This window comes from Lepus europaeus, chromosome 9, assembly GCF_033115175.1.
Source record: "Lepus europaeus isolate LE1 chromosome 9, mLepTim1.pri, whole genome shotgun sequence".
Taxonomy (NCBI): domain Eukaryota; kingdom Metazoa; phylum Chordata; class Mammalia; order Lagomorpha; family Leporidae; genus Lepus; species Lepus europaeus.
In genome coordinates, this window is record NC_084835.1 from 74239199 (window position 1) to 74369950 (window position 130752).

Genomic DNA, 130752 nt, shown 5'->3' on the forward strand with positions numbered 1-130752 from the left:
GCCAGCACTGCTGGCAGCAGCTTTACCCAGCACACCACAGCACAGGCCCCTGTTTCCAACTCTTTACTTCCCCCTTCCTGCCTCAGCTGTAATGTCATGTGCTCAGGAGGGTCTTCCCACACCCTGAAGATTGGGCTGAGTGTCCAGGTCAGAGGTCCTCAGGGTATCCTGCCTTTCTTCAGTATTGTCAGCCTCCCTATTGAAATTGCTTAAGAAAGAGGTCCAAACTCTTTACTGGGGTACAATGTATAGTCTACAGTTCACATCCTGCCATGCCCCTATGTGCACAATTTGGTTCTACCATTGCAACTCACCAGAGGTTGCCCAAATGCACCACATGCTGTCGGCAATCTGGGCCCTTCCTCATTTAGGAGCGAGCACTTTCGTGAGGCCTGCTACGGGTCTGGTACCCAAGGCACTTTTAATATCTTATTCAGTCTTCAAAACAACCTATCTCAGACTTTTTATTTTTATAGCAAAGGCCAGAAACTAGTTTATACATAAAGGAGACATAGTGTTTAGTAACAGAAGAATCCAGGGGTAACACTTGTGTCAGGGTTGGCCTCACTGGAGAACCCACAAGGATCTTGAGATCTGGTTTTCCTTTCCCCATTTTTGAGCTCTGGTCTCCTTATATTGGTTCCAAATACCCTGCCGTGGGATACAGATAGGTGGGGAAATTATAGTCCAGTATAATTCCAGTTGCTTCTCGGCCTTTTGGCTAAGATCAAGTGCAATATAATTCCAAGTTCAAGCTTTTGTAGAAAAAAAAGGGGGCTCAAAAAAGAGAGTTCATACAAAATTCTCAAAATTTAGTCTTGCTAGCTCTTAAGGGTCCATTAGGAACCAATGCTTGCCATTGGGGTAAGCATTGATTGGTCCAGGCACAAGACACAGCCTCCTCTTGAGCTCTGCCTCGGGAGGCTCATCCAAAGATGAGACAGGGGATTTCCCCAAGGCAAAGTGAGATTCAGTTATAACAAGAAAGGGAGAGGGAGGAGAAATAATAGCAAATACACAAAACCATGATCACAAATGATCCCCTATTTTTTTTTTTAATAGTTTTGGCAACTAAAGCTCACCAAGGATAAGCCACTCGCCTAGGATGCCAGAGGCCAGCTCTCTTTTGTATAGCCACTGCCTCTTTTTTTTTTTTTTAATTTAAAATTTTATTTGAAAGAGTGACAGAACAAGACACAAAGAAAGAGACCTTCTACCCACTGGTTCACTCCCCAAATGTCTGCAACAGCTAACGTTAGGCCAGACTTAAGCCAGGAGCCAGGAACTCTATCCCAGTCTTCCACATGCACGCAGGAGCCCAAGTATTTGAGCCATTTTCTGTTGTTTTCCCAGGAGCATTAGCAGGGAGCTGGATCAGAGGCAGAGCAGCGGGACTCAAACTGGTGCTTCAATATGCATAGGATGCTGGGATCACAGGCAATGGGTTAATCTGCCACACCACCCTTGCCACTGCATCTTAACACCTGTTGGTTGCCTTTCCTTAGAATGGTCTTTTCCTATCTCCCTGGCTGTCAAATTCTAAAGTGTGCTTCAAGGGGCCAGCTTCATGGCATAACAGGATCAGCCTCTGACTGCTATCTCATATGGGCACCAGTTCAAGTTCTGGCTGCTCCACTTCCCATCCAGCTCCCTGCTAATGCACGTGGGAAAGCAGTGGAAGATGGCCCAAGTGCTTGGGCCCCTGCATCCATGTGGGAGACCCTGAAGAAGCTCCTGGCTCCAGGCTTCAGCCTGGCCCAGCCCCAGCCAATGCAGCCAAATGGGGAGTGAACCAATGGATGGAAGATACCTCTGTCTCTCCCCCGGTCTCTGAAACTCTGCCTTCCAAATAAAATAAAAGGGCTTCAAAACTCAGCCCGAGTGTGACGTCTATTTGGAAGTCCTTAGTCATATACCTTCTCTCCCATCCAAGATGATAAACTAATACTCCACTGAGCAATGCCTATTCCTGTAACTTCCTTTATACTCCTCCATAAGCATTGACTTATTTTCTTTGCCAGAAAAGTATAACATATTTATCCATAGACCCTACTACCCAATGCAGTGTTCAAAAATTTGACTAATACAATTGAGCTAAGCCGAGGCTTTAATTTCACAAATCTGAAGGTGATAGATTATTGGTGCCATTATGCATATGAGAACAATATGAGGCTCAGAAAAGCTGTGTCTAACTTCCATCCTCATGGAGTCTGCAGAGAGCCAGAGTGGGCACTGGGTCACCCGGGGATAATGCTAGGGTTGATAGTCTAGCCAAAAAAGTTTAAGAGTGCAGTGAGTTTGAATCTAGGTTCTAAAGAATGCTTGGAGTTCAGAGAGGAACAAGGTAGATAATTAGGAGGCTTGGGAGTAAGCAGGCATAAACTAAGCAAGGCAGGTTCTGGTTAATTGCCATAAACCAAGGAAATTTCCACATGTCTAAGATTTGCATTTACTGGCCGTTGGTGGGAGTGGCCTGAAAACGTTCAAGCTAGGACTTGAGCTGAGGTCCTCCCCTCAAAGTCAAGTACTCTTTACAATGTTTGGGGTTTTTTGTTTGTTTCCTTTTTAAAGATAAAAAGCCCTTGTTCCCTGGATCCACTCTGGTGAATTATAGATTCTTATCTAGGAATTTAATTAATAACTTTCCTGTGTCACTCTTCCTCAGAAAGAGCATGAGAAATCAATGCAGAAATGGAGGGTTACTGAAACAGCTGTGTTCCTTTTTGTGTTAGCAGCAAAAGGGCAGGGAGGCCACAGTGAATGGGAGGGTGCGTTTCTTCAGACAACACGGCTAGCAGGGTGCAGCTTGTGCGCTCTGCAATACAGCAGGGTCAGGCCTTGCTGCCGCACTTTGTCAGGGACAGACGTCTGACAAGCAGCGAAGACCAAGCTGCCTGGGTCAGCTCCACTGTTCTTAGCAACAACCCTTCCTGGGAGGCACTGATGCACTGGGCAAGAAAACTGATCTCCAGGAAGGGCGAGTTATGCAGACAAAAAGACCCTGTGCTTCCTAGAAGAAAGTGAAAATGATACACAAGAGTGGGCAACGTGAGTGAAAACAGCACACTGACAATATTTTGTTCTACAATAATGTGATTTGGAGTACACTTTCATAAGTCCTGTTTTGGGAAAACTATTTTAAAATCTTTCACAGGCTAAGGCAGATCCAGTACTGTTAGCTAAACCGATTAATTTTACATCTGCTGTAACACAAATAGCCAACAGGCATATTATTTCCAGATTCCTAAAGGTTGGTGAAAAGCAGTGGAATTAATTCTTGAGCACATATGAGAACAGGCTCTCCCTCCCTTTATATCTCACTGTGTTTTTTGTTTTGTTTTTTTTTTCTTGTAGATGACCCTCAAGCAGAGCTTCTACTCACAGTTCCTGGAATCTTAATAAGGCAACCCAAGCCTTTCGAAAATTGGAATTGAAAGGTTTTGGAGTCTCTGCTATGTGAAATTTACAAAAATAGTTAAATCCACCAAACTGTGATCCTGGAATTGGTTTAAATAATTTCCTAATAAGTATTATAATTCTATTAATGTTTGATTTTCCTCATGGATTTTACCTAAGAGTAAATCCTCCTTCCAAATCTAACCCAACTCAGAGACGAAAATATATATATACATATATATATATACACACATATTTTTAAATATAAATAAATAAAATGTATATATTATAGTGAAATATAAATATATATATTTACATTTTGAAAATATAAATATAATTTATTAGTTACTTCAATGTTGGACTTAACACTATTGAAAGAAAAATAATAAAAGAACCCTAGGCCTTCTGAGAACATAAGGATGAATTAATTATAGTCCTTGCCCTCAAGAAGTTTGTATTCTAGTAGGAGGATAAGAGAGAAGGCAGTGATAACTGACACAAGAGAGCTTCTTCAAACAAAAGGTAATGTAACTTCAAAAGTAAAACATGGGCTGTGAGCAGAAGTGGTTGCAACTGAGAAGGATCTTGAAAGAGTTTAAAGGAATATATTGAGGGGAAAGAGAGGAGTGGAGACTCATGGAAGACATCCTAGAGGTCAAGGACACACAGGACATCCCATGGATCTACAAGAGCTTCCTGGTTCTTCCTTTTCTACAAAACCAAACTGAGTATTACAAATTCATTTGTTTTTAATCATCAATGCTGTTGATCACCAATCTGTAAGCAAGTTCTTAAATCAGTGAGCATAACAAGCAAAAGAAGCTAAACAAATCAAGATAATCTAATGTCTTATGAGAATACACTGGATCTTCTACTTCATGATCCAAGCTGTTATTTTCCAATTGATCCTAAACTGTGGCCCAGGAATACACAAGGAAGGACAGCAACTCCAGAAGTGGTCCCTCAGTCCACACAAACATGCTGCTATGTAAGGCCACTGTCTCAATTTTACCAACAGGTCATCTAGGACCACTCCCCTAAGGAATATTAGTAATGACTATTTATCGGTAAAGTTTCACCATCCAAAGTGCATTTTTCCTTTTCCACTGATATATCTTTCCTTTGGATATGTTGCCAAGAAAAGCAAGTATCCTTTAATACAAATGACAGCAACTAAGCAGAATTAGCTGTAACCACGGAGAGAGGCTTCATATAGCACAAGAAATGCAAGGGCTTTATACTTGAACCCTGACATCCTCAAGTGACTACTATCTATGTCTCTTTTGAGGATGCCCTGCCTATATAATGGGGTTAATTCAACTCCACTAGATAACTCACACATGATGGGAAGATTAATTATTCAGGGTTCCTTGAGTGCTTTCGATATGAAAAGCACAGTGAAAATCACAAATAGGGCTGTGGCTTCAGGGGAGACAATAAACAAGCAGGCACAGATGAACTTTGAAAAAACAAAGGCCCTATTATCATGTAAATACTCAATAATAAAGGATGCAGAAAGAAAGCTGAAAGAAATATAAAATATAAACAATATTTTCCATGAGGAGTCAGCAGATTTTATCAAGTTAATAAATTATTACAATAGAGTACATAAAATCAAACTCATACAGAATTAGACAAGAGAACATATGTAACGACTGGGATTATTTGATGGGAAAGCTCTCATTGATTTCTTTGGAGCTTTGGATCTGGAAGATTTTAAAATTAGGCAAGGATCATGACCCAGTTTGGGTAAGAAAAGCTTAGAGAATCCCAAGGGAGAAGTTTCTGGACATATGATTATTTTTAACCTTTCATACCTACATGACATAAAAATAATTCTCAAAACTGAATGCAAAAATGAGTTATTATTGGAGCAGGCCTTTAGCCCAGCAGTTAAGATACCTGCATCCCACACCAGAGTTCTTCAGTTTAGTTCCCAGCTGTGACTCCTCACTCTGGGACGGCAGTGATGATTCAAGTAATTGGGCCCCTGCCACCCATGTGCAAGACCTGCATTGTATTTCTGACTGTGTTTCAGCCCTGGTTGTTGTGAGTATCTGGGGAATGAACCCAGATGGCTCTTTCTTGCCACCCCCCCTTCTCATAGATAAATAAAAAAATAAATTTTTTACAAAGAAAACATTTTTGGGCTTGCATAGTGATGCAGCAGGTTAAGCCATGGTTTATGACACAGCACCCACATCAGAGTGCTGGTTTGAGTTCCGGCTGCCTGGCTTTCTGCTCGTGTGTCTGGGAAGGCAGCAGCAGGTGGCCCAAGTGCTTGGGGCTCTGATTCAGCCTGGCCCACCCCTGGCTGTTGCAGGCATCTGGGGAATGAAACAGCAGATGGAAGATCTCTGTCTGTCTCACCCTCTCTCTGATGCTGTGCCTTTCAAATAAATAAATCAATTAATCTTTTAAAAAATAAACAAAGGAATAGGAAACACATTTAAGAACTTCAATATCCCAAGCATAGAAGTTAAAAGTACAATTTTTATTTACAATAAGTTTTTTCTTAATTTTTAAAAAAATATTTATTATTTATTTGAAAGATATATATATATATATATATATATAGAGAGAGAGAGAGAGAGAGAGAGAGAGAATCTTCTATCTATCTGCTAGTTCACTCCCCGGCTAGTTGCAACAGCCAGGGCTGGGCCAGGCCAAAACAAAGAGCCAGGAGCTTCTTCTGGGTCTCCAATGTGGATGCACAGGCCCAAGCACTTGGGCCTTCTTCTGCTTTCCCAGGCCAATTAGCAGGGAGCTGGATGGGAAGTGGAGCAGCCAGGACTCATATGGCGCCCATATGGGATGCCATCACGGCAGGCAGAAGCTTAACCTTCTACATCACAGTGCCGGCTACTAAATAATAGTTTGAGAAAAATAAAAACAAGCTTGCTTTCTCATTTTTACCATGATATAGGAGAACAAAGTTGGGCAAATTTTCTCTTGCACTGTGATTGAACTAAGAAATTCTGGTACAGAATCAAGGCTGTAAAAAATAAATATGTATTTGAAGTAGGGAAGTCAAATTTTAAATCAGTGGAAAATTTATGGAAGCATCAAGAATTTTAAATGATGTGTCAGTTAACTATTCCCAAAACAAGGCTGCATAACAAAAAGCAAAACCAGTGGTGTCCAACAATAAGTACTGTTTTCATAGTTCTGTGAATGAGTTGGAGGTGGCTCTGCTTTGTTTATGGGATTGGATCTGCTCCATGTGCTCCTCATCCTCCTAAGAACAGAGAGCTAGCCTGGCATGTTCACCTCATGAGTCTAGGCTCAAAACTAACTTTCTTCTACCCTAGCCCCATTCCCATTTTCCTGGGCAAGAGATGATTTTTCTCTGCCCAAGACTGAAAGTGAGCTCCTACATAGGGCCTTGAATGCTGATGCCAGGTATCACCAGGGCCTAGAATCCCCCAACCTCTTTCCCCTAGCCTGAAGTTTCCTAGACCTGATTTTGTGATTGCAAAACAACCTCTTACTAAAATTAGCTTACTGAATTGAGGGAGTGGTACAGAGGGTCCTCAATGTCCCTAATTACCAGACTCTTGAGGTCATTTATTTCCCCCATAGGTAACATCTTGAGGGGTTTCTTTTCTAGAACCCCAGGCCCTGAGGAAAAAGTAACTCCCACCTGCACAGAGCCCCCAGATTGACTGCAGCCGACCTTGCCATCATCAAAATTCCCTAAAGGACATCCCATCACCAACCACTCAAAGGAGAGCCATATGTGCTGCCAATCAGCTAGGAACTTGGCCACTAGTGAACACACCTCTCTGAGAACCTTCTCCCCAATGCCTAGGAATTAACTTAAAGCTGTATAGCTCCTTGCTCTGTGCTTTGCAGTAAATGCCTCACCTCTTCTACCACCCCGGTGCTAGTGACTGCCTTTCTGTACATAAGGCAGGTGGACCCAGTTTGGGGGAAGGGTTCTATTGCTACTCCTCCAACCAGTTTTGGGGGTGCTCCACATCAAGACCAGTGTGTTCTGGATCTTGCCCTCTCCTACTACATTCAGAGACCTGGTTCTGTTCTCTACTCCCTGTTTTAATTTGCCTCTTTCCATAGTCTCTTTCCTGTATGAATATATGCAAAACCACCCTTTTTTAAAAGTAAATCAAGTTGCGGCCAGTGCTGTGGCACAGTGGGTTAAAGCCCCAGTCTGCAGCACCAGCATCCCATATGGGTGCCAGTTCTAGTCCCAGCTGCCCCTCTTCTGATCCGGCTCTCTGCTATGGCCTGGGAAAGCAGTGGAAGATGGCCCAAGTCCTTGGGTCCCTGTGTGGGAGATCAGGAAGAAGCTCCTGGCTCCTGGCTTCGGATCAGCTCAGCTCTGGCCATTGCAGTCATCTGGGAAGTGAACCAGCGTAATGGAAGACCTCTCTCTCTCTGGCTCTACCTCTCTCTGTAACTCTTTCAAAGAAATAAAGAAATAATAATAGAATAAGAAATAAAGAAATAATAATGTCAAAGAAATAAAATAATTCTTTTTAAAAAAAGTAACCCAAGTTAAAAAAAAATCCATAAGCCCTTTCTCTCTTCTTTCTGGCCTTCATAGATGAGACAAATAAAAAAAGCTATCCTATAACTATTGTTTTCCCTTCTGCATCTCCTTAGGGTAGAGTAACTCTCTGAGATACAGTACAGTAGAAAGGAAAAATGAATTCAGTTTTTGATATGCTATGTCTGAGATGCTTATCATATTAAATTTAAAATGTTTAACACACAATTGCTAATAAGGGTCTCAAGATGTGCTAGTATTTAAATGGCTCCCCAGGGAAGGGGAGACTACATGCATATACAAGTACACATACCTAAGCTTTTATCTGTATTATTGTTATGAAGGATATATACTGCTCAATTTATAATAAAATAAATGCTATTCTTGTTTATAAATTTCCTATAAACAATAAATTCCCACAGAATGTTTTTGTTGACTTCTGCAAAGCTCTTGTAGTCACAGCCAACCTGTGGTTGCAATTAATGTACAATTTCCCCATGGATACAATTGATATTTATATTTATGTTACACAGTAAGAGAAACAAGGAAGATGTGGGTCATGACATCTCTTGATCATCAATGAGATGAACAACTTTTGTTCAATTGATTTTTTAGATATTAAAAAGAATATTTCCTCAATTTTGTTAGTCACAATATGATAGCTATAGGTAGAACACATCCTTCAGTTTAATCTACCTAATCAGCATTTTCTTGATCACGTTCTTAAATCTAGAAAATAAAATAATAAATTAAGCTCTGATTTGTGGCTTTTCTCTGTTTCATGGTGTCATTATCCTCACTGTGGCAGTTTTGAAGTTACCAACATCACATCACTGAGTGCCTGGTTGGAAGAGTTGTGTAGCAACACACTATTATATGGTTCTTTCATTATACAGATACAATAGACACACATAACCTCAAGAGTATTGACAGTAAGTAAATGAAGCAAAATAATTGGAGGAGGGGCATTTGGTCTAGTAGTTAAGCTGCCATTTAGGATGCTCCTGTCACACATCAGACGGAGTGACTGGGTTGGATTCCAGGCTCTGGCTTCTAATTCCAACTTCTTGCTAATGCCAACCCTGGGAGGAAGCCAAGATGGTTCAAGTAATTGGATTCCTGCCATTCACATGGGAGACCTGGATTGAGTTCCTGGCTCATGACTGTGGTTTGGGCCCAGCCCCAGTCATTGAGGGCATTTGGGAAATCAACCAGCAGATAAAAGCTGTCTCTCTTTCTCTCTCTCTTTCTCTTGGTCTCCCTCTCTAAGTAAATATATAAATGAATAAATAATTAATGACCAAAATAAAAAAATACTTTTAAGTATAATTTGCTATATAATTAATGTAAACAATTACTTATATTACAAAAATACAATTTGCTTTCTTTTGAGCTTATCCAAATATATATGGAACCCTTTAAAGTCTTAAATAATAGGTAAAAGACATAAATAAAGAAATACAGCTAAAAGATTATTCATTTCATACTAATAACAAAAGAAATGAATACCAGAATAAGCTACCATTTATTACACACATACGCACACACAGAGAGATCAACAAAGATTTATTTTTAAAATCTGGCAAGAGTGGGACAATAAATGATGCATTCTAGGAGTATAAGTTAATATAATCTTGTTGGAAAGAAATGTGGCAGCATTTATCTACAGCCTTAGATATGTTGATATTCTTTAACAAGGTAATCCCTTTTCTAAGACTCTATCCTTAAGAAATACCCAAGGGCAGGCATTGTGGCAAAGTACGTTAAGCCATCACTTGTGGCATGCCCAGCATGCCATATTGGAGTACTGGGGTCCTGGGTGTGCCATTTCCGATTGAGTTCCTTACCAATGCACCTTAGAAAGCAACAGATAATGGCCCAAGTATTTGGGTGCAGGCTTCCCATGTGGGAGATCCAGATTGAGTTCCAGGCTCCTAGTACTAGCCTGGCCCAGCCATGGTTGCTGTGAGCATTTGAGGAGTGAAGCAGCAGATGGAAGATCTCTCTGTCTTGCTATCTTTCCAAAAAACGAAATAAACATTTTCCAAATAACAGTTCACACTTATGTAGCACTTATTATGTGCTAGGTAGTATTGCATCTAATATATTCACATGAAATAGCATTAGGAAGTTCGAGTAATACATGTCCATAAACTCATTTAATCCTTACAGCAACACTGAGGTAGGTAAGTATATTATCATCTCTAGTAAGAGATTCAGCAACTGCCCACAGAGAGGTTCAGTTACTGCCCAACATCCTATAACTAGTACGCGATGGAACTAAGAAAGGGAGATTTGAACTCTGGAAATCCGGTTCCATATTCAAGCTGCTACTGCATCATCTGTGGTACTGCCTCTCTCTAGAATGAGCATGCATACAAAGATGTTCACCTAGCCATACTGATCAAAGGAATTCCCACAAGAAAAGCAAATAATCTATAGATTTTTTAAAAATTATAGGCTTTTTATTGGTTAGGTTACTATACTCTAAGAAACATTAATCTTTTTTTTAAAAAAATGAAACAAAGAAAAACAGTATGATATGCTTTCTTAAACATGTATGTTGCAATTTATCTAGTCTAAAGCACTACTGACGGTAAGACATGTGATTATGTGTTAGAAAGAAAAAAAAAAAACCTCAACTTGAGATATTAAAATATGAACTAAATGAACCTCAAATCTGTTGAAGTACAGTATATTTAGCTCAATTGGGATGTATAATTTTTTATAAGGATAATTTTTGATCTGAGTTTCCAAAGTTTCCAAATATAAAGTGATATAATATGGCTTCTCTTTTCAGCCTGAATTTCTATATAGCTTCCTCTCACCATTGTGGTAACCTTATTATCCCAAATATGAGTGTACAAAACCTCTCTCATGCTTCCCAAAGAGGTCTTACTACCTAACTGCACAGAAGTATAGAAATTATTACTAATAATTACACATACCAAAGCAGAAGTCAATCCCCCTGAGTAAAAAAACTATCTACCAGAGGAACTTGGACATTCTTAGCAGCCATAAAATATTTAAAAGGAAACAGGCTTAGCAGGCAGCTTGATTAAACATGCTTAAATGAATATTATGTAGTAAGGAAGGCCATTTGGAATGCAACACTGTTTGGGGAAGATTACACAGAAGGAAGTCAAAACACTGGGAAAGAGGAGAATTGTCAAGGTAGAACTGGCACATAGCCAATGCCAGGAGAGGAATGTGACACTGGGAAGGCAGAAGGAAGTTCATGATGGCAAGGTCATTTTATGTATCATATAATTGACAATATTGGTTAAAGAGCAAAATAGCACATGCTTGGCTCACAAGTAGGCTTCTAATGGTTTAGCTGTGTGCACAGAATATAGGATTAAAAAAAGTAAAGGATATGTCAACTCTCCCATCTGCATTCTCACAAAAATAAACTCTACAAAAGAGACTATGGACAAGAGCCGTAACTATTACAATGCTGTAATTCATTAATAAATCACTGGTATGATCAGACTACTCCTGGTCTACTCACAACAAAATGTATTTTTCTATTATACAGCATCAGTACAGACATTTATACAGGTTCACAATCCTTTATTCAAGCTTGCTAGAGCCAGATGTGTGCCTACATGATAGATTACATGGCACCTCCATGAAAATCTGGTAAAGACAGACTGTAAATAGCTTCATCATATGTCAAGTTTTGCAGTCAATGACCTCAGATTAGACCAGGATTTTGAAATTGTGTACATCGCACTGTGGACCCTGGCAAAAGCCCTAACTTTATCTATCTATAAAGATACTTCAAGAAGTTGGTGGAAAATGAGATTAAAGTTTATTTTGGTGCGAAAAATTCTGAAATCTATGCAGTTTCATAATAAATATTTTCCATGAACTTTTTGAAGACTCCTCATATTTTAATTTTCAATATGACTATTAACAAACATTCCTGATACTTAATCAACAGTCTACTTAACCAACATTCCTGATACTCAAGAGTTTTGTTTTTTTGAAAGACAAGAGTGACATAAAGAGAGGGCTCCCAATGGCTCCAACAGCTGGATCCAGGTCAAGCAGAAATCAGGCACCAAGAACTCCATTCAGGTCTCCCACATATATGGCAGTCATCATCTGCTGCATCACAGGTGTATTAGCAAAAAGCTGGACTGGAAGAACAGAGTGGCCAGATTTCGAACCAGGCACACTGATGCGGGATTCAGGAATCCCAACTTGTGACTTAAGACCACTGCCCCATAATGCTCACCCAAAAACTCATTTTTCAATCAGCATTTTTTGAACTCCCATTACATACTGGGCATCATTCTAGACACTGAATGCACCAGCAATAGACAAAAGCAAAGGCTCTGCCTTCAGAGAGCTGAATGACTCCCACTGAACCATGAGGAAATTTATAAAGGCACTCCAGATGATTAAAGAATCTGATTCCTGGGGTGTGTTTACTTAACTGAGTTTGGAGACTAGAAGTCCTAATGGCATGATGCTGACTTTGCTCTGCTGATGCTGGAGTGCATACAGAAGGATCGCACTGCGAGTCAGAAAGCAGAGTGAGACTGGGCCCAAACTTAGACATTTACAAAATCTCTCTCAGGAACTACCTTCTCAGGGCATGTCCCCAGTGACCTAGGGGCCTTCACTAGGCTCCACCTCCTAAACATAATTGGACTAAGTTCTTACCCTCTTAGTACCATTAACTTACAAGTCTAAGGTACAAATCATATCAAGACCATAGCTGAATATATACTCTGTCACGAACAGGATCCTGTATCTATTAGGTTTTCTGTATCAAGGCTATCCAACAAGCCACATCCCTGGCCAGATGTGACTGCTAAACACTTACAATATGGCATGCGCTGTTAAATATAAGATAGAAACCAGATTTCTAACGTTTACTATGAAAAAAAAAATGACATATACATCTCGTAATTTTAAATGTTGAAATAGCACTTTGAATATATTGGGTTAAATAGATTGAAGTGACATTTCTCTATTTCTTCAATTTTTAATGTAGCTACTAGAAAATTTTAAATTTCACATGGGACTGATGTATTTCTATTAGAAATGTTCTACAACCTTCCAGTCCGTTTGAGCTGAGTTGTTGCTACAGGTGGATTAAAATCCTTCCACTGTGATTTTGGAGTTTCAAAGTTTTGCCTTGGAATTCTTTTTGTGAAATATAATCCAAAATTATATCGCAAATGACTTTTGATCACTAAGCATCCTTTATTTCTATTAATATTTGCTTTAAATTGTACTTTGATATTAATATGTATATTATCTACTGTGATCTAAAAAAAAACTTAGTAAGCAGAGGTTAGGTTCTCTCCAACCTAGTCTTTCAATGAGTTTAATTTTTTAACTGATTACTGATGCCTTTTGATATAATTTTATCATCTTCTTTTATACTTTTAATATTCCTTCAGTCATTCCCTCTATTAGGTGAGTACATTTTCTCTACTTCTTCATTTTCCTTCTCCCCCTAATTTCTGAATTGTGTCTCCTTTAGGTGACCATTTGTATACACTTTTAACATCACCCTGGTTACTTTCCCTGAAAAATTTCCAACAAAGTCCATTTTCTAAGTTTCTTGAACATAAAAACCCCTTGCACAAGGGACAAGAAAATAAACTCTGCCCCTTTAGAGAGGAACAGCAAAATTACATGGCAAAGAGGTCATAAATGCGCTCAATACATTAATCTGCTATTCACATCAAAAATAAAGTGTTTCCTGTTAGTATTTGACAATTTTATAAAATTTCTATCCTTTTTCACATCTGACACCTTCCTTCTGGATTTCTTTCTCAAGTACATCTTGTCCTCACTTTAGAATTTCTGCTTTGCTGGGTGTAATATTTAAATTGACTTACTTTCCCTCAGTATTTTAATCCCCATAGCTCTTGATTGTTGTAGAGAATCCTCCTGTCTACATTTTATTTCTTTACAGCTATGTGCCTTTTCTTTAGATAGCTTTGAGAGTTTTTCTTTTAAAAAAAAAAAAAGATTTATTTATCTGAAAGGCAGAGTTATAGACAGAGAGAGGGAGAGATAGAGAGGTCTTTGCTGGGCTCCAGAAATTTTTTTTCTGAACACCAATATAATATGTCTGGATATGAACTGGATGCACTTTTACTTACCTTGATTACACTATGATGAACTTGTAATTCCATCTTTGGGCCACAGAGATAGTTAGTTTTAGCCTGGCTATTTCTAGCTTGATCGTTTTATTTTCCCCCCATAATACATAGTAGTAGCAGCAACAGCACCAATTATGTCTGGAGAGGACACATCAAAACATGAAATAAAGCCAACTTCATCAGAAGTCTATGTAAAATATTCAAGTAAACATGTACACATCCACACCAAAACAGGCTGTCCACTTACTTTCTGGCCTTAAGTGACTGACCTTATTCTACTTCTAAAGAAATTAAGTCAATATATGAAATACAGATTGTGATAATAATGATTAAATATAAACTGTTATCTTCCAACAGACTACTGCAAATTATGGTTCAAAGCCATTTAATCACTGGAACATTTAGGTAGGTTTTTTTCACTGAACTAAAGAGTTAAGTGCCTCTGATTTGCAGCTTGGAATTCAATTCCTTCTTATGAAAATCCAGTTACAACTTATTAAAACTAAAAATGTTTTTTGGGGGGTGTGGAGGATGAATGACTTTCAGAATAGACTGAGTGTCGTGAATAAGAAAAACATTGCTGTGTTTATTTAGAGTATTACCCCTTGGAGCCAGCGTTTGCACTAATGCATTTTACATTAGCGTGCCGCATCAGGAAATCCTGACTTTTTGGTGCCAAGGGGGTAATTAATATCAGTTCATGTTTTCAAAATGGTTGTGTTTATGTGGGAATCAGGATTGAGAACTAACATGTAGAGCTTGAAGTATGAAAACTTGCTGTGAAGTGAGATCTTGGGAAAGGATCGAATACTGAAATTAATGAACAAGAAATAGGATTTCTTTGGATAAAATGATATTACTGAAAAGACAGAAACAACTACTCACTTCCTTGCTCTTAATTTACTAAGCATTAGCAGGTATCAATCTCTGATAGCCATACTGAGAAAAAAGAAGGGAAAATTCTTGGTAGGTGCAAATTTTTGGTATACTTAGTAGGAGCCCTAAAAAGTTATGAAATTCATCACATATAAAATAGTATATGAAAAAGACACTATTCCAAAATATCCTTTCATTGCTAATACATTTATGCCAGCAAACATAACTCTTCACATTTAGCCTAAGCTGAATAAACAGCCACTGTAAGTGCAAAATCAAAATGCTTTTAGTACACCTTTTTTCTACCCTCAAAGAGAAGTTAGCAGGGAATCCAGAATCAAAGTATACATGTCATATATGGAAAGCCAGAAAACTAGACACAGTAAGAAAACATTAGAGGGGAAAAAAATCCAAAGAACAAACTTAAATGACAGCAAGATAAAGTTTAAAACTTAGGAGATTTTATGAGGTCTTAATTACATAAATCTCCATACTTAGAAAACATGCCATTTAAAATTTTATAACCATACAGATGCTAAAAGAAGATAAATATTGAGCCTATCTTTACCAATACTTTCCAACAAACTAAATCTATTATTAGGGGCTGGTGCTGTGGCGCAGTGGGTTAACATCCTGGCCTGAAGCGTTGACATCCCACATGGGCACCAGTTCGAGACCCAGGCTGCTCCACTTCCAAACTAGCTCTCTGCTGATGGCCTGGGAAAGCAGTAGAAGATGACCCAAGTGCTTGGGCCCCTGACCCGCGTGGGAGACCTGGTAGAAGCTCCTGGCTCCTGATCAGCACAGCTCCAGCTGTTGTGGCCAATTGGGAGTGAACCATCAGATGAAAAACCTCTCTCTATGTCTCTGCCTCTCCTCTCTCTGTAACTCTTTCAAATAAATAAATCTTTTTAAAAAAATCTATTATTGAACAAGGTAGTCTAATTCATTCAAGTGATAGAAAGTATAGGATGATCTTAAAGAAATTGTTCAAGAATTTTGTCCTCCTTCATAATGAAGCATATGAACTGCCTGATTATAAACTGTATGCTACACACAAAGTACACTAACTTGTCATAAAAAATAAGACTCCCTATGGAGTATGTCTTGGGTGGTACGAAATGGCCCTCCGTGCGACCCTATACTTTAACAAGTCGCTTAGCAATGCAGAAGTGTTATTTCTCCCACATCAAGTGCAAGCTGGTAGGCAATAGAGTAGACGTCTTGAGGTACTTCAAAGACTTCAATTCAATACTTGTACTGCAATTCTATACAGAGTATTTTTTCAGTAGGAAGCCAAAGCCTCGCCAATATGTCATGTTTCAACCCGTGGGAAATGGAAAAGAGAAAACAAAGCACACTTTTAAGAATGTCATCTTGAAACTCCACACATCACTTCAGTTCACATCCCAGTGAACTTAAAAGTCATGTATGATTGTACCAACCTGCAAAGGAGGACGTTAGAAGTCTCAAAGTAGACTGCCATATACCCATCCAGGACACGGGGTTAATTTTAGAACAAAGAATAGTAATGGGAGATCATCAATATTACCTAACAGAGTAAAAAAATGATGGAAATTCAAGAGTTTTTGGGATTACTTATTTAACAATTTTTAAATGCACCGTGTCATGAAAAACCAGTATGTTGTCACAAGGATTATAATCATATTATAACATAAATGTATCATTCATATATCTTCATTCTTAAACTAGGATCTCTACCAGGAAAAAGACAGTTTAAAAATACCTACACTAACACATACAATAAATCTAAAAATACACATACACACATGTGCATGTTTGTTTATACACTCTCAAGTTTCCTAGATTGAGAAATAAATTACAAGTTACCCTATTCATAGGTCTTTATTTAATTAATGAAAATTATATTGCATTTCTGAGACTTGGATTTCTAAATAATAAGATTTTCCTTTAACTTTTTCCTTAGTAATCAAAGAGTGTAATCACAGAGAATTTGTGGCAGCTTCAGAGATAATCAGCCATCTATGAAACTTTAGGGGTTGGCACTGTGGCATAGGTTAAGATATCGCCTATAGGCTGGCGCCGCGGCTCAATAGGCTAATCTTCTGCCTTGCGGCACCGGCACACCAGGTTCTAGTCCTGGTCGGGGCACCGATCCTGTCCCGGTTGCCCCTCTTCCAGGCCAGCTCTCTGCTGTGGCCAGGGAGTACAGTGGAGGATGGCCCAAGTGCTTGGGCCCTGCACCCCATGGGAGACCAGGAGAAGCACCTGGCTGCTGCCATCGAATCAGCGCGGTGCGCCGGCCGCAGTGTGCCTACCGCAGCGGCCATTGGAGGGTGAACCAACGGCAAAAAGGAAGACCTTTCTCTCTATCTCTCTATCTCACTGTCCACTCTGCCTGTCAAAAAAAAAAAGATATCGCCTATAGCACCACCATACTATTTTGGGTGCCAGTTCAAGTCCCAGCTGCTCCACTTGTGATCCAGCTCCCTGCTAATGTTGGGAAAGTAGCAGAAGATGTCCCAAGTGCTTGGGACCCCCTGCCACCCATGTGGGAGACCTGGATGAAGCTCCTGGCTTCTGATTTTGGCCTGGCACAGCCCCTGCTGTTGCAGTCATTTGCAGTGTGAACCAGTAGATGCAAAATCTCTTCTTCTCTAACTATGCCTTTTCAAATACATAAGTGAATCTTTAAAAATAAAGAGCTTCTAAATTTCAATAAACAAAACTCCTAAGCTGAAGTGATTGTACATTAAAAAAAAAAAAAAATACAGGGGCTGGCGCTGTGGCACAGCGGGTTAAGGCCCTGGTCTGAGGCACCGGCATCCCATATAGGCGCCGGTTCGAGTTCTGGCTGCTCTACTTCCGATCCAGCTCTCTGCTATGGCCTGGAAAAGCAGTAGAAGATGGCCCAAGTCCTTGGGCCCCTGCACCCATATGGGAGACCTGGAAGAAGCTCCTGGCTCTGGATCGGCACAGCTCCAACTGTTGCGGCCATCTGGGGAGAGAACCAGCGGATAGAAGACCTCTCTCTGTGTCTCTGTCTCTTCTCTCTCTGTGTAGCTCTTTCAAATAAATAAATAAATCTTGTGGCCAGCATGCTGTGGCCAGCGCACCGCGCTGATCCGAAGCTGAGAGCCAGGTGCTTCTCCTGTCTCCCATGGGGTGCAGGGCCCAAGCATTTGGGCCATCCTCCACTGCACTCCTGGGCCACAGCAGAGAGCTGGCCTGGAAGAGGGGCAACCGGGACAGAATCTGGCGCCCCGACCGGGACTAGAACCCGGTGTGCTGGTGCCGTAGGCGGAGGATTATCCTATTGAGCCGCAACGCTAGCAATTCTCTTTGGAAATTTATATTCATTAAATAAAAGTTTAATAAAGACTTTCAAAAAAAAAAAAAAACCATTTTCTACCCTTGCAGGCAGCTTTTCTTTTAAAGATTTATGTATGTATTTGAAAGGCAGTTAGAGAGACAGAGAGGGTGGGAGACAGACAGACAGACAGACAGAGACAGGGGGAGGGAGAGTGAGAGAGAGAGAGAGAATGTTCCATCCACTAGTTCACTCCCCAAATGGCTGCAATGGCCAGAGCTGGGCCAATCCAAAGTCAGGAGCCAGTAGCTCCTTCTAGGTCTCCCACATGGGTACAGGGGTCCAAGCACTTAGACCACCCTCTGCTGCCTTCCCAGGCATATCAGCAGGGAGCTAGATCAGAAGTGGAACAGCTGGGACTCGAACCATCGCCCATATTGGGAGACAAAAAAAAAAAAAGCATCATCTTGGAGATAAAAATACTAACAACTTATGGCAGTCAAATTAAGTAGTTATACCTAAATGGGTCTAAACAGTCTTAGAAATAGAATAAAACATGCCTTAGCTATAATTCTTAAATAAAACAAATTAGCATCTCATATCAATGGAAGGAAAATGGCTTATTTAATAACTGATACTTAAACAACTGCTCATACATATAGGAAAGAAATTAATGCCCTAAATCGTACCATGTACAGTAAATCTTTGAAAAATGAAAGCAAATGAGGACTACTTTTATAAATTTGCTAGTGTCATAAGCCACAAATTTTTGACTACATAAAATCTTAAAACTTAAATATAGTGTAAGCCATCGTAAGTGAAGTTTAAAAAATAATGGAGAGAAGAAAAAAGACAAAGGATTAACATATGCAAATGGAGAACCATATGTAATTTTATGTGTATGTATATATGTGTGCATGTTAGTATTTCCTCTCACCAAACACGGCAACAGAGAAATGGACAAAGAACATTAAAAGGCATTTCACAAAGTATGATTAAGCACCTGAAATGATAATCAACTTACAAAAAATATAATTCAAATTAAGTTCAAAAATAACATCTATAAAAATCTATTAGAATTGAAAAAATTAAACTACTGTTGGAAAGGATATACCTAATAGGGCAACACTTTTTTAAAATGTCTATATCCTTACAACTAAGTGTATCAGAAATTTGCTGTGTTAGAAATACTTAAGGCCGGCACCGCAGCTCAATAGGTTAATCTTCCGCCTTGCGGCGCCGGCACACCGGGTTCTAGTCCCGGTCAGGGCGCCGGATTCTGTCCCAGTTGCCCCTCTTCCAGGTCAGCTCTCTGCTGTGGCCCGGGAGTGCAGTGGAGGATGGCCCAAGTGCTTGGGCCCTGAACCCCATGAGAGACCAGGAGAAGCACCTGGCTCCTGGCTTCGGATCAGCGCGGTGCGCCGGCCGCAGCGGTCATTGGAGGGTGAACCAACGGCAAAGGAAGACCTTTCTCTCTATCTCTCTGTCCACTCTGCCTGTTAAAAAAAAAAAAAAAAAACTTAAATAGCCTACAAAAAAAAAAACCCTTTAAGGAAATGTTAATTGTTTGAGGAAACAGATATGCTTCTCCTGATTTGAACATTATACAATGATATATGTGTCAAAATATCACAAGGTACCCCCCAACATATGTTTCATTTTTGTGTGTCAACTGAAACAAAGAATCTTGCCAGATAGTACATGAATGTTTTGTTTTTGCAATAGTAAAAAATTAGAGGCAACATGCTAATAGGAAGATATTTCTAAGTTCAACAAAGAGGGGGAAAAAGGTAACAAAACAATATATAATTCCATTTTTGTTTATAAACAAATGGTATCACTGGCTTATGTGTCCAAATCAAGCTGGAAGAAATGTACCAAATCTTTAATAATTATTGCCATTAAGGAACAAAATTATGGACAATGTTCACTTTCTGTACAATATATTTCTATTTTAATATGAACGACTTTAAAATGAAAGAAGGCAGTGCTTTACAGGTACAGAGTCTCAGTTTCTAAATCAGTGTTAACATTGATAGCACGGAATTTCTAAAGTAGTCAGAGTCCTCAATGTCTGAGGTGGGTTTTTCCACCCCCTTATTTTTAGAGACCCTTACTGAAATATTTAGTGATTAAACAACATAGTGTTTGCCTCAATTTGTAGGTGGTTGCACAGACAATAGAACATTGGCCTGAGTTGCTAAGTAGATAAATTGGGTTGCCAGTACATGGGGGTTCCCCAGATCATTTTGTCCATGTTGGTCTATGTTTGAAAATTCCATTTAAAAAATTTTTTAAAAAAACACAAAAACCCAAAACACCACCTGAATAAATCTACAGAATAATGTAGACATGTTTTCCACTAAATTAGCACACTTAAATATTTGGAAATGTTTATCAATAATCACTGTGCTTTTTTTCCTAGCAGTATTTTGCTTCTGGAATTACATGGGACAATGTGCTATTTATTCAACAAAATACATTTTCATTTACAATTTGATAAAATGAAAATTTTAATTTTAGAACAGACTATCTATATGGAAATGTCAAATTTGGTAGAAAGCTACTTGTAAAGTTATTCTTCTAACTAGGTATCAAAGGAGTAAGATAATTTTTGTCACCACCAATTAAAAACTTTTACAAAATAGGACTGTTATAAAACAATTAAACCTTGCAAATGCACTAGTCTCCAGGAAGAAAGTCCTGGAGGAAATTCTGCTTATTAAAATTGCAATTTTAGTTTCCATTAAAAGGAGAATAAGACAACAGAAGATGGGTTGGCAAGACAAATTATTTCTTAATGTCAGTTGAGCTTACTTCAAATGAGATAACGTATCTACACCAGGTTGGGTTCAGTACAATTTTGTCTCCTCAACTCATTTATCTAATTCAGTCATCTTGATTACAGCCTCATGGACTTCATTTTCAGAGAAAGAATTCTGTAACAAACAGCCTACACAACATGCTGATTACTGAACAGTTAATTCTAATTAACTTGGGCATGGCAAGAGAATTTTGATAAAGTCCTAGAATACAAATATAGTCTGCTTATACTGGACTAACTTATATAAAAACCCACAGCACGGTCTCTAGGCAAAACAAGAGAGTCAAAGAGATCTAATTTAAAGAAACAAATGAGAAAATTAAAATCACAAATAATTTATTCTTCCGTTAGAGTTGATACAGTTTTAAATAGCAACAAAGTACACAGTGGTGGAAAATTGGCACAGAATCTATAAGCATTTCAATCACAATAAGGCTGTTTATGCTTTATCTGTTCAAACTTGATGTCCATTATCCACTGACCAAGATGAAAGAAAACCAATTCTGACCTTAAAACACACATACACAGACACACATTCACTCTCTCATACACACAGACACGCTGAAATGCCTCCTTTTGATTACAGTATATTGAGAACAGTATGTTCTGCTTATTCAAACTTATGCCCTCCCCCTTCATTTTGTTTCCAGTTAGAAGTGGGAAAAACCAATTCAATTATAAAGAATACATCTTATTCCCTGGGCACGGGCAACTGTGATGAAAATAGCAACTTACCTTTGGGCTAGATGTTTTCAGATTATGCTTAAATAACTGTGGCTAGAAATTTCTCAATGCATGCTTTCCTGCCCAATGTAACATCCCTGAATTGAGCTAAAATAATCAGGCACAGGACAGTCTCAAATAATGATTAACTATGCCATGCTTATAACAAGGTGATCTATAATGCAACCTCTATGCTTTTAATACAAATCAGAATAAACCTCATCAATAAGCATTTTCCTGAACATCTCTTTGTATTATATTAACCAACGTAAAAAAGGGGAAAACATAAAATGTTCCTTTATAAATGGCATTATTTCCAGTTAAGAAAGTTGAAATAATATTTTATCATATAAACCAATTATCCTTCGAATGTTAAAAAATAAAGTTCCTGGGTCAATGCTGACTCTCCTTTGATATCATTTATAAAATGTTTTGATATTATTTTCTAAGTTCCCTGATTACTCAAACAAGGTAAAATTAACACTTTCATTTTCAGTTATTGCTATCTTAAGAGAGGATTACCACTTCATTTACATGAAGCTATTACCAAAGATACTTCAAATCAAACATAAAGTAATTCTTATTGCCTCACATTTTAAAACAGTAATATAAATGGTCTTTATAAAAAGGTTTTAATCCACAAAACTGGAAGGCTTTTAAAAAATGTCTTTTTACCCAAAACTGTATCACAGTGCCTTTCATTATCTAAGAGATAAAAGGGATTTGAATTTCCTCTAGGAGAATCTAACAGTGGACATATGGTGTGCTTTGCCTCCTCTCTCACCTTTATCTTTATAGGACACCATTTTGAGACCCAAACAATCAAGCATCTACTATGCTCCAGTCCACATTAACAGAGGATTTCTGATTCTGTCCAGTGCACAGTGTACCGCCTTGCATATTCATCACATGAAATAAACATAATATACAAAATATTGCTGCTGTAAAAAGTGTACATTTCCCTCTTCCCCTTACAAAAGAATCTGTGGAAAAGTATTAAATTCCCTTAACCTTCATAAACATACAAAGCTGTTCACACCTTTCAGTCTGTAACAGTCCATTTGAAACACAGTTCCAAAATCATTGCAAACTGGTTATGTCATTGCATTTTCTGTCCAATGTTGCCATCTAGAGTAGAAATGTGAAATCAAGAGTATTTTTGAGCTACTAAAGCCTTTTACAACTAAACCACAAAGGCTGCTTATTGATGAAACAGCCACTTATCCACAAGGTTTTTCCAAAAACTAGATGGAATGAAAGGATCTTTTCACAGGGAGGTGTCCACAGTGCTGAGGTGACAATATGGCTGCTAATAGATACTGGCTATTGGAATGTTAAGTACTGTTTCACTGTTGGTAATTTCCATACTGTCCCTAAAAGAAAAATTTAAAAATATAATTAGATAACAGTTTGACCACAGAAAATAATAAATCATTTTTAACATTCTCATACCCAAAATAGATAAAAACTTTCATATATCTGGCTATACAGCTCTACTTAATTTCTTCTGATACTATCTTCAATTGAAAACAGATATCAATTTCAAAACATGTGAAAGATTAGCAAATGAATCTACAACAGTACCTGTCACATAATGGGAATTCAAATGTTTGGAGAATTCTGAATTGAACTGAGCAGGAATAAATGAGTAGTTCTAATTGTCAACTCTGATATGATACATTTTAGCATATAAACCAAGTGTTAAGAATGACAATTTTGTGGGTTTGGCTTGTTATAATTATTATTACGAATGAACATCAAAGGTATTTGGGATAAGTGGCAAGTGAGGAAGGAAAGGCGTCTTGGAGATAAAAAGTAAAGAACCTAGTATCTACACTAAGGAATTCAGAACTTTCCCTGAGGTCAATGAAGTATCAGGAGGTATTCAGAGAGGCTGCTGGGGCAGAAAAATCAAGGAAAGTTTGTTTTGTTTCTGTTTTTTCTAAAATAGTAGACTTGAAGACTTCTAGGCTGACAGAATGAAAGAGAAGTAGAGAACAGAGACACAAAGGACAGGAGGAAGTAGCAAAACTCTATGAGAAAGGTAAATAATATCCAACAGGCATTTATTATTAGTTTGGGAGAAGAGAAGCAATGTCTTTTCCTCTAAAACAGAAGAACATACTATAGAATATATATTTTATTAAAACATTTTTAATGTGCTTAAAATAGATGCTTATAAAAGCATCTATTTTCCCAAAACAATACTCACTAGAACCATCTAGTTGTCTCCTTTGTCTAAATTTCTTCCTCTAAACCACATAAAATGTGACTCAAGAAAATACTTTAGAATTGAAATATTTCTGAACTAAAGAAACAATACACTAAAGTTTACATTGCCACTGGCGTATATATACTTATTAATCTATCAAATATTGCTATATAATAGAATGCATTAAAAATGTAAGAAATTTTATATTATTTTTCAGTAAAATTTAAAGTCAAAGCTCATCTTGAAATATCTGTGGGAAAATGATCTGCTCTAAAATACTCTGAAATGAAACAAATAAGGTGGTTAGGTAGGTAAGAATGACATAAGGAAAGTATTAACTGATGAAGTTGGTGATGGGCACACAGGAGTTCAGTAGACTATTCTTTTTTAGTATTTAAAGATTTTTATAATAAGAGGTCTAAAACAGAAATATAAGTTAATGCTGAGCAGCAAACTGGAGATTATTTCATCTTATGTTATCTAAATATGAAAGCTGAACTTAAGTTCCAAATCTTTTGCTCACTTGCTATTTGAGTCTTAAAAAGCCATTTGAGAATCAACTTCATCACTCATATGAGGTAGGAGAACAACATCTCCATCTTTGAATCACAACTTCCTTGTGGTTAACATTAATTCCTGTTTCATCTGTTTGTTATGACACCTATAAATAAGAGAAGCTATGGGACAGGACTTTTTAGAATTATAAACCAGTGGGTCTCGATGCTTCCCTAGTAAACATATAAAGTGAGACATTAATGATGAAAGTGAGTTGCACACAGGAATGATAAGGCAGAAATGAAGTTATAAACCACTGTGCCAAAGAAATATAAGCTATAATTTATTTGCTATTTTTCAAACAACTTGAGTACATGGACCATCTTACTCATCCTTATGTCAAGAGTACTGAAGAGTGCCTGAAGCTCAATTCCTTCAATAACATATGTCAAATCATATACAAGCAATTATATACATTTATGGGAAAAAATGCTCATTGTCATAAAACATTTGAAAAACAGGTAAGGTAAGACTTATCACTTAGTAAAGTGTAACTACAGAGTAGCGATAAGTTCTGGGCAGGTGTTTCGCACAGAAGTTAAGTTGCTGCTTGAGCTGCTCCCATCCTATATCATACTGCCTAGTTCAAGTCCTGGCCACTCCTTCCAATACAGTATTCTTGCTAAAGTGTAGCTCAAGTATCAAGTACCTACCAGACTAAATTTCAGCTTCAGCCTGGTCCAGCCCCACCTGTTGTGGGTATTTGGGGAGTGAACCCAAATATATCTTTCAAATTTAAAAAAATAAACTCTAAAGATTAGTTTATTTTCTTAAGAAAAAATAAAAGTTCTATAAGAGGGCCGGCACTGTGGCTCAAAAGGCTAATCCTCCGCCTTGCAGTGCCGGCACACCGGGTTCTAGTCCCGGTTGGGGCGCCGGATTCTATCCCGGTTGCCCCTCTTCCAGGCCAGCTCTCTGCTATGGCCCGGGAAGGCAGTGGAGGATGGCCCAGGTCCTTGGGCCCTGCACCCCATGGGAGACCAGGAGAAGCACCTGGCTCCTGGCTTCGAATCAGCACGGTGCACCGGCCGCAGCAGCCATTGGAGGGTGAACCAACGGCAAAAAGGAAGACCTTTCTCTCTGTCTCTCTCTCACTACGCACTCTGCCTGTCCAAAAAAAAAAAAAAAAAAAAAGTTCTATAAGAGTTCAAGAAGAAAAAGATGGACATAGGCTAAAATAGGGGCCCACGCTATGGCGCAGTGGGTTAACGCCCTGGCCTGAAGCGCCGGCATCCCATATGGGCACCAGTTCGAGACCCGGCTGCTCCCCTTCTGATATAGCTCTCTGCTATGGCCTGGGAAAGCAGTAGAGGATGCTTTCCACGTGGCCCCTGAACCCACGTGGGATATCCAGAAGCTCTGGGCTCCTGGCTTCAGATTGGCGCAGCTCCGGCCACTGCGGTCAATTGGGGAGTGAATCATCAGATGGAAGACCTCTCTCGCTTTCCCTCTCTCTCTCTCTCTCTCTCTCTCTCTCTCTCTCTCCCTCTCCCCTCTCTGTGTAACTCTGACTTTCAAATAAATAATGCTTAAAAAAATTTTCAGAGTGTTTAGAGTCTTAAGAAAATGCTAAGATTTGGGGGCCGGCACCGTGGCTCATTTGGTTAATCCTCTGCCTGCGGCACCAGCATCCCATATGGGCGCTGGGTTCTAGGCCAGGTTACTCCTCTTCCAGTCCAGCTCTTTGCTGTGGCCTGGGAGAGCAGTGGAGGATGGCCCAAGTGCTTGGGCCCCTGCACCTGGCATGGAAAACCAGGAAGAAGCACTTGGCTCTCAGCTTCGGATTGGCGGAACGCCAGCCTCAGTGGCCATTTGGGGGGTGAACCGATGGAAGGAAGACCTTTCTCACTGTCTTTCTCTCTCTCTCTCATTGTCTAACTCTGTCAAATAAATAAATTAAAAAAAAGAAAATGCTAAGATTTGAACAGCAGAGAAAAGAAAAGGGAATAATTCAAATAGAAGAAAAAGAGCTATAGCAAAAGCATAGATAAAAAATTAATTAGATGGCTGGTGCCGCGGCTCACTAGGCTAATCCTCCACCTGTGGCAGCGGCACAGCGGGCAGCTTGGGCCCTGCACCTGCATGGGAGACCAGGAGGAAACACCTGGCTCCTGGCTCCAGATCAGCACTGTGCACCGGCCGTGGCGACCATTTGCGGGTGAACCAACAGAAGGAAGACTTTTCTCTCTGTCTCTCTCTTACTGTCTAACTCTACCTGTCAAATAAGTAAAAATAAATATATAAAAATAAATTAGAATGCTTAGGGAAATTGGAAGAAATACATAATTACAAGGAGTAGAACCTATAGCTAATATTAATAATAGATAATTTTTATTATATGCCTATAATTAAGACCTCCCATAGGTCAGACATTGCAATAAATACTTTGTTTCCATCTATAAAGATGCTTTAGCAGATTCGTGGGAAAAAGGAATTAAAGGATACACTATGTTATACAAAAATTTGAGATCCATGTATAGTTTTCTGTAATACACATTTTCCCATGAACTTCCTGAACACCCCACATATGCAGATTTCACATTTGTGCCCAAATAAACTTACCTTTTAATTCTGTTCTCCAGAAATTTTTGTAATGATGTCATCTAATCTCTACAGTAAGTATTCATTTCATAGAAGAAACTGAGACACTGAGAGTATAAAAAACTTGACCCACATTTGTTCACACTATTAGGATCAATTCTAGGGTGGTATAAAAAGCTGAAGGTATGGGTTTTGAAGTTAGAAGCTTATGGCAGCTCTAATTAGACTTATTCTCCATTATATCCAACTCTGTCTTACAAAATAACTGTTAGATTCTACTCCTTGTAATTATGTATTTCTTACTTCCAATTTCCCTAACCATTTCATTTTTATTTTTCTCCATGCTTTTGCTTTCCTTTTTTCTTTTTAAAAGATTTATGTATTTATTTGAAAGGAAGAGTGAGAGAGAGAGAGATAGAGAGATCTTTAGTCCACTGGTTCACTCCACAAATGGCCTCAACAGCCAGGGCTGGGCCAGGCCAAAGCCAGGAGCTTCATCTGGGTCTCCCACATGGGTGGAATTGGCCCCAACACTTGGACCATCATCTGTTCTTTCCCAGGAGCACTCACAGGGAGGTGGATCAGAAGTGGAGCAGCTAGGAGAGGAACCAGCACCGTTATGGGATGCCAGTGTTGCAAGGGGCAGCGTTTCCTATTGTGCTACAATGCTGGCCTCTAGAAGCCAATTTCTAGCACTAACTTCACCATTCAACAGCTTCCTGTCCTTGAGCAAACTACCTAACCTCCCTCAAGTCTCAATTTCCTCATCTGAAAAGTAAGGTAATTACAACCCACCTCTCAAAAAAGTCTTCCAAGGGAGGGAGAACTATAAAACTTCTTAACTCTGCAAGTATTTATTAATATTGTAAGTGGCAACATTGCATGGTGAATGCAGCAGTAGCTCTCATAATGTAGGATTTGTCATCCAGCCTTATCATTTCTGGTCATCTTGAGTAATCACCCAATGCTAAACCTCAGCTTTTCTCCCTTTGTTTTTGGTTTTTTTTTTTTTTTTTCCAGACAGGCAGAGTTAGACACTGAGAGAGACAGAGAGATAGGTCTTCCTTTTCTTTTGGTTCACCCCCCAAATGGCTGCCATGGCCGGCGTGCTGCGCCGATCTGAAGCCAGAAGCCAAGTGCTTCCTCCTGGTCTCCCATGCAGGTGCCAGGGCCCAAGCACTTGGGCCATCCTCCACTGCCTTCCCAGGCCACAGCAGAGAGATGGACTGGAAGCTGGAAGAGGAGCAACCCGGACAGAATCTGGCGCCCCAACCAGGACTAGAACCCAGGGTGCCGGCGCCGCAGGTGGAGGACTAGCCAAGTGAGCCCTGGTGTCGGCCCTCCCTTTGCTTTTAAATTATAAAATTTCTGACTAGAATGTAAAGCAGTATTGACAATGAAAGCAAGAAGACATACTGTGATGAAGACAGGTGAGAGTGATCTAGACTAAGACAAGGTAGTAGGTTAAGAAAGGAGTAGATAGACTCAAAAGCTTTTCAGGAAGGATGATAAACAAGATGTCATTTATTAGATGGGGGAGGGCAGGAAGGGAGAACAAATGCCAAATATAGCACTTGGTATTCTTACTCGGTGATAGTATTCCTCTCTTTGAAAAAGGAGGAAGAAGTCTAGATGGGAAAAAAGGTGTATTTGTTTAGGTTAACTGAACTAATATGCCTATGATACACCTCAGTGGAGATATCCAGTAGGCATCTGACTTCCAGAAGAGAGATTCAGACTAGAAATAGAGATCTGGGAATTAACAGAAAATATGTACATTTAAAAAAATATACATAATGAAATATATATATATATAATGAAAATATAACATTCAAAGAGATTGCCTAGAGTCTACTGAATGAGAATTCCTATGCTAGAAACACTGAACTATACTCACCATCTTGAAATTTCCTTCTTTTATTCCATTTATCTAATCAGTTAAAAGTATTAACATTATTGCTTCAAAGTACTATTTAGAAGTTTCCTACTACCTCCTCTTATTGCCATCTGAATCTATGAAATGGCCTTATTTATTCAATTACTTAATACTTTATCAATATTTATTGAATACATGTTATGTTCCACTAGGTGATAAAGAGTCAATAAAAACAGACAAAACAATAGCAAAAAGTTTGCACACTAGATGTGAAGTATTACAATAGATAATAACTAAATAATTCATAAAATGGAGATAAATGCTATGCTGAAAAGTTAAAGCATCTTTGTGGTCAATATCAATTTACCCTCCAGCCTGAAACAACAAAAAAACTACAAAACATAGGAACCTATTGTACTCAGGACACAGGACAGATGCAACAAAGGACAGTAAGCCCTGAGATAAAGAAAACAAATAAGACCAGGGAATATTTTCAGTTGTCCCACAGATGGCTATAAAAATAATCTGCCTAAACTACCACAATAACCATATTACTCTAACTGGGTTGGGTTTAGGAATATGCATAGATTTTTTACATCGTCTCAAGCATCTTTAAGAGGTGAATGAATGAAGAGTTCAACAGGTGTTTGTATAAGTAGATAAGGTTAAGTGTTAGATGAATGTGGAAAGACAACTGATACTACCATAACTAAAACAGTCCCTCTTCCTCTTTTTTTATAGTGTAGAAGGAGATGTAGCTGGCAACAACTACCCAAACACTGACCTCTATTCACATGACAGTCCCAGATTTCTGAATGTTAGAGAGCAGAATAATTATGATGCTAAAAGGAGAAGTCAGGTCTCTAAAATGTTGTTCCAGTGCCAGCAGAAACTAGATACTTTTTATACACCAATTAAAATCCTTCAAAGAGCCGGCGCCGTGGCTCAACAGGCTAATCCTCCGCCTTGCGGCGCCGGCACACCGGGTTCTAGTCCCGGTCGGGGCACCGATCCTGTCCCGGTTGCCCCTCTTCCAGGCCAGCTCTCTGCTGTGGCCAGGGAGTGCAGTGGAGGATGGCCCAAGTGTTTGGGCTCTGCACCCCATGGGAGACCAGGATAAGCACCTGGCTCCTGCCATCGGAACAGCGCGGTGTGCCGGCCGCAGCGCGCTACCGCGGCGGCCATTAGAGGGTGAACCAACGGCAAAGGAAGACCTTTCTCTCTGTCCCTCTCTCTCTCACTGTCCACTCTGCCTGTAAAAAAAAAAAAAAAAAAAAAAAAAAAAAAAAAAAAAAAAAAAATCCTTCAAAGGCTCTGCACTGATGTCAGGTTAACGTCCAAGTTCCCTAACATGATTTCTACGAGCTTCACTAATCTAAGCCCAACATATCTCTCTGGTCCTGCCTCTTTTTTCACAGGTTTCTTCTTTATTGAATCACAGAACTTTAACATTAGTCCTTTGTAAATGCTCTTCTTTCTGAACAGAACATCATTTCCTCTTCTGTATTTACCTGGCTAATCCTGACTTACTCTTAGGGCTTCATACTTATCTAACAGAAGCTCCTTTCACATCTATCCTTGCTGTCCTCACCCAAGTAATCATGATATTGTATCATCTGCTTACTTATCTGTACTGCAACTTGAATTAATTTCAAAAGGCAGAGTCCATGTCTATTTTATTTCTCAGCATGTCCCCAATATTAGCATGGTATATAATATATAACTATTTATCAATAACCATTTGCTTATTGAATAGCCTGAAGTTTAGAAAATTTAGAAATACATAGATTTACAAACAGAAATGGCCAGTTTAGTGGATGACATACTAAAATTGACAGAATAACAAAACATCCAGAGAGAGATGGTAGAAGCTCAGTTTACTAAAAGTACAAGACAGGATGACTTACAGACAGAAAAACACAGAGTTGAGAAGTGATATTTGGGTAAAAGATGAGAAACTAGTTTAAAAAAAAACTAACACTATAAATTCAAGACAAACAAAACAGTAATGAAGTTAAAGAAGACTACTGAAGAATGAAAAAGGAATGTGTATCAAATGCTAATATGAGGTCAAGGAAGATTAAGACAGTTGTTCTATAAGCCATTCAGACTGTGACTCTTATCTAGGACTTAATATCAAGTATCCAGCATATTGTGAAAATTGGTAAGCATTTGTTGAATGAAGAAACATATGGCCAGAACCTCATTTTAAAAAAAGTGGATTAGAATGAGCCTAAATTTTACCTGCTCAGGAATCCTGCCTTACATACTTACTACCTAAGACTCATTTTATTTTTAAAATTTAAAGGCTCCCCTTTAAATTTTTCTTTGATTTTGTTCTATTGTTATTCTTTAAAAATCTTACTCACCTGCTTTTCTCCTTTTAGTTTAAGTCTCCTCTGTCTCCTTTGTCTTCACTTAAATAGGAGTAACAGTATCAACAGGGTTGCAGGTTTCAGAAAGGGATCAGAAAAGCTGCTCATACTTCAAATTCTAATTAGCATTTGCATCTGAGTCGTTTCTGAAACCAGACCATCTAAACTGGCCCTGGAACCCTAATTTCCATATTAAAGACAGTTCTGTATCAAAAATAACTTATTTTAAGTAGTGTAAGTGGTGAAAAGACCAAAGTATCCTCATTGAAAAGCCACTAGATAAACCTAAAATCAATCTTAAAGTTGTCATAATAAATTATTTCCTTAATAACCCAGAGTATGTACGAGGACATTCATTAAACAATGACTTTGACATAGACTATATCTGAGGAGCTTAATGACAAAAAGAAGGAACTTGAATACTAGGTTCAAAGGAATACAGTTATCCTAGGATGAGATACACTTCCACAGAAGAAAAGTTAAAAGTTAATGGGAGAAATAATATCTGAGATAACAGATATATGTGTGAAAGGAGGCAGCACAGCACAGCAAGTTTGAATTCAGAGATGGGATACTATGGGTATGAAGAAAGTGTGTTTAGTAACATGAAGTGCAATAGAGAGCTAACAGAAGAACTGACACAAATGGACTCCACATCTAAGAAGGTCAAGGCAAAGTGTTCGGCAATAAACATGAAGGAGATGAGAGAAATAGCTAAGAAAAATACTCCAAAGTATGAAGACCAAAAAGGGCAGTGGGGTCAGGGTAGAAGATCAAGACATGTTTTACATGTCAGAGTAACTATGATTGGCTGTGTTAGCACACTTGCAAGAGACTTAAATATAATATACTTTGTGGTCAACAAATGTAGTATGAATGAAAGGAAGGAAAAATAAGCTCTCACATGAAAAATATTTGACCCAATCCAGAGTGAACAAACAATATGACAACTGCACAGTTGGTCAAATAACTTACCTGGTCATATCCATAAGGCCTCTGCTGGGGGGGCTGTGGTGGTCCAGGCTGTGTTGGTCTGTAACCCCCATATTGTTGACCTTGTCCCTGTGGATAGTTAGGATACTGAGGACCAGGACCACCCTGTGAAGGACCTGCAAAATAATTAGCGCAAGATATTTCAACAAAATATATAAAAATATAATTAAGCCCCTAGAACTTGGGAAAGAGTTCAAAATTATACGTTACCCTTTCTTGTGTATCAAACTTAGACAGCTGGTACCTTAATTTTCTCAAATACTGTTTGAAATAAATTTCAATGGTTTTAATAAGAATGAAAATATTTTAGTACTACTTCAATGCACCTACTCTGTCGTGCCTTGACTATTCAAAAATTTTTATGGCAAAATGGCCAAGAAAGATTCAGGGAGCTGTAAAGCAAGTTAACTCCATGATGATAAGAAAACTATCTACACATCTAGTGGATAGTTAACCAGTGGAAGCAAGAAGCAAAAAAAAAAGCGAAAAGTAGATTCAAAGCAAAGATTGAAATACTTCTGAATAACACTAGGGAAGTCATGATATTTACTACTACTGTGACTCTACATTGACATTTTTGCAATCACAAAAGGAATCATATGGCTCTACTTTGCATGGGCAAACTAATCACAATATTTTAAAACAGAAAGTAAAATTTGAAGTCATGTTTCATACAAAAAAACCTTTGAATCATCATCAGTCACCTTATCTTTCACCCATGGCTACAGTTGGGATACAGTTTGAATGTGTCACCCAAAGGCTCATTTTTCAGAAGCCTGATTCTCAGTATGTTGAGAAGAGATGGAATATGTAAGAGGTAAAGCCTAGGGGTCGGCATTGTGGCGCAGAGGGTTAAACCACCACCCACAACACCGACATCCCAGCTGCTCCACTTGCAATCCAGTTCCCTGCTAATGTACCTGAGAAAGCAGAATCAGATGGCACAAGCACTTAGAACCCTGCCAACCTTGTGGGAGTAACCAGAAGAAGCTTCTGGTTCCTGGCTCCTGGATTTGACCTGACCAGGCTCTGGCAATTGTGGCCATTTTGGGATTAAACCAGTAGAAGGTAGATCGATCTTCCTCCCTCATTCCCTCACAGACTCTGCCTTTGAAATAATTTTTTTTAAAAAAAGAAGAAACTGACATAGCTTTCATGGGACCCTAGTTAGCTTTCTTAGGAGGGTTCATTTTCAAGAAAAAGACTGGCCTCTCCCAGCTACCCTGGCTTCCTGTCTCACCCTGTGATCTCTCTCTTATGCTCCCACCATGATGCCATCCCCATGTGTGGAAGCCACAAGGTTCCTCACCAGAGTTGAGATGTTGGTACCATGCTCTTGCATCTCCCAAACTGTGAGTTTCTTTATAAAATATCCAGCCTCAGGTACTTTGTTATAGCAATGGAAAACAAACTAATGCACCCATAAAGATGATTTCAAATTCTTGAGACAGCAATCAACTGATTTGGTTTGCTAAACAAATATGTTTTATAAATTCAATGATTATATATTGTAATGAATGCATTATAAACCACATGCTGAAAAACTTCTGATATGTAAATGTTTTCTGCGACAGATATTTTGAATGCGAAACCTGCCATTAAAAGCAAAGATTGTGCAGAAGTGTTATAAGAGAAAAATAAATTTTCAAGCTTACATAAGTTTCATGACTCTATTATTTATTTAACTATTATATATTTACTTGACAATTGAATCCTAATAAGTAAAGTAAGAACTTCTTCTCTAGAATTTCTAATGTCTAACAGCACTGAACTACTTAAACCAAAATTAATGAGACTTTCTTCTACTCTCTCTTCTCACTGAAAGTAGCATTTCTTTTAAATCAATGAGTTTATCTGATTTATATTTGGTTTCATGTAAATGCAGTAACACCAGAAGATTCTAAACAGACACAAAACAGAAATGCCATTTGGGAAGGGCAAGAAAACCCCTTTGTGAAAAGATCGAGGAAATACTTCTGAAGTCTTATCCAAGATCAGAGACACAAAACTTATGTCTTCCAGGACACAAGTATCTGACCAGTATCTGACCAAATTTCAATGTGTATGTTGAGGAAGAAACATATGTTCAGCATGATCTTGGCTCTTTTTTTCTTCCCCCCACAGGCACAGTTAGACAGTGAGAGAAACAGAGAGAAAGGTCTTTCTTCCGTTGGCTCACCCCCAAAATGGTCGCTATGGCCCGCGCACAGTGCCGATCTGAAGCCAGGAGCCAGGTGCTTCCTCCTGGTCTCCCAGGTGGGTGCAGGGCCCAAGCACTTGGGCCATCCTCCACTACCTTCCCGGGCCACAGCAGAGAGCTGGACTGGAAGAGAAGCAACTGGGACAGAATCCGGTGCCCCAATCGGGACTAGAACCCGGGGCGCCGGCGCCACAGGTGGAGGATTAGCCTAGTGAGCCACAGCACTGGCCAATCTTGGCTCTTAGATTTGCTATCACAGGCAGGCAGACACAGGTGCTTATATAAAAGCAGAGCTTAAATTTATATTTAAAAAAATAGCAAGATACTATTTTTTTTTTTTTTTGACAGGTAGAGTTACAGACAGTGAGAGAGAGAGAGACAGAGAAAAAGGTCTTCCTTCCGTTGGTTCACCCCCAAAATGGCCACTAAGGCCAGCGTTCCGCCAATCCGAAGCTGAGAGCCAAGTGCTTCTTCCTGGTCTCCTATGCAGGTGCAGGGGCCCAAGGACTTGGACCATCCTCCACTGCCTTCCCGGGCCACAGCAGAGAGCTGGACTGGAAGAGGAGCAACTGGGACTAGAACCCGGCACCCATATGGGATGCTGGCACAGCAGGCGGAGGATTAACCAAGTGAGCCACGGCGCCGGCCCCACAAGACACTATTTACAAGAAAAAGAAATCATATTAGAGCAAGAGATGATCTCAGTATTAATAAGCAATTTTTGGCTGGCACCGTGGCTCACTTGGCTAATCCTCCACCTGCGGCGCCAGCACCCCGGGTTCTAGTCCCGGTTGCTCCTCTTCCAGGCCAGCTCTCTGCTGTGGCCCAGGAAGGCAGTGAAGGATGGCCCAAGTGCTTGGGCCCTGGCACCCGCATGAGAGACCAGGAGGAAGCACCTGGCTCCTGCCTTCAGATCGGTGCAGCACGCCGGCCATGACAGCCATTTGGGGGGTGAACCAACGGAAAAGGAAGACCTTTCTCTCTGTCTCTCTCACTAACTCTGCCTGTCCAAAAAAAAAAAATAATAATAATAATAATAAGCAACTTCTTTATCATTAGAACTTCATTTCCCTATCTCTAAAATGCTTGTAGTAGCCTGAAATTTAAGAATGAGATACTAGTTCTTCATCACTCTCACTCTCTACCCCTTATCTACTAAATACAAAATCAGGTTAAGAGCAGGCTTTCGGCCTAGCAGATGTGATGATGCTTGAGATGCCCAAGACCCATTTCACAGTGCCTAGGTTCAAATTTCAGCACCACTCCCAGTTCTATCTTCCTACTAATATGCACCCTGGGAAGCAAGTGATGGCTTAAGTACTTAGGTCCCTGCCACCCATGTGGGAGACCCAGATGGAGCTCCTGGCTTCAGCCTGGCCAAGTTCCAGCACTTGCAGGAACATGGGGAGTGAATCAGCAATGGGAGATCTCTATCTCTTTCTCTGCCTTTCAAATAAAAAGATAAATCAAAATTCTAAAAAATTATTTTAAAGTCAGATATCCAGGTAGTTATATATATATAGTGAATATATAATAGGAAAATACACCTATATTTTCCCCAATCCATGCAATAAACAGATTTCTAAGGATATACAGTATATTGCTTTTTAATTAGAGAATGAATAAAAACATTTCTGTGCATTCTGAATAAATCTCTTCATTTGTACTCAAAAAAAAAATCAATGTTATTTTTTCATAGTAATAGATATTAGTTTTTAGAAACAAATTTGCTAAGCAGATTCTATACATATCATTAATCATAACCCAGTCATAAATTTTCCAAGCGTATACAAAGTTAATGGTTGGTCATGAATACTAAATAGATGTGAGAATTCATTTTTCTTGTCTTAATGACTATACCCCTTACCTTTGGTCAATGAACCATCTCTAGTTTGTGGTTCGTTTTAGCTGGATTACTAGTTTATATTAGAGTAACATTTTATATACACTCTAATAGTAGACGTTGCTCAGACTGAATTTTCAAAAGTGGTAATTCTTAGAAAAAAATATTAAATATCCACTGCTCTATTTCAAAACAATAGTCATCACACACTTTTTGGTGACAAAAAATAAACTGCAAAAGCCTATTACCATAGCCCTGTTGCTGTCCTGGATAACCCTGCTGCCCTGGGTACTGCTGTTGTTGGGGTGGATAGCCTTGTTGTGGAGGTGGTCCTTGGTAAGCATCTTGCTGTTGGCCATACTGCGAATTTCCTACAGGATAATTGGAGAAGAAGAAAAGAAACTGAGAAATTTGCTTAGTTAATTTCATTCCTTCTAAGATGCATAGCCAACAACACAAGAACAGAATGAAATGCCATATTGATTTTTAAAAGTTAACAAAACAAAGAAAAAACTCAAACCAAACAGAAGGATTTCGGCCAAACAAACTGCAGTTAAAGCCAATTTTGCAAGGTTGAACTGCAGCATTTTCAGCGTCTCTGCCATACGAGCATTACATTTACTGGAACATCACAGTCATAAGATCATGACTATGCTAAACAAAATAAAAAAAACAAAATTAAAGACAGCTACAAGAGCACACACTAGCTACACAAGATCAGCAAGCTTTTTCCTAAAGGCACCAAACTTATATGTAAAATTATACATATGTAAACACACACAAGAAAAAAAATTGGATTGATGGATTTATGTGCAAATAGAAAATTTCCACTGAGGAAAAAAATTATTTTTAATGTTTTAGTCTTTTTATTACTGTTAGAAATGGCAAGTCATGGTTATACATTTTAAATATTTGTAAGGAAATTATTTTGATCATTTTGGGATCCCTATAACTTCCAAGACAGCCAGCAACTAGTATTCTACAAGAGCTCTGCATGGGTAGAAGTTGTCTTATGCAAGAATTTCCATTCCTGTAGAAGGGGATATATATGTATATGTGTGTGAAGGTATATAGATACCTCCGTCGTAGTAATGTTGTGAGGAATCCTCATAAGGCCTATCGTAGCCTTGTTCAGGATACGACGGTTGCTGATAACCGTAATCATTATGACCTACATCAATTCGACAAGAGACAGGAAGAAACGTTAATGGCCACTGAGTGAAGACCCTAAAAATATTTAAACTTTCAGATAAAACTGAAAAAAAGAAAAAGAAATGGAAATACATAAAAAATAATTTCAATTGCATTAGCCAATATTTACCAATGGACTGTTTTCATACTGATAACGTGCAAATTTTTGTAAAGGCAAAAAGCAGTAGTTTTAGAAACATTACACTTATCATCTTAACTGATAATCCTCACTGAGGGGGAAAAAAACTATATCTTCCATTTTTTAAAAAGAGAATGAAAGTGTTTAGGCTTTTCACATGTAAATAACTTGAATCAAATTAAAATGAACAAAGGAAGCAATTATCATATTTTGTCAAACACCTGTTCTGCTGGTCTCCAATTCCACAGCATATGCTAAAAACAATGCAAAATATAAAAGAGCTCCATAAGTTTTTTCCCCTGAAAGAAACTGAAACAAATTTTTCACCCCACCCCCCCCATTACTTGCAGAAAGTATAGGTGTCTCAAAGTATTTTCAGGCTTCAAAAAGGTATTTCTTAATTCTGTCAATTCAGAAGTCTTTAGAGCGCCAAAAACATATACCTTCATAAAATTAATACTGTTTTGAGTGCTAGAATACACCTTTAATTTTAGGACAATTAATTTCATTTGTTAAATACCTGGATTCTAATGAAAAAACAGTATTCTTGTTTTTTTAACTAAGTTCCACTATGAAAATGTAGGACATAGCTTTCAGTTAGCTAAAATCTGAACTAAATTTTACATGAATGCCTAATTAAGCAAGGGGAAATATAGTTCGAATAAATGTTATTCACAGTGCTCTAGTATTTGAATGTTCTCAAATCACTTCATAAATATCCACTTCAAGGGTTGCCAAACTATGACCTGCAGTCTTAATATAGCCAGCGGCCTGTTTATATAAACAAAGATTTATTGTAATACAGTCACACCTATACATTTAAGTATTGGTTATGGCAGTTTTCATGTTACAAGAGTTAAGGAGCTGAGCAAGACCATATGGCCCACAAGGATAACAATATTTACTATCTGGCCCTTTCAGAACAGTTTGCCAACACCTAGTATACATATTTACTGGCATGAGTATCTGGACATAAGAGAAAATATCCAATGCTGATCAAGGAAATAGTTGTTAATATAAAAGTAATACTCTATAAATGTCAGACATATCGCAATACATACCTATATAAAAGTGATACAATTTAAATAAAAAAACTAATGTAATAAAAAGGATTATTTATAGCAATTTTTGTTTTTATATCATCAAGATTACATATCTTTCTGTTTTATGTTGAAAGTATATTTATAAGTATATCTATCATACTTCAAGAAATATTAAGAACCAAAAATATCCCTGCCAAGTCAACTCTATTACTTTAGATATATTTTAAAATTTAATTAATCACTTATTTTCAGAAGACTTAATATATATAATCTAATAAAGCAGACTTCACCTCTTTAAAATATCTATAGCTTACTATAAACTTACTAAAGTTTTTAATTTAAAAAATCTTAATATCATGTCGACATGTGAAACCAAAAAAATTCTGAGTAATTCAGGACAAGAAAATCTAAGATCAAAAAATACATCATTTCCTAGCCGTAAGTATCCATATGTCACTACTATTACTAATAAACATGTATTCTATGTAAAATTCAACAAGTAGATGTTTGCTCTGCCTGTACACTCAGAGCCTCTACAGTAAAGACAAATCTTAAGAACCGATGTATCTCTTCATACAATAACAAAAAATGATAGGCAAAATGATTTTTCAAACACACCAAATTATACTTTCTTGCTTGGCTTTTATTAGTTTCAATTCAATGGCTTCTAACATTTTCAATGTCTTATTTTCTCTAGTGACTAATTTACATTAAATACATCACAGGAGCTTAGTATAAATGAAGCTTCTGGTAAATCCTTTCATAAGGATACAAATCATTTTGTAACATGAATAATCACCTCTTAATTTATGTTTTTTATGTTTTGACTGTTTTTCTTCAACACTGTATTATAAAATTTTCAAACGTACAGAAAACTGAAGGAACTGCACAATGAAAACCTACTTGTGTGCTTTTGATTATTACTATTCAGATTTTCTTAAAGTACAGTGGTAGTACATCTTTAATTAAGCACTTTTTCATAAGCCACCTTCCCACTAAAAACACCAACCAAAATAAACAACTAAAAATCTGGTTTCCACAGTCTTTTTTTTATTCAATTAAGTCTATACATAGCTATACTATGGATAAAAATCTAGCCTCCAAATTATTCTCCTACATAAGTACTAAAGTATATAAAATAAAGTTCTTTGAGACATACACAACTAAACTAAAATGATGAAATGTGGAAGACTACTGAAGAACTATTTCTTTATGTACTTACACAGTGCAGAAATGTAAGCCAATTGGTTAACTTTATGGTATGTGAATTATATCTCAATAAAGCTGTTATTTAAAAAAAAAGTAAATCAGTTAACATTTGTTTTGGTTCAACTGAACAATCCCAAATATAAAAGGATCTTCTTTATGTTAGAAAGGATTTCAGGTGCAGGTAATTCCTGATGTTATTAATGGCATATCTATACAAAATATACTTCAAATTAGATTATAAACTAATCAGAATGTGAATTAATGCTATCACTGGTACTTTAGATGCTTAAAGTATTATCTAAATTTAGAAGAAACAATTTGTTAGCTTCTTCATCCTCATTCATATGTTTTGAATAGCTCTCCACATTAATACTGGGAAGGGATAGAAAATGGGAAGCTTAACATTAGGAAAGATTACCATCAGGATAATATTGCTGGTTCATGCCTTCTGGAGGACCTTGTCCACCATGACTGTATTGGTCTCCATAATAGTCTTCCTGGCCTGAGTACTGCTGTGGTGGCCCTGAAAAACCACAACCAATCAAGATGTAAATAATCTGTTCTCTATGTCATCAACCTTTTCTTCCTAATCTGATATCATAAGACATTATTTATCAAGTACAGGTTCCACTCCCATGCTTTGCATTTCAGAACTATTCATACATGCATACATACAGACAACAGTTCCCCACATGCCATTTACTAAAATTCATGTTAGGACCATACATCCAATATCAAACAATCCAGCTCAGAAAAACAAACACCAACTTCTTAAAAAGAAGTTCAGCCTGATAGAAAACTAATCTTTTTCTTTTGATATTAGAGTACTCGGATATAAGATTTTGTTCTTGCCCATATAATTAATAATTTCTCAAAAACAAAACAGTACTTTCTCCTGAAATTAGTAAGCTTATGATATCAATCTTTCCCAAAGAACAGACAAAATAAAGCTATATACTAGGATGTTCCTATATACTTCATACCTACTATATCCACTCCTTAGGAAGAAAACGAAATATCTAGAAACAAAAAGCTCTGACTTTGCCTAGATAAAAAAATTCATTAACATGTAAAGCTTCTGAATTACTGTTATTTACATTAAACAGGAAATTTCTCATGTGGAATCTTACCCTGCTGAGGTGGTCTATAAGGAGGAATCTGTCTCTGACCCATCATATGATTGCCTTGGTTAACTTGACCCATCATTCCCATAGGTGGCTGCTGTCCTTGGTAATGCTGCCCTCCTCCTTGTGGCATATTGAATTGCTGAGAAGGAGGCTGCTGATGCATCATTGGACCTGGAAATACATTATGCACATAATTGTTTACATATATTTTAACATATTATAAAAATACAAGAATCTTTTATTATATAATATCCAAAGTATATAACAACACAATAAAAAGCTGACCTCAAATAATAAAGTGTTTAAATTAAAACTTGCATGCCTAAAATAATTTGCAAACAAGTAAAATTCAGTGAAGAGCATTCTAGTCATTTTAAAAATGGATGCAATATATGAACACCCTAATATATGTATTTTCTGTCCTGAATGTACATATTTTCCATTGCTATGGTTCATCCCCTCCAAACTCAAGTTGAAACTTAATTCCTATTGTAAGGCACTAAGACGGTGGGATCTCAATCCAAATAGGATTTTTACAGGTAGGACCTTCGGGAGGAGACCAGGATCAGATAAAGTCAGCAGGGCAGAGTCTTTATGACTAGGTATTTGTGGTTTTTTAAGAAGAGGGGGAAAGGGGCCAATGCTGTGGCACAGCAGGTAAAGCCATCATCAGTGCAACCAGCATCCCATATGGATGCTGGTTCAAGTCCCAGCTGCTCTACTTCTGATCCAGTTCCCTGCTAATGCCCCTGGGAAAGCAAAGGAAGATGGTCCAAATCCTTGGGCCCTGCATCCACATGGGAGACTCAGATGAAGCTCCTGGCTTGAGATTTGCTCAACTCCAGCCATTGAGGCCATCTGGGAAGTGAACCACCAGATGGAAGATTTCTCTTTCTCTCTGCTTTTCAAATAAATAAATAAATGGTAAAAAAAAAAAAAAAAAAAAAAAAAAAGAAGAAGAAGAAGAAGAGGGGGAGAGAAACCAGAGGGCACACACACACATCCTCCCTATCTCTCAGCATGTGATGCCCTGCACTGCTCTAGGATTGCAGGAAAGAAGATGCACAACTTCAACGTTGGATAAGAACTATGACCCAAACAAGCTTATTTTCTTTCCAATTTCCCCAGTCTGTGGTATTTGAGTTATTAGCAACAGAAAACAGACTAGGATACCATTCTGTACTATATAACAGCTATACAATGTTTTTAGAAAAATTTGAATCCTTATGTTACATTGGAAAATATACCAGAACTTCATAAAAACCACAAATCACATAGCAAATCAATAGTCAAACCAAGGGAAAGAAACCAAAGTTTTGAATTTCTAGTTTGTTCTCTTTCTCAGTTGCATACTCAATATATGGTGGTAGATAGGAAAACAACTCATTTATTAATATACTTTAATTAGTCAGATTTCATAACTTTCATTTTAGAACAAAAATTTTAAAGAGTCTTTTTCCCTTTTCCAAAAATAAGGGTTGTAAACTTTTTTTGAATCAAAGGACTACAGTGCTTTTTTAGTAAGTTACTAAAACACATGCAAATCAAAAACACCTAGGCAGAGAACAATAGCTATAGGCTAAGGAATCAGAATCAGGCAGTTTCCAAAGAGAGCAATACCAGAGTAGTCAGAGTACCACTGCTATAAGATTACATAGGTAGCAGTGAAAACAGATCACGTGAGATAACCAACAATGACCATGAAGTCAGATGTGGCAACCTAACAATGGAAGCAGTTTCTTAGAGGTTCACTGGGACAAGTTACATGGTGTGTGCCACTGTAACCATTACTATCTCAGAAGTATGGATGATCCATCTCTCAATTTACTGCTCACAAAGCTACATATTCTCTTTACTGAGTCAAAAAGATAGAACAAAAGCAAAGACCAGACAGCTTGGAGAAGTTTTTACAGGTGAAATTGCCCAAAGGAGTCAAAAGTTCACCGTTTATTTAAGTGAATAATTAAAAATAAAAGAAGCCCACCACTTTAAATAAATTACTGACCAAAAACAACAGTAGGAAGAATGTAAGTAGAAAGACTTCACCTCGTTTCCAATATAAAGAGCAGTTTTATGTGGAGTACCTTACTGTAGTTATTTATTTTCCTATTTGCCTTCTAATCTTCTTTTCAAATTCTTTCATCCTTCTAATTGTAATCAATCTAAATCTTTCAAAGGATATTGTTGGGCCTTTCCTTCACCAAAGAAACAGACAGGAGGGGCAAGGTGGCTCAATGAGAGTGGAGGCAAAGGGAAAGCTAAGTTGAATGTAACTGCCAGTTACACACCCTCACATTCACTTCCTATATACCTGTAACTACCACCAGAAGAAAGCATCTTAATTTTCATCTTAATTTAGCCAAGAAAGTCAATGATCAAGATTACACAGCTAACAGGTATCAGTTGGGAAGAAGACAAACCTAAAGTTTAATTTTACAGCACATGCTTGTTACATTATTTTCCACTCCTTTTCTGAAAAATGGGTTCTAATACAGGTCATGGTTCAAAGCAAACTCTGCCATAAAATAGCTATAAGACATGCACTACTTTAGTTGAGGTTATAATTTAAAAACATATTTTGCATATAACAAGCATTGACCATAACAGTCATAATGTAATAGGCAACCTTATGGGACATTTGTATAACTCATTTTCAGTAAATGAAGGTTTTTGCCTTGTCTTTCTTTTCCCACACTATCTAAAGACCTCTTAACAGAAGGTTATACAACTATACAACTAAAGCATATAATACACATTGGAACTCAACTTAAAAAGAAAGCAGAACCAAAATAGCCAGGGGGAGAAACATCCAAAAAGACACAAAACAAAATTCTAAACTGTGCTCTAAAGGAGAACAGTAATTCTAGTTCAAGCCCTAGACAGAAAAGAGCATGCTGCTTGGGCTTTATCTTGTGGGACTGTCAGCAGTTTCAATCCCAAAGAGCTCAATTACCACTCTTTTTTATTCTGTCACTTGCCTGCCTCTGAGGATCCTGACATCACTCAAATTAAGTCAAAAACTACACACAGAATGGAGTAAGCTAGAACTACTAAAACAAGATGCTTCCCTTCTTATTTCTTGACAACCAATAAAGAAAAAAAAATATTATAATATGACTTCAATTATGATTATTTAGGAAGTATATTGTTTTCCTTAAGATAATGAAATAAGCCACACTAGCCAGGTACTAGTATCATCTCTTGATGAGACATGAATGGAAAAAGTTAAAACACAGAAGATCACCCCCCAAAAAATTCTAAATTTGTACTATAAAGTGAAATATGATTACAAAATCAGTCTGTATGAACATTTTCTACCAATAGTAGCAACACACATTACTATATGCAAAAAGGTTACTCTTCTTTTATATAAACCATTTTGATGCATATGTAGGCTAGCACTGTCGCTTAGCGGATAAAGTGCCGGCATCCCATATGGGCGCTGGTTCAAAACCTGGCTGCTCCATTTCTAATCCAGCTCTCTATTATAGCCTGGAAAAGCAGTAGAAGGTGGCCCAAGTCCTTGGGTCCCTGCACACGCGTGGGAGACCTAGAAGAAGCTACGGCTCCTGTTTTTGGATTGGCTCATCTCCGGCCGTTGAGGCCATTTGGGGAGTGAACCAGAGGATGGAAGACCTCTCTCTCTCCCTCTCAAATTAAAAAAAAAAAAAAGTGCATATGCAAAGACCCTACTAATGACTTACTTAATGTATACCTTCGCATGTATTTTTCAAGGACATGTAACAAACACTCACCATTACTATGCTGTCTTCTTCCCACTGAATTTTATACCCTCACAGATATTCTATGGAAATGATATCCTAAGTACATATAAAAAATTCCATTCCCAAATTACTATATTTCATATAATTGAATTTTTTTCTCCAATGAGATAATTAATGTTAAGTTTCTGGCCGGCGCCGCAGCTCAATAAGCTAATCCTCCGCCTTGCGGTGCCGGCACACTGGGTTCTAGTCCCGGTCAGGGCGCTGGATTCTATCCCGGTTGCCCCTCTTCCAGGCCAGCTCTCTGCTGTGGCCCGGGAGTGCAGAGGAGGATGGCCCAGGTCCTTGGGCCCTGCACCCAAATGGGAGACCAGGAGAAGCACCTGGCGCCTGCCTTCAATGGCGCTGTGGTGTGCCGGCCGCAGCAGCCATTGGAGGGTGAACCAACAGTACAAGGAAGACCTTTCTCTCTCTCTCTCTCTCTCTCACTGTCCACTCTGCCTGTCAAAAATAAAAAAATTTTTTTTTAAAAATTAAGTTTCATCTTTAGTGGTCAAAAAGTTTTTATTTTTTTTTTTAAAAAAGGGCAAGTAAAGTATCAAATTTATTGAGCACCTATTATGTACCAGAACCCAGGCCAAAAACCACGATGATACAAAGATGTGACAGGCCTTGTCACTGTCCATACTGACAGACCATTAGATAGACCAAAGAGAATTTTTTAATTTTTTAAAGATTCAACTAAAAAAGACAACATTAATTTTTAACTAATCTGTGAAAATTTTTCAATGGCGTAATTTTAAAAATATTCCATATACATTTATACACATATATTCTTCAGGTGCAAAACAATACATTAACACTCTAAATTGTATCATTAATCTAAGAATCATTTTAAGGAACATGGTTAAAAATGATAACTAACATTTAATGAACACTTACTACAAGCCCGCACTAAGCTAAGACACTAGTATGTATTACTTATCTCTCCAAAACCTTAGGAAACAGGTTTTGCTATTATCAAATACATTTTACAGACAAAAAAAATTTAAGGCTCACAAATATGAGAGTACTTCAAAAAGTTTGTAGAAATAAGAGATATAAATTGTGTTTTAGGTGCAAAAAATTTTTAAATTCATGCACAGTCTTTTCATAATATACATTTTCTCTGAACTTCTTGAAGACCCCTGTGCAAATGTACTTCAAAAATTTTGTACCAAAAAACGTATCTTTTAATTCCATTTTCCACAAACTGTTTGAAGTATCATTTGAAGTACTATGAAGGATTCCCAAAGTTGTTACAGCTACCAAACAGTATAAACTCTAAGGCTCAAGATCTTAACCACTATGTGTCTTCCTCTCCAGTATCAAATCATACTTTCCCATGTCACTGTCATTATCTCCCATAAAACCAGTTGTGTATAACATACATCTACCACTGTAATATAAAAATTCCAAAATGCAAGAAATGTTTCCACTTTACCTATAGCTGTATGTTACACTGAGAATTAGACCACAAAATTTTAATACACAGTAACCTCTCTAGGCCAATTTTCACATTCTTTCATTTACCACTCACATTTTACTACTGTTTTTAACCACTCAATCTCAACTTAAACCATTTATAGCTCCCATTTGAAGATATTACTAATAGACATGCAAGAGAAAAAATCCTGTGTTCCAGTAAATTCAGTAAGTTACCCTACTGTTTACATAACAATTTAAAATGAGTAGGATTCTTCACTTACCTAAATTGTATAGCTGTCCACATCAAGAATTTTAAGTATCAAGATATCTAGACACAAAACCAAGGATAAAAGAACAGGAACCACATAACTAAGAAAATATAGGATGACTATCCCAAAAGCTTAGTAAAGTCAATGCAGCTAAGCACAAATGGGTGAGCTTCCTAGCAACCATGATAAATCTTAGCTAGTAAAATGAACAACAGCTCCTTAAAAGATACAAATGTTTTCATAATATGCAACTTTTAGAAAAGTTTCATAAAAGTAAAACATTATAGTATCAATAATAGTTTTATTGTCATTTGTTTGTTTCCTCAGTGACACACACTATCTTTAAAGGCAGTTACATCAACCATTTCTTAAAGTTATAATTCTTAACAATCAATGATTTTGTCCCCCATGGTACATTCAGTAGTCTGGAACCATATCTGGCTCTCACAACTAGGGGTGGGAAAGTGATACTGCCACCTAGTGGATAAATGATAGAAATAGAAACACTCCAGAACACACAGGACAGCCCCCCACAACAAAGAATTACCTATCTTCCTCAATTGTCAAAAATGCTGAGTTAAGTCATGCAGGATTTCTCAGGGGTCCAACTGTAAATCACAGGCATCTTTTCAAAATAGTCTGGGAACTATATTTTGTATTCAGCTTTCTGGTGACCGAGAATTGGAAACAGGATGTGTTGTAGCTTAATCCAGCCAAATAGAAGGTTAGGCTAGTTTTCCCAGAGTCACACAACTCCTCTTAAATGACCACCCTTGAACAGTTTCAACCACACTATATAATAGTAACAATTCAAGAAGTCACTAGTAAACATCTGTTACAGACTGAAACGAACTCTAAAAGCTCTATTTATGTGGCACACGTGAAAATTTATTCTGAAAATAAAGAAATTAACTGGCTCAAGCAGAAAGCCACAGAGATGGGCTACATCACAACATCTAGCTTTGTATTACTTAACACAAAAGTCGAAAAGTTATGGAACACTTTCTTGGCAGGCGGGCTATTATCCTCGCTCAGAAAAATCTGAGAAAATGGACTGTAAATAGTGTGACTTGAGATATTCGTTAAAATGTAATTTGTAAAACTGACCATAAGATCTAGCAATTGCAATCCTGGGTATTTTCTCAGAGAAATAAAAATGTATATCCAAATAAAAAACATGGACATGTGTAAGACTGGTAAAAGTGTTTGTTTATTCATAAAAATAATAAACTGAAAACCACCAAAATGTGCCTTATTATAGATGAACAGCTAAACAAACTGATATATCCAAACTATGGAATACTACTCAACAATAGAAAGGAATGAACTAGGAGCCAGAACTGTGGTCCAGTGGTTAAGCCACTGCCTGTGACGCCAGCATTCCATACAGGTGCCAGTTTCAGTCTTGTCTGCTCCACTGTCGATCCAATTCCCTGCTAATGTGCCAGGGAAACCAAGAGAAGATGGCCAGAGTGCCTGGGTCCCTGCCATCCACATTGGAGATCTTAATGGACTTCCAGGCTCCTGGTTTCAGCTAGAAGCCATTTGGAGAGTGAACCAGCAGATGGAAGATCTCTCTTTCTCTCTCTAACTCTGCCTTTCAAATAAATAAACAAATTTTTGAAAAAAAAAAAAAGTAATAAACTACTTTTACCTGTAACAAGTTGGCTACAATACAAAATGCCAAGTAAAAAAATCAATCTCACTTTGAAATGTGGTAACTTTGAACAGTCCTTGTCTCGATTGTTGAGGAACAGTTTTTTTTTTCCATACTATTTCTTGAACTCTTTACTTGGAATACAGTTAATCTTACATGTATAAAGGTAATTGAAAATAGATCTTAGTAAAAATGAAAATAGGAGAGGGAAAAGGAAGAAGGGTGGGAAAAATCATTATGTTCCTAAAGTTGTATTTATAAAATGCATGACGTCTGTATATCTTAAACAAAAGGTTTCTGGGTAAAAAAATTAAAACATAAAAAAGAATGAAATCCTATAATTTGCAGCAAAAAAAGTCAATCTCAAAGTCACATGTTGTATGTTCCCATTTGTACAATATTCTCAAAAATAACAAAATTACAGAAATAGAGAAAAAGAGTGGTTACTGGGGATTAGATATGGTTGGGATCAGGGTACAAGAACCTCTCTGAATTCACAATATCTTGTGGACCTATGGTTATTTCTAAATCTAAAGCTTTTTAAAAAATAAACCTCAATTTTATAATCTATCAAATTCAGACTTACCTAAATTTTATTACCCAAACCAAAAAGTTTGCAGTATACCTGATAATCACCTATTCTATCTGACAGTAACTGAAAATGCCTTCTTTGTTTCATTTCTGGAATGACAGTTGATGATGACAATACCAGAGAGAATGATGATGGCTTTTTAATTTAAGGTAGGAAGAAATATAACAATAAATCAGTCAGGGGGCTGGGGCTGTGGCATAGGTCAAGCCTCCGGCTGTGGAACCGGGGTCCCATATGGGCTCCAGTTCAGGTCCTGGTTTCTCCACTTCCAATCCAGTTCCCTGCTAGTATGCAAATGTTTGGGCCCCTACAGCCACATGAGACTCGGGGACAAGCTCATGGCTTCAGCCTAAACCAGCCCCTGATGTTGCAGCCATTTTGGGGAGTGAACCAGCAAATGGAAGATCTCTCTCTCTCTCTCCATCTCTGTATCTCTGCCTTTCAAATAAACAAATCATTAAAATAAATAAATTGGTCAACAAACAGGACAAAGAAGTGAACAAAACAAGACACAGTTCTTGATTTCACAGAACTAACAATGTAGGGAAAAATAATAAATATTTACAAGTAATTATGTACTTGCAAATACTCAAATTTTGGTACAAAGAATCTAAATATAGGCTAAAACATTTAAGTGGTCTTATATGTGAATTAATTTAAAAACTCCTATTATAAAGTTAGAGATTAAGGTTAAGGTGATGCTCTATGTTTTTCAGATTTTCTAGATGTTTCATATTAAACATTTTTAACTAGAAAAACAGTATTGGGGAGAAAAATCAAAACCATGAAAAAAAATCCATTCACTATTAGCAACAGTCATCAAATGTAAAACAAGATATCCAGTCTGAGCTTCAATGTAACAGCTTTAATGTAAAACTCTACAATAAAAATTTCTAATATCAATATTTCATAGACTTACCAATTTTAGCAATAAATAGAAATGAGAGTAAGCACAATTCTTACTCATTCCAACCTACTACAGAGATCAAACACAATTCTTATGGACTAAAATATTTAAAGTAATTTCTTCATTTGTAATTTTCCTATGTTGTACTTAAAATCAGATAACATCATATCATGGCAGGGCTTTATTACATTAAGGAATTTCCAAGTTGGGGATTCCTACAGCTCCTGATTCTGGATGGGAGTTTGGGGTCATATAGGGGAATGTGAGGGATGGGCTTGAGGCTGGAGACTGAGACTAATCATGTGGGCAATCAATCAAATTTACATGATGGAGCTCTAATAAAAACTCTGAACAGCAAGACTCAGAACCTTCTTGGTTGGCAACACTCTGTAGTCATTATACATCCGTGCCAGGGAAGGGAAACATTACGACTACTTGAGGAAAGGACACAGAAATTACACTGGGTACCTCTTGACTCTGCCCTATGTACTCCTCCCTTTGGTTAACACTACTCTTTGTCCTTTCCCTGTTATAAATGCTGTGAGTACAACACTCAGAACATTCATAGAGTCCTATGAGTCCTTCAAATAAATTACTATGAAGATGGCTTTGGGAACTCCAAAACTTGTGACTGATGTCAGAAGTGAGGCTAGCCTTGGAGATCATCCCCTAAAGTTTCAAAGTTGGCTAAACTCTTTCAACTGGTATCATAGCAGGAGGGCTGTACCCCTCTTCGCTCCTTGTGGTAAATCCAATACATTGATTCTGCAAATGTCCCTTTCCTCCCTCTCTCACACCATCAATTTCTGCTCTCTAATGGTCCATTCCTATCAATGCAGAAACATAATTTAATATAATCTTGATCTTACATCTCCCTTCAGCTATTAACTGTTCATTTCATATTTGTTTTCCTATAGAAAAAAATGATGGACAAGAGTTGTCTTTACAAACTGTTACTATTTCTCCTATTCACACATGTCCTGTGAACACAGGTTTTTGCACCATTCCTCCACTAAACCATCCACCTTGGTCATAAAATCCAAAAGTTAGGGGTCACCATTTGGGGTAGTGGTTAAGATGCTGCTTGGGATGACCACATTTCATATTGGAGCACCTGGGTTTAAGTCTCACCTCTGCTTCTGATCTAGTTTCCTACAATTATGCACTTGAACATCAATAAGTCACTCAATTTCACAGATGCTGAACCAAACTCCTAAATCTGCTATTCTCCCACTCTCAATCTTAGTAATGCAATACTGTTCACTCAATTACTTTGACTTTTAAGTCATTCCTTAACACTGTCTATCCTATTTATAAGCAAATCCTATAATGTATGCAAGTTCTACCTTCAAAATACACAGTAATTATCTTCAAACCAACTACTTGTGATTACACAGTTATCATCCTATTCAAAGTCACCATCATCTCTTACCCAAATACAGCAACAGCTTTTGAACAGGCTCCCTACTTTACCCCTTACCCAATCACAATCTATTTTCCACAACTGCCAAAGCATCCTTTTAAACAATATATATTCAAATCATGTTATTCCAATGCTCATAACACTGCAGCAACATGCCCCTCCCTTGGAATAAATCTAAAATCACCATGGGCTGCAATACAAGGTCCTTCATATCCTAGCTTTCACTACCTCTTAAATGATTTTTTTTTTTTTTTTTTTGACAGGCAGAGTGGATAGTGAGAGAGAGAGACAGAGAGAAAGGTCTTCCTTTTTGCCGTTGGATCACCCTCCAATGGCCGCTGTGGACGGTGCATCGCGCTGATCCGAAGCCAGGAGCCAGGTGCTTCTCCTGGTCTCCCATGCGGGTGCAGGGCCCAAGGACTTGGGGCATCCTCCACTGCCTTCCCGGGCCATAGCAGAGAGCTGGCCTGGAAGAAGGGCAACCGGGATAGAATCCGGCGCCCCAACCGGGACTAGAACCCGGTGTGCCGGCGCCGTAAGGCAGAGGATTAGCCTGTTAAGCCACGGCGCCGGCCCTCTTAAATGATTTTTAACAGGTTATCTGCTCACCATACTAAAATAGGACACACATCCTCTTCTTCCTATATTTCTCTTCATGACACATATTGTATATTTCTGGCTTTTATAAGTCCTCAAAGTAAACAGGAAACTCTTAACCTGATGACATTTACGTAATGTTAGAAACTTACTAGTATGTCCTAAACTATATTCTATAAAACTCTACAGACATCATTTTGCATAACATGGAACTGCACAGATGGACTGTGCAAGCTGAAATCAAACAAAATTATCTTAATCAAAAGTAAAAATCACAATTATTCTGCAGCCTCTAAAAATTGTGAAAACATTACAAACTTACTAACAGTCAGCTGTAAATGCATAGGGAAATGAAAAACATTTAGTTCAGTGTCATTTAAAACACTAGGAACACTGAGAATGAAAGTGTTTTATTTCTTTATAAAAACACTATCAAGAGTAGTTTGAACGGCACTTCTGTTCTCCTCATGGAATAATTGACAAGTGAGTGCAAGTATCTTTTCTATGGCTTAGTAAACTGTCATATTACTTTGTAAGATAGACCAGCTTCCAATATTTTATCCTTTACATATACTTTCAATATAGTGAAATATTTCCAAGAAATTTAAAATGTATATTGTCAGTCTCACTTCCTCTGGGACATCTTTATCCCTTGTATCACTTTTCTCATTTCTATCAATGAATTCACCTTCATAAAGCCACCTGTAGTGCATATTATGAGTCTCTCAAATGGCAGTAGTGTCAACATTCCTATAGTGAGCAATTTCTTCTAAAATTTCATTTACATTGGATTTGAATTTCATTTCCAGAATTATCACTTTTCATTTCTTTGCTATACTTTTATCTTTGTTGACAAAGCCCCTCTTTTCAATTATTCAAATCCATAAAATGTCATGTAAGGTTATCACTGGAAGCCAAGGAAGCAACACAACTACAAGCTTTGCTGTACATCCATGAACTCACTGAAGGATGCACAGTGACCAATCACAGACAGAATCTGCAAGTGGCATAAATGGTCATGATTAGGATAGGCATCAGTTACCTACGCAGTGATATGTGGACTAGAGATAGCAGTTAAGTCTGAATTTTATGCAATTACATTTATTATACTATGGTAACAGAAATCTGAATGGTATTGTTGGGAAACAGGTATTATTTAACTATATCATGGTAAACAAAACTCATGCATATCAAAATTGCCAAAAGTGAGGTTTACTTATTTATTTACATACCTCAAAGATACTGTATCAATCAAATTACAGAAGGCACATAATAAAGTACCCTGATACCATGTCTGGCAGAGAAGGGCACTCACTCATTAAGTATAAGTAATATGCCAAGAAAAGAAAAGAAACAAAAGAGTTTTACAAAAATCAAATTAGTTTCTCTACCATGTAATCTCTCAGACCTTTTAATGTGCTAATATTGAAGCTGAATCTTCCCAAGTATCTCACCAGTAATTATTCAAATCTATCTGGATCATAATTTAATGTACATTGAGTTGAAGTTCTGACTTAATTAAGAACTAATGAGGGGCCGGCACTGTGGCATAGTGGGTAAAGATGCTACCTGCAGTACCTGCATCCCACATGGGCACCGGTTCAAGTCCTGGCTGCTCCACTTCCTATCCAGCTCTCTGCTATGGCCTGGAATGGCAGTGAAGGATGGCCCAAGTGCTTGGGGCCCTGAACCCACTTGGGAGCCCTGGAAGAAGCTCCTGGCTCCTGGCTTCAGATTGGCGCAGTTCCAGCCATTGCAGCCAATTGGAGAGTGAACCATCAGATGGATGACCTCTCTATCTCTCTCTCCCTCTCCTCTCTCTGTGTAACTCTTTCAAAAAAATAAATAATTTTTTTTTAAAAGAACTAATGATACTTTTTCATGAAAGTAATATTACAATTTTCAGAATCTTACAACTGGAATAAACCATTGTTAAAAGGTAAATTCCTATTTCCTAAAAATTAATAAAACCTTCTCATACATGTGAAATTCAAATAAAATGAATAATTTTAATCTATAAAAAACTTCTTCAAATGAATAATAAATAAGCCAGAGGATACAGAATAGGAACAGGCAATACTTAGAAAATATGCAAACAGCAACTAAACATGTAAAGCTATGCAACTTTACTAATTGTCAGACATACAATTTACAACATTACATCTTTTCCTCTGTGTTAAGCAAAGATTAAGGAAACTGAATGCCACTTAGATATGTAGTAAAACAAGCACTATTATACTCTGTATCAATTTGACTTCATACAGGCTTACTGAAAACACTTCAGGGGCCAGTGTTGTGGCAAAGTAGGTTAAGCCTCAACTTGCAACTCCAGCATCCCCTCTATGACTACTGGCTCAAGTTCCATCTATTCAGCTTCCGATTCAGCTTCTTGCTAATGCACCTGAGAAGCCAGCAAAAAATAGCCTAAGTATGTGGGCCCCTGCCACTCATGTGAGAGATCTGGATGAAGTTCCTAGCTCCTGCTTATGGCCTGGCCCACACTGGCTATTGCAGCTATTTGGGGATGGGAGATTTCTCTCTCTCTCTCTCGCCATCTCTGTCATTCTTCCTTTCAAATAAACAAGAAATAAATCTTTTTTTAAAAAACCCAAATCTGATAATATCTCTCAAATCTTTAAAATTTTTCTATTTATTTATTTTTTCAAAAGCTAGAGAGGTATCTTCTATCTACTGGTTCACCATCACAAATCAGCCAGGGCTGGGCCAGATCAAAGCCAAGAGCCAGCAATCAATCTTAGTCTCTCACATGTGGACAGGGACCCAGGTACTTAAGCCTGCTGTTGTCTCTGAGGGTGTAATTTAGCAAGAAGCTGAAATCAGGAACAGAGGCAGGATTCAAACACAGGTAGTATGATATGAAATGCCAGTGTTCCAAGCAGTGTCTAAACCACTATACCAAACACTTGCCCCAATATTGAAAAAAGATTTATTTACTTGAAAGACAGGGACAAAGATGGAGAGAGATAGAATCTTCTATCTGTTGGTTCATTCCCCAATGGCTACAACAACAGGGGTTGGGCCAGGCTGAAACTAAGAGCCTGGACCTTCCTCCAGGACACCCACAAGGCTGACAGTAGTCCAAGTACTTGGGCCATCTTCCACTGCTTTCCCAGAGAGTTGGATCAGAAACAGGACAGCCAGGACTCCAACTGACACTTATATAGGATACTGGTGTTATCAGGCAGTAGTTTAACTTGTTATACCATAACCCCCACCCCTGCCCAAATATGTTAAGTATCCATATATTTTATCCTTACAATTCTATTTCTAGAAGTTATCCTACAAAGATCTTGCACAAGTACTCTAAGATATAGGTAAAAATGTTTGCTCCAGAAGTATTTGTAAGAATAAGACTAGAAACACCAAAAGTAGGTACAGTTTTATTAAGTATGATGTTACTTCCATATAAAGAACATCTTAAGAATGAGGGAGATATATAGATATTGACAGCAAAGAGGCAAAAAGATACATATAGGGCCAGCACCGTGGCTCACTTGCTTAGTCCTCCACTTGTGGCGCCGGCATCCCATATGGGCGCCGGGTTCTAGTCCCAGCTGCCCCTCTTCCAGTCCAGCTCTCTGCTGTGGCCCAGGAGGACAGTGGAGGATGGCCCAGGTGCTTGAGCCCCTGCACCCACATGGGAGACCAGGAAGAAGTACCTGGCTCCTGGCTTCGGATCGGCACAGTGCCGGCCATAGCGGCCATTTGGGGAGTGAACCAATGGAAGGAAGACCTTTCTCTCTGTCTCTCTGTCTATAAGTCTGTCAAATAAATTGGAAAAAAAAAAAAAAAAGGATACATATATTCTACCATACACATAAGCACAATTAAATGCTAAGCTTATTTCAAGCATTTCTGCTTAGTACATCTCTTACCATTGCGTAATAATAATCCACTGTGTAATAATGTAACATAACACTCTCAGCTGTGATATATATTCTTTGTCCTATATACTTACATAATGAATGTGAAAGAAAAACGTTCTATTACCCTAACCAAGCCTCTGGATCAGTCTAACTAAAGGGCACACTAATAGAAAGCGTGTTACTTTATAACCATGATCATTAGCAAAATAAATCAAGATTTTTTTTAATACTATTAAAACAAAACTAAAATCAGAAATTAGTGTGGCTGAAATTACACAAATAGCTGATAAACTAATGCTCTTTGTTTTTTAAGTTTGATTATTCTAGTGAACAAATGTTATATAAACTGCAAACATCCATCATTTCACTTAATCTTACTTTAGTAGACACAGTCAAAGGTACCACACACAGTCAAATGTGCTGCACACAATAAATCACAGGGCTAAGATGTGAATCCAAACTGGAAAAATTTTACACATGGAACTTGTAAAATATATTCTTCAACATAAATATGGCAATTTGTGAAACTCCTCACATTTGAATGTTACCAGTAAACTTATGTTAAAAAAGGAAACTCACAACTATGAATGCCTGAGAATGAAAAATATGATGATTCTATCAAATACATCTTCAGGAAGCTCTTCTATTGACTTTTCCTATTATAATGAACATACTTGTTGCTTTATTAAATAAGTATTTTTTAAAAACTTTGTCTTTCTACCATATAATGACAGTTGGTTCCAATTCCTATTAACTGAAAAAATATGTATGTGCATACCCCAAGGCATTTTTCTAGACACCAGGAATGTAGGTAGTAGTGAGCAAAAAAGACACACCTTCTAGCTTGTTAGGGCTTTCTGAGTCCCAGTGGAGTTAATGCTCCAAATGCAAATAAAGTTTACATAGAAAGATTGTGGTTTGCTTTGAACACAGGTTTTACTCTTGCGGTACAAAGTGATAATCAATGAATTCTTTCTAGGTAACTGAAAATAACATGGGAACTACATGTTGGGTTGACTATTATATTTAAGCAACACTATGCCAGTCTTTTAAGACACAAATTTACTTAAAAACATGCTAAACATTTCACTTGGAAGTTAACAGTTCTTCAAGAGCACATGGAGGAAAACATTCTGCTTAACCAGTAGTATAGCTGCTGAAGAGAATACTTCAGTTCTTAATTCACAGACACAGGTAAAAACACTACAAATGAACTTAAAATAGATATTGATGAAGTGGGGAAGAAGGGAGAAAGAAAGGTATCTTCCATCTGCTGGTTCACTCCTCAAAAGATTACAACAGATTTGGGTCAGGCTCAAGCCAGGAACTCCATCCTACTCTCCCATATGGGTGGGTAATGTCCCAAGTATAAAGCCATCTTCTGTTGTCTTCCTAGGTCCATTAGCAGGTAGCTGGATTGGAAGTGGAACATTTGGGACCTGAGCCAACACTTTGATACAAAATGGCAATGAAGCAAGCAGCAGCTTAACTGGCTGTGCCACAACACTGATCCCCAAAACACAACATTTTAAAAAACAGTAATCAGTATGTAAGTTTAAAACAAAAAATTCTTATAAACATTTCAACTCTGAATCAGTAACTATTTCCTATATGTATCTTGCTGCATGCATTATTTTTTCTTCTTCAAATCTCATGTTGTATCAAACCATGTGACAGCAACACCCATGTTCATGCGCACCCTCTCTTTCCTTAACTGTAAGTTTCTAAAAACTGTGCCACTATTACTATAGTTGCTGTCAGAATCATCAATTTTATGGCTCTTTTTCCTCATAATCAAACTGTATGGAGAAGCATCTGAACTCCCTTCAGATCTAGCATTATGTGGATCTGCTATTGCTTTTTAACTTTAAAATTGACCTAATTTAAAAAAACAAGATAGTATTCTATCACAGGCACAAATAATGTTGAGTGAAAATATGGAGCAAGTGTCAGTTCTGTAAAGCTATATTAACTGTCAGTTTAGTGTATATCTCATAAAATATAAGATGACAAAATTAATATTTTAAAACCATGAAATGTGATTTCATCATAAATAATTATCAATAGATTAACTTCCTTTCTCTGAGTACACTTTAGTGATCTGTTTTTTAAATAATCAAAACCTAGTAAATTTTATTAGAAACATACTTAATTCTATTTTAAATCCTTAATCTCACATTCTGTAGCTGAAATAGCTTTAAAGTGGCAATACACAAAATGTTTTAACAGTTAATTACCAGAACAGAGCACCACTTACAGAGCATCACTTTACTTAGTGATAAACTTGTACAGTGGCACCTCCATTGAACATACTAAAAATAAACTACCTAAGCACTACCTTAAATGCTGAAACACAGCATCAGAAAACATCCAAATAAATCAATAGAAATTCATATAAATTAATACAACCTTATTAAGTAAATTAAACCATACGGCAGTGTTTTTTAAGAGGTTGAGCCTACACAGATAAAATTTTATTTTGGGGGCCAGAGCTGTGGCGTAGAGGATAAAGCTGCCGCCTGCAGTTCTGGCATACCATATGGGCGCCAGTTCTAGCTGCTCCACTTCCAATCCAGCTCTCTGCTATGGCCTGGGAAAGCAGTAGAAGATGGCCTAACTCCTTGGGCCCCTTCACCCATGTGGGAAACTCGGAAGAAACTCCTAGCTCCTGGCTTCAGAACGGCACAGCTCTGGCTGTTGCAGCCATTTGGGGAGTGAACCAGAGGATGGAAGACCTCTCTCTCTGCCTCTGCTTTTCTGTAATCTGCTTTTGAAATAAATAAATAAATAAATCTTTAAAAAGAATTTTTATTTTCTGTATTTGCTAGTTCTAAACTAAACTGTTTGGTTATTCAGTGATAAGCTTTAAGAAACAATACAGGGAGGCTGGGACTCTGGCACAGCGGATAAAGCCACAGCCTGAAGCACTGGTATCCCACATAATGGTGCTAATTCGTTTCCTGGCTGCTCCTCTTCCAATCAAACTCCCTGCTAATGCACCTGGGAAAGCAGCAGAAGCTGTCCCACGTGCTTGGGCAGCCCCACCCACATGGGAGACCTAGAAGAAGCTCCTGGCTCTTAGCTTTGGCCTTGTGCAGCCCTGACCATTGCAGCCATTTGGGGAGTAAAGCAACAGATAGAAGATCTCTTTCTGTAAGTCTGTCTTTCAAATAAACAAATCAATCTTATTAAAAAAAAAAAAAAAGCAGAAGAAGAAGCAGAAGCAGAAGAAGCAGAAGCAGAAGCAGCAGCAGCAGAAGAAGCAGAAGAAGCAGCAATATAGGGGTTGGTGCTGTGGCACAGAGGGTTAAGTTACCATCTGCAGCACCAGAATCCCATATGGTTGCTGGTTCAAGTCCCAATTGCTCCACTTGCAACGCAGCTCCCTGTGAATGTGCCTGGGAAAGCAGTGGAAGATGACCCAAGTCCTTGGGCCCCTGTACCCACATGGGAGACCTGGATGAAACTCCTGGCTCCTGGTTTTGGCCTGGGCAAATCCTGCCCATTGTGGCCATTTGGGGAGTGAACCAAGAGATGGAAGATCTCTCCCTCTCTGTCTCTCCTTCTCTCTCTGTAACTCTGACTTCCAAATAAATAAGTAAATATTTTTTTTTTTTTTAAAGCAATATAGGGGCTGTACTGCTGTGTAGGTTAAGCCACTGCTTGCCATGCTGGCATCCTCCATCAGAGAGCCAACTGGAGTCCCAACTACTCTGCTTCTGATCTAGCTTCTTGCTTATGTACCTGAGAAGGCAGTGTAAGATGGCCCAATTACTTTGGTTGCTGCCATCCATGTGAGAAATGTGGCTGGAGTTCCCGGCTCCTAGCTTTGACCTGACCCAGATCCAACTGTTGCCAGCAGATGGAAGATCAATCTCTTTCTCTCCCCCTACCAACTCTGTAGTTATCTTATAAATAAATATATAAACATTTTTAAATACAATACAGAATCTTAAACTAAAAGATATAAAAATAAGTCAGCTTAAAAAGTCAAATATAGCCATTTAATTTCTAAGGGTAAAGAAAAACAATGAGATTTAAACTACTATTTCCATCCCTTTTTTAGGGCATGAGTGTCACTTCAAATTCATATTTTTATGAATCTGCTAACTCACCAAAAACTTCCTAGGCTAATAGAGTACTGTCGTCAAGAAGGATATAAAGCTTAGTTACCTTGGTTTGGCTGCATATTCATATTTGGCCTGGGGCCATAGTTTCCCATTGGTTGCCCCTGACTCATTGTCATCTGATTCTGTACTGGCATGCTCTGTGATGATGGCACGGAATGGTTGTAACCTCCCATGGATCCATGGCTACTTGAAGGCATATTCATGGAACTGTTTGTCATATTGAGTTGATTAGGTCCAGGTCCCTGCATAGGCATATGGTTAGGCCCTTTGAAGAAAATGATAAGGACCAAAATATCAAAGTTAAACAGATGATCTATATAAAAGTATCTTTAAAAGTTTTAAATTTTTTATATAATAATAGTATCAAACAATAACTTGAGTACTTGATCAATAGCAAAGTAAACGGCTGACACAAATAACAGTAAATACATGAGGTAGATGCTACATCTATTTCACAGATTAAGAAACTAATAATCAGCCGGCGCCACAGCTCACTAGGCTAATCCTCCACCTGAGGCACCGGCACCCCAGGTTCTAGTCCTGGTTGGGGCGCCGGGTTCTATCCCGGTTGCTCCTCTTCCAGTCCAGCTCTCTGCTGTGGCCCGGGAAGGCAGTTGAGGATGGCCCAAGTGCTTGGGCCCTGTACCCGCATTGGAGACCAGGAGGAAGCACCTGGCTCCTGGCTTTGGATTGGCACAGCACGCTGGCCATAGCAGCCATTTGGGGGGTGAACCAACGGAAGGAAGACCTTCCTCTTTCTCTCTTACTGTCTAACTCTGCCTGTCAAAAAAAAGAAAGAAAGAAAGAAAGAAACTAATGATCTAAAAAGCCAGGAACATTATAAAGAACAGTAACGAGCCTACTTTTATGAAAGGGCAAAACGGGACCAGCACCATGGCATAGTGGGTAAAGCTGCTGCCTGCATTGCCAGCATCCCATAAGAATGCTGGTTCGAGTTCCGGCTACTCCACTTCTGATCCAGCTCTCTGCTATGGCCTAAGAAAGCAGCAGAAGATGGCCCAACTCTTGGGCCTCTGCAACCAAGTGGGAGACCCAGAAGTTCCTGGCTCCTGGCTTCGGGTCAGTGCAGCTCTGGCTGTTGTGGCCAATTGAGGAGCGAACCAGAGAATGAAAGACCTCTCTCTCTCTCTCTCTCTCTCTCTCTCTCTCTCTGCCTCTCTGTAGCTCTGCCTTTCAAATAAATAAATAAATCTTTGAAGCAAAAAAAAAAAAAAGAGCAAAACATAGAAAACCAGAGTGCAGTACCGGCACACAAATTAACAAACTGACAAATTAATGGGCAAGTAGAGTCTAAAAATAGACTCCAATACATAATTCAGTAAATGACAACTGTCATGATATTAAATATCAGTGGGCATCAGAAAACTAATTCTATAAATGGTGCTGTGACAACTAGGCAGAAATCTAGAAAAAAAACAAGTTAAATTCGCACTTCATTCCTTCCACTAAAACTAATTCCAGATGGCTAAAAAAATTTAAATGTTAAAAAACAGTAAGAGAAAAAAATCATAAGATAGTTTCAAAAAGAATTTTTTAAATAATCTTGATTTGCAAGAGTATTCTTAAGCAAAAAAAAAAAAAAAAATCAAGAGCCATAGAAGACTGATAAATTTACATAAAATTAAAATTAAGGGGCTTACACCCTGGCCCAGTGGGTTAATCCTCCACCTGCAGCGCTGGCATCCCATGTGGTCACCAGTTCTAGTCCCAGCTGCTCCACTTCCAATCAAGCTCTCTGCTGCGGCCTGGGGAAGCAGCGGATGATGGCCCAGGTCCTTGGTCCCCTGTACCCACATGGGAGACGGAGGGTGGGGGTGGGGGGGCCTCTTGGCTCCAGATTGGAGCAGCAATGGCCATTGCAGCCGTTTGGGGAGTGAACGTATGGAAGGAAGACCTTTCTGTCTCTCCCTCTTTCTGTTTGTGACTCTAACTCTCAAATAAAATAAATAAAATCTTTAAAAAAAAATAAAATTGAACAAAAAAGTACCAGAAATATCACAGACCAAATTAATTATTTAACATAAAAGTAAAAGACCACAAGTAAAAACATGGGCAAATGACAGGAACATCCGAGTTTACATAAAAACCACAAAAGGATTTACAAACATAAAGACCCACTGCTTCACTTTATAACAAGAAAAACAAATTGAAATTATAAGATGGAATTCTCATCTTTTAGATTCTCAAAAATCAAAAGTTTTGATTCAACCATGAAGAAAGTAGTATTTTCATACATTGTTGAGGGAACACAAATGAAATAAGTACCATTTTTACACAGAGCAACTTGGCAAAATCATCCAATTTTAAAATGCATATAAGCTTTAATCCAGCAAGCCCCACTTCTCTAAAACAAAATGTCTCAGAAAGGTGAGAGCTATATGCCCTCTGGCACCTTTTCATTGTTTTTTAAATTTTTAAAAAATTTTTATTGTTTTATTTATTTGAAAGGAAAGTGACAAAAATGAGAGGAAGAGAAAGAGACAGAGACAGAGAGACAGCAAGAGAGAGATTTTCATCTGCTGTTTCACTCCCCAGATGGCAACAGTGGCCAGAGCTGAGCCAGGCCAGAGTCAGTAGCCAGGAGCTTCATCTGGGTCTCCCACATGGGTGCAGGGGCCCAAGAACTTGGGCCATCTTCTGCTGCTTTTCTCAGGCACGTTAGCAGGGAGCTGGATCAGATGTGGAGCAGCCAGGACATGAACAAGCATCCATATGGGATGCCAGTGTCTCAGGCAGCAGCATTACCTGCTATGCCACCATGACATCCTGGATACCTTTTTTTTTTTTTTTTTTTTTGACAGGCAGAGTGGATAGTGAAAGAGAGAGAGACAGAGAGAAAGGTCTTCCTTTTGCTGTTGGTTCACCCTCCAATGGCCGCCACGGCTAGCGCGCTGCGGCCAGCGCACCGCACTGATCCGATGGCAGGAGCCAGGTGCTTCTCCTGGTCTCCCATGCGGGTGCAGGGCCCAAGGACTTGGGCCATCCTCCACTGCCTTCCCGGGCCATAGAAGAGAGCTGGCCTGGAAGAGGGGCAACCGGGATAGAATCCGGTGCCCCAACCGGGACTAGAACCCGGTGTCCCAACCGGGACTAGAACCCGGTGTGCCGGCGCCGAAAGGCAGAGGATTAGCCTGTTAAGCCACAGCGCCGGCCTTGGATACCTTTTAATTCTTGTTCCACAGGCATGTGTTGTCAAGTGTTTTAAAAAGCATCCATCCCTTTTTGAAAAAAGGAACTTAGGAATGATGACCAAGACTGAAGAGCACATGGCATAGCAGTTAAGATTTGGGACATCCAAATTATATATAGAAGTGTCTGAGTTTAAGCCCCAGTATTTCCATTAATGCATGCCCTAGGGGAGACAGCAGCAGTTGGATCCCTGGCGCTCCCATGGGAGACTTGGAATGAGTCCCCAGCTCCTGGCTTTGGCCCATCTATTATAGGCATTTGCAGAGTGAACTAGCAGACAGGAATTCTATCTTACCTCTATTTCTATCTCTCTGTCTGCTTTTAAAATACTTAAAATTTAAAATAAACATGATATAAGTAACTGCAACTTAGATTATAAAGTATTGAAAACAAAGCTAATAAGAGCCCAAGGACAGCCGGCGCCGTGGCTTAACAGGCTAATCCGCTGCCTTACGGTGCCGGCACACCAGGTTCTAGTCCCGGTCGGGGTGCCAAATTCTATCCCGGTTGCCCCTCTTCCAGGCCAGCTCTCTGCTATGGCCCGGGAAAGCAGTGGAGGATGGCTCAAGTCCTTGGGCCCTGCACCCGCATGGGAGACCAGGAGAAGCATCTGGCTCCTGCCTTCGGATCAACGAGATGCGCCGGCCGCGGCGGCCATTGGAGGGTGAACCAATGCCAAAAAGGAAGACCTTTCTCTCTGTCTCTGTCTCTCTCTCTCACTATCCACTCTGCCTGTCAAAAAAAAAAAAAAAAAAAAAAAAAGAGCCTAAAGACAAAACTGTGCACAAAATGGCTGACTAAATGCTATGAGGAATAAATAAGGAAAACGTAAGTTACTGGCCTTCCAATTTTTCCTAAACTTAACTATAACTCTTTTGTTTTGGAAGGTCTATCATATTCTGAGGAAAACTTGGGTCATAACTAGTTGATAATCTCTGACTTTTACAAGTAGGGGCCTAAGTTGTGGAGAAGCAGTTAAGCTGCCTCCTGCTTCACCAGTATCCCTTATAGGTACTAGTTGTTCCACTTGTGATCTAGCTCCCTGCTAATGGCCTAGGAAAGCAGAAGATGGACCAAGTGACTGGGCCCTGGCATCCATATAGGATGCTCAGATGAAGCTCCTGGCTCCTAGCTTCAACCTGGCCCAGAACTGGCCGTTGCAGCCACTTGGGGAGTTACCAGTAGATATCTCTCTGTCTCTCCCTCTCTCAGTCTGTAACTCTACCTTTCAAATAAATAAATAATTATTTTACAAAAAAAAAATAATAATAATAATAATGACAGGGCCGGCGCCATGGCTCAACAGGCTAATCCTCCGCCTAGCGGCGCCAGCACACCAGGTTCTAGTCCCAGTCGGGGCGCCGGATTCTGTCCTGGTTGCCCCTCTTCCAGCCCAGCTCTCTGCTGTGGCCCAGGAGTGCAGTGGAGGATGGCCCAAGTGCTTGGGCCCTGCACCCCATGGGAAACCAGGAGAAGCACCTGGCTCCTGCCTTTGGATCAGCGCGGTGCGCCGGCCGCAGTGCGCCGGCCGTGGCGGCCATTGGAGGGTGAACCAACGGCAAAGGAGGACCTTTCTCTCTGTCTCTCTCTCTGTCCACTCTGCCTGTCAAAAAAAAAGAAAAAAAAAAAATAATGACAGACATTGTCTTAGATTGTCTAAAATAAATAAATTAATAAAAATAAAACAATAGACAAGTACTCCAGATGGCCTTATACAAGAACCAAAATGTGATGTTAACAGTAACACTACTGCTGCACAAATGCTTCTTGGGTCTTAGGTTTGAAAGTTACTTGGATAAGTCAAAATTCTAATTAAAGGTATTGCCATATAAAGTCACAAAATTCCTAACTAGCTAACCTGCACTTGCATTACCCTTCCAGTTCTAAAAATGATATGTCCTGTGAGCTAAATGTAGATTTGGCAGGAAGCTTTCTCCTGACTACAAACTGAAAAGCAGTTATGTCTTCAATCCTACCTCCATGCTGGGTATGGACCATCAATGCTGCAAGTCTTAGAAGAAATAGAAAACAGCCACTGAAACATCATTTCCTTCCTATATGATCAGTCACAAATTAATCTTCTATAACCCAGGTTACCTTGCCTCTTTTGCACCTTTCTTCTGCTTTTGTGTAACACTTTTCATCCATAGATGCCAAAGCTACCAACCAATACAATTACCTAGAAAAGACACTACCTAAGGATGTTAATTAGTAATTTTAGTAACAAACTGTCCTGTTGTATTTTTTTAAAGATTTATTTATTTGAAAGGCAGAGCTACTTAGAGGCAGAGGCAGAAAGAGAGAAAGAGAGAGAGAGAGAGTGTGTGTGTGTGTGAGAGAGAGAGAGAGAGAGATCTTCCATCTGCTGGTTTATTCCCCAAATGGCTGTAATGTCCAGAGCTGAGCCAATCCGAAACCAGGAGCCAGGAGCTTCTTCTGGGTCTACCACACAGGTGCAGGAGCCTAAGGATTTGGGCCATCTTCTACTGCTTTCCCAGGCCCTAGCGGAGAGCTGGACCGGAAGTGGAGCAGCCAGGAGCTGAACCGGCACCCATATAGGATGCTGGCACTGCAGGAGGCAGCTTTACCTGCTACGCCACAGTGCCAGCCTCTGTCCTGTTATTTTAATTAACTTCCATTGTTGCTAACTGTATAATATTTTCTTTCAGTTAATAAAAATAACATGTGTCTTTAGAAAGTAAAAATATTTCTATATTAAATGTGAAGAATACTCCACCAAAAATGAAGGCCATGGGTTTTTGCTGTTGTTACTAAATCAAAATAACTGAAAAGTACTTTCAGATTAAAAATTCAAACCAGCAAAAGGGAACTAATAAGTATATGGTGGTCTAAGAGATACTATTCTCATGACTAAACCTAAAAAGATAAATAGGAAAGAAAATGAATCATTACGTGAAAAATGTGTATTATGAAAAAACTTCACATGGACCTCAAAAATATTTTTGCACCAAAATAAGCACTTTTAATTCCATTTTGCGCTGAACATTCTGAAGTATCTCATCTATGGAAGCTTACATTATTTCTGAGCTTTTCATTTTTCTTTAAAATCAGTTCTGAAATTTATGTTATCCTATAAACATATGTATTAACAAAATTCTACATTCCCTTTCAATAATATCAATGAGAGATAACATATATATTAACACTTCTGAAACTGCTATTTCTTTCCCCCATGTGTTTTTTTCCAGTGATACTGTTTCTGGAATCAACACATTTTTAAGTAAACAAAAATTCAGGGAAATGTTATATAATATCTTTTTATGAACAGATTTAATTCTTAAGCCATGGCGCAATGCCTTTTTTTTTTTTTTTTTCCAAAAAGCTTATAAAGCCAACTGTATTGCATAGTTTCAGACAGACTAAATTTAGCCAGTTCTGTTCATCAGAGGAATGCTGTGTGTCAGCTACATCAAAGCCCAAGGGCAGTCTGATAAACACTGAATACAGGTCACGTAGCTCTGTAGCTAACAAACTCTAAGAGAGCTTGTACTCGGGGGCATTCAAAGCAGTTTTGTCATCAACAATCTAGTATCCCCTGAGCCCCCATGTCGTTTCAGTTGCTAAGCAACTCTGGTGTTAATGTCTTAGAGGAGAAAAACTTACCAGGCATCTGGCCGTTCATCTGGTTCTGCATGTGTGGTGCAGGAGGACCCCCACCTACCATTCCATCTGAAGGCATGTTGTGAGCGCGTGGAGGTGGGGGAGGGCCGCTCTGATTCATCCCTCCAGGACCCATAGGCATATTCTGTGTGGGTGGCTAAAAGAAGACAGTTTGGTAAACCAAGAGAAACAGTCAGACTAATATATTAAAGATGCATATGGTATAACAGTTGCCTATATTATTAAACTGAATAAGAACAAAAACACAAACGCATGTCAATTTCTTCTAAGGCATTCAAACCACGGATTTATTAACATCATATTTAATACCCTCAAAAAACTTCCGAAGACAGTACAAACATAGAATATGAGCACCTCGAACTAAAAGTACACTACAATTAAAGTATTTTACTTTACAAAATCTCAGTACTGAAAATACAATTAACACTCATATAAAAGCAATTCACATTTCTTAATCTAACATATCTATTGTTATTTAAATTGTTTAAAAATTTATTATTCACATATATCTTTATTAATGGTGGATATTTACATTAAAAGGTACAGTAAACAAAAAACCATAAAAGTACCAGAAGTCTCAAAATGTGGTGTCTTTTCTACTGTTAAGAGTGAGGGGGGAGTGGTAGCAGAGGAATGTTTTAAAACAGAGGCAAGAGTTCAGCTCAACATTTTTGTGCCGACTACTGCTATAGACTGGAAACATTACTGATGGCCTCCAAGGGTACAGAGACAGCTGCCTCAAAAGGATGCCTTTGGCAAATTTCCTAATGAAATTGTGAAGAAAATCACTGACTAACCTTGAGAGTTCACAAAAGGGCAAAAAGAAAAACACAGATACAAGATGAGCTGCAACACCTGGCTCCCTTCTTGGGGGATATTTTGAAGGAGAAAGCAAATGGTTAGTTTCTTTCCAAACCCCCATTTTTAAGCCTGCAGAGGGGAGGGAGGCATTATTCTTTGCAGATGTACTTCCGCTTTCTTTCTCAATGTTCTGCACATAGTGTCCATTCCTATAACTTTAGTCATTCTCATCCTCCCACATTTTTGATGGCCAGTTAGTTACTGTGTACTTTTTCCAGATTTTAGACACACAATTTCCCTGACACAGTTAACAGATACACACTGTTCATTAAACACCACTCAAATTTCCCATGGTTCAACAATCATTAACATTTAGAGAAATAACCAAATGCTATGCAACAGCACCCATTTAAAAATCAGCATTTTGGGGCCAGTATTGTGGCATAGCAGCTATACCACCTGCAATGCTAGGGACACAAGTTCAAGTCCCAGCTGCTCCACTTCCAATTCAGCTTCCTACAAATGGCTTGGGAAAAGCAACAGAAGGTGGCCCCAGTGCTTGGGCCCCTGCTACCTACGTGAGAGTCCAGGAAGAAGCTCTTGCCTCCTGGCTTCAGCTTGGCCCAGCCCTGGCCATTATGGCCATTTGGTGAATGAACTAGCGAATGGAAGATCTCTCTTTGTCTCTGTAACTCTTTCAAATAAATAAAATAAAAATCAGAATTTTGGCACTGGTGTTGTGGCACAGCAGGTAAAGTACCTGCCTGCAATGCCAGCATCCAAAACAGGTGCTGGTTTGTGTCCCAGCTGCTCCACTTCTGTTCCAGCTCCCTGCTAATGGCCTGGGAAAAGCAGCAGAAGATGGCCTAAATGTTTGGGCCCCCACCACCTCATAGAAAAAGGACATATGGGCCGGCGCCGTGGCTCAACAGGCTAATCCTCCGCCTTGCGGCGCCGGCACACCGGGTTCTAGTCCCGGTCGGGGCACCGATCCTGTCCCGGTTGCCCCTCTTCCAGGCCAGCTCTCTGCTGTGGCCAGGGAGTGCAGTGGAGGATAGCCCAAGTGTTTGGGCTCTGCACCCCATGGGAGACCAGGAGAAGCACCTGGCTCCTGCCATCGGAACAGCGCGGTGCGCCGGCCGCAGCGCGCTACCGCGGCGGCCATTGGAGGGTGAACCAACGGCAAAAAGGAAGACCTTTCTCTCTGTTTCTCTCTCTCTCACTGTCCACTCTGCCTGTCAAAAAAAAAAAAAAAAAGAAAAGAAAAAGGACATATGCACCAGTCATTTTAGTTCCTTGCCTGAAAGTAAATCAAATTCCCTGATGGACTCTACCCCTGCATTCTTTCGGGAGACCAGTTCAGTCCCACACCTTGTACTCTTCCCCACCCTACACTCTGAATTTTTTTCCAAGTTTGAAAGCCCATGAAAATCCTATAAGAAACTCCCCTCCAACTACTGCCCCACCCCATCCAGACCCTTTGTCCACCCTAAGATGTTAGAGGCCCAGCCCACTAGAGGACTGTGCCCTCCTTCACATATTGAGTCTGTCTGCACGCTGGCAGTTGGACACCTCTGCAAATTTATTTTCCCTTGAATACATTCGTTTTGGCTATGAGTTCATAATCATCTCTTCCCTGTTCAGTTTCCCTTTTCCTTACATTATACACATGGGAGACCTGGAAGAAGCTCCTGGCTTCAGCCTGGCCCAGTCTGGCCAAAGCTGCCATCTAGGGAGTGAATCAGCGGATAGAAGACCGCTGTGGCGTAGCGTAGCGGGTAAAGCCACCGTGACCTGCAGTGCCGGCGTCCCATATGTGTGCCGGTTCGAGTCCCAACTGCTCCACTTCCAATCCAGCTCTCTGCTATGGCCTGCGAAAGCAGCAGAAGATGGCCCAAGTCCTTGGGTCCACGCACGTGCATGGGAGACCCAGAAGAAGCCCCTGGCTCCTGGCATCGGATCGGCACAGCTCTGGCCATTGCAACCAACTGGAGAGTGAACCAGCAAATAGAAGACCTCTCTCTCTCTCTCTCTCTGCCTCTCCTCTCTGTATATAACTCTTTCAAATAAATAAATAAATCTTAAAAAAAAAAAAAACAGTGAACTCATTTTCTTGTACTTGAACTTATAAAACATACTTACTGCTTATTACCATCATTATAGAGTAGCTTGTATCAAACTACCCTTCCTACTAATTAAAGTCATAAAAATCTAGATAAAATGTAAAAGCTTGTTTATAGTCACTAAACAGAACTTACAAAAAAGTAACAGTAGGGGCTACAACTCCTGAAAGAAAGGAAGTATGTAAGGCCAGCTCTACAATTACCTTAGTTTTTTCCTAAGTTTCTTCTGTAACAGGGGAATAGAGCCCAATTAGAAAGCATTATTCCTACTAGACTGAGAAAAAAGCATTAGTTTTTTTACTATCACAAAGCAGAAAATGAAAGAAGAAAATCCCAGAGAGAAGGAATCACAAAGATAGGAGATGAAAGAGCTGAGCAGATTCCGGATGCTGTCTTCTGCGAGGGAGACAAAGATTGGATTGTAGGTCCCACCAAGTTAGAGAGGTCTTTACAAACATCTCAAGCTACCTATTGAGACTTCAGGAAAGCCTCACTTTAGATTAAGGTCAAAACTGAAATAGGCTAACCCTAAAAATTCTTCTAATCAACCTTCAATAGACTTAAGGTGATCTCCTAGTACTTCATATACCAAAAGAAAACGTAGTCCTCTCTGGAGGAAAACATGAACCAGAGCTTCTGTAATTGTTCATCCACAATGTCTGGTATTCTATTAAAAATTACAAGGCATTCTAAAAAACAAGAATAAATGGTCAAAACCTAGTAGGATGGTTATAACAATAACATAAAAATAAAAACTACAGAAAACAAGTATTGGCAAGAATATAAAGAAACAAACTCTTATATGCTGGTGGGAATGTAAAAGGGTACAGCCACTGTGGAATACTATTTGGCAGTTCCTCAAAAAGTTAAACATACAGTCACCATATGATCTAGCCAGTCCATTGCTGTTACATATTCAAGAGAATTAAAAACACATATTCATGGGACCACCATTGTGGCATAGCAGGTAAAGCTACCACGGGCAATACTGGCATTCCATATGGGTGCCACTGCTCCACTTCTCATCCAGTTCCTTGTTAATGAGCCTGGGAAAAGCAGCAGAGGATGGACGAAGTCCTTGGGCCCCTGCACACATGTGGGAGACCTAGATGAAGTTCCTGGCTCCTGGCTTGGGGCCATTTAGGGAGTAAACCAGCAGACAGAAGACCTCTCATCCCCTCTCTGTAAATGCTGCCTTTCAAACAAAAGTCTTTTAAAAACCCACATAATTCACATAAAACTTGTACACAAATATTCACAGTGGTATCATTACCTTGAAAGAAACAAAAATAAGTCAAGCAACTAATTTTTCACCAGAAATAATGAAAACAGAAGGTAATAAAATGCTACCTCTAAAGCACTGAAAAAAAAATCAATCATGGGCCAATGTTGTGGCACAGTGGGTAAAGCAGCCACTGTCACACCAGCATCCCATATCAGAGTGCTGGTTCAAGTCTGGGTATTCCTATTTCAATTCAGCTTCCTGCTAATGTGCCTGCGAGGGCAGTGGATGACACCTCCACATACTAAGACGCTTGTGGTCTCTCCAAATGGGAGACCAGAATGGAGTTAATGGCTTCTAGCTTTGGCCTAACCCATACCTGGCCGTTGCCAACATTTTGTAAGTGAACTAGTAAATGCAAAATCTCTGTCCTTCTCTCTCTGTCGCTTTCAAATAAATAAATAAAGCTTTAAAATAAAATCAACCGAGAATTCTATACTAAGAAAAAATATCCTTCCAACACAAAAATGAAATAAAAGTAGCTTCATGTGAACAAAAGCTAAGAGAACTTGTTACAAAAGAAGAGATTTCATCAAACACAGAATGGGAAGAGTTAAAGGAAAAATGACAAAGTAAAGCATCACCTTACTAAGAAAATACTGGCAGGGTCGGCACCATGGCATAACGGGTAAAGCCACCACCTACAATGCTGGCATCCCATATAGGCACCGGAGACCTGGAAGAAGCTCCTGGCTTCAGCCTGGCCCAGCCTGGCCAAAGCTGCCATCTAGGGAGTGAATCAGCAGATGGAAGACCGCTGTGGCGTAGCAGGTAAAGCCACCGTGACCTGCAGTGCTGGCATCCCATATGCGTGCCGGTTCGAGTCCCGACTGCTCCACTTCCAATCCAGCTCTCTGCTATGGCTTGGGAAAGCAGCAGAAGGTGGCCGAAGTCCTTGGACCTCTGCACTTGTGTGGGAGACCCAGAAGAAACCCCTGGCTCCTGGCTTCAGATCAGCAGAGCTCCAACCATTATGGCCATCTAGGTCTTCCATACCAGCAGATGGAAGACCTCTCTCTCTCTCTGCCTCTGCCTGTCACTCTGCCTTTCACATAAATAAATGAATCTTAAAAAAAAAAAAAAAAGAAAGAAAGAAAATATTGGGTATGGACGTTTGGTCTAGGGGTTAAAGATGCCTATGTCTTATATGCATATTGGTTTGATACCCATCTCAAACTCCTAACCCACCTTTTCCCAGGCCAACCAGCAGCGAGCTATATCAGAAGTAGAGCAGCCAGGACACAAACCAGTGCCCATAAGGGATGCCAGAGTCGCACGTGGTTCCTTTACCTACTGTGCCACAAAGCCAGCCCCATAAATGTTGCTTTCTTTAAAATATATTTACTTATTTATTTGAAAAGCGGAGTGACTGAGAGAGGGAAAGGCAGAGATTTTCATCTGCTGCTTTACTCCCCAAATAATCGCAACAGCCTGACTGCTCCAGGCCAAAGCAAGGAGGCAACAATTCCATCCAGAAACCCCACATGGATAGCAGAGCCCAAACACTTCAACCATTTTAGTAGAGAGCTGGATGGGAAGCAGAGCAGCCAGGACTGAAACCAGAGCTCTGATATGTGATGCCAGCATGGCAAGTGGCAGCTTAACCTGCCATCCCACAACACTGGCTCTTATTTCTATGTATTTCCACAAATAATTGGAACATGAAATTTAATGGTATCCAAAAAATCAAATAATTAGAAGTAAACAACATGAAATATGCAATACCTTTACATTGAAACATTGCTGAGAGAAATTAAAGAGTTTACTAAACAGAAGAAAATATGATCTTCATTCACTGGAAGATTCAATACTGTGAAGATAAACAGTTCCCCTGATGTGGACCTAGAGATTCCATGCAATCTCAATCAAAATCCCAGTATGCTTTTCGCAGAAATTCACAAGCTTACAAGTATATATGGAAATGTAAAGGACTTAACATTCAAGACAATCTTACAGAACAACACTATCAGATGTGAAGACTTAATATAAGCTAAAATACTTAAGACATGTGATTAGTGTAATGATAGACAAACTGACCTATAGAACAAAACAGTTGAGAAATAACACACACATATGGTCACAACAAAACAATTTACATTCAGTGGTGAAAAAATCATTTTTCCAATTAATGGTATGAATCAATTGGCAATGTGATGAACAAAAATGAACCTTGTGAGGCCTGTGTTGGTGGCACAGCAGGTTAAACTGTCACTGGAAAGCCTGCTTTCCATTTCAGAGTGCCTGGTGCAAGTCCCAGCTACTCCTCATTTTAGGTATATGATGGCCCAAGTATTTTGGTTGGTGGGAGACCCAGATAAAGTTCTTGGCTTCTGGCTTCAGCCTAACCTCGCTTCAGCTGTTGTGGGCATTTGAAAAGTGAACCAGTAGATAGAAGATCTCTCTATCTCTCCTCTGTCACTCTGACTTTCCACTAAATAAACCTTTAAAAGAATAATGAATCTTAACTCCTAGCTCAGATCATACACAATTTAGTTTGCAATAACTCATGGATAAACAAATGTTTAGAAGAGAATATAGGCATATATTCAAGACCTTGATATATGAAAAATTTCTTAAACAGGATACAGAATTACCCATTTTTATTTTTCATTTATTTTTGACAGGCAGAGATAGACAGTGAGAGAGAGACAGAGAGAAAGGTCTTCCTTTCCATTGGTTCAACCCCTAAATGGCCGCTATAGCCAGCGCGCTATGCCGATCTGAAGCCAGGAGCTAGGTGCTTCCTCCTGGCCTCCCATGCGGGTGCAGAGCCCAAGCACTTGGGCCATCTTCCACTGCCTTCCCGGGCCACAGCAGAGAGCTGGACTGGAAGAGGAGCAACCAGGGACAGAACCCAGTGCCCAACCAGGACTAGAACTCCAGGTACCAGCGCCGCAGGCAAAGGATGAGCCAAGTGAGCCGCAGTGCCAGCCAAGAATTACTCATTTAAAAAAAAAAACACTGGCCGGCGCCGCGGCTCACTAGGCTAATCCTCCGCCTTGCGGCGCCGGCACACCGGGTTCTAGTCCCGGTCGGGGCACCGGATTCTGTCCTGGTTGCCCCTCTTCCAGCCCAGCTCTCTGCTGTGGCCAGGGAGTGCAGTGGAGGATGGCCCAAGTGCTTGGGCCCTGCACCCCATGGGAGACCAGGAGAAGCACCTGGCTCCTGCCATCGGATCAGCGCGGTGCGCCGGCCGCATTGCGCCTACCGCGGCGGCCATTGGAGGGTGAACCAACGGCAAAGGAAGACCTTTCTCTCTGTCTCTCTCTCACTGTCCACTCTGCCTGTCAAAAATAAAAAATAAATAAATAAATAAATAAATTTAAAAAAAAAAACACTGGTGATGGAGCCAGCGCTGTGGTACAGCGGGTTAATACCCTGGCCTGAAGTGCTAGCATCCCATATGGGTGCCGGTTCTAGTCCCGGCTGCTCCTCTTCCAATCCAGCTCTCTGCTATGGCCTGGGAAAGCAGCAGAAGATGGCCCAAGTCCTTAGGCCCCTGCACTCACGTGTGAGACCTGGAAGAAGCTTCTGGCTCCTGGCTCCAGATTGGCGCAGCTCCGGCCATTGCAGTCAATTGGGGAGTGAAACATCAGTTGGAATATCTCTCTCTCTCTCTCTCTCTCTCTGCCTCTCTCCTCTCTCTAACTTTCATATAAATAAATAAATTTTAAAAAAAATACAAAACACTGATGAACCAGACTTCATTTAAATTAGAAACTTTGTTCAGACAATATTAAAAAAGAGAATTAAAAGGCAATTTTCAAATTATGAGATGGTATGTGCAATATACTCATATATAGTTCAACAATAAAGATATCCTATAAATCAATTTTAAAAACAAACAGAAAAGGAACATCAGAAAACTTTTTGTGATGACAGCATTGTCTAGGTATCTGGACTGCAGTGATAGTTAAATGAATTTGTCAACATATATCTATCTACAGACTTCAAATGAGTAAATGTTATTTTACCTACTTCAAATGTCATTCCTTTTTTTATTTTTTATTTTTCTGTTTTCAAATGTCATTTCCCTCCATGACCACCAGAAAATCTTTCCATGATCACAGGATAATCTGGCTCCCATTACCTTTCTCCCATGGACCCAAGTGCAACACTTAATTTTTTTTTATTTATTTTTATTTTTAGACAGGCAGAATTAGACAGTGAGAGAGAGAGAGAGAGAGAAAAGTCCTTCTTTTCCGTTGGTTCACCCCCCAATGGCCGCTGTGGCCAGTACACAGCGCCGATCTAAAACCAGGAGCCAGGTGCTTCCTCCCGGTCTCCCATAAGGGTGCCAGGGCCCAAGCACTTGGGCCATCCTCCACTGCCCTCCCAGGCCACAGCAGAGAGATGGACTGGAAGAGGAGCAACCAGGACAGAATCCGGTGCCCCGACCGTAACTAGAACCCGGGGTGCCGGCGCCACAGGCGCAGGATTAGCCTAGTGAGCCGAGGCACCGGCCCCAGGTACAACACTTATGACAGTTGTAATTTCAAATGTGTTTGTGTGATTACTTCATGTTTGTCTTCCCCACTATATCTTAAGTTCTGCAAGTGTTGGGTCCATCATTATATTTGCTTATTACCGGAACTTCCAATCATCTAGTATCAATAGATATACTAAAATATTATTTTGTAATATAAGCCTTTCAACATCAAATTAGGAACAAGTATCTGTCAACTTTCATCAGTTTTTTTAATTGTCAAAATTGCCTACTCCACCCTTCACATCTCTACTTGGAACTCACAGGCATCAATCACTAATACAGTCCCACCCTCAAATTGCTTTTCCAGAGCCTTAAGTATGGCAATTCCATCTCTCCAGCTGCTCTGCCAAAAACCATCTCTAACATCTTTTTCATCACCTGCCACCTACAATTTTTATTATACCCTTTGAGTTCCATCTTTAAAACAGACCCCAAAAATGACTACCTATACTACCATTTCTTCTACCACCATGTAGGTAAAGCCACCATAGCATCTCTGAGATTATTACAATAGCCTGCTAACTGGATTCTCTGCTTCAATCCATGCTCCTATATGGTATATTTTCAACACAGTAGTCAGAATGAGCTTGTTAAAACACATTATTCATTCTCTTAAAATCTTCCAACAGCTTCCAATGTTAAAGTCAAATTCCTCACAATAGCATATGAGACTCTATACGACCTGTCCACACCATCTCTGTCCCTCATTTACTCTGTTCCAGTCATGATGAACTTCATGCCCTCTCACCTCTTTTCCTCTGCATGAAACACTAATTCTCAAGTCTTCACTCAAATGTCACCTTCTCAATGTATCTACCTGATCACTCCATTTCATATTGCAAATTACAGCCCCAGCTTCCTAATAATTTCCCTGCTTTATTGTTTTCCTTTCCATACCTCTTAGCATCTTTCAACCTGCTCTACGATCTGCTTACTTCTTCTACCTGCCATGTCTGACATAACATAAAACCCAAGAGAGCGGCCGACATTGTGTCACAGTGGGTTAAACTGCAGACTGTGACACCAGCATGCCATATGAGCTTCAGTTCAAGTCATGATCCAGTTTCCTACTAATATGCCTAAGAAAGATGGCTTAAGTACTTGGTCCCCTGTCACCCATTTGGGAGACCTGGATGGAGTTCCACCTTCCTGGCTTCAGCCTGGTCTAGACCTGGCCATTGCAGCCATTTGAGGAGTGAATCAGCATATAGAAAATCTATCTGTGTGTCTTAGTCTCTCTCAAGTTATTCTATCTTTCAAATAAATAAATCCTAAAAAAAGGAAAAACCTGAGGAGTATCTATTAATAAATATTTCAAAAGTACCTAATAACTTCTACATAACATATTGTGGATATTAAATACTTGGTAATTAATGAGTTAATTTTAAATGATTGATCATAAAATTAAAAAATTATTTTCAATATTTCTTTTGAATATAAATGTATCACAAAATACAGTTTTCTATTTAATAATCCTTCTGTGTAACTATAATGAACATAACTGTTGTTAATACAGTTCCCCACAAGGAGGCACTAAAATGACACAGAAATAAATGACATTAAAGTATTCAAAATATGTATTCAAAATACATACATATCAGTATTTTTTATTTGCTCTGTTTTTATATCACTATTTTGATATCAGTTTCTCACATTGCTAAAGAAATAACTTCTATACACACAGACAAAAAACTTCTTTACATACAAACAAAAGCACCTGATTAGTCAACCAAGACCTGATCCAAAAACCCCACTGATACCATACTTGCCTTACTTCCTTATCCTCAGTTTCCCAAAAATAAGGTTGACACATACCTGAAACATTTTAGGAATGTTCCCTCTATTCTTCATTTAAGGATGCCTTCAGGGGTAGCCTTGCATTTATGCAGACTTTAGGCTCTACCAGACTTTAATAATCTCATCAATTGTCATCATCATGTCATCTTGACATGACAAAGACAACAGGATCTAGTCTTACCATAAAACTTGATCAGCTGAACTTGCATAATTAATATTCTCCACCTATTTTCACAGTATGATGGTTCTCCAAATTTCCTAAGGCCTTAGGAATTAGAATGTTTTACCTACTAGCTATATTCTCCCCCGTTTTAGTACAAGTTTCCTCTTTAAATTCTATTCCATGAAACAGCAAGCATTCCTAACATAACAAATCCAATAGTACACCTTATCTCAGTTCTGAAATACAAGGTCTACTCAACCCTGATGTTAATCACTAAACAGTCAGTAGGATTTCCTATATATGTGAATAGAAAGTAATTGCTTTATTCTTCCCAGAATAGGGGAATTTGCAGGACTATATTTCAATATTAAAAAAAAAAGAATAAAAGCAAAACTAGGGGGCAAACCCTGTGGCACAGCAGGTTAAAGCCCTTGCCTGCAGTGCTGGAATCCCATATGGTCGCTGGTTCAAGTCCCAGCTGCTCCACTTCCAATCCAGCTCCTTGCTAATGAGCCTGGGAAAGCAGTGGAGGATGGCCCAAATCCTTGGACCTCTGCACCCATGTGGGGGACCCAGAAAAAGCTCCTGGCTCCTGGCTTTGGATCAGCTCATCTCTGGCCATTGCAGCCATTTGGGGAGTCAATCAGATGATGGAAGATCTCTGTCTTTACCTCTCTCTGTAACTCTTTGAAATAAAATAAATCTTTTAAAAACAAAAGAAAGAAAAAATAATGCACACCAAAAAACAAGGCAAGATGGGACTCTAAGCCTTTCATAAAATCGTAACAAGAAACCAGTATTATAGTATAGTGGGTTAACCTATCACTTGCAATGTCAGCAACTCCTATCAGAACAGAACATCAGTTATGGTCCCAGATCATGGTTTAGATTCTGCTTCTTGCCAATGTGCCTGGGAAGGCAGAAGAAGATGGTCCAATTCCTTGGGCCCTTGCCACCCATGTGGGAGACCAGGATGGAACTCCTGGCTCCTGACTTCGGCCTGGCCCAGACCTGGCTGTTGTTGCCATTTGGAGGATCAAACAGTAGACAGATCTCTCCTTGTTACTCTTTCAAATAAGCAATCTCTTCTTTAAAAACTGTAGTAGGGGCCGGCATAGTGGCAAAACAGGTAAAGCCGCCATGTGCGACATTGGCATCCTATGTGGGCGCTTGTTCAAATCCCAGCTGCTACACACTTCCAATCCAGTTCTCTGCTAATGCACCTGGGACAACAGCAAAAGAAGGCCCAAGGACTTGTGCCCTGCACCCACGACGGAGACCAGGAGGAAGCTCCTGGCTCCAGGTTCTGGTCTGGCCAAGCTTGGGCCATTATGGCAATTTGGAAAGTAAACCAGCAAATGCAATATCTCTCTCGCCTTCTCTGTAACTCTGCCTTTCAAATAAGTAAAATAAACCTTATTTTTAAAATTGTACTAATAATAATGCTGCTAAGAAAAGGAAGATACCAGGAAAACTTCAAGAGGTTCATAGAAAATGGAATTTAAAGGTGAGTTTATTTTGGTACAAAAATTTCAAAATCATGCAGTTTTTTTTCACAATGTACACTTTCCATAAACTTCTTGAATTCCTTCTGCATGCATGGATTTCAAAAATTTTGCATAAAAATAAACTTATCTAATTCCATTTTCCCACAAACCCAGTAAAGTACCCTCATGTGTTTAATCTTATATTTATTTTGTAAATACTTTTATATCTATACCAGTTTGTTTAAATTATGGAAAGTAACATGTGCTTATTACCAAAAAAAAAAAAAAAAAAAAAAAACCCTGGAAACAGTACAAATGAGAATCACTGTGAAAGCTAGGCATGCATAACTTCAAAAAAAATTTTTTTTCATAGATTTATTTGAGGCAGAGGCAGAGAGAGAGAGAAAGAGACAGTGAGAGAGAGAGAGAGATCTTCCATCTGCTGGTTCATTCCCCAGATGGCCGCAACGGCCGAAGCTGAGCCGATCCGAAGCTGGAGCCAAGAGTTTCTTCCAGGTATCCTATGCAGGTGCAGGGGTACAAAGACTTGGGCCATCTTCTACTATTTTCCCAGGCCATAGCAGAGAGCTGGATCTGAAGTGGAGCAGCCGAGACATGAACTGTTGCCCACATAGGATGCTAGCACTGTAGGCAGCGGCTTTACCTGATATGCCACAATGCCAAAAGCATTCTTAAAAATCACATTCATATATGCATTTTTTTTAAGTAGGGCCATATCATTCTAGTAGTTAAGAGGCCCACATCCCACATCAAAATGCCTGGGATCACTTCCTGGTTCCAGATCCTAACTCCATCTTGTTGCTAATGCAGACCACAGGAAGCAGAGGTAATGGCTCAAATATTGGGTTCCTGCCACCCATGTGGAAGACCTGGAGAGCATCACAGATCCTAGTTTCAACTTCTGACCTGGCCCAGCCATTGTGGACATTAGGAAAGTTAACCATTGGATGGGAGCTCTATATTTTCTATCTTTACCTCTCAAATATTTTCTTAAAAAAGTGCAGAATTCAACTGAATAGCTGAAACAGCTTTTAACTCATCCTCAATACTGACTTTTTTTTTTTTTTTTTTTTTTTTTTTTGCTAATATAAAAAATTCTTTGAGGGGCCGGTGCTGTGGCACAGCAGGTTAACACCCTGGCCTGGCCTACGTGGGCGCTGGTTCAAGACCCGGCTGCTCCTCTTCCAATCCAGCTCTCTGCTATGGCCTGGGAAAGCAGTAGAAGATGGCCCAAGTCCTTGGGCCCCTGCACCCACACGAGAGACCTGGAAGAAGCTCCTGGCTCCTAGCTTCGGATTGGTGCAGCTCCTGCAGTTGTGGCCAAATGGGGAGTGAACCAGCGGATGGAAGACCTCTCTCTTTCTCTGCCTCTCCTTTCTGTGTAACTCTGATTTTCGAATGAATAAATCTTTTTTAAATAAAAAAATGCTTTGATAAATAGCTTTGAATACCTTTGTGTACATCTGTAAATAATTACAAATTCCTTAATTTCCAATATTTGGGTTATTTTCTTTCTCAGCTATACAACAAGGAAGTTTTGTTCTTTTTAGGGATAAGCTAGATACATTATTTTCAAGTTTTTTAAGTTTTTTTTAAGTTTCTTAGTTTTTTAAGTTTCTTAGTACTTTTGAAAGCTATTTTCACTTATTTTAATTCAGTTCTATAAAATCAATTACATACACACACACATACATAAACATTCTAATCTAATATATATTAACCTCTTTCTTTACATATCTGGACTCAATTATTTTCCTGAATTTTATATACACTGTCCACAAACAGTTAACATGATTTTTTCCTAACCTATCTGAAAAATAAGGATGTTGCGGCCGGTGCCGCAGCTCAATAGGCTAATCATCCGCCTGTGGTGCCAGCACCCTGGGTTCTAGTCCCGGTCGGGGCGCCAGATTCTGTCCTGGTAGCTCCTCTTCCAGTCCAGCTCTCTGCTGTGGCCCAGGAAGGCAGTGGAGGATGGCCCAAGTGCTTGGGCCCTGCACCCGCATGGGAGACCAGGAGGAAGCACCTGGCTCCTGGCTTTGGATCAGTGTGGTGCGCCGGCAGCAGCACGCTGACAGCAGCGGCCATTGGGGGGTGAACCAACAGAAAAGGAAGACCTTTCTCTCTGTCTCTCTCTCTCACTGTCCACTCTGCCTGTCAAAAAAATTAAAAATACAAAAAAAAAGGATGTTGCTAAAATGCTTCCTTATTATAAATTTCCATAACACATCAATTTTCTATGAAACATAGGGCTATCTGCTCTTTGCCTAATCCTCACGAGCAGAACTAACCAATTATTCTGTTTATGACGTGCTTTTTTTTTTTAATATTCATTTAATTATTTCAAAGGCAGAGTTAGAGATGAAGAGGTCTTCTATCCTCTAGTTCACTTTCCAAATGGCTACAACAGCCAGGGCTGGACCAGACCAAGCCAGAAGCTTCATCCAGGTCTCCCACAAAGGCACAGGGGACCCCAGCACTTGGGTCATCTTCTGTTACTTTTCCTAGGCCATTAGCAAGGAGCTGGATCATAAGTGGAGCAACTGCGACTTGAACCAATGCCCACAGAGGAAGCCAGCACTTGCAGGTGGTGGCTTAACCTACTTCACCACAGTGCTAGCTCCGCTAAAAAACTTTATATGCACAGTATTCCTAAAATAGCATGTACAAGTACTATATCATAAAATAACTTGTTATCTTTCAATTCACAGAATCATTTAACATATAAAAGGTTTGTTTTACATTTCTAAAGGATTCAAATCTATCTTTGTTAATGGTTTCCTTCTTATAGTCCCAATAAAGTCTTCCTTACCTTCAAGATCAGATATATATTGATGTTTTAAGTTTTACTGAATCTCATCAAAATAATCACTTCAAAGACATTTCTTCTCCTTTTTAGTTTCAAAACATCTTAATTAGGCATGTTTTATTGTGTATCAGCATTCCAAATGAAAGAGACAAAGACTTGGAGACCACGCTGAGGCAGATGGGTTTAAGTCTGATAACCACCACATTTCTGACAAAAATAACTAAATATACTACTCTCTAGGGACACAAAATATGAAAATATAGAATGTGGACAATTTTTTTTCTACAAGAAACAATAGAGAGGAAGAGAGAAAATGAGTTTTGTCCATATTGTTGAGAAGCCTGTTGAGTATCAAAATGGATATGTCTACTGGAAGCTAGGTTCACTTATCACACTCAAGAAGATTCCTATTTGGGAACCATCAGTGGATCCTGAAGTCAAGAATACAGAAAACCAGGAAATGGATGAAATGTCACAGGAAAGACTGTGTAAGGTGAGAAAACGTTCAAGAATGGAACATCAACATTTGATAGGCACACTGAAGATGAGTTGAGCAGCCAAAGAAGTAAAAAGAAAATCATCACAAATGCAAGGAATAAGTTTCAAAGGAAAACAGCATTATCATACTTACCAAATAGACAACATTATCATGTTTAGCAAACACTTAAAACATTATTCAAATGATGTCAACATTTAAAGAAAGTTCTTTACATTACTTTAAATGAGAATATAAACTTTCATTTTCTAGAAAATTTAATTAAAAAATAAGGTACTGAGCAGTGCACATAGCAAGGTTCTATTTGTATGGGAAAGGGGCAAGTACTCCTAGGCATTTATACTTGCTTTTATTTGCACAAAAAGCAGGTGCAAGACAGAAATGGGAGTAGGTTTTTAATATGATTTTCTGCAGTTTTTAATGGTCTAACCTCAATGTATCATCTATGCTAAAAATGTAGGTAGAAGCTATATATTGCTCTTCTTCAAAATGTTTCATTGCTCTAGATACATAATTCTTCACATCTTGGATCACATCTATAAAAAGCAAGTTCTAGGAGCCGGCATTGTGGTACAGCAGGTTAAATCCCTGGCCTGAAGCACCGGCATCCCATACGGGCGCCAGTTCAAGTCCCGGCTGCTCCTCTTCCAATCCAGCTCTCTGCTATGGCCTGGGAAAGCAGTAGAAGATGGCCCAACTCCTTGGGCCCCTGCACCCATGTGGGAGACCCAGAAGAAGCTCCTGGCTCCTGGCTTCGGATCGGCACAGCTCCGGCCATTGTGGCCATCTGGGGAGTGAACCAGCGGATGGAAGACCTCTCTCTCTGTCTCTGCCTCTCTCTGTAACTCTTTCAAAATAAATAAAATAAATCTTAAAAAAAAAAAAAAAAGCAAATGCTATATTATCAAATTTTAGTCAGTGAAGTACCTTAACAATGCTTTGCCAGGCAGGGCATGTGTTGAATCAAAATTAATCCATTATCATTTTTACTGAAGCTTGTGGAAGTTATAGTTAAGTCAAGTGATGCCAAGGGCTGCCCAGAACATCAAGTGTGACATCACCAAAAAAGTACAACTCAGGACATGAAAAACTATATAAAATGCAAGCTACTAAGAGTTCATATTTTATTCTTTGTATAAAACATTAAATAAAAATTTTGAGTATATTTAATAAATTCAAAATTCAGGAAGTATATAACTGGCTAAACTGGAAATTCCTTTGGTTTGGATAGTTTTGATGTCCCCCAAAGGTTCATGTGCTGGGAGTTTACTCACCTGAGTGGTGGTGTTGAGCTGATGGAACCCTTAAGAGAAGGGGCCTCATAGGAGTTAGTTTAGGTCACTGGGGATATCATCCTTCAGAACAGATTGATGTAGTTCTTGCAGGATAGCCAGTTCTCACAAGATCAGGTTGTTAGAAAAAGAGCAAGTCCAGCTAGTAAATCCCTCTAGCTTCCTGTCTCACCATGTGATCTTTCCCCCTCAAAAATGCTCCCATTATGATGCCATCCACCATACTGTGATATAGCCAGAAAGCCCTTACCAGAGCCCAGCAGACACTGGTGCACGGCTCTTGAATCTCTAGCACTATGAGTCAAGAAATCTTTCTTAAAAAACAAAGTACTCATCTTTGGGTACTGTTGTACAACAGAAAACAGAGGAAGGCAGAAATATTTTTAAATGAGTTCAATGAAAAGAAAAGAAGTTCTAATTGGCTTTCAATCACCTTTTTAAGATCAAAATATGCTTTTATGTACTAAATAAATAGTACCACTTTGGGTCTCTAGTCTCACTTGTATTTTACATCTATTCAGTAACTGAGTCTTAGAAGCATACTTCATATACTACTGAATCAACACTTCTTTTATAATTCCAAATTGCATTCTACCTTCATCTTCATCATCAATATTTACTGAGTACTTCTTACATACTATTCACTGTGGACTGTTATAAGTCTCATTATGTATTTCTCATTATAGTATTATCTTTCTCACACTGTAAAAATGATTCATGGTACCCAACATCAAATAAAGTTGATTCTGCAGGAATGTAAATTGTATTTTTCTGAAGTTTTCTACCTCCTCAGAACGTCACTGGATACTCCACTTGAAAAACATGGGAGGTTCTCAGTCCCTAACTGAAAAGTAGAATCTCTTGAAAAGTTGTTTTTTTTTTTTTTTTAATATTCATTTATTTGAAAGGCAGAGTTACACAGAGAGAGATCTTCCAACCAATGGTTCACTCCCCAAATGGCAGCAATGACCAGGCTAGACCAGACCAAAGCCAGGAGCCAGGAACTTCTTCCAGGTCTCCCACTGCTTTCCCAGGCACATTAGCAGGGAGCTGGATCAGAAGTGGGGCAGTCAGGACTGGAACCAGCATCCATATGGGTTGCTGGCATCACAGGCATGGCTTTACTCACTATGCCACAATGCTGGTCCCTTGAAAAGATTTTAAAACACATTGACATAAAGCACAGTAAGGTGACTACAATTCACAGTAGTATATATTTTATAATTAACTAGAAGAGGGGATGGCATTATGGCACAGTGGGTTAAGCTGCAGCTGCAATGCCAGCATCCCATATGGGCAAGAGTTAAGTCCTTGCTGCTCTAGATCCCTGCTAATTCGCCTGGGAGAGCAGCAGAAGATGGACCAAGTACATGGACCCCCTCACCCATGCAGGAGATACAGATGAAGCTCCTGGCTCCTGACTTCAGCCTGGCCCAGCCTTGGCCGTTGTGGCCATTTAAGGAGTCAATCAGTGGATGGAAGCTAGCTCGCTTGCTCGCTCTCTATCACTTTCAAGTAAAAATAAATAACTCTCTGAGGGGGAAAAAAAAAACTAGGAGAGTTTTAACGTTCCCAACACAAAGAAATAATAAATGTTTAAGAACATGCTAATAATCCCAACTTGATAATTAAACTGTGTGTGTGTGTGTATACACAAGTATACTCAAATTATCATTATCACATGGTACCCCATAAATTTATAAATTATTTTATGTCAAATAAAAAATGTTTTTTCTTGACCAAAAACAAACAACTGGGACAGAGTACTCATTCTAGATTTAAAAAGTTCTCTAGATGCCTCTAAAGTACATCTAACACTAAAAAATAAACGAGACTACATGATTATCAGGATTTATTCCAACTCTATAAAATTTGATTCTACAGAAGTATGTTCAATTTTTATGCCTTAAAATAAACCACAATAGAAAGACTAATTCTCCCCAACTTGTACACAAAAAATTAATGAAATATTCTCAATTTAAATTATTCTCTCCTAATTTTTTACTAAATAAATGGTGCTTACCACTTAGTGTATGCTAATACTAGGAGATGATGAAAATAAATTTGTAATAAATGATGAGGCTAAAATTTTAAAAATGCAATTTCTTTACAATGTTTGAGAAGGAAAGATCTGTCCACATAACAGTCACATTTTCTGCTGGCAAAACTGTTCCTGGATCACATGATGATGATAATTATTTCAACAGTTTGTTTCAGAGAGAAAATACCAATTTTGAGGACTATTATTCAAATGATGACTCCAAATTTGACCAAGGCAGACGGGATTCTATGTACCTTCACTGAACAGAACCACAGTGTAGGCTTTTGGCACAGTGGTTAAGATGTCACTTGGGACACTGGCACCCCATATCTAAATGCCTGGTTTCAAGTCCAAGCTCTACCTGGACTCAAGTTCCACTTTGACTCTAATCTGATTCTGGTTTCCTGCTAAAATACACTATTATAACACACATTTCTTTTTCATATTCAAAAATCTCAAACTACAGTTGGAAACTATTCACCTTTCCTATTTCACCTTCAATCCACCTGCTTACTATCAGCAGATTTTTATTCCCTCTCCAGCTTCACTTTTATTGGTTCAACTCATTGTCAGATATACTTATTTCTAGGAGGATACACCATTTTATTTAAGATTTATTTTATTTACTTAAAAGGCAGAGTTAGAGAGACAGAGAGAGAAATCTTCCATTGGCTGGTTTAATCCCTGAATGGCCACAATGGCTAGGGTTAGGCCAGACTGAAAGCAAGAGCCAAGAGCTTCATCCAGGTCTCCTACATGGGTACAGGGGCCCAAGGACTTGGGCCATCCTCCACTGCCTTCTCAGGTGCATCAGCAGGATCTAGATCAAAAGTGGAGAAGCTGGGACTTAAACCAGTACCCATATGGGATGCCAGAATCACAGGTGGCAGCTTTACCCACTATACCACAATGCTAGCCCCTTGATATACTATGTCTAGTCTTCTTAAATCCTTTATTACTCAGCTATTCATACTGGTATTTTTAATGAAAACTTGAACATGCATTTTAAATTAAATTTTGACAAATATTAAGATGTAAAAATTTGATTTTATGATACCAAATGTCAGTATCTATATTTACTAGTAAAATGTGATTAAAAAAATAAGGTGAGGTAGACATTTGACATGGCAGGTTAAGATGCCACCTGGACACCTGCATCCTCTATCAAAGTCTCTGGGTTCGAGTCTGGCTCCATTACTAATTCCATAATCCTGATAATGGGCAACAAGTAATGGTTCAAGTACATAAGACCCTGCCACCCATGTGTGAGATCCAGGTTAAATTCTGGGCTCCTGGCTTCAGACTAGCCCAGCTCTAGCTGATGGGGGCATCTGAGGAGTGAAGGAGTGGATGGAAGATCTCTATCTCTGTCTCTTTGTCTTTCAAATAAATAATTTCTTAAAAAGTTATGGTCTGGGGACAGGCATTGTAGCACAGTGGGTTCAACTGCCACCAGCAGCAATCCATCCCAAATGGGCACCAGTCTGAGTCCTAGCTGCTCCACTTCCAATTCAGCTCCCTGCTAATGTGTTTGGAAAAGCAGCAAAAGATAGCCCACATGTTGGGGACCCTGCACCCATGTGGCAGACCTAGATGAAGTTTCTGGCTTCGGCCTGGCCAAGCCATTGTGGCCATTCGGAGGGTGAGCCAGCAGATAAAATGCCTCTCTCTTTCTCCCTCTGTGTAAACTTTGCCTTTCAAATAAATACATAAATCTTCAAAAAAGTTAATTAAAAAAAATAAGTTATAGTCCACGTAGTTTAATGGAGAACAATCAAGCATATAATTTATAAGAAGGCCGGCACCGTGGCTCAAAAGGCTAATCCTCCACCTAGCGGTGCTGGCACACTGGGTTCTAGTCCCAGTCGGGGCGCCGGATTCTATCCCGGTTGCCCCTCTTCCAGGCCAGCTCTCTGCTATGGCCCGGGAGTGCAGTGGAGGATGGCCCAAGTGCTTGGGCCCTGCACCCGCATGGGAGACCAGGAGAAGCACCTGGCTCCTGCTTTCGGATCAGCGCGGTGCGCTGCGGCACAGCGGCCATTGGATGGTGAATCAACGGCAAAAGGAAGACCTTTCTCTCTCTCTCTCTCTCTTTCTCTCACTGTCCACTCTGCCTATCAAAAAAAAAAAAAAAAATTCTAAGAAAAAAGAAAAGATTACCTATCCAAAATGTCCTCTTCTCCATCATCACTGACCTTTTTGAGAAGCCCAACCATAATGAGATACTGGTTTTGGTGAGTACATGATGTGAATCTATCATATTTTTCAGGCATGTTAGAACAGTCACAGTTACTTATATTACCATGGCAATAGTAAACTAAGTTCTTAACATGCCATTTAAACTTATAGTTTAGTCTTTCCAAAAGTAAATCTATTCATTTAACTTTTTAAAAACTTAACACATATTTACAGCACTAACATTAGGCAACAACTAAAAATTAGTAAAGCATTCATTTCTGTAACAATATAGTTATAAGACAACCAAACCAATACAGACTGTAAAATTTACTTTCAAGTTCTGTGAAGACCAAACCTAAGAGTAAATAAGTGAGATTTTTATTTCCATTCTATCCTAACAGCAACACTACATGATAGCATAAGGCACAAAATTTTCTTTCAGTAGGGCAAGGGTTCAAAGTTCAAGGCCACCATTTACTAACTACAAGTCCCTAGACAAGTAAATTAATCCATCTGAGACTCCATTTCCTCAACCACAGAATGGTACTAATATCTTAAAGGGTTCTAAAGATAAAATAAAGTATTTAAAGAATCCAATACACAGCAGTCATATTCCAAGTGCTAGTTATGTTCTCAAAGAATCAATCATTTCAGAAGCCATAAAAACAACTAGTATTCTCTGAACAGCAAAACAGAACTCAACTAGATCCACAAGTAACGAGAGATCAAACAACCCTCCACCAAAGATAACAAAAAAGCCAGATAATTTTTTTAAAAATATGATCAGATAAGAAAGAACAAAGTATTTTAAAAAAAAAAAAAAGATTAAGACAAGATTCAGGAAAAGAAAAAGAATCCAGAAACGACAGCTCCAACTTGGGAGGTACATTTGCTACGACTACACTGGCCTATCCGGAAAGCCAGATGAAAGCTGAGAAGGTGCCTATCCACAGGCAAGAAGGGCAACAAGAAGGGCAACTCCACTCAGGGCAGGAGACCTGATAAATCAGACATAAGGAAGAACCACATGTTTAACAAATCTTATATCTCTATATACCAAATTTAATTCATTTGGAGACACCAAGAAAAATCTCAAATCTCTGAAATGCAATTAAAGCGATCCCAGACATTTGGCAGAAGAAAATGACAAATGCTCCCAGTAAGATAATATTACCCTATGTAGCAAATTATTTCTATAGCAATTACCCCAAATAACATCTGGTTCAAAACCAAGATAATCAGATATATAAGAAAGCAACACAATAAGAATGACAAACAGTAGACAGGAGACAACTGAAACAGATCTATAAGAACTCCAAATGTTGGAATTCTCAGGCAGACTTTAAAATAACAATGGCTTGCCCTTAAATGCGCAACAGATTAATGGGTAGATAAAAACATATATGTACAGTAGCATCTAGCTGTTGGATATGTTCCTTTGTCTGTATAAGTCTCAGGACTTTCAGGATATTAAAAAATTTTCCTAATACTGAGAGTGGGAGGGGATGGAGGGGGTCACCATTCAGTATGTTCACATTTTCAACAGAGAGCAGAAAATATTTTTTTAAATGGCAGAGTTGATTTGAAAAAGAACTAAACAGAAACTCTAGGAGTAGACATTTAGTATAGTGGTTAAGACTCTACTTGGGATACCCACATCCCATATGGAATGCCCAACTTGTTCTCCAGATTCCAGCTTCATGCTAATCCACGCTGTGGGAAGCACTGGTAGAAGCTTAAGTAGTTGGGTTCCTGCCACCACTTGAGTGATGGGCATTAAGTTTCAGGCTTCTGGCTGTGGCCTACTCCAGACCTGGCTGTTGTGGGCATTTGGAGAATAAACCAGCAGATAGATCTTTGTCTCAGAGAGAGAGAGAGAGAGAGAGAGAGAGAGAGAGAGAGAGGCTTACTCTGTGTCTCTTTACCTCTCAAATAAATAAAATTTTAAAATTCAATTGAAAAAGTAAATTCTAGAACTAAAAACAAAATTTATAGACACTAAGAACTCAGTGAATAGGCCTAACAGATTAAGGCTACAGAAGAGTGAGTTGAAAAATCAGTCAGAAAAAAATATGCCTGGTGTCAGGAGTTGTGGTGCAGTGGGTTAAGGCTGTATCTGCAATGCCAGCATCTCTGTCTGAGCACCTGTTGAGTCCTGGCTTCTCTGTTTCCAATACAGTTCCCTGCTAATGTGCCTGGGAAAGCAGCAGAAGATGGCCCAAGTGCTTATTAGCCCCTGCCACCCAAGTGGGAAACCCAGATGGAGTTCCAGGTTTCTGGCTTTTGCCTGGCCCAGCCTCAATGATTGTGGCCACTTAGGGAGTGAAGATGAAAGACCTCTTTCTCTTTCTGTCTCTCCCTCTGTCACTCTGCCTTTCAAATAAATAAAACAAACCTTTAAAAAATGCCTAGAATAGAATGCTGGGAAAAATATAAAGGAATTAACAGATAAAATAAAGCTACAAAACATACCATAAGCTTAACTGGGGTCTTACAGAAGAGAAAATAATTATCTGCTTGAACTATGACAGACTGTTCCCACCCGATAGAAGATATCAATTGACAGATATCAGAAATCTCTATAGCAAACAGGATAAATAAAAAGAAATTGATACCTGGACATTTTAAGTGAATGTCCCAATTAAAAGAATGCCAAAGATGGGACCTGTATGTGTCTCAGTGGGTTAAGCTGCCACCTGCCATAATGCCAGCATCCCATACAGATGTCAGCTCAAGTTCTGGCTGCTCCACTTCTGATCCAGCTCCCTGCTAATACAGCTAGGAAAGCAGTGGAAGGTGGTCCAAGTCCTTGGACCCCTGCACCCACACTGGAGACCAGGATGGCGTTTCAGGCTCCTGGCTTCAACCTGGCCCATCCCTGGCTGTTGCAGCCTAGCCAACTGGGGAGTGAAACAGCAGATGAGAGATCTCTCTCTCTCTCACTCTCGTCTTTTTTGCTCTCTCTAAACTCTAGCTTTCAATAAATAAATAAATCTTAAGAAACAAAAAATGCCAAAGAATGAAAACCATACAAAACATTATTTACCAACAATGCAATGAAGCCAGAAATGAAAACAATAAAATTTTCATGTTTGCAATATAAAAATATATTTATTAACCCATGCATGAAAAAACAAAAAAAAGCAGAAATTAGGAAATATTTGGAACTCAATAAATATGAACACACTACATACATATCAGAACTATGACTAGAGGGAAATGTATGCTCTTAACTGCATATATTACAATGGAAGGCTGAAAATCATAGAGGCAAGCATTCATTTCAAAATTCATAAAAAGCATAGCAAAATATGTAGGTAAGTAAAAGGAAGTAATAAGTAAAAGGAAGAAAACAATAAAGCTCAGAAATTAACCATGAACAAAAACATGCAGTAGTCCACAAATTGTGGTCCTCAAGATCCTTGGGTGTGCCCGACAGTTAAAACTATTTCCATAATAACACTAAGGTGATGGCATATTTTAAGCCACATTAACATTTACAATGATGATGCAAAAGGAATTTAGTTTAAAACCATTGGAACCTTAGTAGGAATCAGAGCAATGGACCAAACTCTAGGATTAGTCACTATAATACTGACTGCCAAATCTCAACAGTTTAAGTCAGTTTCACTTGATAAAGCAGTAAAAAATACTAAAGCATTAAAATCGTACACTGTCTTTTAAATATTCTGTGACAAAATGGGGTAACAGTAAACATTATCTGCTGTAAACCAAAACATGCTGGTTGAATTAAGGATTGTTTTCATGTTCATGGAATCTTTTTTTTTTGGACAGGTAAGAGTTAGACAGTGAGAGAGAGTGAGAGAGAAAGGTCCTCCTTCTATTGGTTCACCCCCTAAATGGCCACTACGGCTGGCACACTGCGCTGATCCGAAGCCAGGAGCAAGGTGCTTCCTCCTGGTCTCCCATGCAGGTGCAGGGCCCAAGCACTTGGGCCATCCTCCACTGCACTCCCAGGCCACAGCAGAGAGCTGAACTGGAAGAGGAGCAACCGGGACAGAATCCGGTGCCCCAACCGGGACTAGAACCCGAGGTGCTGGCACCGCAGACGGAGGATTAGCCTAGTGAGCCACGGCACCAGCCATGGAAACATTTTTATGACAGAGTAATTACTAAGTATATTTATCCATGCTTGAGTATTTGACATTTTTTTTTCTTTGAAGATTTATCTCTTTATTTGAAAGGCAGAGTGACAGAGAGAACAAGAGAGACAGAAATCTTCCATCTGCTGATTCACTCCCCACATGGTAGAAACAACAAGAGCTGGACCAGGCCAAAGCCAGGAGTGGGGAATTCTATCCAGGTTTTCCACACGGGTGGAAGTCCAAGTACTAAGATCATCTTCTGTTGCTTTCCCAGGTGCATCAGGAGGAAACTAGATTGCAAGCAAAGTAGCCAGGACTGAAACTGATGCTCTGATACAGGATGCTGGCATTGCCAGCCGCAGCTTAATCCACTATGCCACAGTGGGCCCCTTGGCACACATTTTGTCAAAAATGAACACAGCGAACCAGAAAAACAACTGACAGCATTCATTGCCCAGATCAAATCTGAGTTTTCAAGCAAGAGTTGGGAATATGACAGACTTGTATCTACTGCCTTGAGCTTGACTACATCCCAATACTTACGGAGCCTTTTCTGGTAACAACAGTGATTTTCGTAAACGTGGTCTTTGGTATCACATAATGAAATATGTGCCTGTCAGTATTTGGAGGGTCCATCTAACTCAGTGAACTTATAATTCCCAAATAGCCAAAGCATAACTTTACAAAACTATGGATAAGTAAAAGATTTATTTAAAACCTTTGAAATAAAAAAAAAAATAAAAATAAAACCTTTGAAATAAATACAATTTTCAAAGAAAAGTATAAGATAGATCAATGATGTCAAATGTACTAAATAAGATTCCATACTGCAACTAACCTCTTAAAAATGAATCAGGGGCAGCACTGTGGCTCACTTGGTTAATCCTCCACCTGTGGCGCCGGCACCCTGGGTCCTAGTCCCGACTGCTCCTCTTCCAGTCCAGCTCTCTGCTGTGGCCCGGGAGGGCAGTGGAGGATGGCCCAAGTGCTTGGGTCTCTGCACCCGATTGGGAGACTGGGAGGAGGCACCCAGCTCTTGGTTGGGATCGGCGCAGTGCCGACCGTGGCGGCCATTAGGGGAGTGAACCAACAGAAGGAAGACCTTTCTCTCTGTCTCTCTCTCACTGTCTATAACTCTCTCTCTGTCTCACTGTCTAACTCTGCCTCGCAAAAAAAATTAAAAAAAATTTTTTTAATTTTTGTTTTCCAAATGATTTTCTTCTTGTATTTCAACCAAAACAAATACTACAAAAGAATGAATTCAGAAGCAGATATGAAAGCACAACTATCTTATATTAAGCCAAACACTTAAAAGGTATTTGCAGGAGGGGGCACTATGGCATAGTAGGCTAAGCCTCCCCCTTGCGGCACCAGTATCCTATATGGGTGCCAGTTCGTATTCCAGCCGTTCCTCTTCCAATCCAGCTCTCTGCTATGGCCTGGGAAAGCAGCTATAAGTGGCCCAAATGCTTGGGCCCTTGTACCTGTGTGGGAGATCTGGAAGAAACTCCTGGCTCCAGATCAGCCAAGCTCCAGCAATTGAGGCCATTTGGGGAATGAACCAGTGGATGAAAGACCTGTCCCTGTCTCTCTCTCTCTCTCTCTCTCTCTCTCTGTAATTCTACCTCTCAAATAAATAAATAAAATCTTCAAAAAAAAAAAAAAAAGGATATTTGCAAAAAGGTATAATAATGCCATTCACTTCGCTAAATTTGTTCTCAAAGATGCTATTTTTCCTTTAAAGAATGTACTGATATTAACATTGAATGGGTTTAATGTATTTTTAAACAAGCTAACAAGTATTTTAAGATTTTTCTCAGTTTTAATTTAAAAACCGAGAAGGGGCTGGAGTTGTTGTGGCACAGCAGATTAAGCAGTCACTTGTGACATCAGCATCCCGCAGTGAAGTACCAGTTTGAATCCCAGCTGCTCCACTTCTGATCCAATTCCGTGCTAATATGCCTGGGAAGGATGAGGAAAATGGCCCAATGCTTGGGCCCCTGCCACCCATGTGGGAGACCAGGATGGATTTCCTGGCTCCTGTTTTTAGCCTGGCCCAGTGCCAGCCATTTAGGCCCTCTGAAGAGTGTTCCAGTAGATGTAAGATCTCTGTCACTCTGCCTTTCAAATAAATAAATAAATCTTTAAAATAAGTAGAAATAAAAAAGGTGCCAGCATTGTGGCAGAGCAGGTTAAGCCACCACCCACAATGCCAGTATCCCATAGGGCTGCCAGGTAAGTCCTGGCTGCTCCACTTCCAATCCAGCTCCCTCCTAATGCACCTGGGAAAGCAGCTTCAGAAGATCTCGGAAGTACTTGGGCCCCTGCCACCCACATCAGAGATCCAGACAGTGTCAGGCTTTTGGTTTTGTTTGGTCTGACCCAGCCCAGAACCACCAGAAGAAAGAACTCTCATTCACTCTCTCCCCCTCTCTCTGTAACTCAGTCTTTAAAATAAATAAATAAATCTTTAAAAAAATTTAAAAGTATCACCACAGATACTGATGAAATTGTGAAACTGGAAAAATTTCATAAATTTTATGCCAACATATTTTAAAATTTATTGAAATACTAACAACCATAGCCAAAGAGGCAATTTATATAATATAGGAATGGAGGCTATATAAAATACAGGGATATATACATTGTCCTACAACCACTAAATAAATAAAAGTGAAGCTATATTAAGCAAGTTCTTCCAGATAAGAAAAAGCAGGGAGAATTCTCCAGTTCATTTTATGAAGCCAGCATAAACTCAATATAAAAACCAAAGACACCATAAGAAGGGAGTATTACAGGTCAACTACACTAGAAGATGCAAAAGTCCTGATCAAAATTTTATAAACCTAATACAGCAATTTTTTAAAAAGACTATGACCAAGTGGGTCATGAACAAATAGATTACAAGAATGCAAGCCTGATTGAGCATTAAAAAAAAAAAAATCAATGTAATTTATCACATTAACAGATTAAAGAAGAAAAGGCTTATGATTCTCTCATTATATGCAATAAAAGTATTGGTAAAACTTAGTATCCATTCAAGACAGAAATTACTTAGCACATCAGGAACAAAGGGAACTTCCTTAATCTGATAAAAGGTATCCACAGAACACTACAGCAAACATCATACTTAATGGCCAAACAGTGAAAGTTTTCCCTTTGAGATCAGGAACAAGACAAGGATGTCCTCTACAATCACTTCTATTTGGAAATGTAGTGGAGGTCCTAGCCAGAGAAGTAAGGCAAGAGAAAGAAATAAAAGGTGTAAGGATTGTCAAGAGAAAAACAACACTCATTATTCACAAGCAATATGATCATAAATATGGAAAATTGAAAGCATCTATTTAAAAATTTACAAATAAAGAACAAGATGGTAATACTCAAAATCAATATCATTTCCACGTGAACAGCAACTGCAGTTAGAAAACTTAAAAAACAAAGACAGTATTTAAAATGGCCTACAAAAATATGTATCTAGCAGTAAGTCCAAAGAGAGATGAGCAAATCCTCTATAGGGGAAATCATAAACTTCATCAATAAACATTAAAGAACTAAATAAATGAAAATATATGCAATGCTCATGACTTGGAAGACAAACTTCTTTTAAAGATTTTATTTATTTGAAAGGCAGAGTGACAGAGAAGAGAGGGAGAGACAAAGACAGATCTTTCAATCTGCTGGTTCACTCCCCAAATACCCTCAACAGCCAGGACTAGACCATGCTGAAGCTAGGAGCCAGGAATTCAATCCAAGTCTCCCATATGGGAGGTAGGAATCCAAGCACTTGGGCCATCATATGCTGCCTCCCAGGTGCATTAGCAGAAGCTAGATGAAAATCACAGAATAGCCAAGACTAGAACCAGGCAATCCTATATGGGATGCAGGTGTTCCAACTGTCTGTTTAACCTGCTACGCCACAACATTCACCCCAGAAACCTCACATTTTTATAGAAATCTATTCTCCCTAAATTAATCTGTAGTTACGGTAATCTCAGTGAAAATCCCAACAGGATTATGTACATGTGATAAAACAACGTGCTGATGTTTAAGCATATATGAAAATGCAAAGGACCAAAAGCCAAGATGTTGGAAAAAATCAAGACATATGCACTTTTCAAATACACATTGTGTAAAAGATTCTGGAATTTATGAAAACAGACCAACAGAACAGAATAGAGCCATGAGACACAGACCCCCTCATAAATGGGCACTATGGGTAGCATAACATGGAGAAAAGATGTTTCATTTTTCAAATAAAGTTGGGAAAGAACCTATCCACATGGAAACAAATTAAATTGAACCTATTCCTTCACATTATTCATAACAATACATTCTATCTGACTGGTAATAAGGCTCACAGCAATAGCTACATGAAGAACTATTTCAAGTTAAAAACAAAATTTATTGATTAAATATCCCCCTCCCAGGATATATCTTAACGATAAGTATCTTCCTCTTTGTGGTAATCTTGGTAGTGTTATAGTGAAAGAACTTTTTTACATAGAAGTATAAAGCAAATAAGTAACTACAGTAATGTGATTAAGGAACCAAGATTTTTAGAGTATGAGAGGAGATATTAATATATAAAATCAAAACTAAGTAAAAATCCTTTTCTGAAGTAGAAATCTTCTTAAAAATTCAGTATTTTCGCCGGCGCCATGGCTCAATAGGCTAATCCTCCGCCTTGTGGCGCCGGCACACTGGGTTCTAGTCCCGGTCGGGGCGCTGGATTCTGTCCCGGTTGCCCCTCTTCCAGGCCAGCTCTCTGCTGTGGCCCGGGAGTGCAGTGGAGGATGGCCCAAGTGCTTGGGCCCTGCACCCCATGGGAGACCAGGAGGAAGCACCTGGCTCCTGCCTTCGGATCAGCGCAGCGCGCCGGCCGCAACACACCGGCCGCAACGCGCCGGCCGCGGCGGCCATTAGAGGGTGAACCAACGGCAAAGGAAGACCTTTCTCTCTGTCTCTCTCTCTCACTGTCCACTCTGCCTGTCAAAAAAAAAATTCAGTATTTTCTCTTTGTAAACAATATATTTACTAATTCTGTTCACTTTATGACTAGAAATAATGAAAACTCAATAGTAATAAATGCTCAATCATCCAAACTGTGCTTTCTGAAAACCAATTCCATTGAAGGGGGAGAAAAAACTCTGAAAAAAGTGGCTGACTCTAGTTCTAGGGAAGAAAATATAAGCAGCCTGATGATGGTATCTCTCTCAAATCCTGAAAGCAAAGAACCAATAAAGGAATATTAGAGTCATGTCAGAAGGACAGAAGTGATAAATGAAGAAATTTCCCGATGATTAAAGAAAAATAATTTGAGCATCATAAAGAACAACTATAATAGATTTAAACATTAGAAATATAAAAATCTGTAAGTTTAAACAAAAACAACAAACATAAACACTGGTCACCTTCACAAGTTGCTGGAATGTAACAGGATCAAATCAATCCTTTATAACTTTCCTACAGGGACTCTTTAAGGATAACCAAATGCTTTTTGGAAGTAAATCTAACTTTTTGGAAAACAGTTATAGTTAATAAATGCAGTAGGAATTATAAAGCCATAAATATACTATTCTATGATCCCAAAACAGAATAAAGGATCTAGTCAAGTATAAATGACTACCAGAGGAAGATAAAAGTGGATGGGGAAGTTGATCTGGTTGTAATCAACTGTATCCACTGATCAATCTCAACATTACAAAAGTGAAATAACCACCACATGTTCTTCCTGATGTGATACACCAGGAAATACATAGCATAACCAATAAAAATACTCTAAACAAGAGAACTAAACCTAACTCTAAATAAGCCTCTCAACCTAATTATCAGTTTACATGAAATAAGAAAGATGGAGGAACAAGTTAATGAACCAGAAGAATACAATCAGTCAAATTCAGAAGTGAGAAATTCTACAACATATAACACAATTTCTTCAACAAATAAACAGAAATTTAAAGATAAACCGACATATATTAATGAGACTGAACACACACACACACATCAACCAGTGCAGTATGTGGACCTTTTTTTGATTCTGAGGCTATCAACCATTAAAAGACTTAGGTTTTTTAAAATAATAGTTGAAAACTGAAAACAGATTGAGTATTTTAAGACACACATATTAAGAAACCACAATAAATTATATCAAGTGAAGCAATACTCTTATCTGTAAGAGATGTATATTAGAAATATTTACAGGTAAAGTTATATAATATCCAGTATTTGCCATGAAATACTCCAAAATTATTAATAAATTACTTATGCAAGGAGGGAATCAATATTGGTGAAATTAATTCAAATTAATGATGAAAGTAAAATAAAACTCTGAGGTTACATATAATACTTTCACAGTCTTAGAGTAGGGCAGGAGTTACTAAACAAAACTGAAAACTCATTAAGTAAAAATGTTTTATACCATATATAATTAAAAAAATAGCTTACTTCACATTATTTAAAGGTACTTACTGCTGGTAAAAGTGACTGCATATTTTGATTAGAATCTGCTATTGTAGCAAGGTATACCAAGTTTGTGTGCAACATCTGCTGATACCTAGTAAAACAAAACAGATATCAATATTAAAAAATAATTTTCATATCTGTTTAATACAAATAGTATGCCAACAATCTTTAGAGTTTAATAAAAGATTTTCTATATGGACACCAGTAATACTTCAACCTTTGCTATTTCTTCTGTAAAACAATTCCAAATAAATAACACACTGAAAATTAATAATGAACACAGAAATCTTACCATGTGATAGATAGTAACTGTTTTACATGCAAATATATTTCACTCAGTCCCCAAATCAATACAAGGTGGAAGCTCTAATTTCTCCATTTTACAGATGAAAAAACAACAGTTTAAGAAGGATGGTAGGGGGCCGGCGCTGTGGTGCAATGTGTTAATCCTTTGTCTGCGGCACCAGCATCCCATATGGGCACGGGTTCTAGTCCCGGCTGTTCCTGTTCCAATCCAACTCTCTGCTATGACCTGGGAAAGCAGTACAAGGAGCTCAGGCCCCTGCACCCACATAGGAGACCCGGAAGAAGCTCCTGGCTGCTGGCTTCGGAGTGGCCCAGCTCTGGCCGTTGGGGCCATTTGGGGAATAAACCAGCAGATGGAAGACCTTTCTCTCTGTCTCTCCCTCTCACTTTCTGTAACTCCACCTCTCAAATACATAAATAAAATCTTTAAAAAAATAAAGAGGATGGGGCTGGCACTGTGGCGCAGTGGGTTAACGCCCTGGCCTGAAGCGCCGGCATCCCATATGGGCGCCGGTTCTAGTCCCAGCTGCTCCTCTTCCAATCCAGCTCTCTGCTATGGGCTGGGAAAGCAGTGGAAGATGGCCCAAGTCCTTGGGACCCTGCACCCGCGTGGGAGACTGGGAAGAAGCTCCTGGCTCCTGGTTTTGGATCGGCGCAACTCTGGCCATTGCGGACATCTGGGGAGTGAACCACCAGACAGAAGACCTCTCTCTCTCTGCCTCTTCTCTCTCTGTGTAACTCTGACTTTCAAATAAATAAATAAATCTTTAAAAAATAAATAAATAAATAAATAGGATAGTAAGACTGCACAGATAGTAAATGAAGTAACAAGCCTATGTAGTAACTTCATACAGAGTACATCTGGTATTTTAAGAGAGAATAAAATTAAGTAATTCAATGAAATATAATTATTCCTACCTACCCTTCTCCTATTTTCATTTTGTCAAAAGCCTGAAACTCAAGTATAATCAAACACTCTGTTAAAATGTCAAAAAGGGATGAGAACCACACATTTTATTCCTTCTCACTGTTGTAGCCAGAACCAATTAATTTCTGTGATTATATTGCCCATCTATCAGGACTCAGCAAACAGAGAGAAAAATGAGTAGGTAATATCTAATTACAAAGAAAAATGATAAAACACAGAAATGGAAGAAATTATAGGATATCAACATCACTAAGGATTAACTTTTAAAAAAATAAAACAAATTCTTATTATTGGTATTAAGTGGTTAAGCATACTTCTGTATAATCTTATTTATCAATTAGTTTAGTTAAACCTCTTTTAGAATAGTAGAACTAACTCACACAAAACCAGATAACAATTAGTAATGATCCAGTCCCTAGTGTCTGGTGCCAGTGCATGCAAATAGAAAGTCCCATAAATTAAACATAAAATCTGCACCAAGTGGTTAGGATGTTTTAACATTTCAGTTAATAAAAATACAAAATACAAATTAAAAAGCAAAAGTAAGTCTACAGAACTTTATTCAACTACATCAAGAACTCTAATTCAGATCTCAAATTAATTTTCTAAAACAGACATCATAAAAGGAATTGCAATAGGGGCCGGCACTGTGGTACAGCGGGTTAAAGCTCTGGCCTGAAGCGCCAGCATCCCATATGGCGCCAGTTCGAGACCTGGCTGCTCCACTTCCTATCTAGCTCTCTGCTATGGTCTGGGAAAGCAGTAGAAGATGGCCAAAGTCCTTGGGGCCCTTTACCCATGTGGAGACCCAGAAGAAGCTCCTGGTTCCTGGCTTCGGATCGGCGCAGCTCAGGAAGTTGCAGCTACCTGAGGAGTTGACCAGCGGATGGAAGACCTCTCTGTCTCTACCTCTCTCTGAAACTCTTCCTTTCAAATGAATAAAATAAATCTTTAAAAAAAGGGGGGGGGGGGGGGGGCGCTGTGGCACAGTGGTTTAACGCCCTGGCCTGAAGCATCCCATATGGGCGCCGGTTCTAATCCCGGTTGCTCCACTTCCGATCCAGCTCTCTGCTATGGTCTGGGAAAATAGTAGAAGATGGCCGGCAACCCATATGGGTACCAGTTTAAGTCCTGGCTGCTCCACTTCCCATCCAGCTTTCTGCTATGGCCTGGGAAAGCAGAAGATGGCCCAAGTCCTTGGGCCCCTGCACCCGCATGGGAGACCTGGAAGAAGCTCCTGGCTCCTGGTTTCGGATCAGCGCAGCTCCAGCAGTTGCGGCCAACTGGAGAATAAACCATCATATGAGAGACCTCTCTCTCTCTCTCTCTCTCTCTCTCTCTGCCTCTCCTCTCTGTGGGTAACTATGACTTTCAAATAAATAAATAAATCTTAAAAAAAAAAAGGAATCACAATAGAATCTTTGCTGTATTACCTACTTTAAGTTTTATAATTGTTTCTTTAGTAGTAAGAAATAAAAAATTATGTCTCCCTGACCTTCAAATAAACTTTTAACACTAATAAACATGTTTCAAATGCTCACATGAATTCAGACACTTTTTTTTAAAGATTTTATTTATTTATATGAGAGGTAGAGTCACAGAGAGAGGAAGAGACAGATAAGGCTTCCATCTGCTGGCTCACTCCCCAGATGAATGCAATGGCCAGAGCTGTGCCAATCCAAAGCCAGAAGCAAGGTGCTTTCCCAGGCCATAGCAAAGAGCTGAATCGGAAGTGGAGCAGCCAGAACTAGAACCGGCGCCCATATGGGATGCCAGTGCTGCAGGCAGAGTATTAACCTACTACGCCATGGCACTGGCCACAGACACATTTTTTGACAATGATTCTTATATAAACCAGGACAAAGAAATAACTATATACTGGATTATTTATAAGGGTTACTTATGTTATAGAAAGTATTCAAACAGTACTAACAGCAACCACTAGCTAGAATTATTTCACTATTTTGTAGAAATACTGAGTGGACAAAAGGCCTCCATAGCCTTGGCAACTCATGACAAGAGCCTAGGGTGATTACTAACGCCATAAACAAGAGTGTCAATTGTTAAATCAACAACAGGAGTCACTGTGCACTTACTCCCCATGTAGGATCTCTGTCCATAATGTGTTGTACCGTGTGAATTAACAATATAACTAGTACTCAAACAGTACTTTACACTTTGTGTTTCTGTGTGGGTGCAAATTGTTGAAATCTTTACTTAGTATATATTAAATTGATCTTCTGTATATAAAGAGAATTGAAAATGAATCTTGATGTGAATGGGATGGGGGAGAGAGTGGGAGATGGGATGGTTGTGGGTGGAAGGGAGGTTATGGTGGGGGGAGCGGGGGGGGAGGAAGGCACTGTAATCCAAAAGCTGTACTTTGGAAATTTATTAAATAAAAGTTAAAAAAAAAAAGAAATGTTGAGTGGAAACTGATATATGGGGTTCCATCTCTTTCCATTTCTAAAATATCAATTAGCCTATTTTAATGAGAACACATCAAGATCCTTGGAGCTATCTTTTGCTTCTCTGAGTATTAGAATGACTGCATTATTTGCAGATATCAGATCTACTGAAGCCCACTGATCACCCCATCAAAAGCAAAACTACCAAACCTTATGAAGAGACGTGGTTTACTCATGACTCTTTAAGAAAAAAAGATAGGTCCAGTGCTGTGGCGTCGCAGGTAAAGGCACCACCTGCAGTGCCAGCATCCCATACGGGCCCCAGTTCAAATCCCAGCTGCTCCACTTCCAATTCAGCTCTCTGCCATGGCCTGGGAAAGCGGTGGAAGATGGCCCAAGTTCTTGAGCTCCTGCACCCTTGTGGAAGACCTGGAAGAAACTCCTGGCTCCTGGCTTCTGATCAGCACAGCTCTGGCCACTGTGGCTACCTGGAGAATGAACCAATAGATGGAAGACCTCTTTCTCTCTGCCTCTGCCTCTCTAACTCTGCCTTTCAAATAAATAAATAAATCTTAAAAAAAGAAAAAGATTTAGTATTATACTGATTGGTACTTAATAAGTTAATGATAAAATATTATTAAATCTTTTCAACCATACTCAACATCTCATTTGTCTAGTAGTAAAGTAGATCTCTAAAACCCTGGCAGGGGCCACAGCAGATTGTGACACAGCAGATTAAGCCTCCATCTGCTATACTGTAATCCCTTATGGATAACGGTTTGAGTCCAGGATGCTCTGCTTCAGATCCACCTCCTGTTAATATCACCTGGGAAAGCAGTGAAAGACTGCTGAAGTACCTGGATCCTAGTAGCTACATGAGAGACCTGGATGAAACTCATGGCTTTGGCCTGGCTCAGTGCTGGCCACTGCAGCCATTTGGGGAGTGAACCAGCAGAGAGCTCTTTTCCTCTCTCTCTTTCTCCACTCCACCATGTAAGTCAAATAAGTAAATAAATCTTTTTTTTAAGTTAGTCTGCTATAGATTTCCTGGCATTTTTTTAAGATTTATTTATTTTCAAAGAGTTAGAAAGAGAGGGAGAGAGGTCTTCCATCCACTGATTCACTCCCCAGATGGTTGCAATGGCCAGAGATAGGCCAGGACCAGGAAATTCATCTGGGTCTCCCATGTAAGTGCAGGAGCCCAAGCACTTGGGCCATCCTCTACTGCCTTCCTCAGGCATTAGCAGGGAGCTGGATCGGAAGCGGAGCAGCTGGGATGTCCACATGGGATGCTGGCAAGGCAGGCAGCTGCTTTATCCACTATGCACAGCACTGGCCACAATTTACTGAATTTCAAGTTCTACCTGTAGTTGTTTTGGCAAGGCCAGACCAAATGATTTCACAGGCCCTAATAAGGCCGGTATGCCCAGCTTTCCCCACACCTGCTACAGTAACAGTGTAATCATCATGAGAAAATTATTCTTGACACAATATTATCACCTAATCCATAAAACCCATTCGAATTTCTCCAATTGTAGTAATACCCCTAAATCATTTTCTCTAATATAGAGATACAGGGTTAAACACAAAATTTTTAGTTCGATATTTCTAACTTCAATAGGTATTATACCTCACAGCATTCAAAAAACAAGCTTATTCAGTGAACTCAAGGCTCAAAATTGTACATGAATGAAAAATAAATATTAATACACTTTAAAAAGTTTGTGTATAGGTCACCTAAAAAGCAATCAGCAAATCTTCTAGAAGAATCTTGATTCAGCTGTGACAACTAAAATACTAAAAATTTGATTATATAAATATTTTCTTATAAACTTTTTATTCTATACTGTTACATGTCACTGAAACAACTTACTTTCTTAACATATTTGCTTATTATTTTTAAAACACTATATGTTAATGTACATACCAGAATTTAAACAGAAAGAATGTGGACATATCATCTCCACAAGTGATTCAGACTTCACTTACAAGAGTGCAATAGATGAGTTGTGTTCTTGTGTTTGCTGATATTATTAGATAAAGCCATACATTCAAAGATATTACCAAGAAAAATCATTGGATGGTAGGAATATTGTGCTCATTATCTTATTACTACATATTCATATTTTCTAAGTTTCTACAACATATATACTGCTCTCACTAACTAGTTATTTTTAAAAATACTTTCAGGCAAAATGATCGCATCTTAAAAAACTATTTTTTTGAAACTGGCTCATCAATTCCCAAACAGTGGCAATTTATTAATGTTTCTCCTTATTTTCCTTTTGCATCTCATACTATGAAAAACAAAACATTAAGGTTGAGAGAAAATTTTTTTATCTTTACTCCAGAAACTAATCCTGAAAACTTGAAAAGGGAAGAATATCTGAAGAACAGCAAGTTTTATTATTCCATGGCTGACTTGAAGTAATGACATCATTGCTAATGATTATTCATAATTAAATTACAGAGGGAGATGAGATAGTTAATTCTTTAAAAAATATTTTCAAATATTTATGAAGGAAGTTCAAAACATTAACGAAAACTGAATTAAAAATTTTGGTGCAAAAATTTTTTAAAATCTAGGCAATATTTTTCTTCATACACATTTCCTATAAACTTTCTGAAGTGCCCTCACACAAGATTCATTAAAGAAACATACATAAATGAAAATGGCCATGTAAAATGCAAAACATACAAGTGATTAAAAAACAAGATAGTTAAGCATTCATAGCTTAGTTTCTAAATATCTTTCTCCAAAATAAAGGCCCAGAGTTTGGAGAAATGGATGATTCCATATTTACCCAGGAATATTAAATGAAACTAGAAAAAGAGACAAACATTGAAAAATAATGAAAATATGCCAAGAAACTAGCTTTAAGAGTTCCCAACGACCGAATCTGGGACAATTAGACAAAGAAACAAACAGAATAATAGATTATAACCTAGCAAATACAGGCCGGCGCCGCGGCTCAATAGGCTAATCCTCTGCCTAGCGGCGCCGGCACACCGGGTTCTAGTCCCGGTCGGGGCACCGATCCTGTCCCGGTTGCCCCTCTTCCAGGCCAGCTCTCTGCTGTGGCCAGGGAGTGCAGTGGAGGATGGCCCAGGTCCTTGGGCCCTGCACCCCATGGGAGACCAGGATAGGCACCTGGCTCCTGCCATCGGATCAGCGCAGTGCGCCGGCCGCAGCGCGCCTGCCGCGGCGGCCATTGGAGGGTGAACCAACGGCAAATAAGGAAGACCTTTCTCTCTGTCTCTCTCTCTACTGTCCACTCTGTGCCTGTCAAAAATAAAAAAATAAATAAATAAATAAATAATAAAAAAAATAACCTAGCAAATACAATAGGAATGTATAAAGCCATTCCTATATAAATAAATGAATGAAAGAATAAATTTGGGGTCAGGATATAGGATTCCAAATAATTTGAAGGAAGGATGGATCTAGTTACCATTTGAAAATTAGAGTAGTAACTATTTCAGGCAAAAATAATTGGTGGAAGCCAAAATTCACGTATTGAAATATGCATGGGGCCGGCGCCGCGGCTCACTAGGCTAATCCTCCACCTGCAGAGCCAGCACCCCGGGTTCTAGTCCCGGTTGGGGCACCGGTTCTGTCCCGGTTGCTCCTCGTCCAGTCCAGCTCTCTGCTGTGGCCCGAGAGGGCAGTGGAGGATGGCCCAAGTGCTTGGGCCCTGCACCCGCATGGGTGACCAGGAGGAGGCACCTGGCTCCTGGCTTTGGATCAGCGCAACGCGCTGGACGCAATCCATGGAGGCCATTTGGGAGGTGAATTAACAGAAGGAAGACCTTTCTCTCTGTCTCTCTCTAACACTGCCTATTTAAAAAAAAAAAAAAAAATGCATGTATATCTCATTGTCTCTCCTGTAAGATACATATGAATTATAAAGGAAAAATACTAAGTGATCAATGTTATCATCAATATTGGGACAAACAGCAATAAACATGGCTACTGAAGATGCATAAGGACACAACATCGTATCAGCAGTATTTCTGCCAAAAAGTGTATGATGTGAATTTACTCGCAGGGAAATGCCGGACCCTAAATGTAAGACATTCCACAAAATAACTTGTCTGCACTCCCTAACACCATGAAACATAAAACAAAGATGGAGGAGTAATTCCAAAATCAAGTAGAGACATGACAACTAAATGCAATACCTGACCTAGCACAGGACCTGAGACCAGAATAAATATACTAATGAGACAACTGGCTAAAGTGGAAGAGACTCTCAAGATTGGAAACAGTACTGTACTCTTGATTTTAACAATTATACTACGGTCATTCAAGACTATGTGCTTGTTTTTGGAATCATACAAAGAGATTACAATTATTCTCAAATGTTTTCAGAAAAACAATATGATGAACTGATAAAGTATGCAAGCTAATATGGTTTAATTTGGGGAATTTCAATGAAGGTCATACAAGAATAAGCTTTTTAAATTCCACTTTTTTTTTTTTTTTTTTTTGACAGGTAGTGTTGCAGACAGTAAGAGAGAGAGACAGAGAGAAAGGTCTTCCTTCCGCTGGTTCACTCCCCAAATGGCCGCTATGGCCAGCACTGCCAATCTGAAGCCAGGAGCCTCTGCCTGGTCTCCCACGCAGGTGCAGGAACCCAAGCACTTAGGCCATCCTCCACTGCCTTCCCGGGCCACAGCAGAGAGCCGGACTGGAAGAGGAGCAACTGGGACTAGAACCCAGTGCCCATATGGGATGCCGGCACCGCAGATGGAGGATTAACCTAGTGAGCCAGGGCGCCGGCTTCTTAAATACCACTTTTTAATCAGTCATTTGAACAAAAAAAAAAAATTTTTTTTTTTGACAGGCAGAGTGGATAGTGAGAGAGAGAGATAGAGAGAAAGGTCTTCCTTTTTTGCCGTTGGTTCACCCTCCAATGGCCGCTGCGGCCGGCACATCTCGCTGATCCGAAGCCAGGAGCCAGGTGCTTCTCCTGGTCTCCCATGCAGGCCATCCTCCAATGCCTTCCCGGGCCATAGCAGAGAGCTGGCCTGGAAGAGGGGCAACCGGGATAGAATCCGGCGCCCCAACCAGGACTAGAACCTGGTGTGCCGGCGCTGCAAGGCGGAGGATTAGCCTTTTTAGCCACAGCGCCAGCCATGTACAAAAATTTTTTAAAGATGGCTAATATCCACTGCTGACAGTAGTAGTTGAAAACTAGGGCTCTGAAAATCTGGTTGGGGGAAAGCAAATCAATATTACCTTTTTGCAGGGGTAATTTGGTAATTTAGAATGATCACTGACCCAGTAATTCAATCTAAAAGAGCAACCTACATAAATATTAAAAACAACAATATATACACATGTGAATACACACGCAGGAATGCATAGAAAAATCTTTGGAATAATGTCTACTAAAGCATTAAAAGTATTTATCTCTGTGGAGGTAGGGGAGGTAAGACAATGGGAAAGAAAAAGTGACTTTACCAACTGTTTTTTTTGTTTTGTTTTGTTTTTGTTTTTTTTTACAGGCAGAGTGGACAGTGAGAGAGACAGAGAGAAAGGTCTTCCTTTTTTCCGTTGGCTCACCCCGCAATATCCACTGCGGCCAGCGTGCTGCGGCCGGTGCACCGCGCTGATCCGAAGCCAGGAGCCAGGTGCTTTTCCTGGTCTACCATGCGAGTGCAGGGCCCAAGCACTTGGGCCATCCTCCACTGCCTTCCCGGGCCACAGCAGAGAGCTGGACTGGAAGAGGAGCAACCGGGACAGAATCCGGCACCCCAACCGGGACTAGAACCCGGGATACGGGCGCCGAAGGCGAAGGATTAGCCTATTGAGCCGCGGCGCTGGCCCTCTACCAACTTTTATACATACACACATGACTTTTTAAACTTACAAATAACTTTAAAACAAAAGAAAACAATAAAAAGTGATGGACTTTGGGAATTAGATAAAAGGTGAAACAAATGATAAGAAAGGGGCATAGCACAAAAACCAGGGTTGCTGGGATCATCTGCTTGAGAATAGAACAATGAGAACTCTGAGACACAGAGATGTGTCCCAAAACAATGGGGAAAATAAAATACTCTAAAGCTGCATTGTCTGAAACAACAGCCAGAGGGTACAATGAAATGTGGCTAATTCAAAATGAGATGCATTTAGAGTAACATACACAATGGCTTAGGAGAAAAGGAATATAAAATCTCATTAATTTTTATACTGGCTATACATTGAAATGATAGTGTCTTGGAAATTATGTGTTAAACAAAATGTTATTAATATTAAATGCACTTATTTCTTTCTATTTGTATAGAAACTTTAAAATGGCATCTATTGTTCACATTTATTTTCTACTGGACATTATAGTTCTAGAGATGTTTGATAAAATAGTCCATTTATTCTACCACGCCAGAGTCTACTAAAGTATGCCATTTTCTCCAGACATTACCACTTCAAAATAAGAAAGCATGGTTCTTAGGAATGATAAACAGTTCTTTTATTAAATAAAAGCTCTCTCATACGTATAAATGAATACAAACAAACATCTTACAAATCTGAATATCTAACTTTTCTACAAACCAAATTATAGACAAAACTGAAATCACTTTTTTATGATGTAGAGTAAGGAATATAAGAAAAAACTGATACTTACTCCCCTGACAAAGAAATTTTTCTTTTGCAAAACTCAAGAAAAGCCACACAAAAACTCATTTACAAATGTTCACAAAAACTTATATACAAATGTTCACCACAGTATTTTGAACCAAAAAGGGGAAAAAAAAAAAACAAATGTCACCATTAACGAATAAATACAATGTTGAGAAAGCTGCACACTGGAAGATAACTTAGCAATAAAAAGAAATGAAGTACTTCAAAAAGTAAGTGACAAAAGTCAATCAAAACAGAACACATATAGGGTAGACATGTGGCCTAATAAGCCACTCACACTCTACATGTAAGTGCCTGGGTTTGATCACTGCCTCCAGCTCCGGATTCTCGTTCACTAATGTTTACCACAGAAGGCAGCAATGATGGCTCCAGTAGTTAGGTTCCTGCCACCCATGTGGGAGACCTGGATTCAATTTCTGGCTACTAATGGTTGCAGGCATCTGGGGAGTGAACCAGTCCATAGGAGCTTGCTCTAGCGCACACTCTCCTTCTTTCTGTGTCTTTCAAATTAAAAAAACAAAACAAAACAAAAAAACAGATAATCTACAAGGGGCATTCAAAAGGTTCAAGAAAAATGCCTATTATGAAAAATTGCACGGATTTCAAAATGTTTTTGCACCTAAATAAACTTATTTTTAAATTCCATTTCCCATAAACTTTTTTTTTTTTTTATTTGACAGCAACAGAAAGAGAGATCCTTCATCTGCTAGTTCACTCCCCAAATGGCTACAACAGCCAGGACTGGGCCAGGTTAAAGCCAAGAGCCAGGAACTCCATCTGGGTCTCCCACATGGGTGTAAGGGCCCAAGCACATGAGTCATCTGCTGTTGCTTTCCCACGTGCATTAGCAGAGAGCTTAATGGAAGGTAGACCAGTGGGGAGCTCATGTTACATTCGTCACAGGTGGCAGCTTAACCTGCTAAGCCACAACACTGTCCCCACCACAAACTTTTTGAAGTTCCCTCATACTGTATGAATCCATTTATATGAAATGTCACAGTAGACAAATCTTTAGAAAAAGTAGATTAGTGATTGTCAGGGAGTGAAAGATTAGGTGGAATGGGAAATGACCACTAATGGGCATGAGGTTCTTTTAGGGATGAAGAAAATGTTCTCAAATTGACTGAGGTGACAGCAGCACAACTCTATCAATGAATCTAAAAACACTGAATTGTACACTTTAGAAGAGGTGAAATGTATAATATGTGAATTATGTCTCAAAGTTGTAATTAAAAAGAAAAGTAAAAAATTAACAAAAACGTATCACCAAAGTTTCATTTCAATCTTACTGAGAGCACTCTGAGGTCTTTCCTTTATTCTGATAGTCCATTATACACTGAATAAGATGGTTATTTTCGTCCAACATCTGAAATAAAATTAGAGAGTTTATCATAAATCTAGTGCATCAGATAAAAACAAGCCATAAAATTCAGAAAAGGCATTAATTATACTGCTTGAAGAACTCTAAAGTAGATCTCCTACCAAAATACTTTTATCCCAAAAACAGTTGCTGTGTTATATAAAAACACTTAAAGAAACAGAAATTTTAAAGAAAAATACCTTAAAACTACTTTTTGTTAATGTTGCTACATGCTACTATAAAAAAATTTTCAATTCATTTTAATAACAAATAGAATTCTAAAGGTCTTTCTCACTTAAAATTTCATAATTTTGTAAAAATTTACAATATACAGTTCATATGGATAAGTCCTTTAATTACTGATTTTTTTCTTCAGATTTGTAAAAAATGTTTTATCAGAAAACATACAGGATGTTTTTATACAACTATAGCTCACCACAGAAAATCTTATTTTGGGGCCGGCATTGCGGCATAGTTGGCTGAGCCTTAACCTGTGGTGTCTGCATCCCATATGAGCACTGGCTCAAGTCCTGGCTGCTACTCTTCAGGTCCAGCATCTCTGCTTATGGCCTGGGGAAGCAGTAGAGGATGGCTCAAGTGCTTGGGCCTCTGCACCTGCGTGGGAGACCTGGAAGAAGTTCCTGGCTCCTGGCTTCAGATTGGCCCAGCTCCAGCTATTGCAGCCACTTGGGGAGTGAACCACCAGATGAAGACTTTTCTCTTTGTCTCTCTCTTTGTCTGTAATTCTACCTCTCAAATAAATAGAAATAAATAAAATCTCAAAAGAAAAAAAAAAGAAAAATCTTACTTTACATCCTTGGAGTGGTATTATTATGTTTAATCAACAATTTCTCTTCCAATTTTTCTCCTTCTGAATTAACTGAAGGCTAGAAGAATGTGAATTTGGGTTTGTTTTTCTTTTAATGTTTTTGACAGGCAGAGTGGACAGTGAGAGAGAGAGACAGAGAGAAAGGTCTTCCTTTGCCGTTGGTTCACCCTCCAATGGCCGCTGTGGCCGGTGCACCGCGCTGATCCAAAGCCAGGAGCCAGGTGCTTCTCCTGGTCTCCCACGCATGTGCAGGGCCCAAGAACCTGGGCCATTCTCCACTGCACTCCCGGGCCACAGCAGAGAGCTGGCCTGGAAGAGGAGCAACCAGGACAGAATCCGGCGCCCCGACAGAGGCTAGAATCCGGTGTGCCGGCGCCGCAGAGAGAGGATTAGCCTATTGAGCCGCAGTGCCGGCTGTGAACTTGTTTTATATTTGAACATTTAATTACCTGCTATCTGTAATAACTTCAGCAGTTAGGACTAACAATTATGAGTTCAAGTTGTCTTCCTATCATTCTAATTCTTTGTAACAGTAAAGAAAAAGCCTATCCTTATCCAGAATGAAGTAAATATATGAAACTGCAGCCTAGGAACAGCTAGCTAGTGTTCAAGTTTTATAAAAGTATAGTTTTGTGATTCTCCAAATCAGAATAACAATCAAATACAATAAAGTCAATGCATGTATAAAAATACTTACTACAGATTGAATTTGCCTTATACTTCAATTTTCTTAAACGTTTATAAACAAAAAATTGATTTATAAATCTATCCTAACAATCTAAATCAATCTTGCCTTCAAGAGGTAAATAATTCATCTAAGCAAAGTGGCACTGAGGAAAGGGTATGATTGCAGCAATTAAAAGCCCCGTTAGTTTTAGTGCCAACTTTGTTATTCCAAAAATATTCAATGAAAACTCCTAAATTTTCAGGGGCCCTGAATATCAAGGAAAAGGACATGTTCCTCTGGAACACAATCAACCCTTCTAGGATTCAATGAAAGAAATGAGGCACAATACCATAAATCACTCTCAATTTAGTTAATGTAACTTCTTAAATTAAAAGCAAAGATCTATTTAACACTTTGACTTTTCTGTGCATGAATCATAATCTTCAACTGCAAGGGAAAAAATACCAACATGCCCTTCTGATAAAACCAACTCTGCCTTTAAAAGAATCACTGGAAGTGCAAAAAAAAAAAAAAAAAAATCCTTAAAAATGCAGTAATTCAATCTCAAACCATTCCTAAACCTAACAAACGTCAACATTAGAGGATCTCTCATTTTTCCACACTCTCTCACACTATAGAATAAAGGCAGTTAGTTTGGAACTCATTTTTCTCTTATCTGATGATGAAAAATAACTGATCAGCATCACACCGGAATTAATCACTCCTGATGAGTATCGTTAAGATTTACAAAAAATTTTTAATAAAAAAATAAAAGCTAAGGACCTTTCTAGGGTAAACATAAAAAGTGTGAACCCCTCCAGAAACATGCTTTACAAATGAGTACATGGAGCTGTTCCCCAGGCTGCAGGCTCAACCCAGTGCACTATAGGAAAGCAATGCGTTTCCAGTTACTGCCAAGCCGGTTGGTTCAAAAAATAAAGCAACAGTTGGGCAAATATCAAATGCCACACTACAAAGAAGCTGACAGTAAACAGAAACCGATTAACATAATCTATAGGAGCACAATACTAAAAGCTGACGTTTCCTCTATTTTCATCGTTGTTCTAGTGCATTAAACAAACAGATTTAAACTGCTAAATTCAGCGAGTTAACTTCTGAAAGTCTAGCTCCCGAAAATCCAGAATGCAGCCTCGCTCCTAGGCAACCAAGGTAGAGGACCATAAAGAACCTTTGTGTCCCCAATCGGAGTAGCACGGCAGCGACGCCGGTAGCACTTATCCTCTAAAAAGGACGCAGCTCCTGTGCATTTACCACGACTTCAATAATTGGTCGCAACCGTCTCCGCCACTGTAAGCCCCAGGAAGGCAAGGGACCAGGGCTCAACACACAGCCTCAGCGCCTACAACAGGCGCTTAACAGATATTTGCCGGACACGTAAAGAACCAGGGGTGATCCCGAAGGGAACACGGGGTTCCGGGTGTAGCCCCAAAGTCCATGAGGTCCTTCCTCGGCCGCCCCGTCAGGCTCGACTAGGGTTCCCTGCAGGGTCCGCCAAGTTCTCCAGAGAGCTCCGCAACTCGGCCGGAGTTCGCAGGGCGGCGAGCCGCACTCAGACTTCCCCGGGCCTGCCGCGCGACCCGAGGTCGGGTCTGCACCGAGCCGCCGCGGCGCGCGGGGCGGGGCGACGCCAAAGTAACTCCGGAGCCGCGCGGGGCCGCGGGAGGCTCCGCGGCCGCAGCCGCCGCCACCGGGCGCACGCGCCCCGCCGCCCAAACGCCGCCCGCCCCATCCCCAGAGAAATCGGGCGGCGGTTGCTCGGGCTTTTGTGCCTGCAAGAGCTAGCTTAAACGCGCGAAGAACTCGGAGAAAAAACCGGTTCGCCCTCTTCCGCCACCCACTCCGGCAGAGCCCGCGGCTCGGGTTCCCACACACGGCTGCTTCCCAGCAGGCCCGCCTCCGCCTCCGCCCCCGGCCCGGCCGACTCCCGGCCCGGCCCTGCCCCCGGTGTCTCTCCCAGAGGCGGGGTGGGCCTGGCATCCCCGACCCGCGAGCTTTCACCTTCTGGATTGCAGCGGGAGTGATCTCCCCCTTGCCTCGCTGCCTCGGGGCTGCGAACGCCACAGACATGTTGCCGCCGTCACCACTATCGGCAAGTCCCGAGCGCTCAGGGTGAACGGCAAACTGGGGGAAAGACGCCGGCCTCTCGGGCTGAACCACCTCGGGAATGCGGAGAGGGGGGATGCTCCGGTGCCAAGCAAACAGCCGGCCGTCCCGGCAGACAAGGGCGACCCCCACTTCATGCACATCGTGTGTCTGCGTGTGTCTGAGGAAACGGAGACCAACAGAACTTCTCCGTCCCTAACCATCCGCAGTCCATCAACCTTTCCCTCTCCGCACACCCCCGTTCCTCTGCGCCAATGGTAGGGCCGCGCCCCAGTCCTCCCTCCGCTTCAGCGATTCAGGAAATGGTCCCGCCGCCGCGGGAGAGGGAGAGGCTGGGGCCACCCCTGTCACAGGAAATGCGAGCGGCCCGAGCCGGCCCGCCCCTTTCGCGCGGGTGCAACTTGCCTCCCTCTCCGACACTCGGAAGCCTCCCGCGAGCTGCGTTTCGGCGCTGAGCTTTACAACAAGTTTAGTTTTTCCAACTTCATCCTCACCCCCTCCTGGGAGCAAGCGGCCGCCGCAAGTTGTCCGCAGAGCCCGGAGACAGGAGGAGGGTGGTCAGCGGACTCGGGAGTCCGTGCAAACCCGTGGAGCATCTGCGGAGATAAGGCAGAGGTGGAAGGCGAGGTGAACGCGGATTCGCTGGTTTAAACGGCCCGGCTACGCCCCAAACGCGCACCTCGCCGTCCACGGTCTCGCTTCGTACTCCGAGTCGTGCCTAACAATTGGAAAGTCACCCTGACCCCAAATCGGGACACCAGGGCCGTGTTCAGCACTCAGGGACACTCGGCCAACGAGACTGGACGACCGCAGAAGAGCTCGCTTCTCGGGGCCAAACCCCTGGTAGCAATGTGGCTCGATTTCGTTCGACTTGGGTCTTCAGAATTCGTCTTTGAAATAGGTCCCTCCTCATGTTTCTAGTTACACACTTAGTGACTAGTAAATAAAGACCAGGCTGTCAGGCTTCAGGTCAGCGTGAGGGGGGAAAAAAAAAAGTTTTCAAATTACGTAAAGAACAAGGGCAAATGTGGGTAATGTATTGCTGTGAATATTTAACCTGGGAATTTATACTCCTACATTAATACACAGGGGAAGTTTATATAAAATGTTACCCAACATGAATAAGGCTCAAAAAGCAATATTTGCCCTAAGAAAAACTGGCAAACAAGGGACTGAGAATGACAGTGCACTCAAGGTAGAACGAGAAGTCTGGATTGTGCTTTAAAAAGACCTAAAACATGAAAACTCAAGCTAACTTAAGAATGAAGGGAAGAAAGTTCATACCCCTGCTAATAGTAATTATTCGGAGGAATTTAACCGTTGTCTTTCACTGTCCGAATCCTTGAAGAAAACTCTGCTTTATTTGGACTTAACTGTAATCACACCAAATTGGGGAAATTTGTTTTGAATTCAGAGCAGAATTCAAATCTTTCTACCACAGTGTGTGTACAACGCCGGACATTGCATTGTCATGTCTTGATGTTTATATAAAAGTACCTTGGTAGTTAACTATTCAGTAGGAAAAATGAATAATTCTTAAATGGCCCTACTGCTCCAGTTCTGTCCACTTGACAGATAGCATTGAAATCTCATAAAATAGCATCCAGTAGGAACAACTGAATTTCTGTATCTCAGTTTTAAAAAGACTCCTGTTCCAGGGAGGCACCCAGAGATAGGTATCTTCTTTTTTTAAATTACATTTCCAACAGTAGTCAGTGTAGAGCAATCATTTGCCTTTTGAAGCAATCAAGAGACTGGATAAACACGACTGGATGATGCTGTAGACAAGGCAGCGCCAGCATACTCTTTTACACTAAAACTCTTTTAAAAGTAGTACACTATAATAATTTAAAAGGTAGTATAGTAAATGGGTACTGAGAATCACTTATGAGTGTCTGGGGTATGGGCAAAGGCGCCCAAATCCCCCATGCGTAAAAACTACACCCTTTTCTATGATTGTATGTTTGCCATAAACATGTGTGTATATGTGACCATGATGTAAGATGGGTTGGGAAGCATTGGGTCTAGTCAGAAACTATTTACTTGAGAGAAAACACTTTTAAAGGACCCTACCTCACTCCCAAGCTGCTGTGATACAACCCAATCAATTGGCCTGAACTTCCTGGAAGCACAGAAAATTCAGAGAGGGAAGACTGGAGCCTGGAGGAACTTAGACTATGGGAGCCTTTGTCCCTCTTTTTTTTTCAATATTTATTTTATTTATTTGAAAGAAAATGTTACAGAGAGAAGTAGAGGCAGAGAGAGAGAGGTCTTCGATCTGCTGGTTCACTCCCCAAACGACCACAACAGCCAGATCTGGGTCCATCTGAAGCCAGGAGTTAGGAGTTTCCTCAGGGTCTCCCATGTGGGTGCAGGGCCCAAGGACTTGGGCCATCTTCTGCTGCCTTCCCAGGCCATAGCAGAGAACTGGATCAGAAGTGGAATAGCCAGGACATGAACCAGTGCCCATATGGGATGCCAGTGCTGTAGGCCAGTGCTTTATCCTGTCACTTTTAAGAGATCTGAGCTAGGAGATATAGTAAGACATTCATTCGTGCATGTGCACGGTGGGGCTACATTCTGAGAAGTGCATCCTTAGGCGATTTCCTCACTGTGCAAACAAAGAGTGCCCCTACACAAACCTAGATGTTATAGGTCAGTCATTGGATGTGACCTCTTGATGTAGTCAAAGACTGGGTAAACACAAGATGTCTGAGGTTGTTGCCAAATGCAACCTGGCATACTATTTAAACTTTTTTTTAAGTAGAAATATACTCCAAACAATAGTGTGGTAAACACATAATCCAGTAACATAGCCATTTGCTATCAAGTATTAGGTAGTGTACATAAGACTATATGCTGTACTTCTCTGACTGGCAGAGCAGATTTGTTTACACCAGCATCACTAACACATGAGTAATGCCAGCACTATGACATTACAACTAAGACAGCAGTGGGCCACAGAAGTATTTTGGCTCCATCATAATTTCATAGGACCACCATCACATATGTAGTTCATTGTTGACAGGAACATGGTACTTAGGAGAACACAGTAAAACCTGTTTCATTTCACCAGTAGTTTTGAGTGGAATACTGAGGTAGATTGAGTGGTAGCAGAGTTGGGAGGAAAGGAAGAATAAAGAGGCCTCACCATTTAGTAAAAGAAGAAAGGTAAAATGGATGTGGGAATTTAGCTGAAGCCTGAGAAATTACTCAGGGGACTTAAAAATAAGCTACCCAGCAACCATCTTCCCAACCAGATAAAATCCATCATGTTGTTTACACTGATCTTGGATTGAAACATCTGAAGAAAACATAGAGGTCACATAGATGGAAAATTTCTTGGATTAATCCTAATGGAGAATATATTGAAGGTCAGAGTAAGTAAAATAATCTGCGTGAACAGTTAATCCTCAGGTATTCACACTAATGAATGCAAAGTCAGCAGATTTAAATAAAAGTAATGAGAAAATTGTCCACGCTTGATTTTTAAATAGGTTTCAACAATTAATGTTTTAGATGAATGTGTTTATATTCCTTAAATATATTCCAGTGAACTGATGAAGTACTTCTGAAATGTTTTCAATATTCAGTGGAACTATATAATCATGGCATTAAAATTACCCTAGCACTAAAATATGCATGTGCAGATAACTGAGAAAACCCTGCTTTCGTAGAAGTATTTCCCTAATCTGTATTGTTTTATAATTAATAGAACATCTGTACTACCAAATTTGCTGATATTTTAAGTCCCTGTGCTACCATAAATTCTAAGAATACATTGGGAAGGCACAGACAAAGCCTGTCTACTCATAATTGGGCTCAGAGCAAAGCCCCTAAGGTAGTATCTTTCAAAATATTTCTGCTCACAGTCTCAGTGGCATTTGATGAGTCAATTTGAGTTGTGGCTTCCACAGATTTCAAGACTATAAGGAGAACCACACACATCTATATATTTATATAATTATTATTTCAGAAAAGAACAAATCACCTTTCTCAATTTTCCATAAATGACTTTTATTTTTGAAATTCCAAAAGATTTCATTCAAAATAGTCTATAAGAAAACCTACGTGGGGAGGAGGCGGGGGCTGGCCTTGTGGCACAGAACGTAAAAGCTGCTACTTGCAATGCCAGCATCTCATAAGGGCACAGGTCCCTGTCTCGGCTACTCTGCTTCTAATCCAGCTCTGCTAATGGCTTGGGAAAAGCAGCAGAAAATGGCCTATGTACTTGGATCCTGCCACCCATTTGAGAGACCCACATGAAGCTCCTGGATCCTGGCTTTGGCCCGGTCCAGCCCCTGCTGTTACAGCCATCTAAGGAATGAACTAGCAGAAAGATTGATCTCTCTCTCCCCTCCTCCCACCTCTCTTTCTGTAACTCTGCCTTTCAAATCAACAACAAAATATCTTTTTTTAAAAATAAAAAAAAACCTATCTGCAGCACTGTCATCTCTCCTTACAGTATCCAACAATGGATGAATTAAGGCTGAATTGAAACAGTTGTATTTTGGAGGGTGATACATAAAAGTATTGCTTTTTATGTCTTTAAAAGATTATTTATTTGAAAAAGTTACAGAAAGAGAGGGAGTGAAAGAGATCTTCCATTCATCGGCTCACTCCCCAAATGGCTGCAACGGCTAGGGCTGGGCCAAGTAGAAGCAAGGAACCAGGAGCTTCATCCAGGTCTCCCATATATGTGGCAGGGGCCCAAGCACTTGGGCCCTCTTCTTCTGCTACTTTCCTAGTCATATTAGCAGGGAGCTGGATGAGAAGTGAAGCAGCCAGGACTCAAACCATCACCCATATGGCATGCTGGCATCATAAGTGGTAGCTTTGGCTGCTACACCACAATGCCAGCCTCAAGTATTACTTTTGTAATAGAAATAGTTTCTAAATAAAGTTCTATCCAAATTTAACTCATCATGAACAGTGCATATATATATATATATTTGGAATTTCTACTTCTACTTAGGGTGAAACACTGTACAGGTCATTTTCATACCTCACTTGCCCTCCTGAAAAACAGGTTCCTTAATAAAAAGCCACTGAAAACAATAAAGTTTATTTAGCATTTATTATACACTAGCCGCTGTACTAGTTATTACCTCACATTAGATTATTTAGGATTGTCTCAATTTTTAGCAGGCAAAATGTGTAAAAACACATAGGATATTGTAAGTTACAAGTTAAAGTTCTATACATAATAATGTAATGAGGAAAATGTACATTTTAAAACTAGAAATCATCTAAAGTACTTGATAGTGCAGTCCACCCATGAGAAATTTCCTGGCCATAATTTAGAGACAAAATGTTCTTTCTTCCCATTTAGCCTGTCCTGTGCCCTTGTGCATGATATACTGTCTCCATGCCCTCAGTAGAATATAACTATTCGTAAAATACTTCACAAATAATGGACAGAACTATAATATATGTTAACTAATTTCCCTGTGAATGAGTGTGGTAAGTAGAAGATGACCAGGTTCTAATCCTGGAATTTGTGATAACATTAGATTACATGGCAAAGTGGGATTAAGGTTCTAAACTATGATATGGAGATTAAGCTGAATTATCCAGGTGGGCCCAATGACAACTCTTAAATGAGAACAGTGAGGCTTAAGAGTTAGAATCAGGGGCCAGTGTTGTGGTGCAGTGGGTTACATATCCCACATTAGAGCTCCAGTTCAAGTCCCAGCTGTTCTCATATGAATAGAAGAAAACAGTATGAAAAGGGTTCAAAATTATCTGAGCTTTCAGGCATTCATTGGAGCTGTTGGAATATATCCCTAGTGGGTAAGAGTGGACTGACATAAATATGTTGCTTTAAACTAGTTAATTTGTTGGAAAAGCAACAGGAAACTAATATACTTGTTTTCTAATACAAATTGAGGATCCCTAACCCAAAATCAAAAATGCTTTAAAGCCCCAAATTTTTTGAACAAAGACATGATGTCACAAGTGGAAAATTATGCACATGGCCTTACGTGATATATTGCAATCAAAATGCAGGTGTACTAAAAACAGTATATAAAATTATATTCCTTGGGGCCGGTGTTGTGACAAAGCGGGTTAACGCCTTGGCCTGAAGCTCCGGCATCCCATATGGGTGACAGATCAAGACCTGGCTGCTCCACTTCTGATCCAGCTCTCTGCTATGGCCTAAGAAAGCAGTAGAAGATGGCCCAAGTCCTTGGGGCCCTGCACCTGCACAGGAGACCCGGAAGAAGCTCTTGGCTCCTAGCTTCGGATCAGCACAGTTCCGGCTGTTGCAGCCAATTGGGGAGTGAACCAGCAGATGGAATACATCTCTCTCTCTCTCTCTGCAACTCTTTCAAATAAATAAATAAATCTTTAAAAAAAAATTATGTTCTGAGGGGCCGGCACTGTGGCGTAGCGGTTAAAGCCACCGCCTGCAGTGCCAGCATCCCATATGGGCACCAATTCAAGACCTGGATATTCTACTTTTGATCCAGCTCTCTGCTATGGCCTGGGAAAGCAGTAGAAAATGGTCCAAGTGCATAGGCCCCTGTACCCACATGGGAGACCCAGAAGAAGTTCCTGGCCCCACCCGTTGCAGCCATTGGAAGAGAGAACCAGTAGATGGAAGATATTCCCTCCCCACTGCCTCTCTCTCTGACTCTGTAACTCCGCCTTTCAAATAAATAAATAAATCTTTAAAAATTTTTATTCAGACTATACATTTAGGAAATATAGAGACATAAATGGATTCTAAGTTTAGACTTGGGAACCACCCCCACGATATCTCATTAGGTATATACAAATACTCCAAAATCCAAAAAAAAAAAAAATTTAAAGATTTATTTATTTGAGAGCCAGAGTTACAGACAGAGAGAGGGAGAGAAAGAGAGAAAGGTCTTCCATCCACTGGTTCACTCCCCAGATCACTGCAACAGTCAGAGCTGGGTGATCTGAAGCCAGGCGCCAGGAGCCTCTTCTGCATCTTCCACGTGGGTGCAGGTGCCATCCTGCACTGCTTTCCTGGGCCATTAGCAGGGCGCTGGATCAGAAGTGGAGCAGCTGGGACTCAATACAGTGCCAGCCCCTAAATCCAAATCCAAAACTTTTATGGTCCCAAAAAATTTGAATAAAGGGTATTCAACCTGTATAGCATTTATGTGACAATTTGATAATATGCAGTAAAATACTGATATTATTTAGTACATAACATATTATCGGGCCAGCGCTGTGGCATAGTGGGTAAAGCTGTTGCCTGCAGTGCCGGCATCCTATATGGGTGCCGGTTCGAGTTCCAGCTGCTCCGCTTCTGATCGAGATCTCTGCTATGGCCTGGGAAAGCAATGGAAGATGGCCCAAGTCCTTGGGCCCCTGCACCCTCATGGGAGACCTGGAGGAAACTCCAAGCTCCTGGCTTTGGATCGGTGCAGTTCCAGCCATTGTGGCCATCTGGAGAATGAACCAGTGGATGGAAGATCTCTCTCTCTCTCTCTCTCCCTGTCTCTCTCTCTCTCTTTCTCTTTTTGCCTCTGACTCTCTGTAACTCTGCCTTTCCAATAAATCAATAAATAACTCTTTAAAAAATTATTGTCCTTCTATATTAAGCTAAACTAATCATATAATTTATGAGAAAAATAATAGTATAATATTATTGGGATGATAACATAAAGATATAAAAATCCATGATTTAAAAAAGAAAAAATCCATGAGAAACACAGCACAAAGAGTAGATGAAATTAAAACTGTGTTAACTTCTTATACTTTACATGAAATGGTAGAATGCTATTTGTAAATAAAATATACTATAGGAAATTGCATATGCAGATTTCTATTTTTTAAAGATTTGCTTTTTGTTTGCTTATTTATTTATTTGAAAGAGTTACACAGTGCAGGGAGAGAGGTAAAGACAGAGATATGTTCCATCCGCTGGTTCACTCCCCAACTAGCTATGATAGACAGAACAAAGCCAGGAGCCAAGAGCATCTTCTGGGTCTCTCACTTGGAAAGCAGGGGTCCAAACACTTGGGCCATCTCCTGCTGCTTTGCCCAGGCCATTAGCAAGGAGCTGGATGGGAAGTGGAACAGCCAGGACACAAACTGACACCCCTATGAAATGCCATTATCTCAGGGGGTGGCTTAACCCGCTACCCCACGTTCGCATATTTCAACACCACGAGTAGTGGTTCTCAAACTCTTGGGTTTCAGAAACCCTTTGCATTCTGCAAAATTGTGTGCCTCAAAGACCCTTGGTTTAACTAGGTTACAGCTCTCAATTTTTACCTAATTAAAAATGAAAACCTGGAAACTTTTAAATATAAGCAGGCACTCCATTAGCTGTCAAAGCAATGATATCTTCACACATCATGTAGCCTCTGGAAAACACCATTGTTTACTCACTAGAGAAAAATGAATTTAAGTTGGAAAAAACAACTCATTCATTGCAAAAAATTTTTAATATCTAAAGCTTCCAGAAGATACCAGAAAACCACCAGAGACCCCAAGATAATACTCCTTAAGACCAACAAGATTATAAAATAAAATAAAGAAACATTATCTTTTAAAAATTGATATACCTATTAAGTCAATAGAGAAAACAAAACAGAATACAGTTAGCCCTCCATAGCCACAATTTCTTTTTGTTTTCTTTTTCTTCTTCTTTTTTTTTTTTTTTCTGACAGGCAGAGTGGACAGTGAGAGAGAGAGACAGAGAGAAAGGTCTTCCTTTTTCCGTTGGTTCACCCCCCACAATGGCCACTGTGGCTGGCACGCTGCCAGGTGCTTCCTCCTGGTCTCCCATGCAGGTACAGGGCCCAAGGACTTGGGCCATCCTCCACTGCACTCCCGGGCCATAGCAGAGAGCTGGACTGGAAGAGGAGCAACCGGGACAGAACCGGCACCCCAAATGGGACTAGAACCCAGGGTGCCGACGCCACAGGTGGAGGATTAGCCTATTGAGCCGTGGCGCCGGCCATATAGCCAAAATTTCTACAAAAGCAAATTCAACTATGTTGGGATCAAATATTCAACAAAAAGTATATGTGTACCAAACACAAACAGCTTTTTTTCCATGCCATTATTTCCTAAATGTAGTGTAACAACTCCTTATACAGCATTTACATTGTATTAGGGAGTGTAGGTAATCTAGACATGATGTAAAGTATATAGAAGAATGTGCACAGGTTAGATGCAAGTACTATACCATTTTATATAAGGGACTTGAGGATTCATGGATTTTTTTTTTTTTTTTGACAGGCAGAGTGGACAGTGAGAGAGACAGACAGAGAGAAAGGTCTTCCTTTTTGCCGTTGGTTCACCCTCCAATGGCCGCCGTGGCCGGTGTGCTGCGGCCAGCGCACCGCGCTGATCCGAAAGCAGGAGCCAGGTGCTTCTCCTGGTCTCCCATGGGGTGCAGGGCCCAAGCACTTGGGCCATCCTCCACTGCACTCCCGGGCCATAGCAGAGAGCTGGCCTGGAAGAGGGGCAACCGGGATAGAATCCGACGCCCCGACTGGGACTAGAACCCGGTGTGCCGGCGCCGCAAGGCGGAGGATTAGCCTAGTGAGCCGCAGCGCCGGCCAGGATTCATGGATTTTTATATTCTCAGGGGTTCATGCAAACGATCCCCCAAATACTAAGGAACAACTGTACTAAAAATATTCAAGAAATTGAAGAGAAGGCAGAAAAGTAGAGGAAAAATATAAGGAATAAGTGAGATAAATACAAAACAGTAAGATGAAAGATTTCAACTATGGATACTGATAATTGCATTAAATATAAGTGGTTTAAACACTCCAGTTAAATGGCAGATTCACAGAAGCACTTTACTCAGAATTTTACCTCAGAAATCCCAACCCTCCATAAAAGCAACAACAACAACAACAACAAAAATTTAACCAACTTTTGCAGACATTCAAAATTAACCAAAGCTTGCCAAGGCTAGTGTTTATTTAACAAAATTGTTGGATATCAGTAAGAATGGCAAGCTTTGTGCCCTAAGTTGGCCTATATACACCTACCTCTCTCAGGATCCATGGTATGTTTAAAAACTGGCAGACTCAAAATCATGGTCAATATAAAAATAAGCAGTATACTGGGGTTGCATTGTAGCACAGTGGGTAAAGCCACTGCCTCCAATGCCAGCATCCCTTATGGGCACTGGTTCATGTTCTAGCTGCTACACTTCCGATCTAGTTCCCTGCTATTGTGCCTGAGAAAAGCAGCAGAAGATGGCTAAGGTGCTTGAGCCCTTGCCACCCACATGGGAGACCCAGATGATGCTCCTAGCTATTGTGGTCACTTAGGGAGTGAATCAGCAGATGGAAGATCGCTCTCTTTCTGTCTCTTCTTCTTTATATATAACTCCAAATTTCAAATAAATAAATCTAAAAAAAAAAAAAAAAGGCAGTATACCAGTCACTGGCAGGACAGAACAAATATGAAATTTTTAAAAAAGCAAACAAAAAATACTGCATTCTCAGAGATTTGTAACATTTATTTAAATGTTTATTCATTTATTTATTTATTTACTTTGAAAGGCAGACAGACCAACAGAGAAAGAGAGACAGAGGTTTCCCATCCACTGGTTCACTCCTCATAGGCCTGCAACAGCCAAGCCAAGACAAAGCCAATCCAAGGACTTAATCCAGGTCACTCACATGGATAGCACCAACCCAACTACTTGAGCCATCTCCTGCTGTCTATTAGGGTGCACATTAGCAGGAAGCTGGAACTGGAAGCAGAGCCAAGACTTGAACCCAGGTACTCTTTTATGGGATAGGGGCAACCCAAGCAGCATCTTAACCACTATGCCAAACACCTTTCCTGATTTATAACTATTTGACTTGTCAGGCAGTTTTCTCCAAAAACTAGAATCACAAGGCATATACTTATTTGGCCTATGAGGCAGTAGGAGTTATTTAACATTCCAGCTACTTGAGACAGGTATACCATTTGGGATAAACTAGAGGTTGCTCCAGAAACTTAAAAACTAAAGGAGTAAGATGTACATGAGTGACTTATTGTCTTTTTATTTTTATTATTATTATTTTTTTGACAGGCAGAGTGGATAGTGAGAGAGACAGAGAGAAAGGTCTTCCTTTTTGCCGTTGGTTCACCCTCCAATGGCCGCTGCAGCCGGCGCTTCTCGCTGATCCGAAGCCAAGAGCCAGGTGCTTCTCCTGTCTCCCATGTGGGTGCAGGACCCAAGGACTTGGGCCATCCTCCACTGCCTTCCCGGGCCACAGCAGAGAGCTGGCCTGGAAGAGGGGCAACCGGGATAGAATCCGGCGCCCCAACCGATACTAGAACCCAGTGTGCCGGCACCGCAAGGCAGAGGATTAGCCTGTTAAGCCACGGCGCCGGCCACAACAATAAACTTTGGAACAGAAGTTTCTGACTTCCATAATTACTATAACACTTAAAATGTAAACTCCTCAACAAAAATTATGTGACATATAAAGAAACAGAAAAATGTGGTCAATACGCAGGGCAGGAAAAAATATCAATAGAAACTGTTCTTGAGGAAATCCAGATTTTAGAATTCTGCTAAGGTGTGCCTTGGGAGGCAACAGTGATGGCTCAAGTACTTGGATCTCTGCCACCTATATGGGAGCCCAAATTGAGTTCCCAGCTCCTGGCTTTGGCCCAACCCAGCCCTGGATATTGTGGATATTTGGGGAGTGAACCAGCAGATGGAAGATGTCTGGCTGTCTGCCTTTCAAATTAAAAAATAATAATAATTAGAAGAAAGTATGAAAGCAATATCCTACCCAAAGGAGAATAGGACCTTTCTCTTTTTTTTTTCTTTTTCTTTTTTTTTTTTTTTTTTTGAGCTAGCAGTACAGGAAATCACATACATATATTTTGTTTAAATTTTTTTTTAATTTGACAGGTAGAGTTACAGACAGTGAGAGAGACAGAGAGAAAGGTCTTCCTTCTGTTGGTTCACCCCCCAAATGGCCACTACGGCCGGCGCTGTGCTGATCCGAAGCCAGGAGCCAGGTGCTTTCTCCTGGTCTCCCATGCAGGTGCAGGGCCCAAGCACTTGGGCCATCCTCCACTGCCCTCCTGGGCCACAGCAGAGAGCTGGACTGGAAGAGTAGCAACCGGGACTAGAACCTGGTGCCCGTATGGGATGCCGGCACCGCAGGCGGAGGATGAACCAAATGAGCCATGGCGCCAGCCGCTAAATTTCTTTTCTTTTCTTTTCTTTTTTTCTGAGGGACAGAAAGACAGTGCTCCTATCCTCAAGTATACTTCCCAAATGCCCACAATGGCTGGAGTTGGAACCAAGAGCTGGAAAGGCAATTCATGTCTCCCACAAAGGTAGAAGGAACTTAATTACTTGAGTCATTACTTTTGCCTCCCAGGGTCTGCACTGGCAAGAAGCTGCAAACAGGAGCTAGATCTGGGAATCAAACCCAGGCAGTCTGATACAGAACATGGATGTCAACCGCTGGGCTAAACATCTGTTCCATCTCTTTCTTGAACTATATTGACCTTAATGTAAGGTCTAGAGTGTGCTTGCCTCAATATGAAGTCCATTTAGAGTATTAAGGTATTTCAAAAACAAAAAGGTTGTGAGTAAGAGAATTAAAAAGTAAGTTTATTCTGGTTCAAAAAAATTTAAATTCATGGATAGTATTTTCATCATACACCCCCTCATATGCATATCTTGAAATTTTTTTCCAACAAAATAAGCTAACCTTTTGAAGTACCTCATATTTTACACAATGATAATATCAGCAAGGATAACGTCATCCTCACATCCAGGGCTAGTATTTCCACAAACCGAAGGCAGCATCACTCTTAAATAAATTCCTCCCAGTTGCTTCAACAGAATGCTTAGGGAAGATCAGGAAATGATGGGCTGTTCTAAGCTGCCATATGTGATTTAGACAAGTACAGTTTTTCAGTATCTCCCTCCACCCCATGCACGGAACGTCAAGGAGGAAATTAGCTAAGACCCTCTTCTCCAAATGATAAAATGCACCCCAACTCCTTGCTCACCCACATATCCCCAGATAGAAGTTATGACACCTTAATTATCCACACATTTTGTCAACCCATAAAGTGAGAGCAGGAACACAAGTAAATTCACCTAAAAGACAGCAGTGAGAAAAACTGAATAAAAGCTCAAGCCTTCCTCTAGAGAATATAAATTAATTTTTTTATTTCACAAGAAGTTGTTTTTAGGGGTACCGAAGCCCAAAGAGCATTTGAGAGATGCTGTTTTACTAGTTTTAAGTACCCTTTATTCTCCTTACTGGTATTATTGGTGGTAGTTTATAGAACAAGAAACAACTCTGTTAAATTTGGGCAAGGAGGGTTATACACATTTTGAATAAAATCTCAGATTTCTATTTTTATGCTTAACATTTTCATACAACAGGCTTTTTTAAATAACTGGAATTTATCTCGAATAGGGAAAAACTACTTTGCTAAATTTAGGCTGGAAGATGATAGAGTTTCTATTCTTGTGCTTAATTAAAAGCAAGTATTTCTAAAAAAAAAAAAAAGAAGAAGAAGAAGAAGAAGAAGGCAGTGGAAGTACTAGAAGTACTAGACCACCTGTCACCCAAATACCATACTGGGATGGAATCTCTAGTTCCTGGCTTTGGCCTGGTCCAGCCTGACTGTTGTGGCCATTTGGAGAGAGAACCAATGGATGGAAGATCTCTTTTGTCTCTCCCTTTCTCTCTGACACTCTGCCTTTCAAATAAATAGATAAAAAAAAAAAAAAAGCAGGGCTGGCACTCTGCTAAAGTGGTTAATGCCACCACCTGTGGTGCTGGCATATGGACACCGGTTGGAGTCCCAGCTGCTCCACTTCCAATCCACCTGGGAAAGCAGCGGAGGCTGAGAGCCCCAGCACCAGCTTTGCAGAGTGAGGTGAGACCAGACTGCAGCAGCCCAAGCCACTGGCAATAAAGCTTCAGGAAGAGCCTGATGTGACTCTGGCTTGGAGTCTTGTGGGGGACAATGTACCTGCCAACCTAGAGAGAAAAAAATGGGTGCACATTTCTCTCTCGCTGACGACCTGGCACCAGCATCCTGTAACTAGCTGAGAGGTGGCAGGTACCATTATGGACATACCTAACAGCTGTGCCAGCTTCTATCAACACAGCCAGTAACCAGCTGAGAGGAAACACCTGATTTTGATTGGGAAAACTAAGAGGGGCTGACTGCTCATAGAAAACCTAAAGAGACCCATAACCAAGATAGAAATTGAATCAGTGATAAAGACACTCCTAACAAACAAAAGTCCAGGACCAGATGGCTTCATTCCTGAATTCTACCAGACATTTAAAGAACTAACTTCAATTCTTCTCATGTTACTCAAAACAATTTAAAGAGAGGGAATCCTCCCAAATTCTTTCTACGAAGCCAGCATCACTTTAATTCCTAAACCTGAAAAAGATGCAACAGAGAAAGAGAATTACAGACCAATTTCCCTGATGAACAGATACAAAAATCTTCAGCAAAATTCTAGCCAATCAAATCCAACAACATATCAGAAAGATAATTCACCCAGACTAAGTGGGATTTATCCCTGGCATGCAGGGATGGTTCAACATTTGCAAATCAATCAATGTGATACATCACATTAACAAAATGCAGAACAAAAATCATATGATTATCTCAATAGATGCAGAGGAAGCATTTGAAAAAATACAACACTCTTAGAGATAAAAACTCTAAGCAAATTGGGTATAGAAGAACATTCCTCAACACAACCAACAGCCTTTGTGTACACAGAAAATGCCACAGCTGAGAAAGAACTTCTAAGATCAATCCCAATCACAATACATACCAAAAAAAAAAAAAAAATCAAATACCTTGGAATAAATTTAACTAAGATGTCAAAGATCTCTACAATGAGAATTATAAAACATTTTTTCCAAAAAAATGGAAAAAGCTTCCATGTTCAAGGATTGGAAGGATCAATATCATCAAAATGTCCATTCTTCCAAAGCAATTTAGAGATTCAATGCAATACCAATCAAAATACCAAGGATATTCTTTCATATCTAGAAAAAACGATTTTGAAATTCATATGGAAACACAGGCGACCCATATAGCTAAAGCAATCTTATACAACAAAAACAAAGGCATTTTTCCAAAGAAGAAATCCAAATGGCAGCAGACACATGAAAAAATGCTCAGGATCACTAGCCAACAGGGAAATCCAAATCAAAACCACAGTGAGGTTTCATGTCACCCCAGTTAGAATGGCTTTCATACAGAAATCAACAAACAAATTCTGCCAAGGATGTGGGGAAAAGGGTACCCTAATCCACCATTGGTGGGAATGTAAACTGGTAAAGTCACTGTGGAAGATAGTATGGAGATACCTCAAAAATCTGAATATAGACCTACCATATGACTCAGCTATCCCACTCCTAGGAATTTACCCAAGGAAAATGAAATCAGCATATGAAAAAATTATCTGTACTCCCATGTTTATTGTAGCTCAATTCACGATAGCTAAGATACAGAGTCAACCCAAATGTCCATCACCTGAAGACTGGATAAAGAAATTATGGGATAAGTACATCATGGAATATTACGCAGCAGTAAAAAAAAAAATGAAATTTTGTCATTTGCAACAAAATGGATGAAACTGGAAAACATGATACTTAGTGAAATAAGCCAGCCCCAAAAGGACAAATACCATATATTCCCCCCGATCTGTGGTAGCCAATAGAGCACCTAAAAGGTAATCTATAGAAGTGAAATCGACACTTTGAGATGCAATGACTTTGAATAGCCCTTGTCTTGATTATTGAGGCACAGTTTTTTTTATACTATTTCTTGAACTCTTTACTTACTATAATCTTCTATGTACAAAGTTAATTGAAAATAGATCTTAGTAAAAAATAAGAATAGGTGGGCCAGCGCTGTGGCACAGAGGATTAAAGCCCTGGCCTGAAGTGCCGGCATCCCATATGGGTGCCGGTTCTAGTCCCAGCTGCTTCTCTTCCTATCCAGCTTTCTGCTATGGCCTGGGAAAGCAGTGAAAGATGGCCCAAGTCCTTGGGCCCCTGCACCCACGTGGGAGACCTGGAAGAAGCTCCTGGCTCCTGGCTTTGGATCGGCGCAGCCATTGCAGCCATTGGGAATGAACCAGCAGATGGAAGACCTCTCTGTCTCTACCTCTTTCTGACTCTTTCAAATAAATAAAATAAATCTTAAAAAAAAAAATAAGAATAGGAATAGGAGAGAAAGGAGAAAGAAGGGTGGGAGTCTGGCTGGGAGGGTAGGTACAGTGGGATGTTGTATTTATGAAATGCATTAAATTTGTATAAGTTTGTATAAGTTAGATAAAAAGAGTTCAGGGGGGAAAAAGCCACATGATCATCTCATTTGACATAGGAAGAAAAGCCTTTGAAAAAAATTCAACAGTTTTCCATGACAAAAATATTCAACAAACTAGGAATACAAAGGAACTTCCTCAACCTAATAAAAAGTATCTATGGACAATCTACCTCCTTAATGATGACTGTTTTTTTCTTTAGATCAGAATGAAACAAGAATTTCTACTCTTGTCATTTCTGTTCAACTCTGCAGGAAGCTATACACATGGTAATAAAAAATATAAATAAAGAACATGTAAATGTATTCAGATTGGAAAGGAAGAAGTCAAATCAACTTCCCAGAAAACCCAGTCATATGTATAGAAAGTATCCTGTTTTTATGAGGCTGAATTTTCTTCCTAAACCTTAACGAAAATAATATATCGCAACAGATTAAATCCAGAAACACATCACTGAATCTAGTTATCTTCTGTTAAACCAGACATTAAAAAAAGTTGCAAATATGCACACCTAATTACTTGAGTCATCATGTGTTGCTTCCCAAGATCTGCACGGATGGAAACTGGAAACAGGAGCGGATGCTGGGGATCAAATACAGGTCCTTCAGTGTTGGACACAGGTACCTAAACTGGTAACTTAAGCATTTGACCAAACACTTTCCCCCATTTATACTTTTTTTAAAATGTCTGTTTGTATAGATACATGTTTCCAAATGTAGAAAGAGTAAAAGCACATACACCAAGTTAATGTAAGTGGTTTTCTTTACAGGAGGCCAGAGATGGAAAGAGAATAGGAATAAACAATAAGGAGAGAGATGTTTCCATTTTAAACTGTATATTTATACTATTTACATTTAAATTTATTTCAAATGAAAAAGATAGCAGGCATTAACATAAATATAGTTATGGGGGCCAGCACTGTGGCACAGTAGGTTAATCCTCCGCCTGCAGCGTCAGCATCCCATTCGGGTACCATTTTAAATCCCGGTTGCTTCTCTTCGAATCAAGTTCTCTGCTATGTCTCAGGAAAGTAGTAGACGAAGGCCCAAGTTCTTGAGCTCCTGCGTCCATATGGGAGACC

At 39.7% G+C, this 130752-nt stretch overlaps 1 protein-coding gene across 5 annotated transcripts; it reads right to left on the reverse strand.

Moving 5' to 3' along the window:
• Positions 1 to 21348: 21348 nt before the first annotated feature.
• SS18 (SS18 subunit of BAF chromatin remodeling complex) lies at positions 21349 to 113957 on the reverse strand. 5 transcript variants are annotated; one of them, XM_062201492.1, is made up of 11 exons: positions 113786 to 113957; positions 109690 to 109766; positions 98116 to 98200; positions 66545 to 66698; positions 59754 to 59975; positions 41060 to 41227; positions 40348 to 40452; positions 37426 to 37518; positions 36596 to 36718; positions 32287 to 32420; positions 21349 to 23125 (listed from the first exon to the last, which is right to left on the reverse strand). In XM_062201492.1, the coding sequence occupies exons 2-11, from the start codon at positions 109764 to 109766 to the stop codon at positions 23099 to 23101; spliced, it is 1188 nt and encodes a 395-aa protein (XP_062057476.1). In that variant the 5' UTR covers positions 113786 to 113957; the 3' UTR covers positions 21349 to 23098. The 5 variants fall into 5 exon arrangements, with proteins under 5 accessions (XP_062057476.1, XP_062057480.1, XP_062057477.1 ...); XM_062201496.1 differs by lacking the exon at positions 113786 to 113957 and adding an exon at positions 113276 to 113410; XM_062201493.1 differs by lacking the exons at positions 59754 to 59975; positions 113786 to 113957 and adding an exon at positions 113276 to 113409.
• Positions 113958 to 130752: the final 16795 nt, after the last annotated feature.

What these genes read in the sequence shown, in the direction of transcription:
- SS18 (XM_062201496.1), bottom strand. Translation starts at nt 113,344, where the DNA reads ATGTCTGTGGCGTTCGCAGCCCCGAGGCAGCGAGGCAAGGGGGAGATC. An exon ending in AAGACCTCAGAGTGCTCTCA is followed by an intron (nt 98,201 to 109,689) that starts GTAAGATTGAAA and finishes TTGTTTTACTAG; the next exon opens with GTATCAGCAGATGTTGCACA. An exon ending in TTATAGACCACCTCAGCAGG is followed by an intron (nt 40,453 to 41,059) that starts GTAAGATTCCAC and finishes GTGGTTTTTCAG; the next exon opens with GGCCACCACAGCAGTACTCA.